This window comes from Tripterygium wilfordii, chromosome 4 (genome assembly GCF_013401445.1).
Source record: "Tripterygium wilfordii isolate XIE 37 chromosome 4, ASM1340144v1, whole genome shotgun sequence".
Taxonomy (NCBI): domain Eukaryota; kingdom Viridiplantae; phylum Streptophyta; class Magnoliopsida; order Celastrales; family Celastraceae; genus Tripterygium; species Tripterygium wilfordii.
In genome coordinates, this window is record NC_052235.1 from 4,562,331 (window position 1) to 4,700,549 (window position 138,219).

The following is a 138,219-nucleotide window of genomic DNA, read 5'->3' on the forward strand; positions in this document are numbered from 1 at the left end:
CATGACTTGGAACCTCTTGGCTTGTAACTAGCAAGAGATTTTTGAGTTGTCAATTGAAATGAAAGGCTTCAATACCTTTAACACTCGTTTTTTATTGATCATCATTGCAATTTATGGGAAATGAAAACACCTTCATAACAAGTCATATGGGAAAGAAGAGATCTCATCAAGAGTATCATGGGGTTAAAGGTGTCTAGTCCTATCTTCCCTTCAAATAGAAAAAATGGGTAATTTTGATTGGATTTGTCAAAGGTGAATTACATATTTGAGAGCAATGGGAGAGGGGGAGATAAAGAGACCTACGCTTAAAGCAAAAGAGAAGGGGGAAAAAAAGTATTTCATCAACTAAAGGAGAAAACACAGGATGACCATATTTTTCTTTCAAAAGCTTTATTGGGAAGTGAAACACCACCACCACAGACTGATTGAATTGTACACCCACAAAATTTTCTTTTCAAAAGAAAGAAAAACACTTCAACTACTTACATTTCTCACAACAACCTATAAAATAAAATCTTAATTAAATAAATATTTTTTTCTGTAATTTTTTAAAAAATTACTTGGGTTCTATATATATATATATATATATATATTTCTAAAAGGAGACCCATGTTAAGTTTGGCAATTTGAAGAATATATGTCCACAAGAATCCAAAGAAACACAACTTCATGATCAAGTAGATAAAGGCAATGCCATATGGGCAGGTATAATATGAGAAAGGCAGTTTATCTATCTAGTAAGTCTCCCTTGTGAAGGAATTTGTGTGTTGTTTATTCATAGGTACTTTATCAAAATCCTAATGACTTTCTTGTTAATTTTTGAAAAGGTGATCATTGGTGGTGTCAAATTTAGATTTTTGCCTTTCTTTTTTGGCTCTTTTCCTTTACTCATGGGGTTCTCTTAAAAGTTAATTTTCAAAAGCTAATCACTAGATCCACTACCAAAGTCCCTGAATCGTAGGTAATTAATGTAGTACATTTGTTTGTCTTTCTTTCCTAGATTCATTGGATTTCAACTGACATTATATATACCCAAAATGAGACATAACATATGTTAGCATATAAAATAAGAATTTGAATTTTTTTAGGGAGACAAAATTGTCTCCTTAAATAATTTTATTCTAGTATATATTGGAATGTGAATATATATAAACCAGGGAATATTGAATTTATGCTATATGTAATGAGGATTCTCGTGGTCTTAGAACTGCAACTCTAGGCAATTTTGAGGCTTCACAAAATCCTATTATTGAGACAAATATTCACCTAATATTTTTCACTCCTTTTTGTGTTTTATTTTTATATATAAGCAGTCAGTCCTTTTTGTTGTGGTGGGTTTTGTCTCATCTTATTCAACTTAGCAATATGTTTACTTGCAAATCAAGATTTAGTTTGATGACTTACAATTACTTGGTTGATAGTCTAATGGTAAATTTTTGCGAGGCCAAACCGTATGAAATCGGAAGGTTTTGAGTTCGATTCTCACTAGAAGTAATACCCTCATGGCCACTCATTGGGCTTTGGCCCAACTTACCATTTTGTCAGGTGATAACTTTCTACACGGGAGTTTAGGCTCATATCGGATGTTCAAAAGACAAATTTGTATGTTGTAATTCCCCATTTAAAAAAAGGTTTGATCACATACACAATGAATATACTTTTTTTCAATATAAATTAAGTGTTTATTTCTTTCCTATATTGAAGAAAAAAAAAGTAATTTATTTTTATAGATGAGTTTTCTCTATGATCTATCATGTTCACCTCATGAAAATGGTATCTAAATGACGAGATGGTTGTGACATATCACTGTAAAAACAAAGAAGACAAGCAAGGAATCACAACATGGTTAAATATATATGGTATTCACAAACACTTTTTTATTGCTGTGTTACGTTAAATCTGTAAGTAATTCCAGGGAAAACACTAATAAGATACTAACTGTATACATCAAAATCAAACTGACAGCCACATACAAACCTTTGTATAAAGTGAATCTGAGAAAGAAAGGTATGAAGTGAAGCTGTCTATCTATACATTAATACATACACAGTTATACACACATATAGGAATATGTATATCAAAAGGCCAAAGAATATGTATATGTGTATGACAGTGTGGAGCCCACAATGGGTGTGTAGGGAGACAGATATTGAGGAGATCGAACAGTACAGACTCTGACTGCATTTGTAGCTTTGAAAAGACATTTCAAGAGGCACCCTTTGACTGCTCTCTCTTTCTTTCTCAAGTTATGAGTCATGACAACAAATATAGTATAAGGTTAAAGCTGCCAACCAGATCCATTCCCTTCTATCCTCTCTGCCTAATATTACAAATTCAGTACTGTTATTATTATTATTATTGTCACTCTTCAGCATCATTATTATTGTGAATCTAATCATATAAGTACATATATGTTGTGTCTATCAGTGAAAAAACTGAAGAAAAAAAAAGGTGATATGATGCTTTATCAACTATAAGGTAAAAAGTTCAACAACAAAAAAAAATTATAAGGTGAAAAGGGATCTCTCACTCTCACTGAACGAAAAATATACTTTAAATCTCTTATATATATATATATATATATATATATATCCAGGACAGGGGATCCTATCTAGAAAGACCATTCGCTGCCCATTTGTTTCAAATACATACATACACATGAGTCTAACAAAAGGAATTATTTGGGGACAAAAGGGTTTGACAACTCTCACACATGGATCATAAATGGCTATGCATTAACTATCCTACCATAAAGTTGCAAACTTTCTTTCTTCTTTAATTCTTCTTCCTCCTCATTGTATATATTTATATGTAACAAAAACAGTGCCGCTATATATGAACCAATCTGCATATATATCAAGATCATTCATTTCCTTCTTTTACAATCAAATTGTTTTGATCATCTCAGGTACATGAAAATGTGAATGCATGTGTATATATATATATATGTATGTATGTATGCAGAACATCAATGAGAGAGAGAGAGAGAAATTCATCTTACATTGATTTATAATGAGTCTCCAAGTGATAAGAAACTTCTAAAAGATGAAAAGTAAAAGAAGACACAAAAGAGTAGTAAATAAAACAATTAATCAGTAGCTAGAGGAAGAAGAAAATTAACTAGGCATGACCATTCTCTCTTAGCTAGTAGTGTCTTAACTTAACTACTCTTGAAAGAGAGAGAGTCATGCATCTTTTTTTGTTTTTTGAGAGAGAGTCATGCATGATTAATATTCATGAATTAATTACTGAGACTGAGAGCAGTCATTATCCTGTTCAATATCTGAAGCAGGTTCATCTTCCTCTTCAAAGGAGTCAATCCCATATGCAGCATGGCCTTGTCCAAAAGCCTTAATGTGATCCTTGAGAGACCTCTTGTGCTTGAAATCAGAACCACAAGTGCAATACCAAAGCTTCCCACAATTCTTCTCATGGGTTCTCCAATCACCTCTCACAGCAAATGCCTTGCCACATTTTCTACACATGAATGGCTTTATCCCATGCTTTCTCTTGTAGTGGGTCTGCAGAGTTCTGAAGTCCTTGAGTGGCTTTGACCTTGGATGGTCTATGTTGTTTCTGCAACCTGCTGCACAGCAGTAGCATGGAAGCTTAAGCATTGCTGTTGGTTGTGTTCCTCTCAATGACTCTGGTCCTTTTCTGTATTGAGATCCATGCCCCCACATATGCATCTGCATAGATAATTTAAATAAGCTGCAGTTAATGCAAACAAACATTAAGCAAATCTACATAATTAATGGTTTTCCTTAGTTTCTTTGAACTTCAGTTTTTCATCTTCTAAGCTAAACTAGTATATGTTTATAATAAATATAGAACTTCACATGAATTTATGGCTTGAAAAGGGAAGAGTTTGCCTATGTGAGCAGATAAGAAACTTGGGTTTTAGTCCAGCTTTTCAATTGAGTTGCTCTTTCTCTGCTCATAGTCTACAATGAAAGCAAAGCAGGCATATGGGTGTGTTTGAGAAAAAAAAAAAGAGTTCAAAATTGGCTAAATTTGAGGTTCATGAGACCATGAAACGGTCACATTCATGTATTGCACAACAATTTACAGATGAATAAGAGTTATAATCCTCTGAGATTTAGTGTTCAGATCAGAATGTGTAATGGGTTTGGTGATGAAGATCATCAAAGTAGTACTCCTTGCACATGAAGATATATGTATGTTTGTGTTGTGCAAATGAGTAGAACACAAACTCCAAGGTAGAGAAAAGCATAATGTTACTCTCAGTTGGACCAGGAAAGACGTATTAATTCTTTCTTTTCAAATCCCTAAAACCTTGTGTAAATTGATAGATGATACATAAATTAAGGCATACACAAATCAAAAGCTTTTCAAAAAACATAAAAATAAAGCTAAAATTAAAAGGGAAAAAAAACCCTACACTACAATTCTCTCCTCAAATCTCAACACAAACAAGCATAAATTTGAAAATTAGAAAATCAAGCTGGAAAGTAAGTATGCATAGGGAAATGTTTTTTTCTTCTCACAAAAAATCAAAAGAAACAAACAGAGAGTGATTGGAGAGTGAACAAAAGGGAAGCTTTTTTTTTTTTTTTTTTTGTGGGGGTGGATTATAATTACCTGCATGTTATTGTATCTATTGAAGGTCTTGAAGCAAAGTGGACATGAGAACTGTGTTGGACCAATCAGAATCTGAGCAGGAGTTGGGATCCAATACTGGCCTTTGTTCAGACAGTTTGGATTATAAGGAAGAGTAGTAGTACACCCACCAGAAGCAACTGTTACTAGTTCTTCTTTATCATCAGAGATCTCTTGATGATGATGGTCAGATGAGATTTTTGAGATTAATTCTGCTGAAGCAGTAGAATAACTAGGAAGCCCTAAATGTAGAGCTACAGTAACACTATCATCATCATCGCCATCGCCATCACCATCACCACATGTAGTAGATGAGAAGAGAGTAATTCCTTGTCTGCTGTTCTTGTCCACTTCCATGGCACTAGTGGATGAGGAGTCTTGTACCTGATCTTCAACATGCCTGGTTGGGCTTAAACTGAGGAGTGGAAGAGCTTCTTTGAGAGGTGGAGAAGGAGGTGATGTTGATGAGGATGAGGATAATTGATAGTGGTGGTGATGATGATGATGAACATAAGAAGAGACGTTATTGATGTTGTTATAATTTGATGAGTAGAAATTGTACCCAACAAAAGACGGATTATTGGAGGAAGAAGATGAGGCTGTGGAGAAATGTCGGTACCATCCATAAGGATCAGCCATGATTGAAGGAGAGGAGGGGGGGGGGGAGAGAGAGAGAGAGAGACTAGTAAGTAAGATTGTAAGAGAGAGAGATAAAGGTGACCAAAAGGTTATAAGGTGGAGGGTACTGAACAAAATCACCAAATATTGAAAAGAAGTGTAATGGTGAAGGGGGTTAAAAAGAAAATAATATAAGATAAAATGAATAAATGAATACAATCAAGAATGATAAAGTAAACCCAATTGAATAAAAAAGGAGGGACAAGATATCACTTGTGAAGTGTGACTAAACATTAGAGAAAATATGCTAAAGAAGAGAGAGAGATAAAGAGAGAAGATAATCTTGGGACTTGAGAGTGGAGAGAGAGAGAGAGAGCTATATACTTACTGAACAATGTATGAAAAGGTTACACCCAAGAAATACATACCCAAAGACACAAGTACAATACATGTAATTATAATATTTAAATCAAAAAATAATAAAATAAGGCTATGAGATAAATTTTACATGGAAGCATTGGAAGGAGATCTAGGGACAAAAGACCAAAGACAAAATCAGTAATTTTGGGGATGAAGGCTTGTCTCCCTTAATCCCAAACCTCAAAACACACAAAGGAGAGAGAGAGTGTGTGTGTGTGTTTGTGTAGAGAAGCTAGCATAGATGATAGAATACATAGAGAGAGAGGGCTGTTTTGTTTTTATCTTGAAATTTCTCTCTACCTTGGGAAACAAATAGATCCAACCATGAACCAACCCAGCACTTGCTTTGGTGGGCGCGCCCTGGTCGGCTTCCCTGGGCACCTGCTCATCACACTGTGCTCCCAACAACCTTCACTGTTTAACTTTAACATACATATTTTTATTGCTGTAATTTTGCTAATTATACAACCCCACTGAGGATTAATTAGTTTGGGTTGTAGTTATATGTCTTAATAACATACTATTACATATGGGTTTATGATATTCTTCCAGGTAGAGTCCCACATGGCTAGATTTCAGGTGTTCCTTCAAAATTAGAAACCTATTACCACCCTAAGATCATCTTGTTCATACAAAATACCTTTTATAAAAGGACATTGAAAATGTGTAAACACAGATACAAACACAATCAATAATATTTTTTAAAATGAATTTCAGTTTTGGCTGCATGAATCTGGTTTAGGGTTTTTTTCTCAATCGGTATTGTTATGGTAATATGCAATCAAATTCCCGCAAAGTTTGGTCTCGTTGCATAAACATACCAACATGTGTTAAAATTATATTTTGAAAGGAATATTTAAATACGATTACATATGTAAAAAATCAAGTTCAAACACATCAACGTGATATTGTTCGCTATTGGTCAAAGACTCATAGTTCGGGTTTGTTGTTGTATAGGCCGTCTCCTAAGTACTAACTGGCCCAGAAAACATATCAGTTGTGTGAGAAAAACTAAACATTTACTTATATATCACTAGCTATAAAGCAAAAACTAAATCATTTTCATCGCCACTATATATGAATGTGATGACTCTATCTATCTTGTTATGGGGTATTCATTACAGAAACTGTGGCAATATTATTATTTGTGTGAAGTGAAGATGAGTATGCAAAGGAAATACATGGTGGGAGTGAAACTTGAAAAATTAGTCAAAAAGTACATACATGCATAGGAACATCAATCAGTATATAAATTATCATGTATGTATGTATGTATGGCTATCATCACTCTCTTTTGGTGCCTAATCCATGCTCTACACAGTTGACCCACTACCAACATTCCTCTTGTCCCAATCCTCTCTCTTTCTCTCAAGTATAGTAGATCAAAGATTAATGTCACCATGGCCCCACTCAATTCATCATACGTCAATGAATGGTTGTGATTTCATCATCACAACATGGGCCACGTACGGGAAACTTGATTGGAATAAATTTAAAAGAACAACATTAACGAGAGCTTCACTTGAAATATTGTGGAGTCGGTCACATTCAACATTAATTAACGAAGCTTCATAATGTTAATCTGTACTAACATACAATGTATTACAAATTGAAAGAAAACTACATATATCTTCCTAATATATAATAATATTATATATAACAAGTTATACTTTGCATTGCCAGTTCATTAAAACCTCAAACCAGGTTTAGTGTATAAGTCTCTACGTGTGTTCTGAAAACATAATATAATATATCACTAAATAGTTTCAGATAATTCCTAAGTAAAATGAATCAACTTTTTAACATTTTCAATGAAGGACCAGATCTACAGATGGGAATTAGGAAAAAGAAAACTCTTTGTCTGAGCATGGATTGTCCTATCGTGGACATAGAGTATCTATAATGTCAAAGTTTTGAGTATAAAAGTAGCCTGACTTTGGGACATAACAATACAAACATGTATTATTTTGGCTCCATTTGTTGCCGAAAGCTATGAATATATACGACACTAAATGAATGTTCCTTTTCCTTTTTGCCTCCCCTGCGTTTGGAGCAGTATATACACACCCACACCCACACCCACACCCACACCCCTATATATATATATATATATGGGGCTTAGAAGTCACTGAAATACCGTAAACTTGTGGCAAGTACTAGTAGTGAATATATGTACGTGTACATATGATATGGGATGGGTTAAAGTAAACCCATCCCTATAGCCCTGTCGGCTACATATCTTTCTTGTCATCTGTTACTGTCGGCATTCACACATTAACGTAAATCTCGCCAATTACATATATATATACACAACGTAATAATATTGCTTTCATGAATAATGCTCAATCAGATTAACTTATTAGAGAAAACTTACCATTAACAAGTTTAAATTTCAACACTTCGAAAACTTTGACGTGTATTTCTATAATCACTTCTTGAGGGTTGATATATATATATATATATATATGCATGGATGGCGCAAGGCATTCATTTGGAAATTCTCATATCTCGCACATTTTCAATGCATGCGTGGAGAGAACAAATGAAATAAGGGAGGAGGGAGACATCAAATGCACAAACTTCTGTAGGTACGTTGCTTTATCTCACTTTATAATACTGTAGGTACCCTAGCAGACAGCAAATTGATTAAATAGCTCTTAATCACAAGTCATTCACACTTCACACCATACCATGCTTGCATGGGAATGCTATTTAGTGTCCTCACGACATTTGATAAATGACATAAACATATTTTGGAGTCTGAAAAAACTCTATTGAAATTTATATTTTAAATTTAAAAAATTAGGTGAGAGAGTATTTATTGCACATGACATGTTATGGTGATCAATCCTTAACCATTGTCCTTATGTCGCTTGTTAGCAAGACCCTACTTAAAAAAATAAATGAATGAAATAATGTTTATGGAGTAATTCAAGAGAGAATTTGCTGCTACTTTTTTTTGTATATAAGAAAAACGTATATGATAGTCAAAAAATTATACGAGCATTTTCCATGTGGGATTTTAAAACTTAAAATATTTACAAGACTAAAATTAGCTAGTACATGTATTAATTGCATTATTGTCAACTATTACTGCCCTGAGGCTGACCCGAGTGTTACTATAATGTTGCCAACAAGTCCAATTGTCCTTGGAATACATATATATAGCACACAGTTGAAACTGTAGTTTCCAATGTTGTTGGGCTTCCCTCTTGCTTTGTGTTGACCACTTGATTCAGTCTCTTGTGACCTTTGTAGGAGACACTAACCTTAACATGGCTGTATTCTTTTGACTGAGCAAAATATATAAATTCAGTCCATATTAGAGATAAAAATGCAATATCAATAACTCGATCTTAGTTAATTCGGAACTTCTTTTCTCCAATTAGATATTATTACTATCTTATCTTGGATACTCGAATGCAATCCTTCAATATAATATATTTAATAAAGAATACACAATCATTTGATCACTTAATCTGGTTGGTGAATCTGGTTGGTGAATCTCTATAAGGTCAAACTGTATGAACTTGAGAGGTTCTGAGTTCAATCCCAATTAGAAACAATATTATTTTGACCTTACATTGGGTTTTGACCCCACTTACTCTGTCATCGATCAAATGCGAACGAGCCATCATACCTGAATTTAGTCCATATTTGGTCTAGCTTTTCAGAATTATTTTATCATAAAACATTCTCCGAAAGTATGTTTCACCAATATTATTCTGAGAAAATCATAACCTTTTTCAGTATCAAACACACAGCAAATAAAATATAAATAACAGGGCGAACATTAGGGGGATAATTGAGTTAGTGTCTCAAAAAACACAAAATCTGACTATTTATTATTATACAACTCGAAAACATAAATGGACATGAAGCAACCTTGTATTTATCTAGTTATTTAACGTTGTTTTCAAGAGAGCACGAGTGTGTAGTAGTAGTAGTAGTGTACTCCACTCATCGAAGTATGAATCTTCCTGTCCGTCCATGTCATGTTATGAGAAATCAAAACATCTGCCTTTATCCTCACAAACTTTATTTTATATTAGTATTATTTAGTTTATTAATTATATTTTGTTCCAGGATTTATGCGTATTATGTCATCTAATCTCATGTGAGTTTTGAAGAGTAACTATTCAATAATCCTGAAACATGCGTTGATGTGATACACCAAGACGTGATGTCAATTAACATACGTTTATATATTATCACCAATTACTTGTGAATTGACATAATTTTATTGGTTTTGATACACCACATCAATGTATGATACATGTGCCAAGAGCATTCAATAATTTCTCTGAGATTTGAGAGGCAATGACTGGGCTGGGGCGCTGGAATCATTTTAGCTAGAATTATTTGAAATTTTGTAATGTTAACCATTCATTTCATCCAACAGTCATATCAATTGCGACATCATCCCAGCCCCCATCAACTTTTTTGATTTCTCTCTTTCCACAGCACTACAGAAAGCACAAACAGCATCACAGAACTTTGAAAAAAAAATCCATTTACCATTGTTTCTGATACTTTACCTCAACAAATCCCACACCAATCTCCATCAAAGAAGAAGACCCGCCGAACCCATCTCCACCAAAAACACTCAATAACACATTTTGATTCATGATTTTTTAACATACATATATACATTTGGGGAGAATTGTAACTACAGGAGCAAAGATTGGTTACAAAATTCGCTGACCAACTAGTCAAATTTGACTCTCAAATGCTGACATGGCATGATACAGACAGGGTGGCATGCTTACATTAGATGCAAATGCAATCCTGATGCCATGTGCGGCGCACGTGCTAGCATGACTAATTACTATTGTGGACTATTACCACCAGTCTTGCATGAATTACTACACAAGTCAAAACCTGTTTACTCTGTCGGTCCGTCCAAAGACTCATCCAAACCCTAATACTCTGACTCCCTCTGTGTACTTGCACTGCGAAGTGTAGTTTGGAACCATTGATCAGACCAAGGTAAGAACTATTAAAGAAGAAGCGGCCAACAAAGAAGAGGCCTGCAGTGCATAGAATACGTGTGGTTTGCACATGCAAATATGCAATGCAGTGTAGAGTGAAATACATAGAGTAGACACGTGGGTGCATTTGTCAGACAGAACCAGGACAGTACAATGATTGAGTTGTGTGAGCATACATTACATACATGTATTATTGAACTTGCACTGTACCAATGTACCATTACCCCCACCAATTGAGTCAGAAAGTACTTCCAATTTCAACAAACTACATTTATTTCTCATTCAAGTAAATGGTCGTATAGTGTAGGGAGGGTCTCACCTATTAATCTGCATTGGCTTGTGATCATCCAGTGGACAAATACATAGGACATGTACTAAGAGGATTATAATAAATGCGATGGTGAGATGCAAGAGTTGTGAAAGCTCCCAATGACTATCTGGGTTAGGCCAATTCCCCTACAGACAAAAAAGGCAACCTCATTTTCCCACGTTGAGTTGATTTCTTAGGACAGTGAGAGGAGCCCAACTTCACACAGGTTGTCCAATTGGTCTAAGCCCAGTAAACTGTTCTTAAAATTTAATTACTAGGTTAAGTCTGCAAGGAATGGAGCAAAGGACAGGCCAAGAACAAAAAACATGCAACTGATTCTTAAAGTTAAAAGCCATTGGAAATACAACTAATGATTAAAAGAAAATTGTTGAACAACCATACCAGAAGTAGGCCTTCTACAAAATTAAGAATTGGTTACCTACAGGAAGAATAACAGGGAGCATCCCACAAAGAGTAATAGGACGGGAAAGTGGTGTCAATTCCGGTGGCCAACCCCAAAATGAAATCTCCTTGCCTGCCTGTCATTAAATGCGTATTCGAGTCGCAAAGGACCCAAAGGTGAATCAACTCGCACACCAAACCCATATCCATATCCACTTCCAGGTTTGTATCTTGCACCAGCAGGATCACCTATGAGGGATAATTACAAGGGAAATGTTAAGTAACCAATCTGCCAGACCAATTGAGTGATGCAAATTGTTCGAAGTTTGATGATTTTAACGACCGCACTAATGCAGCTAGTTGATAGACTTCTGCTCATCCACCAGGATATGAGTTCATCTAGATGGATCATTTAATATCTAAAAGTCCATGATAATTGAGACTGTTAAAGGTTTAAACTTCATCAATCAATGAAACTGGTTTGCATGCTTAAGCGTAGCTTCAGAGTGAGCTATTAAGCTCTAAAGGCCAAGACATCATAGGGTAGGATTGCTAAGTGCCACAGAAGGATGAGGTATCACATGAGACACAGCTTTCAGAAAGATGAATTTTTTCACAACTTAAACATCGTTGCCTTCAAAACACAACTAAATAAGGGAAGCATCAAAAAGGTGGGGCAAAGATATACATACCACGCACGGTAGGACCTGATCCAAGATCAGTTCCATAGTCAGCAAATACAACTCCTCCCACAGACCCAAACTGCAGAAACAAAAGCTTTTGTTAAGAAAATCTAGGGGTGTCGCCCAGTCTTATAATATAATACTAGATACTTCATACTTGTAAATAAAATTTATCTTTTTGCCACCTACCATGGGAAATGAAATTTCACTGGAGCCAACAGCATAAGATCGACCAGAAGCGACAGCACCTTCTTCATAACCTCTTATGCTGTTTATTCCGCCAATGGCAAATGCTTCATGAGGAGAGAAATTACCTACCACATGACCACCAGACAAACTACAACCAAAACCAACATAAATTAGTATATTAAAACAAAAGATCACTTGTATCATTTTAACACAAACGTCAATCTTTCGTTCAAGGAAACAGTACAAATAGCAACCTAAGCCGAATAATCAAAGCAAACTGGTCACCCTGCAAAATGCAATTGCAGTTAAGAGTACCAAAAGTACCAACTAGACCCGTACCTTAAAACAAAGAGAGCAGGACCAATTTCAACACCCTTTCTGGCTCGAGCATTCACTCTGTTGAAAGCCAGCCACTCAGACCAAACAGGAAGTCCTTGCTCCAAATTTACAAACTGCAAAGAGAAAAGAAATGAGGATCCATAGATATATGACATAACACAAACTTCATTAGATAAGACGACTGACCATTGAAGTCCCATGATCACCAGAACCAGTATAGACGCACTCAAACTTAGCGAGCAACATGTCATCATGAGTCCTGCCACTGCGAAACAAATAAGGAAAACCAAAAACAAAACGTCAGAGCCACACACATAAATCATCACATGGCATCAACCTTTTAGAATCTACAAGTATCTGCTTTCAAAAGAGCATACCTAGCAGTAAGGGGACTGCCATAGGACTCCTTAATAATAGGATTTCCTTTTTCGTCATGCACACCAGAATGCTAGCATTTGTAATCAATACCAATATATAAGTATTTATATATAAGAATGATATAAGGACACACAGTAGAATAGAATATACATATCGAAATTGTTTACAGCAAGCTCAAAAGAGACGTGAACACTTGATCTACAAGTTTAAACATTGACCAAAGCATTTACTGAAATTGTCTCCAATAAAACATCATTACAGAGCAAAGAAAAGATAAGAACAGGAATAGGAATCAAACTTTAGTCTATCAGATATCAGTTGACAGCATCTCACTTTAACAGGAAAACCGGTATAAAAATGAAAGCACCTTATAAGCATTACAATATTTCAAAATTTATCATACTAATGCAATAATATATTACTAGAAAAGAAAATTTTGTATAAGTACCTGAAATATTAGCCCTGCAGTTCCACTCCACTTTGGCCTGATTGGTCGACTAAATTCTATACCAGCAGTTACACGGCCAATAGTCAGAGTACTATTGTCACGTTGGTTACCATGAACAAGTGTTCCAGGCGTTCTTGAATTCTAACACAGACACATGCCGTTTACACTGTATTGATCTTCCCATCACCAAGTAAACCTATTTTAAAGTAATGAACTAATAATTCTTTGTTACCTGAACCATAATTGTTCTAGATGTCCTTTTGTCATCACCTTCAATCCATGGGTCTGTGTAATTTACGCAGAATATTGAATCAATTTGGCCCCTTTCCAAGGAAATATTCAGTTTCTGGTTTCTTCCAAAAACATTCCTATGAGAATATGCAAAACTGCAACAGAAATATTAGTGAATATGGGTAAAAGGGAATATTCAGAAATGAGCCATTGCAAGTTTGCAACAATAGTAAATGATCAGAAGGCGAAACAAAACTGCGTCTGTATTGACACATAACGCAAACTTTGCCAACCAGCCAAGGTGGTCTCAAAATTTACCTTCCAATTAGTCCTGTTAGAGGCCCACTCGTAATCCTGCAGACCAAACAACACCAGGTGCACTTTTTCAATCATACCACAACATAGAAATATAGATCATTATCACATAAAAAATTAGGGATGAAGATACAAATCTGAGAAGCAACATCACTTACCCACTCGATATTCCACCACCAGCAGAAAAGCCTCCGCTTGGGCGTTCAACAACATTCATTATCAAATCCACCTTATCTGTATCTATAATGAGTCCAAGAAGAAAGTATCAGAAAGTGACAACTTTAGAAAAGAGAAACAAAAGAATATCCATATTCATGAAGGCAAATCCATTCACTAATGCACACATAGAAGAGCCTAATCATGAAAAAATAAATAAGAAAGATAAAATATTCAATTACTATCAAAATGTACAGTTCGACGCAACCAAGCTCTGTGTATATAGTATGTCACAGAAGCTGACAAACAATATCAACAATTCTCATCAAGATTTTGATAATGAATGTAGGGATGGTTTACATTGGCTGGCCAAGAGATAAGGGTAGGGAGAGAAGAATATGGTCAAGAGTTCATGATAATTATGTGAATGTATGCCAAAAATAATAAGGGTAATCAGACTAAAGATCATGAGATGACTAAGTTATTCATCTTAAAATATGCATGTCTATCCACAAGATTACTCAAACAAATAACATATCTTATTACCTCCTGCAGGTTGAGGAATAATGCTAACGTCTTCCATAATTCCCATGGTTAATATAGTATCTACATCTCTTTTCCCTTGAAGCATGCTGTAGACCTGCTTAACAATTATTTCACATCCAAAGCAAATGTTAGTCAGAATGCTTATAAAAAATGCACCAACCTTGTGACTCATTAGCATTCAAGTACGTAAGGCTTGACCAAGAAAATACCTGTCCTTTTCTTTCCCTTTAATTTTATTGAACGGCCACCATTGAAGGTGCATAGAAAATTACAAAGAGGTCAAACAAATGGCCTCAAGGAGATTGTTAGAATACCTGTCCCTTCTTAGTTGTTAGTTGCCTCAGTATTGTTTCAGGTCTTGTCTTCCCTCTAGTTGGTTCACCACTGGAGACAGCATCAAATCATGCATTAAGTATAAACCAATAACTATTCTCAAAAAAAGAGAGGAAGAAATATGTAACATGAAGTTATATGAATCAAGTGTACATGCATATTAGGAAAATTGGGAAAAGGTCTTACGTTTTGCGGTCAAGGAATCGAATGACAATATTATTAACCTCAGCTTCTGCAACTTGTAACCTTATGATACCCCCAGAAAGGATCTCAATACCCGAAACCTAATAGAATGATCATGACAAAATTGTCTATTAAAAAGAATCACTACAATTACAAACAATGATGGCAAAACTAAAAGTCTACAACAGATTCTACATTCCATAGAAAGTAACCGAACAACAGTAAAATATTACAAAAGATGAATAACCAACACACTAACCAAACCAAAAAGACTACGCTCCATGTACCAGCCATTGATCGAAGTTATTACTTCATCCAAATGCCTGATGTTAACTGTTTTTCCTGCACAGCTTGACACCAAAATTAAAAAGGAGCGCTCCTATGAGTGCATTTCGAATTTAGAATATAAAAGAAAAACTAAAAGTCCTTGTAAGTTGGAATTGTGTGAACACAAATAGACAGTCATACAACAAATAGCTATAAGTTACCATAACCATCACGGAAAGCATCCTCTAGGACTTTTGATGGAAGAACATTAGCTCCTTCACATACCAGTCCATGAAACTCTTGGTTTGGTTCTACCTTACACCATAAGAACCAATATCAAGCATTGCTCTGTAGCAAACCATATACGAATGCTTTTCTTTCAATGCATAAAAATTAGCTGAAATGGCGGTAAAAGAATTCCACGAAATCTCAGGAATTTTCTTCATTTGTTAGCAGTTCGATGCACATGATTTTGGAATAATTTCACAATCAATCTTTAAAACAAAGACTTAGCATAAGTAGGACAATTACTCGGCAATCACTTTGACAAGATAGTCCGATAATACTGCAGACAAACATTTCCCTTGGCAGAGTTGATAGTCCCATCAGTTATCAATGACCAATTCTAATACTCTAAATATTTTCTTTCATGAATTTCAAGCAAGACATACATATGGCATATAGCACTATAAATTCAATCTCCAGCCTCGCATAGTCGCATTAGCATTGAAAACCACAACTGCAAGATGATTTCCAGTGAATAGTTCCCAAAAAGAAATTTCCTTTATGACCATATCAAGCTTCCCTATCTTTTAAACGCACTCAAATGTAATTATGTAAATACCATTATTAATAGTAATAATGCACACAAGTTATTTCAAAAGGAGACTGATTCTACTACCTGAAAGACCAATCTGATACCATCTCGCGTGTCAACCGCAACAGGCATGCAGGAGCAGAAGTAACCACTGTCGATGATTCTTTGGACGTCCTCCTGCACCTCGCGAACTGTAAGGGCCGAATAGGGGCGGCAGGCCTTGAGTGTTGCCATAGCCTCCACCTCAAGGTCCTTCCTTTCCAATTCTTCCCCATCCTTGTTCCTCACCAGCACCTCGCTTATCAGCACCCTCTCCTCTTCATGTCGGCTCGCAGAGTGTGCCCCGCCACGCTTGAGCTGCAGCTGCTGAGCCGCCTCCTTCCCATCCGACCCTAACTGAGTTGCCTCATTGGGCTGATTAAGAGACAACGACGCCGAACAAAGAATAGAATGTGAGCGAGGGCTCTGGGCTAGTAACTCCGAAAGAGTTGAACCTGTTGAGTTGGAGCGCGTTTTGAGTGAGTCAATAAAATTGCAAAGCGAGAGCCTGTATTTGCCAAACTGCGAGGCTAGAGTTTGAGAACAGAATGTGAGACTGAAGGACAGAGATTGCAAAGTAGGCGGAGAAAAAAGTGGAACTTTGACGGAAGAAGACACAAAGCGAACGTCGTCGTTTCTCGGCATGGTGTAAGGAACCTGTAACGAATTGAAAGAATCAAATTCAGTGATTGTGTGTCACTGCAAAACCCTAATTGGAGATCATTGCAGTCGGTACCGTTCCTTCCTAGCAGAGGATTTACTGTTCCTTTTTAATTTTTTTTTTTTAAGAGTAAAAATTTGTTGTTTCCATAGATAGATTCAGAAATATAAGAAGCCTTCCGAGAAGAGACTAGAGAGGACCGATATACGGATCCCGACCATGGAGTACTTCCCAATTTGGATTCAATTTAATAATCCCAATCCATTCAAGATCCGACTCAATATCAATAATGCCCATTTGCAGCCCTAAGCCCCCTAACTCCACTCCCAAATCTAGGCCCAAAGCTCAACTTGGCTCGTCGAAAACATGAAATGGCAGGCTCCAATATAGGCCCAAAGTTTTACTTGGCTAAAAATACATGAAGTTGAAGGCCCAAAGCGCAACTTCTGGAGCTCTTGTTTAATGAATTGGTTCCAGGCCCAAGACTCAGCTCCGTTAGGCGCTAGCTCCACTCGTGATCGGCGTTATCTGTTTATACTTCCAACTGCAGACACTTCAACATTAAAACCTTAATTAGTAATTACCAATCAAAGGAATATATCTATTTCAATTCTCTCGTAGATGTAATCATAATAATGATTGCTTATAATGAATACAAATTGAGTACCCTTTCTGGAAAAAATGTCAGTCATTACCTAAAATATGTAACATTTTATTGCAACAGTATCGTCTGACATGCTTGACACCAAACAATTAATATCATTTAAATACAGTATTTTGCAAGTGATCCTTCCGCAACCTTGACTTGTTACATTAACTGAGCTTGAATTTCGTATTTCCGTATGTGAAAGGTCTTCAAATCGTTCATTTGAAAAATCGAATTTTCAAAAATGGAAATTCTTGACGAAAGTAATGCCTTGATGGTCCAAAGAATCTTATCTTTAAGGGAGGTATTGTTTCTTTATCTTTTTCTCCTCCTTTGCTTTATTATTAGATATGACAGTGCCAAATTAAATATAAGTGCTACATTATTGTTCAATGAATTGGTACCAGACCCAAAGGCGAAAGCTCAGCATCGCTACCCTTTTTAGCAAACGATACCCTTTTTAGCAAAGAGGATTGAATTATTTGATTTATAAGAGACCTAGATGATAGTCTCATAGTCGGGCTTGGGGCAGCTGCCATTGGCCTTGCAGAACACAAGAATCCACGACTGTACTGTACTCTGTTCTGTATATATGCTTTTGCCTTTGCAGTCTTGCAGATGTGAGCTATCCTAACTTTTTTGAGTGCTCATTCTTCTTTTGTTCCTCATGCTAATTAAATTCCATTAGTACACCAAGTTAGGAAAAAAATTAATTTCTCTTGGCATTTTCTTTCTAGGTATCAGGTTTTCCTTATGGGAATTATTAGTACCTTTTTTTTGGAGGGAATTATTAGATTTAGTATCTGGTTCTGAATCAACAGGTGAAAGTAATCCGATTTAAGTTTCAGACTCTTTTATGGTCGTTTGAGCGACTTATTTTTCCAATCACAAAAAAAAAGAGTACGATAATGCGAATATGGGACCCATGATCCATTAATGCATCATGCATGACTCTAGGACCTTCCCGAAATACGTGCACATAACGCGGCAATTTAGGGGTGGTTAAGCGAAGTGGAAGACGTTAAAGGATTCAAAAATTTAAAACACTTGGATATATAAACGACAATACCCAACTTCCCACCCAAAGTCGTCTCTGCCGCCGCGTGCCGTCCATCTCGTCCTCTTTTCCAATCCCTGAAAAATTCGCTCCACTCAGAAACCCTAACACGTATCCCACAACTTCTTTGTTTTTTTGAAATTTTTTCCCCTGGCCGAAATCTCTTTCGTCTTGTTTCACTACCTCACGTGAATCTTCATCATCGGTTGTTGATTTATCTGCGATCGAATCACTACAAGGTCTATTTTGCTACTCTCGATTGTGTGTTTGATTTTGAGCTTTCTACAGCTTGTTTGTAGTTGTTCGTTCAGAAGTTTACATATGCGTTTGTTATGTTTGGTCTGCAGTGGGAAATTTGGTGTAGGTTCTGATGTTGTTCCGAATTATAGGTCGAAGTTTAGTCTAGGGTTAGTATTGACTCCACTAATTCTTAATTCTTTGTTTGAAAGGTTAAATTGATTATATTGATTTTTTTTTTGGGTTGTCTTTGATTTGTTTTGTTTAGTTGTTTTTATGTTACAAGACTTGTGACTTTGATCAGTTTAAAGATCAGATGGAATTAGATGCTTTACCTTATCATATTTGTCTTGATATGGGGGGTTCAACGACGTGGTTTGATCAAGTTTTTGACATTGAAGTCGTGCTATATGTGCTAGATAATGACTATCACTTATTCACTTCATGTTTTCTTTTACCGAATACTTCACTCTGGTTTTCTTTTGTGCTCCTTCATTTTAATGTATGTTTAAGAGCTTAAGACGACAGCTGCAGTTAGTCAATTTTTAACTTTGCTTTGATTTTCATTAAAATACATGAAGGATGAATACTGGTAGTTCCTGATACAATGAGCAGGGTATTTGACTCTATGTTTTCCTCTTGTTTAGGATTAATGGCTCCAAACGACGAAATTGAGGTTAATGGGAGGAATGATCTTCTAGTGCCTCTATTGCAGCCTCCAGAAAATGTTGCTATTGATATCCCTGAACCAGTTAAGAACATGGATAAGAAAACAAGGATAGTCAAGTTCAAAGTTGGCAATATCAACTGTGCAGCTTGTGCAACTTCCATAGAATCTGCAGTCGGAAAGCTTAATGGGGTTGAAAGCATTGCAGTGTTGGTTCTTCAAGGCCAGGCTGTTATAAAGTATATACCAGAGCTTATTGGTGTAGGTGCAATTGCAAACTAACTTCTATAAATCTCTTGCACGTGCATTTTGGAGAGAACATGTATCATCTTCAAATTTTTTAGATTACATTGTTCATCGGCACTCTTTTCCAATCTTCCTTCACTCATATTCTTTACTGTTAAGTATGTTGGAAGATAACTGAAATTGATTTTGTTTCTCACTACACTATTCTAACCGAGAGAACTCTTAATCTATCATTTTTTGATAGTGGAGTGTTAAAGTTTCCAAATTGAACAAGGGTTTTAGATAAAAGGGATGCTAATTTTCTCCCCCTTATTTTACCCCAAAAACTAAAACAATTTTGGTTTGTCTTTATTCAAGCAAATGAAAGAAATTTGTATTTGGAAACTTTGAGTTTGGAATTCATGACAGAAAGCAGGAGTAGTCTTTTCTAGTGACTGTGTCTGTGTGCATCCATGCGTCTATCTATTATGTTGCAATTCCAGGAGTAGTCTTTTCTCATATGTTGTGACTTGCGACTATTTTCTCTGTAATTTTTACTAATCATTCTGTGTTTGGAGACCAGGAACATTTACAGTCTAATTCCATTGCAGGCAGAAAAAATAAAGCAGACTATGGAGGATGCTGGTTTTCCAGTTGATGGGCTTCCAGAGCCAGATATTGCGGTATGCTGGCTTAGGATTAAAGGAATGGCTTGCACCAGCTGCTCCGAGTCTGTTGAACATGCCCTTCAAATGGCTGATGGAGTTAAAAAAGCAGTGGTTGGCCTAGCTCTTGAAGAAGCTAAGGTCCACTTTGATCCAAACCTCACTGATGTTAATCGCATAATTGAAGCTGTGGAAGACGCTGGATTTGGAACTGAACTGATCGGCTCCGGAAATGAAGTCAACAAAGCGCATCTGAAAGTTGAAGGAATTGAAGATATGACCATCATTCAGCGCTCCCTTGAGTCAGCTATAGGTGTGGATCATGTTGAAATCGACTTGGCTAATCATAAGGTAACTGTCACCTATGACCCAGACCTCACTGGTCCTAGATCTCTCATACAACGCATCCAAGAAGCCGGTAGCGGCTCTAATTCTTTCCATGCAAGCTTATACATACCTCTTGGACGAAGAGAAACTGAGAGGCATCATGAAATTGATATGTATAGAAACCAGTTCTACTTGAGCTGCCTATTCACCGTACCGGTTTTTATGTTCTCCATGGTGCTTCCAATGCTTCCTCCTTTTGGAAAGTGGTTAGAGCACAAGATTTACAAAATGTTTACGGTTGGCCTGTTACTAAGATGGATCTTTTGTACACCGGTGCAGTTCATTATTGGCCGAAGGTAACTTTTTTTTTTCCTTCAAATTTTTCTTAGGTTTATGATTAGTTTCTAAAACTTGCAAAAAGACAATGTTCTCAAAGAGAAAAAATTATACGCGGACATCTATTCTCATTAATTATTTTGATGTGGATATCATTGTTAGGTTTTATTTGGGATCGTACCAAGCATTGAGAAGAAAATCTGCCAATATGGATGTACTTGTGGCTCTGGGGACCAATGCTGCTTATTTTTACTCTGTGTTTATAGCAATTAAGGCAATGACTTCTGATGCATTTGAAGGGCAAGATTTTTTTGAGACCAGTGCAATGCTGATATCTTTTATTCTTTTGGGGAAATATTTGGAGATTGTGGCCAGAGGGAAGACATCAGATGCATTGACGAAGTTGACAAAACTTGCCCCTGATACAGCTTACTTATTAACTTTAGATGGTGATGGAAATGTCATCTCAGAGACAGAAATCAGCACTCAATTGATACAAAGGAAAGATATAATTAAGATCGTTCCCGGGGCAATAATTCCTGTTGATGGTATCGTTACAAGTGGTCAAAGCTATGTGAACGAGAGTATGATTACAGGAGAATCAAGTCCCATTGAGAAAAAGTCTGGTGACAAGGTACTACTTGCATAATATTATTTCTGATGTATGTAGTGGCGGCCCAATGGTAAGAGGATTCATTGGTTCCTCCGGTTTAGTTTGCTGTACATTGATTGTCCCTTCCTCTCCCTTTTCATTTGACTCCCTACAAAAAGAAAGATGAAAAGAAAGACTTAGTCAAGTAGATGAATGCTACTGATTTTAATTATTTGTTCCAATCTCATGTCAGGCTGCTATTTTTGACAGGTTATTGGTGGGACTGTTAATGAAAATGGATGTATACTGGTTAAGGCCACCCATGTTGGGTCTGAGACTGCACTTTCCCAAATTGTTCAACTTGTGGAAGCTGCTCAGCTTGCCAAAGCACCTGTTCAGAAGCTGGCTGACCAAATTTCAAAGTTTTTTGTTCCCATTGTGAGTTCATTTGTTTCCGCTCAAACATTATGACTCTACTTGTTTGTCATATTCTCAATTTGATTCTCTGTTTGGAGAGCATAAAATATTTTCTAGGATTTAGTTCTTTCAAGTATTTGAAATTCTTATGTTGGATTTGAAACAGGAACTAGATTATGTGGCTTTAAGCGTGTGGCCAGATTTTTTATGCTAGTTTCAGGGTTTGGGATGTTTCTCTTCCATTGTGACTGTTTCTTTACATTTTTGTATCCTGTAATGGAGTTACTCATTTTATTTGGACCTAATCTAATTAAAATACTCATTTGAGCTGAAATACTAATAAATGCACTTTGAAGCAAATAAGAAGGTATAAAGGGCTTGGAACTTAATGGTTTATGCATGCTTCAATGATCCATGGATGAAGCTACTCAAGCTTTCTTCTTGAGAGCATTCCAGTTTTTTGAGTTCGAATTGCCTGATGATTTTTGACTTCCTCACAAGCTACAGATGCCAAGGGGCAAAATCCAGAAAAAATTTATGAGCATCTGATGTTTTATTATTTTTTTTAAGAAATGAATTTGTTGAATAAAAATAAAAGCAAAATTCAGATTTAAGGAATATGCCTTTTTCCAAGAAGGAGCTTCTGCAATGCTGTAGAATGGGAAGTTCTTGCTATCTGACGGGAAAATCATACATAATTTAGCCAAAAAAATGAATTTTAAAATTGCTTTGCAATGCATTTCTTATTATTTGGTGGTTGTACAATTTAATTATTTTTGATAAAATTATGTGTTAACTGACTGATCCAACATCAGGTTGTTTTTGCTGCATTTATGACATGGTTGGGTTGGTTTATTACTGGAGTTGTCGGTATTTACCCCAAACACTTGATACCAAAAGACATGGATGAATTTGAACTTGCGCTGCAGTTTGGTATTTCGGTTCTTGTGGTTGCTTGCCCCTGTGCTCTGGGACTAGCAACCCCAACTGCAGTCATGGTTGGCACCGGGAAAGGTGCTTCTGAGGGGGTGCTTATCAAAGGAGGGAATGCACTTGAAAAGGCTCACAAGGTAAGGCTACTGTCATCTGTAGAAGGCTACAATTTTCAATTTAGTACTTACATTGCCTCAATATATTGAACATTTCTGGTCGAGTACAAAATTACTTTCTGAAGGCTCTTCCTGTCTTTGGTTCTCAACAAAGTGGCAAATGGGCAACATTAAATAGTCAATACTTCATTACTTCCTTTACATTTTTCATCATCAGAAAGATTTGTTGTTGAATGAATTTTTCAATTTTCAATGGTAGGAAGTTACATCCTTGTCATATTTCCATGTGAGATTTTTTTTTTGGAATTGATCTGGCTCTCTACATTTATTGTTCCATAGTATAACCTTATACACTGTTTACATGAAAAATTGCCATGCTTAATGATAACTGAATGTCAACTGTTGTCGTAGTCTCATAGACAATATTCCCTCTGTATTTTTAGTCGAATTTATATATGAAATTCTCTAGAACTCTTACCAGATTTTACTATTGGAGCTTCGCAATCAGATACAATTCTTGTTTTATAATTTTTTTTTAAATATGAAGTTGTTTTAGAGTAATTGTTGTTATAAGAAGTGGTTTCCCAATAAGTTTTCTAGTTCTTCATTTTTTTACTGCATCCCCCTCTGCAACTACACAAATGACATCACAGCCATAGATTGAAAGCATGTTTTGTCTCGATTTTCCGTGCTCTGTAATTTAATCAGAATTCATTTCTTTTTCTGAACCTGCAGGTGAAAACAGTGGTCTTTGATAAGACAGGGACACTGACAGTTGGAAAACCAGTGGTGGTTAGTGTCATGCTATTTTCGACTGTTTCAATGGAACAATTTTGCGAAATGGCTTCTGCTGTAGAGGTAGGTTAATATTTTAGATGAAGTTAATCTTCATTCTTCAGAAGGATTCAGAAACCTTTTAGTGAAGTATGTTTTGGATGGCAGTTCAAGAAACTTTGCGAGAAATTGGCAGGACTTTCATGTGACTTAAGTTCCTTTTTGCATAAGCGCTTTGTATGTTTAATGTATGCGTGTTCACTTTTGTGTGTGTGTGCACTGTCTAGACAGGTACACACATATGCATTTGTGAAAAGACAGATGTGATACAAGATTATTCATGACAAAAAGTTCTGAAATTTCACGTATAGACAGAAATTTAGCAAAATAATTCACTATTTCACTGAACAAAATAGTGAAAGCTTATTATAGAGTCTTATACTTCTTAATGATCAGGTGAACAGTGAACACCCAATAGCTAGAGCTGTGGTGGATTATGCTAAGGGACTGTGCCAGAAGCTTGAATCTCTAAATGAGTATGTCAAAGAAGCTAAGGACTTTGAGGTGCATCCTGGAGCGGGAGTGTCTGGAAAAGTTGGTGACATAATTGTTTCCGTTGGGAACAAGAGATTCATGCAAGCTTGTAATGTCTCTATAGGTCCTGAGGTGGAGGATTATATTTCAGAGCACGAGCAATTGGCTCAAACCTGTGTGTTAGTTGGTGTTGACGGAGATGTTGCTGGAGCTTTTGCTGTAACTGATCCAGTGAAGCCTGAGGCTGGACGTGTCATATCTTTCCTTCGCTCAATGGGCATCTCAAGCATTATGGTGACTGGGGATAACTGGGCTACTGCATCCGCCATAGCAAAAGAGGTTGGAATTGAGAATGTGATTGCCGAGACAGATCCACTGGGAAAAGCTGACAAGATCAGATCTCTACAGGTATGCTCAATCTGAACCTTTATTGTACTTATCCAACATGAATATGAAACTCCAAAACGCCAGTCACAGAGAACTGAGTTGGTGGTGACATGGAAACCACCAAGTACGAAGGCTTTCATTCTTTTTGATAGTTAACATAGAGAAAGAACTTTTGGAGACAAGATGGAATAATTGAAGAAAATGAAGACTTACCATGTAATGCAGTCGTGGAACATTTGAAAATTTTCAATTGACCATAATATGAATGAATTATTACACCATAACATAATCTCTTCTAAACTTCATCTTCTAGTTGGGAAAGCTTGGGATTAGGATGCCTTGATGAGTATGACGAAATTTTCAGGATATCACTATCGGGCTCCAAACTTGTTACTGTGCTTTCTTGCCTGTTTTTGCTTTGAATTGGTTAAATGATAGCTCTTTGGGCATGAGCTGATTTCTACTGTTTGAATTGTGAATGCATTATTTGAATTTATTCACATTACAGTGTTGAAATAACCGAGTAAGATGAGCTTGCTTGATTAATTTTATTGAAATTGGATGGTAGATGAAAGGTATGATCGTTGCTATGGTGGGAGATGGAATAAATGACTCACCAGCCTTAGCTGCAGCAGACGTTGGCATGGCAATTGGTGCTGGCACTGATATCGCTATTGAATCAGCTGATATAGTTCTTATTAAAAGCAACTTGGAAGATGTAGTTACAGCCATAGATCTGTCTCGAAAGATCAGTTTTCGAATTCGGCTAAACTACATCTGGGCTCTTGGCTATAACATACTTGGTGTGCCAATTGCCGCTGGAATATTATACCCTTTCACTGGAATTCGGCTTCCTCCTTGGCTTGCCGGTGCTTGCATGGCTGCTTCTTCCCTTAGTGTTGTCTGTTCTTCTCTTCTATTGCAGTCTTACAAGAAGCCTTTGCATGTTCAAGATTCCAAAACTGTATGACTCCTCGGATCTCAGTTTTGTTCACAGCGGAACTCATTGCTTGGCCAGTCCATTTACTTGTTTCAGCATCTTTTCATTTACAGGGATAGGTTAAAACTCTCCACCTAATTGCTTATTGGACCTTATCATAAGCCGCGAGGGCCAGTATGTGCAGCAACTATAACTTCTTCAGAGAGAGCAAGTATACTCCAGTTTCAACTTTTACTATCGTCGTTGTTGTTCTTAGTTTGGAACATGATGTTCCAGCACAAAGCATATCAACCCTTGTACATGAACCTGTTAGGTGTCTCAAGAATTATATATAGTTACAAGTTACAACGGCAGTAATAAGCTGGTGCTTCCTTTATGCCCAACTGGTTAATATTTATGTAATATTGCTAGGAGAGCTTTGGATTCCTGAAGGTTTATGAAAATTGACTGATATTAACTTGTGAGGCAGGGAAGAAGAAAGTTGACTCAAGTAGAGAAGGGCAATTTTATGAAATAACTGTTGTATCGGACAAATTGGCAATTAAAAAAAGCTTAGACAAGAATTGTTTATTGTTTATATTGGGATTCTTAATAAGTATATAAATATAATTGTAAATCTATTGGCATGTATTTTATAGTAAAAAAGAAAATCCAACAAATGAAATCAACAAGCAGCAAATCCAATAACAAATCCGACTAGTTCAGTTGATGAGTTAGGTCGTATGGAATCTCGAACCCCGAGCTCGAATCTCATTTTCTTCCTTTGATAAAAAAAAAAACAGCAAATCCAATAATATATAATTTTTCACACAGTGCCAGCTATGCCTACAGTGCTTACCAAAAATACAAATTGATAAATAATAAAATGTCAACAAAAATCCTTCCGTGTTCTTCCAAGTGATTATCTTTTTATTTGATCTTTGAGTACGCAACGCAAAATTCCAAAACTCTCATCTTCCAGCATTTCTCTGTCAAGATTCATTACGCACTCCTTTCATTCCTCGCTTTCCGGTATCTCTAGGGTGGATCCTAAAAGGTACTCTTGAATTCAAACACTTTCAGCTTTCGCTTTCTAATATTTTTATGTATTTTGAACTTTTTCTCTGGAATTTCATTTCTTAGGCCTCCGTTTGCTTGTATTAAGTCTCAGATACCCAAAGAAGGCTGTCGATCTTGTTCGCGATTTAGGTTTGGTTTCAAGGCTGTTTATGTATTAAAACATTTTTCCAGCTAGTATTAGGCTTATCGGTGAAGTAGAGATTTCCAGGACTTCTTATAAAAATTTCAGTTCAAATAATCGTTACTGGGTTTTGTGATTTTGTAAATTTGATGGTTACCCTTTGTCTGGCTGTTGAGGAAATGAAGGTAAATGAAGAATTCGGCTTTATGGTTTAGGGTTTAAGATTTTATTCGACTCTTTCAGTGTTATAATGATCTCAAAGCTGAAAACTTCAGTTTACTTTTTCTTCCTGTTTTTCTTTCAGCAACTAGAAGAATACTGGTGATTTTGGAATTCATAGTTCAGTGTGTTAAAAGATGGATAGTTTGGGTTTAGGAGGTGAGTTTTTGTCAGGTGCAGGTGCTGGGATGTTGAACCTCCAAGCATCAATTGATAGACGCCGACAGACCCAGATGAGCCGTCCTTCATTAGGACAGCAACAGCACATGCATGTGATGGGTGGCTACGAGAATGATCATCACCCGATTGAGCTAATGGAGTTGAAAGGTTCGGACTCGAAGGGCCTTTCTGCACCTTTCACAAAAGGGAAATCAGTTATCCCTTTTAATGCCATTAATACTGGTAATGAGAGTGAAGATGATGAGCCGAGTTTTACTGAAGACGATGGTAACGGTGAGGAGATCAATGGAGCCAAGAGTAAAAAGGGGTCTCCATGGCAGCGGATGAAATGGACAGACAACATTGTTAGGCTTCTAATAGCAATCGTTGCATGTGTGGGTGATGACGGTATTCTCGATGGTGTCAAAGGTCTCAAGAGGAAATCGGGCATTCTACAGAAGAAAGGCAAGTGGAAAACGGTATCCAAGATAATGATGAGTAAGGGATGCCATGTTTCACCACAGCAGTGTGAGGATAAATTTAATGATTTGAACAAGAGGTACAAGAGGCTAAATGATATTCTTGGGAGGGGCACTAGTTGCAGAGTGGTAGAGAATCCTAATCTCATGGACTCGATGCCCCATCTTTCAGCCAAGGCCAAGGAAGATGTGAGAAAAATTTTGAGCTCCAAACACTTATTTTACAGGGAAATGTGTGCTTTCCATAACGGGCAAAAGATTCCTAATTGCCAGGATCTTGATCTGCCAAGTGCTTTTCTACATGCTGGAAGAAGCGCAGTGGAGAAAAATGGGTCGCAGGAGGAAGAACACGGTAATGATGACAGTAATGATGATGAATCAGAAAATGATGATGATAATAATGCTGAGGGATACAGAGAAATGAGGGGAGAGTATAATGACAGGACGAGAGACAGTGAGGAGGATGGCCATTTTTGGCCACAATCTAATGGACATGACAGTTTTGAGACTGACATGTCAGTGATTTTTCAAGACCCTTCAAAATCATTACAGGAGCGGAAGGAGTGGATTAAGAAGCAGATGTTGCACCTCCAGGAGCAAAGAGTCAACTTCCAAGCTCAAGCATTCGAGCTTGAGAAACAGCGTCTCAAGTGGTTGAGATATTGCAGCAAAAAAGACAGAGAGCTAGAGAGATTGAGGCTGGAAAATGAGAGAATGAAACTAGAGAATGAACATAGGGTATTGCAACTGAGGCAGAAAGAATTGGAGATGAAATCCAGGAGGTCAGAAGCTTTTATGGGCCATACTTCTTCTGGCAGTGACAGATTGCAAGGAAGAGATCAGATTGATCTCGGCAGGTATCAATAATTCCTGTAGATAAGGAATGACAGTTGGAATTGCATTGGTGCAAAAGTTGCTGAATCGCACAGCAAACAAGTCCCCTCTTTGATATTTGGAAGAGAAAAAGGAAGCAAACAAAAAGGAAGCAAACACTCTAGCTTCTCAATTAAGGAATGACAATAGATCTTTTAGGTCAAACAAACTGCCGAGTTTCCATTTAGAATAAAATGAACCTTAGTAAATTCCGTTACTTTACCTGAAATGCCGCTTCTTCCTTCTACATTGCATGACATTCTGCTAATTATTGTGCAATAAAATCTTTATGGATCTTCCATGTAAGAAGTACGCTATCCCCTTGACACTTATATTGCTGAGGGCTAGCATAACGGATCTCTGATATTTTCTCGTCATTGAGCTTGTTTGTTGTACATTTAGAAAGTTGGTGGGTTTGCTTTAGAGCTTTGGTGGTTGCCCAAATCATGTAATAGTGAGTCATGTTACAGAATCTTTGAATTTTTCCTGCATTCTCCCATGGGCCATTAGCTATGCTTTCTCCAATTCATAGGTTAATTTTGCAAAGGGCATCAATAGAACCTTTTAATCCGTGGATTTTGTGTCGATGGGTTCTTATTTACTGGATCCATCTAATTAGGAAGATATTTATTTTTTATTGTTAGAGTATGAGCTTTTTCCTTACTAAATAATTGTGACTGTGATATGAGTTATTAGTCCATAAAAGTTTGGAGCTTCTGTTATATCTCATCAACACCATTTCTGCTTCTTGCTATATTTGGATAGTGCGTTCTTGTCTATTTTTGGATAAAATTTTATTTTTCGTGTTCTGCTACGCGACATGCTTCAAGGCGATATAGTGTTATGATTTGATTACTAATTCATTTGCATTCTTCTTGTAATCAGCTGATGCTACTGGCTGCTGGTGACTCTGGGTTTTTTGTTTAAATTACAAGGTGACTGATTTTGTGGTTGCGCCTGTGTATTGCATTTATTTTGTCATTCGATGAAGTGATAATTTCTGTTTGCCTGCGTTAAGAAAGGGCTGGTGCTCTCTGTGCTTCATTCTTTCAGAGGGAATCTGGTCGTTGAACGGCCCTATTCTAAGCCTTACCAGAAGAGATGTCTGTAATCAAGTGTTAAGCTTACTCCCTAGCATGAGTCAATAAGGACACATTTTTGTTTGCTTCAATTCCGTTCTTAAGTTCTTTTGTCACATTTCTCATCATCTTCTTCCCTTCCTAGCATGTATTTGTTGAACAAGCATGAGAAGTTCTGCGATGCATCTCCCCTTGAAAGAAAAATCCAGGAAGTGATTTCTTTTTGCCCTGACAGGGTCAGTTTTCTTTCAGAATAGGGTCCTAATCGGTGAATTGATTCTTCCTTGAGCTTTGAAAATTCACCAATGAAAAATTTTGGGTTTATTTTTAATGACTTATTCATTCAGGGTAATTCTTTGAGCAGTTTTAAGTTTGGAACGTCTATCGTCTTGGAGAAAAAGCTTTTTGTAAGACTGATACTTTGAAGCTGAAATCTTTTACACCGTAGGAATAAATATTTGAACATAGTAAGTTGAACCGATCGGTTATATCTCATCTAGCCATGCTGGGCCCCGGTGGCGCCTGCCTGTTATCCTTCCACTACTAGGAGCGGGGAGGTTTCGTTGCACTCAGTGAAGGAAGCCAGCCTCACGCGGTCCCTCCCACTGTAGGGCCCAAGACACACGAGTCTGCACCTCTTGTCCCATGAGCCAACTCTCAACTTGGGCTCGGCTATTTGGGCCATTTTGTAAGCCCGGCTATTTGGGCCATGTTGTCTGTAACAATGTCCGAACACCTTGATATCCCCACTTGGGTTACAAGCTCGACGTTCAGGATTAAATTCAAATATAATATAAACTGCAAACTATGGCTATTAAGCGATGTGGGATGTTTCTCGGTGCTCTCACTGGATAATGACTGTCTAAATTTTGTAGGAGGTCTGAAAATCTGTATTTATATGTTCCTAATGCTTTTTTATGAAATCCGTGTAGAATCATTTTGATCACACTCGTTCCGCCTAGTCTCCCTCACACACATTCACAGGGGACGGATGAACCTTCTCTATGCAATCGACCTCAAATCTTTGCATTGGATCCATGGAGGTTGTCGTTTAATTCCTCTTCTCTCTTCATCTTCTCTTCACACTCGCTCTCTTTCTCCCCACAAAGAGAAACCCATCAGTTGGAATACAACCCACACCTTTGTACTCTCAAATCCACTTCTGTCTCTTCTTGAGAAATGCAATTCCACTACCCATTTGAAGCAAATCCAAGCTCAGATGATCTTGACAGGCTTAATCTCAGATGGGCTTGCTTCAAGTCGCCTAATTGCATTCTGTGCGATCTCAGAATGGCGAAATTTTGATTACTGCGCTAAGATTCTGTTTAATACTCGCAACACGAATGTGTTTTCTTGGAATACAGCTATTAGAGGCTTATCAGAGAGCGAGAATGGTAATGGATCTATTTTGTTGTATAAAAGAATGTTGGGAAGTGGTGGTTTAAGACCAGATAATTATACTTACCCTCTGTTGTTCAGAGTTTGTGCTAGATTGATGCTAAAGTTCATGGGGCATGAGATTCTAGGGCATGTATTGCAGTTGGGTTTTGATTCGGATATTTTTGTGCACAACGCGGTTATACATATGCTGGTTTCGTGCAATGAGTTAGTGGCAGCACGAAAGGTGTTCGATGAGAGTTGTGTGAGAGACCTGGTTTCTTGGAATTCTTTGATTAATGGGAATGTAAGGAATGGGTGGGCAGAGGAGGCAATAAGGCTTTACCGAGAAATGGAGAAGGAAAAAGTCATGCCGGATGAGGTGACAATGATTGGTGTTGTTTCCTCATGCGCTCAATTGGAGGATTTGAGTCTTGGGAGGAAGTTTCATCGGCTTATTGAAGAAAGGAAACTGATTGTTACAATTCCACTAGCCAATGCTCTCATGGATATGTACGCAAAGTGTGGGAATCTGGAGGCAGCGAAAGAAATATTTGATGGCATGAAGAAGAGAACAATTGTCTCATGGACAACAATGGTTGTTGGCTATGCAAAATTTGGGCTTCTAGATGTTGCTGCAAAGCTTTTCGATGAGATGCCAGAAAAGGATGTTGTGCCATGGAATGCCTTAATTGGAGGATATATTCACGCTATACAGAGTAAAGAAGCTTTGGCTTTGTTTCATAAAATGCAAGCAAGTAATATAAAGCCCGATGAGGTTACCATGGTCTATTGCTTATCTGCATGCTCACAACTTGGAGCGCTCGATACTGGAATTTGGATTCACCATTACATTGAAAAACACGATTTATCTTTAAATGTTGCCTTAGGCACCGCTCTAGTTGACATGTATGCCAAGTGTGGGAACATCACAAAGGCTGTCCAGGTTTTTCATGAGCTGCCAAGAAGAAACTCTTTAACGTGGACAGCCATTATTGGAGGATTAGCCCTTCATGGAAATGCCAGAGCTGCTGTGTCTTATTTCTCAAAGATGATTGATGTTGGGTTGGAGCCAGATGAGATTACCTTTCTTGGGTTGTTATCAGCTTGTTGTCATGGGGGCTTAGTTGACGAAGGTCGCAAATATTTTGCTGAAATGAGATCCAAATTTAATCTGTGTCCACAGCTTAAACACTATTCTTGCATGGTGGACCTTCTAGGTAGATCTGGTCTTTTGGAAGAGGCAGAAGAGCTTATCAGAGCCATGCCTATTGAGGCAGATGCTGTGGTCTGGGGTGCATTGTTTTTCGCCTGTCGGGTTCACGGAAATGTTATTGTGGGAGAAAGAGCAGCTTCAAAGCTACTTGAGTTGGATCCTGATGATAGTGGAATATATGTATTACTTGCAAATATGTATGGGGAAGCAAATATGTGGGAAGAGTCTCGGAAGGTGAGAAAGATGATGGTGGAAAGAGGAGTAGAGAAGACTCCTGGTTGTAGTTCAATCGAGGTGAATGGTGTTGTTTCTGAGTTTATTGTAAGAGATAAATCACACCCTCAATCTGACCAGATTTACAATTGCTTAATTCAGTTAACAAGACAAATGGGTTTAGCGGGATGAATTTTGGCTATCGCTTGCTTCAGATATGACTTCTTCTGGGCTTTGAAGTTCAAACCGAAGCTCTTACCTCTGAATGTTCTACATGTTCTACGCACAGAACTTGTACAATACCGTGACTGCGGTTCCAACAATAATGACATATTGCCAACTTGTTGGGCCTATGAATAAGCTGTAAATTGTCGTTTCACTTTGGGCTTCTTGAGGAGATGATATGCCGGTTGATTTGTTCTAATGCACTTATTTATGCTGCTGTGTCGACGATGCCTTTTATTTTGAGGTTTTAATCTCAAAACAAAATAAAGCCGTACAGAGAAGCAAAGAAACTCTCAGACAAAGCGGCGTCATTCATTCTTTGATGATGAAGAATAACAGGTGCAGTAATATGTTCCATAAGTTCTTATAACCGGGTCTATGGGTTTATCAATCCTTCGAATAGACTTTTCTTGCCTTCTTCCATTTATTCTGAGCTCATTAGTACAAGAATGTTTTCCCAGGATATGACTGATGAAATATCAGTCTTGAAGTTTGTTTATATCATCAATGCCAAGAATCCAGAGGACCCTCTTTTGGAGTATGTGTACAGTGACTTCTGGGTTGAGGAACTTGAATTGCGATTTGGGAAAATATTTCTGGTCACATGGTGCTGGAACTTGCACATCTTCCCTGCTCTCAATATATATTTTGGACTGTGTTCAAGTTTATGTCGCAAGTGGGCTGAGAGGCTGCAAAGAGGGCAGGTAATCAGCAATTTTATACATCGCAGCATGCCACTGGAAAATTTTAAAGAGGTATTTTATTCTACTTTACTGTGGCCTTGGTGTTGTACTGTTTCAGATGGCAACAGAGTGTTATATCATCGGTTTGTTAATCAGATTGCAAATAGTCAGATTCGAAACTGAGAGGATAGCTTATATGATACACGATAAATATAACAAGATCACTTTCTCATGAGTTAAAGGAAAAGACACAGATTGTCATCAATAGTTAGTTAGACAGAATCTTTCTTTCCTGTGACAAATGCACTAACCTTACAGTAAAAGCATATACTTGAATGAAATTTGTCGCATATCAATGCTCATCTGCGGTACATGTTTTTGAATGAAGCGCATGGAGTGTTGAAATAATTAATGAAGGTTGTGGAAACTCTCCTCTTCCGGAGTGAAGACACTGAATCCACCTATTTTCTTAAGGATAAAATAGAGAGGCTGGTTCTAATGGAGCATACTTTATGGATTTTGTTAAATGGTAATCCACAGAGTCATTTACATATGAAGAATAATGAAACTGTCGCATTGTTTATACTCAACTTCAGCTAGTTTTATTGTTTATATTTTACATGCTTTTAATAAAGTTGTGGCATTGTTGAAGCTTAGCTATGTTGTTAATGCACTGATATAACATGCTCTACCAGCAAAGCAGATGGTAAAAATGGCATGAAGTACCCCCCCCCCTCTCTCTCTCTCTCTCGGTAAGAGATGAGTTTGGCCATGTTTAACTAGGAAAAGTTATTCAATAGGAATATTGATGCCAAAGAATTTGAAACAATTAGTGCTTAGTTTCATTTACTTTGTGGTCTAGGTTGACATTATTTATGTGGCATCTCCTACTTGTGATACAACTTGAATAAAAGTATTTGTATTTCCTGCAAGTGAGTAGGAAAACTTGTCCTCCTTGAGTGAGTATGGTTACAAATCCAAGCATTGAGCAAGGACAGGTTATGAGCATGCTTTTACCATGAATGTGATTAGATGAGCAGCTGATATTATTGTTGTTATGTTTAGTGAGTCAATAATTGGGTATCCTGCATTGTTTTTGACACATTCTGCTTTTTTTCTTTGATACTGATGGAACACAAACATTGAACCCTAAATCCAATCTAGCTAGAATCCTTTGGTTACTTTGATATCTTTTGTCTATCAAGTAATGTTTGCTCTTGCTGCTATTTGCAAAGATGTTTGGATTAATCAACAAGAATCATAATGTTGTGTACTTTTTGACAAAAGGAATGAAGGGAATATTATGATGCGTCCTTGCTTGCACGCCAGGTTTTGTTCTCATTCATTCTCAATTATTCATGCGTCCCTCACTCTCTCCCCCACATGCCTGATAGCCTTTGCACTTTTGGCGTCAGTGCAGTCCGCAGAAGTGATTGCATCGCCACTGGGCCATCTCACTCGACAACAACAAAATATCATGGATATTCATGACCCATCTTTCTTCATGTATTGTACTTTGGCTGTTTACAGCTTACATTTCCATCGATGATAATTAAAAGGTTAAAAACAACTAGAGATTGTGAGAAATTCTTGTGGCCTTGTGGGCATTTGTGCACTTCTGTGTAGGTGCTCCAACTATAATCAAATAAAAGTCAAAGTGGGCCACCAACTACCTGCAAGGCATGTAAGCAATGATAACTGGAAAACTCTTGATGCCAAGGGTGTCGTTCAAAGAGGTTCCAACGATCAAGTCTGTAAGGCATAAAGTCAAAAGATGCGATGAAAATGCAAGCGTGAAGGCTTTGATAATGGTGGAAGGCGTGAAGGCTTTGATAATGGTGGAAGGCATGGTGGATGGTGTTTAGGGTTGAATGTCCTATAGTGGACTGTGAGGAAGAAGGTTGTTTCGGTGTGGATTTTGGTAGAGAGTGATTCAAGTTTTTGCTAGAGTATTGGACTTACCTTCGTTGCGAAGAAAGTAGGCTATTCAGAGTAACCTTGAGGCATCAATGGAGGACGTGAGCCATGTGAAAACGAGTTACGAGGTTGACTTGGAGAAGGCCGATTGTAGGAAAAAAAGTATGATGGGATTGGTTGGCAAAGAGATTGTATGAAATTGCGGCTCATCGTCAAGGACAATATGCGGTGCAGGTTCCGAGGTGCATGATGTTAAAGAGAGTATATTACAATATGAAGAGCAGCCCAATAAGAATTAAGACTCAAATCACAACAAGCCCAAATGCTAAGCCCATGTATTGTGTATCTTGTTTTTAAATAATAAATATTATTTGTCTCACAACGGATAGTTGTGTACAACTGTTAGTCCTGTCACCGTTCACTGTCATGTCTCCATTTATGACCGTTGAACATATCTTCTATACGGCTAAAAGCCGGTTTGTGATTGGTTAGACATGAGGTCGAGATGAAAGTGACTGTCAAGTCGAGGCGAAGAGGCGAGATGATAGAAGTGGGTCATCTTGAGAGTTGGCCTACGCATAGCATAGCATGTGTTATTATTGATATTCAAATTGACGAGAATTGAGCTGTCATACCTGAAACAAATTTTGATCATGGATAATGATCGCATCCATCCCTGCATGCAAACATCAAGGACGTGGGGCCTGTCAGTCAAAATAACTTGCTTGGCTTTGGTCATAGTAGATGGAATTTTGTTCGTACATTCTGCAAAATATGTTTCTGGAAAGTCTCAATGATATGATTATTCAAGTAAGCAACTACATATTATCCTAATAAACTTAGAAATCAAGTTGAAATACTAGATTATTATTTGTAAGCAAATGAATGAATCTTTATAAGAAAGCATATTCTTGTTAGGCAAACCATTACAGAAGCATGAGATTTCCTTTATGGGACACTAATCAAAAAATTAATCCATCGAGGGAAATTCCAAAAACTCCTATTTTTCATAATAGAAACAAATCCGTCCAACACTTTATTTGTTCTCTCCCTATGCACATGCATATGTTATTTTTTAAGTATGTATATATGATTGTATTTTTTTCTTAACTGACACCAACTTCCCCTTGTGGGTAAGACAAGACGGTTTTGGTGATCTCCTTCAAAGTTCCAACCCATGAAACCACATCGTCCATTTTTCTGAAAACAACCCAACTAATCTAGGATTTATTCTTCAACATGGCCAGCCCAATTTTTTATTTTTTTAAACAGGTGTGTAAAAGGTCAATTTTTCTTTTTTACATTTGGTTTTTGATGGATATTTCAGTTATCAGTTAATTCCATCAAATAAATATGTATTTTTTTTTCAAAATAATGGACCAATTCAATTATTGATCCGTTTGATTATATTAACAATTTTGTGCAGCCCTATTATTAGGTTACTAACTAATGGCTCTCTCCCTCTCTCTTCGTTCTACGAAGAATCTATCTTTTCCTTTTGTTTTTCGAGCTTTTTTAATTTTTTATTATACTACTGCATGAGGGATTCTCAGGTGAGGGATCCCGCACTTTATTTAAAGTGCGAGATCCATCTAACACCATTCACTCGCGGATCCCATCACATGTGAGGGCCACACTTTGTGTTAGATGGATCCCTCACTTGATAATTTTCAGCTACTGCATTATATATTTACCTGCGATTTTCTTTTCTCTCTCCTGAACCTGATCCCCTGATCCATTCACTTCTCTTCTCTCCCCCTGTCTCTCGGATTCTTTCGCTCTCGCACAACACACGTACATACATACGCATAAACGCGCACATTTTCCCGATAAATTCTCGAGTCGCGGACAGTTTATTGTTTCTTAGAATTCGTTCATTGTAGATCAAAATCGCATAATGAGGTACTCCCATTGTATGTGTCTGTCTTTGGCGGTCGACGATATGAGTTTGTGGGGCCTTTTCTGTGATTTTGTTTGTAACGAATGGAATTGTTGATGTGCAATTCGGTACCTTTTTGAGAGATCAGTCCTTTAGTTGTACGGGGAATGAAGATGTTATATATGTGGTCTGAAACCATAATTCTTGTTGCGAGGCATTGAGGATTTGATTCTCTGTTTGAGATTAAAGAAAAGCATACGAGATTACTTGAATTTTCGTTTTCTTCAATCTTTTGTTTGTTTGTTCGTTCTATATGGAAGAGGTGAAACTTTAGTTTTATTTTTATTTTTCGCAGATTTAGTTTTATTTAGAATGTCAATTAGTGAGCTTTTTCTTGTTTTGATTTTGGCCCTGGGAATTGAAAACTTCTCCATCAATTGCAAATGTTTCTGCAGGTGAAGTGATTGTGGAGTATTGGGGCGTTGCTTCATTGGGAATTGTTTCTATCAACTTTGCAATCAATGTTTTATCAATTGAGCAACTTATTATATATATCCTAGAGTATGATTACATGTATCTTAGTTTTTGTATTCTTTGAAAGATCTGAGATACTGTTTGTTGATCTTATTTAAAGAATTTTCAAAAAATTTATGGGGTCATCAGTGCATTTTAACTTTACGCTTCTGCATCTTGATTTTGATATATTCAGATACCATTTAAGGATTTTCAATGCTATCTGAGGTATTTCAAATTAACCAATTTGTATATATAATGGAATCACTATCCAATATTTGACTGACCATTTTTTACTTTTCATTAGAACTTCCGCTCTTACCTTGTTGGTATTATTAATTCTTTTTGCTTATGGGGATAATTTTAAATAATTGGTGAATGGTAAAGAGTTTTTATTCTGTAGTTACCTGAATTCGTCGAATGATTAGGTTTACTCGATTCTTCGCACAGGAATACTATATATAAGCATGCTTTTGATAGTCTAAGTCTAATTTTCTCAATTGTCTAACAGCAGTACATAATGAGTTGGAATCAACATATGGATGTCCCTTACTTCAACACCGGCTACCCTTATAATACAGCTGGGAGCCTTATTGAATATTTTGAAGGCCTTACATATCAACATGTAAATTTCATCTTTGATGGTGCTTCACAAGTTCAGGTAAAAGTAATTGTTTCTTTCTTTTTGATGTGCTGACTCGAAGTTTTGTCTGTCTTTTCGTCTTTCAATTGTCATTGGATTTGTGATGAGAGATTGTTCCATGGGATCATTCTTCCTTAATTTCCTTAATATGTTAGTGTGTAATGTGGAGTTTTTACAAATAAGATATGGAGATTGCTCAGAGTCTCCATATACACTTTGCACATTCTCTAGTTCTGATAATGCGACCTATTAAAGTGCTTTCCTGCATAATAATAATGAATCAGCATTTAATAGTTTGGTACTTCGTTTTATATATGAATGTGAGATTTTCCGTGAGTTTAGATTGCTTTCCTAGGAAAAGTAATATTTCCAACTTATATGTGCAGGACACTGTGTACCCATCGACCAATACAAATTTCTATAAGTTTGGGGCATCGGAATCTGGAACCATCTCATATTATGATCATTGTGATCCTTATGAGGTCAATGATCATGAACTACAAATCAATGAAAATAGAAGGCCTATGCAGGACCCGATAGTAACTAATGAATCAACTACTGCAATAAATACAGAATGGGAAGGGAATGTGACTGCTAATTCACATGACCACCCAATAGAGTGTAAGTACAGAGTTGATGGAATTCTCATATATTGTATGGATTCTTTAGCTTTTACTTGTCATTGCTTATAGATGATGATAGATTGGTATGTTACACTCAGTTACGGGAGTGATGATTTCTAGGTTCTTATGCCAAATAGATAATTAAAATTATTGTGAGGTAGTTATTCACTTCTTTTGGCATATGACATTAGATATGTTGAATGTGTTCAGATCTTATAATTTCTAATTATTAGGCTTTTAAATATGTTCAAATCTTCTAATTTCTATTTATTAGGCTTGGATTTTATGATTTATGATCCATATTCGTTGTAATTTGAGAATAATGCAGAGTATCAGATCTCAATATAGTTTTTTTACCTGCTTCAAACAGTTTTCTGATAATTTCAATGTGAGAGATGGAAAACATGAGCAAATCTTCTAAAAATTTTAATTATAGGACATGGATTTGGCTGCTTCGAGCGAAGATCTCCTTAAAATTAATGCACTTGATTCTGACACACATTATAATTATCTGGCACCACTTTTCCCCCTATAAAATAGCAACCAGTTTGATAGGATCCTATTACTAATATAGACTAGTTGAACATAGGAAAAAACTTAAAGACTTCAATAACCTTTAATGTTCCCGTTTTAACTTCTGACTTTTTTCTTATTTTTTTCACATTACCCCAACCGTTTTAATGATGGTAAAGAGGGTTTTTTTTTATAAAGTTAGTTGGAGTGAAGTTTTCCCACTCAAGTTGTTCTTTTAACCCTATTGTATTCACTGATACCCTGTTCTAGTATTTACAATATATTTCAACAAAGAATCTTCTCACTTACGCCATATTATTTGCACTTCAGGTACGCGAAGACACCATAGGTCTCGTGGTTATCAGGTGAGTAATTGTTTAACCATCCTCCAAGCTATGATTTTATTTTCAGCTTCTAATCCTTGCTGCCTATATAGATGCAAACAAAATGTCACGGAATTTCCTTTTGTTTTACTTTCCTTTCAGTTGGGAGAGCATGTAAAAAGAAACCATATATGTTTTACTTTTCATATTTTTATTATATTTCTTCATGTTGACGAATGATGCTTTGATCAAGTGCACAGCTAACAAAGGAAGGTCCTCTCGTTTTGTATGTGATACGTGCAGGTCGTTTGGCAAGATAATGTTGATCCTGACAACATGACTTACGAGGTTGGACTCCTTTCTTTCATTGTTTAGTGCATGTCTACTTCCAAATGTGTCCATTCAAAAAAAGTCTTCCTTATCTGCACATTCTGCATATTATTATTGTTTTAAACTTTAGGACTTTTAACCTCTTCTTAGAAGCTGGACGTGGAATGATCTTGAAACTGAATGTGTGGATATAGATTTTTGCAATTCATATTAGCATACAATTGGCAATATTTACTTGTTGTTTGACGCAAGTATGGGGAATAGCTAGCAGCACTCGTTTTCTTTTGGTTTTCCTTAAATCTGATGACTTCTGCTTACTTTATCCCACCATCTTGTTGTCCTTCCTTTCTTCACTTGTTCTGAGCATATCTTTACTGTTAAGATTTTCCTGCTGTGTTATATTTATCGTGTGGTACTGAAAGGTTGCATAACTTTTCTAGTTAGTGACTTGACCTTAATTAACAGGTCATGCCATAGAAGTAAGTTGGCGCTGTGTGATTGTTAACATTGTTGCTTAAATCTGTGTTTCGGGTGACCATAACTAAATAGGATGCTATGGCCCAGGTTAGTAAAGTGGTTGTTATGATGGTCTTCTCATGATTATTGTATCCATTATGAAGGAGAGTGTAACTAATAGGATGGTGATTGCATTCCTTGGACCCCAGCAATAGTAATGGCACAGCTACCATAAGATTTTGATGTCTTTTTCTCTTCAATTTGTGTGCATGCAACTGCTTGTCTGAAGCCTTTTGTATCACATTTGGACTGTGAAATGAGTATTTCCTGTTGGCCTATGCAGTGGAAAACTGGATATCAAATGAAGTTGTCTTCTTTTTTCGTTAACAAGTGTGTTTCATATTTTTTGGGTCTGGTGAGTTGGGCAATAACAATGTCCAATCCTTGTAATGGCAAGGTTAGATTTTGGTGGTTGAAGTTGTTCTTTATCCATTTGCCACATGTAAATTTCCCTTTGCAAAAATTGACTTTGGAACTCTTTGTTCTTCAGTTTAGTTTATGTGATGATTTGTCAGTACTGTGGATAAATTATTTCTGACCAATTTATCATGATCAGGAATTACTCGATTTAGGTGAAGCAGTAGGAACTCAAAGTCGAGGACTTTCCCAAGAACTTATCTCTTTGCTTCCAGCCTCCAAGTACAAGTGGCAATTCTTCTTCAGAAAGAAATCAAGAAGTGAGAGGTACAAGTTGTGACGACTTACTCTACTTTTCTGACCACCTCTTTCAATAAGCAATGCTGCCATATGTTGTTCAATACGGGAAGCTCATGACACTATTTCTCATTGAAAATAGATGTGTAATTTGCCAAATGGAATATAAACGAGGTGACTGGCGAATCACTCTCCCGTGCAAACACATATACCATGCTAGGTGTGGGTCCAGATGGCTCAGCATCAACAAGGTAAGGCTCTGGAGTTTAAGATGAATTTAAAGAGTTACTTCTTGCTTTGTCTTCCTCTCACCACTCCTCCCTTCCAACTTCAATACAAAAAGCTTATGAAACTATTTTTGTTTCATCAGGCTTGCCCAATCTGCTACACTGAGGTGTTTGGTGATGCATCTAAACAGTAAGAACATTCATTCATGAACATAAAAAAGAAGATAGCCTTCATATGCTTACTTTCTTTGTTGGGTTTCTGTGTCCCTTCTCCATACAAAAGTGTGCCTTAATTTTTCCACTTTCTGTGTAGAAGCGCCATTGATTGGCATTTGTAATAATTCAGCATCGTGAATGTTAATCAGGATGGATGTTTTAGTGGCTGGACCATTTCCTTTTGGAAGTTATCTTCATTCTTTCTGTTTTCTGTGTACTCATCTTTTACCTTCGTTGTCAAAACTTTTTTTCCTCTCAAAATTGTGCGACTAAGCCTTATCCACCACCTCATCCTCATGGATTTGCTTGCTCAAGTGCAATATGCAACAGAAGCTTGTAGGACTCAAGTGGGCATTTGAGAGTCAGGCTATAAATACGAAAGAGATGACTTCTAATACACTTGTAAACGATTTATTGTGATCTTTTGCAGTTGATCACTTTTGAAAATGCTCACGTACTTTGACATTTGTGGTTATCTAGTGATTGCTAAAAATTGCTAACGCTAATGGACTTGAAATGGGGAAACATAGCTTTTGGCTTGTACCTTCATGTCCGTGTAGTGAAGCCTTATGCATTTGATTGAATTCATAATGAGTTTATCAGTATAAATTAGAGTTATTTGCTTTCAAGTGGGCATTGTAAGGTAGATACGACTGTCTTGTAATCCAGTCTTTAGTTTGTTTCTACCTCATCTTAGGTTTCCATTGAATGTATATACTTCCATGTTCCAGTTGCCTAGTCCTATGTGATTTATAAAGGTGTAATGCTATGTAGTTATCATAAACATGAGGGATAGCATATAGCAGTCTGTGTGGATGTCCTATACATGTGGTAGATGGACTCCATGTAGAAATAGTTGGGCTCTTCCTCTGTCGTATTTTCGTAGTCTTGAATACATATTATAACCTGTTTCCTTCCCAATTATTGATACCCTTTTGCTCTGCTCGTGTTCATGCCAATTGGGTGAAAACTATTAGCTGGTTTTTGCACGTCTAAAGGAATAACGTCTGAATTCTGTGTTTTCTCTCATCTATGCCAGCTACTTGCTCTGTTATAGCTAGATTACCTTGAAGAAATGCTTCTCTAGATATTGCTTGTGTAAGTTTTCTGATATTTTACTGGTGCCTACATTATGCTGGCAGTCATTGGAATGCTGATTGATGATTTTATGTTCTAGATTTTCCTAAAGCTATGAACGATAGTAGAAACAAGTTAGAAAAAGTTAAAGAAAACTAAGATACTTGATCACAACGTTCTAACTTTGTTAGCAGAGCAACAAAGAAGGGCATCTCAGGAGATGGCCTAAGAGAACTAGGTAGAATATTTCAAGCCAAAACAAAACAGTAAGCCAAGAAAACATAAGACTAGTTAACGAAGTTAGAACTAAGATATGATTTGGATATACTTAATTCAACCACGGTGGCCTCGTTAGCATATTTGTTTATTTAACCGACAACGTATTAGTCCATAAAAGACAAGACTTTAGAGTCATTTGAAGCTTCATTGAATTTGTTAACAGAGATTTGCCACCTAACAGAACCTTTAAACTCTCTAAACTTCAGACCTTTTCGAAAGGGCAACAAGGCACCAACTGGCATGAAAAACCCTACCTAACAAAATACAGTTGACTATCTCTTTGTTTTCTTCCCCTTGCCTGTACCATCTGGATGGTAGAGAAAACAATTGAGACCCATTTGCGATATACGCGCTTTAGAAAGTATAAAATACCCCAACGAATAGAGCATCCTACCTGCTGCCCTATTCAGTCTTGGACTTTGATGGCCAATCGCCAACGAAATCTGAAATGCGTAGTGGCTTCCCACTACCAATAACTAGTTTAAGAAACTGGGAGTCAAATGTGAGATATTGGGTTATATTAATCTTAATCCAGGCTGTTATGTTCAATTTAATAAACCACATCTTGGTCACCAATGATTGTAGAGTTCACTATATAAAGAGATCCCATTCAAGCTTTTCAAAACAAGACACAAAGACACTAATCACAAATGGGAACCCGGACACACCCGGGGCATTGGCCTCTATTGCTATGTGCAGTGGCATTTTGCCTCTCGGCCACTGCTGTTGTTGCTGATGAATATAAGCCTTACATTTATGCTTCTCCACCACCACCTTATGTCTATAAGTCACCACCTCCACCATCTCCATCCCCACCACCTCCTTACCATTACACCTCTCCTCCTCCACCAGTAAAGTCACCACCACCTCCTTATTACTACAAGTCCCCACCTCCACCCTCTCATTCGCCACCACCTCCGTACCACTATACATCCCCTCCTCCTCCAAAGAAGTCACCACCTCCTCCATATTACTATAAGTCACCACCACCTCCATCTCCCTCACCACCCCCTCCATACCATTACTCATCCCCTCCTCCTCCAAAGAAGTCACCACCACCTCCTTACTACTACAAGTCTCCACCACCACCTTCTCCTTCACCACCTCCTCCATACCACTACACATCTCCTCCGCCTCCAAAGAAGTCACCTCCTCCTCCATATTACTATAAGTCACCACCACCACCACCACCGTCACCATCACCACCTCCTCCATACCACTACACATCCCCTCCTCCTCCAAAGAAGTCACAGCCTCCTCCGTATTACTACAAGTCCCCACCACCTCCAAAGAAGTCACCACCTCCTCCATATCACTACACATCCCCTCCTCCTCCAAAGAAGTCACCTCCTCCTCCATATTACTATACGTCCCCACCACCACCACCACCATCACCACCTCCTCCATACCACTACACATCTCCTCCTCCTCCAAAGAAGTCACCACCTCCTCCATATTACTATAAGTCCCCACCACCACCGTCTCCTTCACCACCTCCTCCATATCACTACACATCCCCTCCTCCTCCAAAGAAGTCACCACCTCCTCCATATCACTACACATCTCCTCCACCTCCAAAGAAGTCACCTCCTCCTCCATATTATTATAAGTCCCCACCACCACCGTCACCATCACCACCTCCTCCATACCACTACACATCCCCTCCTCCTCCAAAGAAGTCACCACCTCCTCCGTATCACTACACATCCCCTCCTCCTCCAAAGAAGTCACCTCCTCCTCCATATTACTATAAGTCACCACCACCACCGTCTCCTTCACCACCTCCTCCATATCACTACACATCCCCTCCTCCACCAAAAAAATCACCACCTCCTCCATATTACTACAAGTCACCACCACCACCACCACCATCTCCTTCACCTCCTCCTCCATACCACTACACATCCCCTCCTCCTCCAAAAAAATCACCACCTCCTCCATACTATTATAAGTCACCACCACCACCATCTCCTTCACCACCCCCACCTTACTATTACAAATCTCCACCTCCTCCAGTGAAGTCTCCACCTCCTCCATATTACTATAAATCTCCACCCCCTCCAGTGAAGTCCCCTCCTCCTTCATATTACTACAAATCTCCACCTCCTCCAGTGAAATCACCACCTCCTCCATATTACTACAAATCACCACCACCTCCAGTGAAATCTCCTCCTCCTCCGTACTACTATAAATCTCCACCTCCACCATCTCCATCACCACCACCTCCGTACTACTACAAGTCACCACCACCTCCTTCACCATCCCCTCCCCCTCCCTACTACTACAAGTCTCCACCACCCCCTTCTAAGTCGCCTCCTCCTCCATATTATTACTCATCACCCCCACCTCCTAGCCATTACTAAGCTCAAGATCACATAATGTCTTCATTTGAACTGCTACAAGAATAAGAGAAACTCATTTCCGTTGTAATTTAATTTGTTTCAGCATTTTTTTTCTTCATTAATAAACAGTTGTGTTTCGTGATTAATCAAGAGTTGGGTCCATAGAGATCCTTGGTGAATAATTTGTACCCTCGTCTTTCATTCAATGTAAACTAAAACTTTCAATAATATTAGCAAGTATTCCTTCCAATGTGTATTATGTACTGCTTTATTTTTTTTCCCGTATTAATTACTTCTTTGGAAATATAATCTCTAATCATTAAGGTTTCCCGCATATGTATATTATTATGTATATCTTTCTAATCATGTATTTTCTTTAAGCAAGTGGAGCAAATACACGATTATGTTAATGACGTGGTCTACACTGTCTTGTTTCTCTCTCATTCTAATTAACCAAGGCAAAACGCAACATTAAATTATTATTTTTGGTAGCATTACAATATAATACATATGTAATATTAGGCATGAATAGATGATTTTAATTTTAAACGTTTTTAATATGATATTATTTGTCAAAGATGGATTTATTGCGAGTTAAAATAACAAGTAAGAAGACAGTAGTTTTCGAACAGCGCTAATCAGTAGCAAGACCCTGTTTCTGACGTTCCAACAAAGGAGTCATTCATCTCGAAATGGCAAAAGCGTTATTAGAAGCCCCATTGAAGGACTATTACGAGAAACTAAAAGTGACACGCAACGCACGTCGCGCCTTAAATCAGTTATCTTTCGACTTAGTGTGTGTTTGGGAGTGGGAGAAAATCAGAAAAATCTTTCCCGATCGGCTTCTCTCTCCTCGGAGATCTGGTTAGGATTTTGATTCTCCTTGAAATTCTTGAATCTTATTCTTTTTTCGCAAATGATGCCTGATTTTTTTGAATTTGATTTTAGGCGCGCCGGCGCGAAGGGAAGATCTCTTTCTCTGGATCTGCTTCTTTGTACTCCGTGATCTGGTAGGGTTCTTCTCCTTAAAATTCTCCTATCTTTTCTCGTTTTAATTTTTTTTGGTCGAATTGATTCTCGGTTGGATGAATTATATATTAGGCAAACAAACGAGGAGAAAACTCGATTTCTCTCTCGATTTGATTCTCTCTGCTCTGTGATTTCATTAGGGTTTTTGATTTCCTTATATTTCTTAATATCCTTACCTCTTTTTTCCTTCTAGTTTTTTTTTTTTTTGGCTGCTTAATCGGTTGAAATTAATGTTAGGCGCTCAAAAGAAGATTTAGATATATGGTTAATACATATCGGACCTATATATGTATAACAGACTGTTTCGAGGAAGTAAACTCTGAGCTCCTCTCAACTGTGGACTCATGGCGGTTGCGCGTCTTGGCCTTGTAAAGTGTAACATGCAGGTTTTTTGTAGTGTTTTTTGTCTATCGTTATTGTTTTTCTGAGATGGACTCGTAATTAGGTTAGATCTATTTTTAGTTTTTCTTCGCATTCTGTTAATACTTCATATCTGTTTCTTGTATGCGTGTATGTTATGCAATATACATCTGTTTCTAGTTCTATCGGTGCAAATGTTTATGATCTTGTGTTGTTCAGGGAATGTTGTTGTATTACTTGGTTTACAAGTTCTTTTATAGATTTAATGCATAGACACTTTCGTTTTTGATGCAAACTAGATCAAGAATCACACTTGAAACTAGAACACAAGACAAGCACGGTGAGAATCACTCTCGTTTTCTTTCTATTATGGAATCACTCCAGAATATTGGTTTTTTCTTCTCTCATACAAAACAAAATGAGCTCCTATTCAAAGGAAATAGAATACTTAAATAACAAAATATCACATGTGAACACATGATGTGAACACTTTTATTCATTGACTCAGTTGCCCTTATCAATGCTAGATTTCAGCCATTATCTGCTCCGTGTCTCCTGCCTTTAATTCTTCAAGGCTGTGTTGAATGTCTAGTTGCACGGGCATGGGCCCCTTAGTTGGCTCCATGTCTTCTGCCTTTTCTTCAAGGATATGTTGAGTGTCTAGTTGCACGGGCATGGGCCCCTTAGTTGGTCCATTGAAACTAAAGCCATCTTTTGCACCAATTCCCTCCTTCACTAAGAAATTCGACTCCGTCGAATGATGCTGGCAGTAGTTTTCAAGCAGACTGGGATTCAATTGGGCTAATTCTTCCGCATTTATCCATGAATTGTCAGATTCTGGCTTGCCCACCCAATGGACAAGAAATTTGTGATACCCTCCCCGCCTCGTAGAGACAAATTGATGGTCTATAATGTGATCCACTTTCTCATTCGTTGCAGGTATGGGAGGCACGTTGGGAGTTGATATTTCAGTTCTTTCACTACTTGGGGCAGGGTCTTCATTGTACTTGATTAAATCAGCTACATTGAATACGGGATGCAGTCTAATGTTTGGTGGCAACAATACTCGATAAGCGTTGGAGCCAATACGCTGTACCACCTGGAATGGACCGATTCTTCTATCATGTAGTTTATGATAAGCACCAGGTGGGAATCTCTCAGGCCTAAGCCGAACCAAAACCATGTCACCTACATCAAAAGTTTCATCACGACGATGCTTGTTTGCTGCGTGGCGGTAGAGGTCATTTTGTACGGCAATCCGTTTGCGAACCTCTTGGTGAAGTCGTTGCAGCTGCTCCACGGTGTCCACAGCTTCGGCACTACTATGGGGTGGTAATGGGAGTGAAATCAGGTCGATTGGTGCTTTAGGTTGCTTGCCCAACACTATTTCAAAAGGGCTTCGTCCTGTGGTCCGATTAACCGAGGAATTGAATGCAAATTCGGCCTGTGGTAACAACTGATCCCATGTCGTTGCATGGTCTTTCACCAAACATCGTAGAAGGTTTCCAAGACTCCGATTTGTCACTTCTGTCAGGCCATCCGTTTGGGGATGGAATGCGGTCGAATATTGGAGTTTAGCGCCTAATTTGGCCCATAAAGATCGCCAAAAATGGCTGATGAATCGTGAGTCTCGGTCAGATGTAAGGGATCGTGGAACTCCATGTAATCGCACAACTTCACGAAGAAAAATAGTTGCCACATGTGAGGCATCATTTGTCTTGTGACATGGAATGAAATGGGCCATTCTCGAGAATCTATCAACCACCACCAATACAGCATCATGCTTCCTTACTGTCTTTGGTAAACCCAGTACAAAGTCAAGGGTGATTTCTTCCCATGGGCTCTGCGGGATCGGCAGGGGTGTATAAAGACCGGTATTCCGTCGAGAACCTTTGCTGAATTGGCAGATTTGGCAATGATCTACAATTCGGTGAACATCACGTCGCAACTTGGACCAATAGAACCTTTCACTCACCATTTGTAAAGTCTTCTCCCTTCCAAAGTGGCCACCTAATCCACCAGAATGAATCTCAATAATAACTAAGTCCCGTAGGGATCCTTGAGGCAGACAAAGTTGCACTCCTTTGAACAAATAACCATCAAAGAGATTGTAAGGGTTGTCCTGATTTGTTCCACCAATAGTCAACCTTTGCCAAACATTTGCGAACTCTTCATCCCCTACATATTGTTCACGCACACACTCAAACCCGACCACACTTACCTCTAGATTGGTAAGAAGATGTGCTCGTCGGCTGAGCGCATCCGCCACTTTGTTCTCCGTTCCCTTGCGATGCCGAATGGTGAAAGTAAATTGCTGCAGTACTGCAACCCATCTTGCATGGCGAAAGTTAAGCTTTTGCTGTGAATTCAAATGCCGCAAAGAATCATGGTCCGTTACGAGGATAAACTCATTATGCAATAAATATGGCCTCCAATGCTTCACCATTTGGACCACCGCATATAGCTCTAAATCATAGGCAGAATATCGCCGTCGTGCTTCATTGAGCTTCTCGCTGTGATACGCCACGGGTTTTCCTTCTTGACTTAGGACTCCTCCTATTCCCACCTGCGAAGCATCACAAGATAACTCAAAGATTTTGTTAAAATCCGGTAAACGTAATATCGGTGCTGTGGTAAGAGTTTTCTTCAACAATTGGAATGCTTCATTTGCCTCGGTTGTCCATAAGAAAGCAGTGGCTTTTAAACAGTCTGTTATTGGTGCCATGATGGTGCTGAACCCCCGGATAAATCGGCGGTAGAAGGATGCAAGTCCATGAAATCCGCGTACCTCAAATATATTGCAAGGAGTTGGCCAATCAGAGATGGCTTGCACTTTGTTAGGATCCATGCTTAATCCCCTGTCAGATATAATATAGCCCAAAAATTGAACTTGTGATTGTAAAAAGGCACATTTGGCTTTATTCGCGTACAACTGTGCATCCTTCAACACTTGAAAGACTTCACGCAAGTGGTAAAGATGGTCTTCGGTCCTCTGGCTGAATACTAGGATATCATCGAAATAAACCACTACAAATTTGCCAACTAGTTTCCGAAGTACATGGTTCATCAACCTCATGAACGTACTTGGGGCATTTGAAAGACCGAATGGCATAACACACCACTCATACAACCCTTCTCGAGTCTTAAATGTTGTTTTCCATTCATCCCCATCACGAATCCGAACTTGATGGTAGCCGCTACGCAAATCAATTTTAGAAAATAATACAGCACTTTTTAACTGATCTAATAAATCATCAAGACGCGGTATTGGAAATCGATACTTCACCGTTATTTTATTGATGGCGCGGCTGTCCACGCACATGCGCCAGGTGCCGTCTTTTTTGGGTGTCAAAAGAGCCGGTACTGAGCATGGGCTCATACTTTCTCTTAGAAATCCTTTTTGTAAAAGATCATGAACTTGCCTCTGTAGTTCGTCATGCTCCCTGGGGCTCATTCGGTAATGAGGGAGGTTGGGCAGAGTTGCACCCGGTATGAGATCAATGGCATGTTCAATCCCACGTATTGGAGGTAATGTGGAAGGTAGTTCATTAGGAAAAATAGCATGAAACTCTTGTAGTAGAGATGTTACCTCGGGTGCCTCCATTTTGTTAGAGTCCATATTGGTCTCATGAGCCACAAGTAGGAAGATAATTTGGGACTCCTTGCTGGACAATTGAAATTGCCGAAGAGATAGTGTTGTGGCTAGTGTGGAATTTTTAAAAAACTCTCCCCCACTTGGCTTCATTGGACGCAAAATGATATTGTGCCCTCCATACTTGAAAGAATAGGTATTTGCTCGTGCGTGATGGACCACATCTCTGTCAAATAGCCAAGGACGACCCAGTAGTAAATGACATGCTTTCATTGGTATAACATCGCACCACACCGAATCTTTGTAGTTGGTTCCCAACGAAAAAGATAACAGACATCTCTGTTTCACGGGAATGGTGGTGTCGTCAATCCACCCCACGCGATATGGTTTTGGATGCTTCTCTGTCGTCAACCCATTGCGCTCCACCATGTCTTTAGAGATAACATTCATACTACTCCCCCCGTCAATGATGACTTCCAAAGCTTTGCCATCCTTCTCGAACCGGGTACGAAAAATGCTAGTCCGCAGCCATTCGTCTGCTGATGGTTCTACCATTTGTCCTGTGAGAATTTGTCGTATCACACACATAGGCAATTCTGAAGGTTCCAGTACTTCATCAATGACCTCCGTGTTTACTGTCGCGTGTGCTTCCTCACTTGCAATCTCCAGTTCATCTCCTTCACACATTAAGGCAATTTTTCTTCCTTTTCCAGGACACACATACGCATAATGACCCAAAGTGCCACATTTATAACACTTGGGACCTCCAGGTTCCTTTCCTCGTTGAAGAGTAGGTGTAGTTGTGTTGGTGCCAGCTTCCGTCCGTGCCGCCATATTGCCTTGAGTGGGTGAGGAATTTGTAACTGCTCGAGAACTCTTGTAATCCAGACTACTGGGTTGGTAACGCTTGTTATACTGGCTCTTCAGACGACTTTCTATCTTGAGGGCTAATTGAAAGGCCTCTCTGACATTCTCCAACTTAGCAGTCTCTAACTCCCTACTGATCTCCTCTCGTAGTCCTCTCTTGTACCTGGCCAAGGATTGTTGCGGATCTTCTATCACCCGAGATCGGACAATCAATTCATGAAATTTGTTGTTAAATTCCCGGACTGATTTGCTTCCCTGCTCCAAAGATAGTAATTCTCGAAACACTATCTCTTTGTAATTGTGTGGGAGGTACTCTTCCATGATGTATCCCTTCATTTCTCTCCAGTCCACAATTGATGGTAATCGCGAATGGTATCTCTGTTCTTCCAAACTTTGCCACCACACGCATGCTTGACCTTTGAATTTCATACGAATAAAGCGGACCTTCTGCTCTTGATTCATGCCTACCCAGTCAAAGAAATTCTCCACCTTAGCCAACCAATCCATCACCTCATGGAGTTCTTGGTTGCCATCAAACTCCGGAACATCAGCTTTGATTTGTCTCATTACTTGATCTGTTTGATCAAAATGGCCATATTGCCTATAATTGTGGCGAAAGTATTCAGGTTCGGGCTCATGTTGAAAAGCTCGACTTCGTTCACCAGTACGCTGAGTATAGGAATTACGTGGTTTAGAGTGTTGACCATGAACACCCTCAGTATATTCATCACCAGCCTCCTCTTCACTCTCTTGGACCACCTTCTTACCACTCCTCTGAGTTGGGGAACTCGTTGCTCCAGCTAATTGATTCACTTGTTCGGTCAGCTTAGTTATTTGTTGAGCCATGTCCGGGATTTGCTGGAGAGCTTGCGTCATGGCTGGAAGCTGTTGAGCCAAGACAGTCATGAGTTCACTTTGTTGGATGGGATCCGTTGAATCAAAGTCCGTGGCAGCGTAGTCCTTGCCGTTACGTGTAGGCATGATGTTTCCTCTGATACCAAGTTGATGCAAACTAGATCAAGAATCACACTTGAAACTAGAACACAAGACAAGCACGGTGAGAATCACTCTCGTTTTCTTTCTATTATGGAATCACTCCAGAATATTGGTTTTTTCTTCTCTCATACAAAACAAAATGAGCTCCTATTCAAAGGAAATAGAATACTTAAATAACAAAATATCACATGTGAACACATGATGTGAACACTTTTATTCATTGACTCAGTTGCCCTTATCAATGCTAGATTTCAGCCATTATCTGCTCCGTGTCTCCTGCCTTTAATTCTTCAAGGCTGTGTTGAATGTCTAGTTGCACGGGCATGGGCCCCTTAGTTGGCTCCATGTCTTCTGCCTTTTCTTCAAGGATATGTTGAGTGTCTAGTTGCACGGGCATGGGCCCCTTAGTTGGTCCATTGAAACTAAAGCCATCTTTTGCACCAGTTTTTATATCAACGGTGCCTATCCTCTTGGTTGAAAAGACATAACCAAAATTCTCTTAGGTTATGAAATTTGGGTGAATTTCGCTGTTCAGAATTTTTTTTTTTGTACTTGAAAGATCTGGTGTGTGTGAGTCTGTGAGATATTCCATTAGTGATTGAACTTTGTTGCTGTGACTTTGTGATGTTAAGTGTTACTTATTCAAAATTTTAACTAGTCATTGCTATGATTTCATGGTTAAGGATGAGAATCTATTGCACGTTATCTTTCGCTAATTATGCTTTCTTACAATGAAGTTATATTTCTCTGCTTTTTGGGTATACTTGAACTTATTTGATTTCATGCACATAGTTTTAACTTAGTGAGTGTTTTGACTTTGCATCTGATCATCAATTGAATATACAAAAAAGTAGCTGTTCAAATGGTTTGAATTGTTGTGATGATTATGGGTAAAATGACTTGCACAATCCCAACTGTTCTTCAATTATCCTTTTTTTTTACGATCCATCCCTGAATTCTGTTGGATTTGTTATTGCATATTTGCTCTCGGAGATTTGTTTTCTAGAAATGTCCATAAACATTTTCAATAGGTTTTCTTTTCCAGATTGACCATGCAACAAATTACAAGAGGATCTCATCTGGTTTGGAGTATTACTCAGTGAGAAGGATCAGAGGTTTCTCCAGCTTGGGTGCCTAGCCTTCTTGGCTACAGTGCTCAAGGAGCCTGCAAGTTGGGATTCTATGAGTTTTTCACTGGACCTAAGTATGCCGCCAGGTACAAGACCTTGATTTGCTTTGCTGCTTCTGCTTCTGCTGAGATGATTACTAATGTTGCTCTCCGCCTATTTGAGGCAGTTAAGGTTTGAGTACAAATTCAGCTTGGTTTTGCTAGGAGTCTTGAACGGCTTCCCAACTTTGTCAAATCTGTGGGAGACTCTAGGGGTAAGCGTTGAAGTTGTTTCACTTTGACATTATAATAATAGATCATTTTTCTGTGAGATTACATTTATGTTACTTGTAAGTTTTTTCAGGTTTTACAAATGTCTTGTTCCTCTCTTGGTGCGTCAGATTCCATGTATGTTGGCTAATTTTCTATTATATTTTCATTTATTTTTGGATGTTGTTAATAAGCAATATCTCTGTCTCCTGATGTGTAATCCTATTAAGTGTTGCTTATGTTCTTTTTTTTCAAATGTGATTCCATCATCTACAATGTGCTTCTTCTTGTGTGTGTTAGTATTTTTGTTTAATTTATGTTTTTTAGAAGAATTAACTTTTGAACTTAGTGCTGCTTCATTGCATTAGATGAATGAATGTATTTTTTTTTATTTGTTTCGAATTAGTATAGTGCAAAATGGTGCACTCAATACCCTCTCCAAAGTGATTCGTTTACAAAGCTAGAACTAGCTAGTAGCTACAATTCAGTAACCTGTAGTTGCACTATGGCCCATAGTAACTACCAAAAAATACAAAAGCTGGTGAAATTTGTTGCTAGGTATAAATCTGTGTGTTTCTACTAGAAGCATATAATGGTTTTACCTTATTTTTTTTGTAAATATAATGGTTCAGCTTGAGTATTTCCTTATGCTCGAGTGCTTCTCGATGAATTGATTATTCATTTGTTGTTTTGAAATTTGCTTCTATATTTCGGAGCTGAGAAACAGAGCACAGGTGTTTACAATGTTCGTGATTCATCCTGGTTATTCATGTTTATCATAAAAGGATCCGGTTATGTTGTGATCCTCTCATTGTTGTGTCAAGTAATAACATGTTATTTCCTCCGTCCATACTGTGCCTCAATATGCATTGTAGTTTCTTTGACTTTACTGAGCCGGATACTGTTTGTTTTATGCATTGTATGTTATCTTTGTTTTAATAGGCATGGTTACTGCAACCTCTAGAATTGGATTATGCGATGTTGTGTGCCTTTTTTAAACTTAAAGCTGAATCTATTACATTAAACAAGTTCTGTAATCTTTATTACGTTCAGGAATTTGGCAATGGCATTGTAATCAGCAAAGAGGTATTAGAGTCCACATATAGCACTGGGATTCCTGCTCTTCTTGTTCCCCCTTCAAGCAATACATCCTCAGTCTCATCCTTTTGTAATCAATAAATGGGATTTGTTGGACATTTGTCATGATGGCCAAGATTTCAAATTCACCTACTCAGGGCCTACATCTTTTATGTCTGGATGTGGAATATGAATTTCTTAAGCTAGGTTTTGAGCGAGCTTTGAGTTCGGGCATATGTTTATTCTTAGGGCTATGCCAACTGTGAAGTGTCGCGTGGGCAGAAGTTTCACTTGGGTTTCTGTAGGTCTTGTATTCCCCATGAACCGTGTTTGAATTAGTAACTTACTCTTCATGGCCTCCGCTGCTAGAATACTAGATTACAGAGATGGGGGAAAAAGGCCTTGTTTTCGAGCAATACTGATTCTTGCTACATGCAAGTGTGAGATGCCGTGACTTAATAGTAGTATTTATTTGGTTGAAATATAATGGATAAACATAATTGGTAATGCGCTTACTCTTTCTGTTTGGCCTTATCTTCTGGTCTAAGCTAACTTTGTTGTCTCTCCATCATATGCTAGTTTTAGTTGCTGCTTGTGATTTTATGATATACATACTCTCCGACAGCATATAAGTTCATATAGTTTTGAGACAATTTAGGGCTGATCTGCATGCATGCTTTAGGACCCTTTTGTATTTTGAACTTTCTGAAAATTTACAATTCCCTTTGTTTTCTTATTCTCTTACAGGTGCTCAGTGGAGGTATCCATGATGCATTCAAGTTTTTGTGGGACTGTAAGTTTTTTTTCCTTGCATTTACATTTATTTAGTCTTTTATGGTTTATTTTGAACCCTAATTATAATCCACGAGTTTCCAAGTTAACCACCGTTGGTCTCAAAATCTGCTGCTGCCCTTGCTGCGGGTGACTAATTAATTTTGAAAAGGACGAATTTTTTTTACAGCAGACCCGCCTTAATAAATAGAAGGACCGTAAAATTTTTCTAAAAATAAAATAAAATTATGAATGTGTTTTGATCGTACTTATGAATCAAACATTCAAACAAAAATCAAATTCATTACATATGGTCTATCATTTTCTTTTCTTTTTAATGTTCAATTTGATTTTTATTTGGGTTAAAAAAATATCATTGCACTCGTAACCCCTATCAATACACATACATAATGTCTAAAAAATAAAATAAATTTTTTTAATGGCTTTAGTTACGGCAGGTGCCAGCCACGCCTTGTTTAATTTCACAAGCAGTGGTCCGGCCGGCCTTCCTCAAATGGAACCAACATTAAGGTAGGTATACGGTCTCATTATGCGTTTTGCTTCGGAAAAAAATGTAGGCAATTACGAAAAGCTAACCTACCAAAAATGCTTTATCAATTGTTGATTGGTAATTGTGATTTGTGTAAACAAGAATGTATCATAAATCATAATGGCATTTAGTATTCACTTTCATCAAGTAATTTTAAAAACTGAACTTTTTATAATCATCAGGTTAGCATCACTGCTGAATCAGATTTGTTGTGTTAATTGCTTTTCTACAGAGTAACATTAATAAAATTGAAATAAATCAAAATTTTATTTTTGTTATACTCAATTTTAAAGACATAAATGTTATAGTATTATGTAAATATTGAAAATCTAAGATATGAAAGTTTAGTTATATTTTGGACGTTTTAGTTTACATGCTAATTAAGAAAAATAAATAGAGAATTATTATATGATATAAAATTCTGAAGTCAACCGAGTGCTGGAGGAAGATGGACGACAAACATACAAGTGATTTTTACAAAAAGGAATTATCTTAGAATTCATCCAAGTAGAGGTTTAGGGTATGTGTTAATAAATCATCGTGCTCGTGATGTTTTGAATTACGACTTTCTGTGATGAAACCTTTTTGCAAAGATCTTTGATTGAAAGTCCAATGAAAAGATGCGGGCTTATCGAGCCAAGTACTTACGAAACTGGCCCAGAGAACAGATATGGGCTTTAACCCCAATTTCTTTGGCCAACAGACGGCCTTAATGGGCAACATAAGTACGAAATTGAGCATCATGTAAAGCCCATAGAACAGATATGGGCTTCGATACATCCGAAATTGCGTATCATGTAAAAGCCCAAGGAACAGATGTAAGCTTTTGCCCCCACTTACTTGGCCAACTTACAGTATTGGGCATCAATCAGAGCCCAAAGGAAGGATATTAGCTGTTGGCCCAACCTATTGGGCCAAACATTTGCAAAATTGGGCCTAAGATAAAGTTCAACCAAAAGACATGTAAAACTGGGAGGGCCTTAAGAAAAGCCCAGAAAATGTATATGGGCTCTCGCAATAAAGTAAGCCCGCTATCGAATAAAGTTCAACGGCAATATGCCTGCGGCCGAGCTTATTTACTTAACTTCGACTAGAACCAGTTTGTTCAAACATTTCTCGACCTCAATAAATGCACTTTGCATAAAATAGGAGATAAATTTATTAAGCCTCACAAACGAGCTTGTCAAAAGCCATTTTTGTATTCATCACGAAAGAGGCCTAGCCCAACACCAAAAATAAAGACGACGTATTTCAAATTGTTATTGACACCTTACACAGACAAAGTCCGGGAAAACTCCTTTAAAAAGACATTACATAATGCGACGTGCTACCCTTTTTTAACGTACACTAATTATTCAACGAAGCGAGGAGTCTTATTAGTTATTCCTTTTACGACAATAATTATAAAATTACTGTATGCAGCATGATTTAGCAAAATTAAGGAAAGTTTTTTTAAAAAAAGGTACTACATAACGCAACGTGTTACCCTTTTTAACGTACACTAATTATTCAACAAAGCGAGAAGTCTTATTAGTTATTCCCCCTTGGAACTTAACCACAAAACATCAATTGCAGTGAGTTATTCGCATAGTCCGCGATCACACAGGGATATTATTGAACAATTACTGTGCTTGCACGAAGATTTATCAGTTGGTAAAATGAAAGGTCTTTGAAGCGCATGAAACAATGTAATCAACAAGAAGCACATCAAAAGCCTTGCAACAACAAAAGAGATGGTCCCCCAAAAAAGCTGTGACTCCAAATAACCAACAAATGGTGCTACCCTTTCATTGCCATAAAATGGACCACGGAATTTGTTCAAACAAGATTAATCGACAGGGGAAGATGAGGATGAGTTAACAGCAAATAAAACTCTTACATTGATTAATTAACATATTTCAATAAGGATCAAGCAATTACTTGATTATGTCAAATTGTTAGTAATATTGGTCACGAACCAACCTCCAACCTCAAACCTAAACCCTAACAATGCAGAAGATGTTTGTGATGCCAAAGAACGTTCTTTAAACATAAAAGCAATGAGAACCCAGAAAAAAATTTAAAAGTTTTACAGGTATTGCAGAGGAATCACATCTCAATTTCTAGATGACAGTTAACTACAAAATAACCTTCCATAATACACCCAATGCAGGAAGCCTTCGAGTTTAAAATAATTTGCACCTCAAATGTTTTGGGAAAATTTGGTTCTTATGATACGTATCAAAAACTTTTTTTGCTAATTCTAACAATAAAGGGCGCCTGTCCATAGATTTATCAGCTGGTATTTGGTTGCGTAAGATGAAAGAATGACTATGAAGTATTTCTGTAGCGCTGTATGGGGTAAAGTAAGTGCTATAGCAATTGACTCTAGAGCAAAACTGGGAAGAAAGGAGCAACAAAGGAGAACACGACAGGAATTATTCCTATTGTTTCAAAATAAGTAAATCAGATTTCAGTTTATAAGAACATAAAAATGTGTATAACATAGATAAATCAGTGGTTCATGTTTTCATGAAAATTTTAGCTGATATTTTGAAAACTTTCATGTAGCATTATATGAACACTTGCAGAAAATTCTTTTGCATCTTCCTAGTCCTCAAATTATTCCAAAAAGTACACCATCATTATACATTGAAAGAACTCGACATGACTTTGCACAATAACTATCATAATTTACAAAAATGGCCTGGAGTATAAATGTATAATTAAAGGCAACAGCAACTACTGAGCCAGGATTCTGCTCAGAAAATACTCAATAGATCAAAATAACAAAACTCCCAGTCACTAATAGCTAATTTTTAAAGAAGGTCAAGGTAATACCATTACTTCAAACTTTGCTCCCACAGGAAAACTAAAAGTTTCAGTTTTAACTCAAAAATCAGTCATAGAATTATTTATACTCATACTTTTAAGTTAAAACTGAACATCATCCACTTGCAGAAGGCTTCCTCTTCTCAAACCAAAAAAAAAAAACATAAAGAGACTGTCCCAAAAGCAATGACAACATATAAACCAAATGTAAGCAAGAATCAAAACGTAACGGTTTCACCACATTGCTTGAAAAAAGAATTCGAATTACTTAAATATAAATCAAACCAACAAAAAAAAGAGCTAGAAAAAGGTAAAAATCTAAGTATAACCAATGGCAAACCACACTCCACGCATACACAAGAATCAAAGACCACTGAAATCAGAATTAAAATCACAGACAGACTGAGAATTCAAGATTATCATATCATACGCAGGATATGAAACCCAAAGACAAAAGAAAAAACTGTGATGCATTTCGCATTTCAGGGATACATGAAGAACAAGGAAAAATATATGAATTCCACAATACACGACCTGATCAGTGAAAGATAAGGCGCAAGAGATTCCAATACTGAAACCAAGAAAACATATCAATGGTCTGTTAAAATTTTGAGGCAATAAGTAACACATAACTTCACAAAAGTCACAGCAACAGATACCAACCGCTAATTGAACAACCAATAGGCGAGATCTTTCAACTACATTCAGATTCTGAACTTCTTCCAAATTTCATAACTGAAGAGAATTAAGGCTGTGTTTATAAGGAGGAAAACTGGAAATAAAAAAAGAGGTAACGAAGACACACGAAATTGGCAGAAAACCAAGAGATTTGTATGTATGTATTTTTCAAAAAAAAATAACAAATGAATCCAGTGAGTAGTTCAACAGCATTCACAAAATGGCCAAGCTCATAACACTTTCACAGTTTCACGTGCAAAACCAAGAGGATAGCATACAGATTTAAATCGCATAACATACGCAAATACAAGAAACGTGTTGAAACAGAGGGAGGCAAAAAAAAACTAACAATAGGTCTTCTAATCTAATTACGAAGCCATATCAGGAACTACCGGCACCAAAAAAGGACAGGAAAAACACAATAAAATCAGAAACGTTACCAGATCTGCAGATACCGCAAGTGACATCTCGATTACGCCATGCTCGGCGCCGGCATTGTAGAGCGCCTCTTCTCCTCGTCACCGACTACAACGGTTTCCTCAATAAGAATTACTTCGCCGAGGAAGAAGGATAAAGAAAGGCAACAATCAGACATTCCCAAGAGAAATCGGAGAGCCAACTGTGTGAGAGGGAGAGGGAGAGGGGAGTTGAAGATCGCCAGAGAGAAGTGAGGCTTGAAATCAGAAAACGTTACCAGATCTGCAGATACCGCCAGCGACATCTCGATTACGCCATGCTCGGCGCCGGTATTGTAGAGCGCCTCTTCTCCTCGTCACCGACTACAACGGTTTCCTTGATAGAATTACTTCGTTGAGAAAGAAGAGTAGAGAAAGGCAACAATCAGACATTCCTGAGAGAAATCGGAGAGCCAATTGTGAGAGAGGGAGAGGGGAGTTGAAGATCGCCAGAGAGAAGTGAGGGTTAAAATTTTTGAACTCTTTATGGACAACCCTAGCGTACTTATCTAAACAGAAGCTATGTATGAAAGAAACAGATCGACAGTCAAAAACTCTCGAAAGCATTACGTAATAATATTTATTTCCTTCCAAGAACTGATAAATAAAATTTGAGTATCAATATCCAGAAAAAACTATCATTCTGATGATCGTGAACAAGTTATCAGAAAAGACCTTGACGAATTCGTGAGTCGATCTGCGAGACCGCTTCTTTCTGCATCTCTCCTCTCTGTGATTCGACGATCTGGAAATTGAGGCTTGAGGATGTTGGAGATTAAGGTTCAGCAGATAATGGAGGGGAGAGTAGGACGAGTTCGTGATTAGGGTTTCACGCTAGGGCAAGTCGAAGCGATACGAGGCCCTTTGGGGGGAGAGAAGACGAGACTATAGAGGCGGTTCGCGGTTGTCGGTTTTGAATCAAATGTTTTGATAAAATAATAATAATAATAATAATACATTTAAGGAGCTAATATTTTATATTTCATCTCATCTCAGCTCAGGATGGTAAAAGCGTTATTAGCAACACAATTGAAGGATTATATGGGAAACAAAAAAGTGACTCGGGCTACCAGGCTACCAATACGAAGACACGTCACGCGCTGATCAATCAATCGACGCCTTTTGAAATCGGACATAGATACATATACGCACAAAAGAGGAGAAAACCCTCTTTTTCTGGCTTTGCTGCTCTCTCCTTGCTGATCTGATTAGGTTTTCATTACCTAAAATTTCCTTTAAATCCTCACGTCTTTTTTAATTTGAATTTTTTATTGGATTTAGTGCTTAATCGGACGAATTTGATGAAAACAGGGCTCATCGGATGCTGTTTTGAGCTTCCAGATCGGAGGAAATCAACAGCAGACAGGTTAGGGGTTTATAGATATATTTAATACATAGGGTATATATACTTGTGTAGCATGTGGATGTGAGTTTAATATGTTTAATTATCTGCTGTTGGGGATGGATTATTTAGGGGTTTTATCCAATTTTTGGGATGATAGAGAAAATAACTAGGAAATCTGGGCATATAATAATTTGTGCAAAATTAAGAAAATTTATAAATGATTTTGGTAGCTGATAATATTTAGTATTTAGATTGGTGCTTATTTTTATTTTTATTTTTTTATAGGCATGCTTAAATTTCTGGTATTTGCTCAAACAACTGGGTTAGTTGGAAGCGTGCTGGAATTGTTATAAATTTTGTGGCTTTAAATGTCTTATGATGTATACCATGAATGTTCAATGTTCAGGTTGATTGGTGCTTTGATTTTGTAAGATTAAGCAATAAATTTACTGGATGCTGTGAACTTTGTTGTGAAAAGTAAGCGTGTAGTTGCAGATTTGTTGATGGCTTTTCGCAAAGTATAGCGCACTCGCTGCAATTTATGTATCCGCAATGAAATATGTCTATATAGATGTTGAGGTTACACATTTGCAGTTTTCTTACCCAATGCAGCTTTGTTCATGTTTGGATGAAGAGTTCTTTGTGACTGGAAGTCATTAGGTAACTGAATGCTGTTGGAATGGTGAAATCCACATAGGATATGGTGACTCTTACTTATTCAGGTTCTGCGCACAATATGGCCTGTGCTTGAACTTTGATGTTAGTGGCAACAGTTTAAAATACCATGCACCACAACTCTATAGGCATAGTGAATAGAAAAAGTGTGCAGTCTGTGTGTGAGGACTGAGGTGATTGAGGATAACAAACAAAATTGCCTTTGAATGTATTATAGGTGTGCTGCCATAACAGAATTAGGTGGAAGGACATAATATGTGGACGGGTATGTTTTTTTTACACACAAACATGTGGTCCAATTATAGAGTAGTGAGGGTGCAACTGTGCAACCTAGAGGTCACAGGTTCAATTCCTAGCTCATCCCGGGATTAAAAATTCAAAATTACAGAGTTACTTTCCTACTCCTTTAGTCATATTTATTTCAGGAGCAGCCTTCATAAATTGTAGAGCAACTCTTGATTTTGGCCCGCATAGCTTATCTGCACTAAATCTTCATTCAGAATTCTAAGTTATGCAAGTGACTTGAACTCTAGTTATAGCTATTGAACATGTATCCTAAACTTTATATGAATTTCAAAGTCATGCAAGGGCCTTAAGCACTAATTATTGCAATTGCAAATTAATGTGAATGCTAATAGCTTCATGAATGAATTGGGTTTTGGCTAGTTTCTCTGTTTAGTACCTAATAATTGAATGTCATGATAGTGCTTTGTTGACCCTGTGTTCATGTTCTTCTTGATTTTTTAGTACTGCTACAAATACTCGAGGGGTTCTTTTGGTATTATTGACTCAAATGAATGGGAAGGTTATTTTGGAAGCAATCTGTGGCTATATTATTGCCAATCCAGCTTGTCATATTTGTACCTTTACAATGACAATGGTGCAGGAAATATGGACCATGACAAGACTGGATGCCAAGCTCCTCCTGAACGCCCTATTTTGTGCGTTAACAACTGTGGCTTCTTTGGAAGTGCAGCTACTATGAATATGTGTTCCAAGTGCCACAAGGATATGTTGTTGAAAGAGGAGCCGGCAAAGCTTGCTGCTTCTTCTATTGGAAGTATTGTGAATGGTAAATTGGGCAGCAATGGAAATGAACCTGTTGTTGTTACTTCAAATGTGGATTTGCAACTGATGTCTGCGGAACCAAAGATCATTTCTGTGCAGCCATCCTGTGCTTCAGGATCAGGGGAGACTGTTGAGGCAAAGCCAAAGGAAGGTCCGAACAGGTGCAGCTCTTGCAAAAAGAGGGTTGGTTTAACAGGCTTCAAATGTCGCTGTGGTAACCTTTTCTGTGCAACTCATCGCTATTCAGACAAACATGACTGCCCCTTTGATTACCGTTCTGTTGCACGAGATACCATAGCTCAAGCAAACCCAGTTGTCAAGGCAGAGAAGCTTGATAAAATCTGAAATATTGAGGGCCAGAGTTTTACATGCTGAAATACGATGCTGCAAGACTTGCTCCAACTTGACCTCGTATCCTATATGTTGTGCTTTTCTATTGTTACACTGGGAAAAGCATGACGGTAGGATATGTGTACTATGAAGAACTCTATATCTTTTGGTTGGGGAGAATTTGTGTTGGCTCCCGTCTTTTTAAGTCTTGTTTCTGTGCTGGTTTGGAGTTTGTGATGTGTCATCTATATCAGGTCTCTCTTCTAGTACATGTCAAATGGTATGTGCGACTTTTTAGATTATATGGAAGATACCCATGTACGATCTTGTGCTTAGATTTGTAAATTATGATTGTGGCTTTTGTGGCATTCAAATTTGGATTCTGCATACCTCACATTGCAAGTTCATTGGTATTTTTTGTTTGAAATCAAATTGCTAGTTTATAATGGAGTATACCTACTACCTTGGATTTTCTTTTTACTTATCCAGAAGCAAAACTTACGGGACTTGGGTGCTACATAGAACATCAACCACAGAACAAATCACCGTTAGAAGTATAATAGAGTACTACTGTGCTACATAGAACATCAACCACGGTCCACGGAGTACTGTATAGAACATCGACAATGAAACCAGAGACTGAAGACTCGCGAAACTGACACTACAGAGAGAGAGCTCTGATTGAATTAGTTCGACATGTCAAGTACTTTCCTCATGTTTTGAGACAGGTAATGCTCGAGCTATGAATGCATTAATGGAGAGGGTCGAATCCAGCAAATCAATACTAGATGTTGATATATTAGGGGCATCTACAATAACCTTGGAGGTTTGCTTCTAGCAGATAACTGAAATATGAGAGGAAATAATCCACGATATGGTATGAGATTGAACCAAAATATAAAGATATTACGATAATAACCAACTTTGTTACAATATCTAAAACTGTAGAGTAAAATAAAATCAGCCGTAGATGTCAACATGACTAGTCAAAGCAAAACCGGCTGAAATGACGAGATATGCAGTGATTCTGTTTCTTGCACCCACAACTGCATGCCATTCAAGGCCAAAATTCCAAGCGACAGCAGCATTTTTTTTCTTTAATACCAATATCAAAGACACACGAATGGTTTTCAGTATCACCCTTAATATCACTCTATTCTCAAAACTGCATTGACAAAAAGGGTCCCAGAACATTAAGTCCTCACACTACAGCTTGGCTACATTAGAAATTCAAACAGGAATGTCTGGTTCGCCCCTCCATTGTTTTCTCTTTTTATTACCTACTCTTGCATGCATTACAAACCCAGCAAGCTAGTACCAAGATAAAAAATTAAAGTCTAGATATCAAAATTAGAGACCAATCCCACTAGAATCAGCTTCAAGATACTTACAGATCCTTTCCATTACTTCTCTGCCCTTGACACTATTTTGCATAAACTTCTCAGCACAACGTTGCTCCACCTTCTCTGCCATTGATGCCAGAGCTGATAATGGCTTAATCTTAATGCTGGTCTCCTGCCGACAAACTGTCCACGCACTTGGATTGTTCGGATGAGGGTTATAACTGATCTTCTCCTCGACTTCTATGAACTTCTGGAGACTAATATTGTGCGTGGCAAGTTGCATAGATCTTGATCGAGCATCAACAACTGTTGATTCGACACAGTGGCAAATATCCTGACCAACAATTTTGCGAATGAACCATGGTCCTGGGGTATGGATAGTAAGTGCACGAGTGGTGTAAAGCTTCCCAGCTTGTGGATCAAGCTTGTGGTTCAGTGTGTCAACCTCAAGGATATGGGATAGTGTACGCTTGTTCTCAGGGTCAGCAAACTTGCGCCAGGAAGCTGAAGTAACTCGCTCCCATGGGTGCTTGTAAACATGCTCTTGTGCATAAGCTTTCACCATTATGTTAATTTGGCTCTGCAATTTCAGATACTAAGACCGAGTTAATCATAAAATAAAGTTTAAGTTCACCTATTCAGGCCATTTGTACTGCATCTTCTCATTAAATAGAAATTAAACACTTAATAAAAACAATCCAGAAAGAATGGGACGATTACAAAAGCCAAAACTAGTATAATGCCTAGCTTTCTATCCAAGTTTAATATCATTTGGACCAAAACAATGAATGTTTTGTCCTATAAGCACATAATATGACAGATAGCTTGTCAAACAGGTACCAAGCTCATAATAAAAACCCCTGTTATAGACAACAATAATTTTTACTTTTAGTGAGAAATATTTCAACAAATAATATCTCTGGGTCACAAAAATTGCGCCTTTTACATAAGCACACAGCAGTTCCCTGTTTACAATTACATATGAAGCTGAAAACTTCAAGATTCAATAAGACCTGCCTAATCAGTAACCCAATCGAATTGCAAAGAAAAACAATACTAAGATTATTTACCACCAGTACAGACGGTATAATTGGAACATGCCTGTCTTTTCATGCAAACAAGGACATCTTGCTCAAACATACGAGACCGAGACCGAGACCGAGACCGAGACCGAGAAACAACCTGATAAAGCATTCTAAACCTTTTAATGGCTCTCAGACCAACCAGTATCCCATAAACTCGATCACAATCACCGGAAGGAGTTGAAGGATTGATAATCTTGATTGGTATTCAAGTTACCAAAAGCACACAACCTTTACCCATGACATGGGTAAAGGTAGGAGTAATGAACAAACACAACATGGGTCCTCGAGAAACTTCAAAACCTATCATTCAATTGAACCTAAAGGACCAATTGAGAAGAAATAGTCGAATCAATCACCGGCCTCTTCTGTCATTATCAATAATCATTCGTCCACACGAATTCTTGCGAAGAAAGAATCGCAGAAATGCATATGTACGTTCAGATTGATCGGCTCAATTCCAATGAAGAAGACCATAAATACGTGGTGGATTTACCAGGTCAACTGAATCTGATCGGAACAAATAAAACCAAAAAGAAAAAACAGGGAAGAAAATTACAACGAATTTAAGCTATTAAAACGCACCGTAAAGAGATGGATGAAGCAGAGAGAAGATCTCAAGGAAGAAGAAAGAACGCAGAAGCAAATGGAATCGTTGTTACTCAGGCGGCGACCTGTGGCTCTGTGGGGTGGAGTTCGTGCTCCTCAAGACAATTTACTAAATGACAATGTTAACCTCATACATTAATTGGACACGTAGTCTATAATCTCGTATAGCCAATTAGCCACTTGCCAAATTATTATTTTAATTTTTTTTCCCTGGCAAATTATTTTGCTTTCAAATTTCAATAAATGTATATATAATTATGTGTGCGTTTTCTTTTCCTCGCTCAAGTATGAATCCTTTTTTGCCTCCTCCAAATTCTTTGTTTTCCTTTTACTGATTTGGATTAAACATTGTAGCATAAAGCCCTAAACCTAATAGTAATACAAATCAAAATGGTTAATCAGTAGCATGAACCCAAGTTTAATGGAGGTTAATTACTCGTGATCTTTGTTACGAATTGAATCCCACAACAGAAGTATGCAATTATGATGTAGGCTTTATAGGAGTATTGGGCTCTCCAACTTCACAAACTAATTTTTAGGGTATGGTACTCCCAAAATTGATATCAATCTTTCTATGGATATTTTCTGATAAGTAGATCAATGGGAGGACCAAAGTTGTTGCTTGTTCCTCAAGTTTATTATTGCAAATGATTGCTCACACTTGTGGGTGGCATAAATAAAAAGCATTTCTTATATATGGAGTCCAAGATTCAAGATTTCAAGGGTTAGTGGTTAACATGTGAAACAACGGGGAACATCTTTCTTAATATCTTATAAGATCATTCAAGAAAGCAAAACAAACAAAAAGATCGAGTTCATATTGAATTAATCGATGAAGGAAGTCAAACAGATCACACATTAAGAATAGTTTCCACGAAAATATTCTTAATTCATATTAATAGGATTAGGATAATCAGATATTTAATTATCTGCATTAATTAATCAAGACAATGCCATGCACGTGCATCCCATTTAGACATCCCCCTAGTTCAATTAGATGTTAAACAATTAATGAAAATTGAGAAGTCCGCAACTACTTCCATGGAATTGTCGGAGTGTATGCAAGTTGCTGTTCATATATATGGATCGATCGACAGGCCACATGTGCGTCGACGTTTCGTTTTGGAAGATCGAGAGTAAGAATTCTGGGTCGACTATCAAGACTACCGTGAAACAGTCGATGATGATTGTTTGATTGAACTTGACGCACATGGCGATCAGTATGTGTGTAGATTCATACAGTGTCTTAAATCAGACACATATCCAACTACTTACCAGTTACCATCTTCTTCTTCTTTTTTGTTGGGTTATAAAACTCCATAACCGAAACCTTCAATAATTAATGTTCCCACATATGTACGTGTATCTCCGGCCCTTCAATTAATATAGACCGTCGCTTTTGTTCACAAAAATGATAAAACTAATACTTCCTTTAATTAAAGAAGATGTAATCCATAATTAACAAGATTCATGCTTATTGATAGACACTTGTTAATAATTCACTATAACATATGACATTATACCATGTGTGATGAAAAATTTTTCACCTAATTTTTTAAATTTAAAATACATATATTTTAAAAAAATTTCAATGCACATTTTTCATCTTTATCTAGTGCCTTACGAACATTCATCATGTTGTAGTCAATACTTAATAGATACCCTTAAAGCACATGTTATCAATACCCATATACAGTATATTTTGTTCCGAAACAAATTATTCATCAATTGTTTTTTTTTTTTCTTTTATAGAACAAACTCATTAATTGCTAATCAGAGAAAAACACACAAAGACTCGTTAACTTCAACTAACTTTTTTCTTGCCATTAATACCAGGAAACACTTTTCAAAAAATAATAATAATAATACATAGAGAGAGAGAGAGTAATGTTCCCTGGTTACACGTTTTACTAATAGGTTCTGAAATCTGTTTGTTCAACTTCTAAACCAGTTCAATCCTTCATCAAGTTTTATTTTAATTTTTTTTATTAGTTTTAGTTTCTAGGGTTTTGAAGGTGAAAAGAGGCTAGGGAAGAAAGCGAGAGACTTGGGTCCTTGCTTCCTTGTTGTGGTGAACTTTGGTCAACGTAGACTTACATATATGTTAAGGAATTTGTCAGAGACTTCTGTGAAATAATCAACAATGGCAGGTGATTCTGTTTTTTTCTTATATTTGTATTGTATATAAAAAAGGTGTTTTTTTTGTTTTATTCCGATAACTATGTAATATTTACTGGCACTGATCAGGTGTGCACAGAAAGTTCATCATACCAATTTTTATACAAATGAAACCGATCAGTACATATATCCTTTTCCCTTTTGGCTTGCATATATAGACATTCACATGCGATATATGGCTCGTGAAAAATAGTTTGGGTTTTGAATCAATTTTGGATTTGTGTATCCATTGAAGGATTAATAATTTAGCATACATGATGAACGTATCATGCATATGTGTGTATACATTTACATACATGCACCTGTTTGATGATGACTCAAACTTTCATGATGTTTTATGTCTCTAACATAGCAAGATTGATTTTTTTTTTTTCAATTTCAGTTAAACTTTCTAATATTATAAATTAATTGGGCTTAGTGGAGGACACAAGGCAAGAACATAAAGAAATACGAGGCTTCTAATTAAGTATGCATATCTAGGACATGAAATGAGAAATTTTTTAATTTTAATATAATCTGAATCTTCTTAACTTTTTGATGGGGTGCGAAAATCAATTAGGTGGTCAACAGATTTCTACTTGGGGGAAGCAAAGTAAAATCCTTCAAATCTTAATTATTTTAATTTTGAATCCCAATTTTATAATCGAAAACTGTGGTTCAATTTTGAACATGAAAGAACTCATTCTTATTTCTTAGCTCTTACTCCTACTCTAGAACTTTTAATAGTTAATATGTCGGATAAATACAGTATTATATTGCATGTACTACACATGCAATACATCTCTATTAATCAACACATGCAGAGACACTCGGGGATCTACAAATTTGGTTACTTATATAATTTGTGAGTGAGAGATCTTCCCTGGTTTATGGGTTTTGATCATCAGATATCTTCAGAGCTCGTGCGTATGGAAATCAGAGAGAGAGAGAGAGAGAGGATTTAAAGAGTGTGGGAATGCTGGGCTTTGGGGGGTCATATATTGCGTTATACGAGGAGGAGAGTTCCAATAAACCAAGTGGGGTTGAGAGAGAGAGAGAGAGAGAGAAAGCTAGCTAGGGTTGGATTTTTCCAGTTGGAATTGTGGGTTTGTCTTAATTCAAGACTGAAATGTGCACTCATCAAGTTAATTATGATTTATATATATATATATATATATTATAAAGTAATGCTCGTGTCCAATATTCTTATATTTATATAAAATATTAAGTATATATTATTAATTTCTGATGACTTAAAGTTTTTAAGTGTTGGAAAGTGTTGTTGAAGGGTCAGAGACCACTTTAAGATGACAATTGCAAAAGGGCTGAGAAAGGAACAAACTATTGATATCTCCGTGTGTATGAGTTTAAAACTTTAAATAGTGTGCATCTTTCTCTTAAATTTTCTCTTTTCAAACCCTCTCTCCTCCTCCTCCTCTCATGTTTCTTACATAAACTCTTCAGTAAGTAATTTGAACATTTTTTAGAGAGGGAGGGAGGTGATCACTACTGCAAACCCTAATCAGTTTTGGTAATCAAACAACAGCCGTCTTCGCTTATTACTCGTCCTCTCTTCTTTACTAACTAACTATTTTTTTTTTCTTTTCTCAGGGAGACTGTTCAAGTGTTTATAAGGAAAACAACTCAAAGAAGTATATATTCATTATGGGGTCCATGAATTCAAACAACTGGCTTTCATTTCCTCATTCTCCTACCAATTCTTCCATGCCATCACATATGCATACATCTCAAGCTCATCATCAATTCAATCTAGGGTTAGTCAATGACAACATTGACCACCCATTTCAACCCCATGGTACATAAATATCTTCTTCTCACTCTATATATCTTTCTTTCTCGCTCTATCCTTTTCTCCTTTTAACTCAAAATTTTGTTTTATTTTACAGAATGGAATCTAATGAACACACATGGAAGCAATGAAGTGCCAAAGGTTGCAGATTTTCTCGGGGTGAGCAAATCGGATACGCAGTCCGATCTTGTGGTCTACAATGAAATTCAAGCCAATGAATCCGATTATGGCCTGTTTCAAAACAATAGTACTCTTGTGCCTGTGCAAAATGCTGTTGTGGGAGCTTCCGCTAACAACAACTACGAGTTTCAAGAGAATGGTAGCAACTTGCAGTCATTGACACTGTCTATGGGTAGTAGTAAGGGTTCTACATGTGAAACTAGCGGAAAGAGTAATACTGTTCCTGTTGAAGCCGCTCCTAGGACATTAGATACATTCGGTCAAAGAACATCCATATATCGAGGAGTAACAAGGTACACAAATTAGAGGATTTATCACTATATAAAATATATATCTTCATCAATTACATAGGTAAAAACTTGACTAGTTTAATAGAGCTTGAGCATAAATGAATGGAGTTTACGTATGTTTGGCTACATATATAGGCATAGATGGACAGGAAGGTATGAAGCTCATCTATGGGATAATAGCTGTAGAAGGGAAGGACAATCAAGGAAGGGTCGACAAGGTACAGTTAATATATATACTTCTTCTACTTTTTGTTAACTTTACTTCATGAAAAGCTATTGATATTTGAAAATTGAAAGATTAATAACCGGCTTTTTTTATAAAAAAAAATTAGGTGTTTTACTTTGTTTACATTGTGACATTGCATGCAGTGTATCTGGGTGGGTATGACAAAGAAGAGAAAGCAGCAAGGGCATACGACATGGCTGCACTCAAGTACTGGGGAACATCCACCACAACAAATTTCCCGGTTTGTTTCTTGCTATGGAAACTAAACAATAACAAATGGGAGCAGAAATCATGTAGTTGTTTTCTTGTTTGGATTAACGCATGCAGATTGGCAATTATGAGAAGGAACTGGAGGAGATGAAGCACATGACCAGACAAGAACATGTAGCTGCCATAAGAAGGTAAGAATTAACGAAGAGGTTCCTCAAGCTGATCATGAGCATGTCTCACTAACCATAATTATGCTGTAGGAATTCATATTGAGGCATAGCTAACTATCTTTTCCTTGAATATATCAGGAAGAGTAGTGGCTTTTCTAGGGGTGCGTCAATGTATCGTGGAGTCACAAGGTACCACCTACATATATTGAATGGTTCCCTCTCCCATTCTCTCCCTCTCTTTCCTTTCTTTTTCTCTCATTGCACATTATCTTATGTATGTACGATATGAGCAGGCATCACCAACATGGACGCTGGCAAGCAAGAATTGGTAGAGTTGCTGGAAACAAAGATCTTTATCTCGGAACTTTTAGTAAGTTATTCCTCTCCCATCCATGATCCATGCCTGCAATCTATTACGTTAAGTTCCGCTCGTTCTTCATATTACTTGATTTACAGCGTACTAAACTCAATAATATATGTAGGCACTGAGGAGGAAGCCGCGGAAGCTTATGACATAGCTGCCATCAAATTCAGAGGTCTAAATGCAGTGACCAACTTCGACATGAACCGTTACGATGTAAAAGCTATAATGGAGAGCAACACTCTGCCTATTGGAGGAGGAGCCGCTAAGCGCCTCAAAGAGGCACAAGCACTTGAATCTTCACGTAAAAGAGAAGAAATGATTGCTCTTGGTCCTGGTTTTCAATATGGAGGAAGCCCAAGCAGCTCAATACAAACTGCATACCCACTTGCAATACAAACCCAATATGACCAAACCCCACAACCAGTTCTCACTCTACAAAACCAACACATCTCTCATTACCAGGACAGCTCAAGTTACCAAAACTACATTCAAACACAACTCCAATTGCACCAACAAAGTGGGTATTACCAACTCCAGCAAGCAACCCAGAACCCGGTGATCTACAATTCTTATATCCAAAATAATCCGGCATTACTTCATGGATTGATGGACATGGGTGGTTCTTCATCAACTATTGTAGACAATAATGGGAGTTCTAGTGGTGGATACAGTGGAGGAGAGTATGGGATTGGATTGGGATCGAATTCTACTGGGAGAAATATAGTTGGGTCTGCTCATGAGGATCTTGCACTTGTTAAGGTTGATTATGATATGCCTTCTGGTGCGTATGGCAGCTGGTCCGGTGACTCCGTTCAGGGTTCGAATAACCCAAGTTTCTTCACAATGTGGAATGACTGATTTATTGCTTCAAGAACAACACATCTTTGACTGGAGGGGACTTTAATTTGAATATTGGAACAATTTACCAGGCTTTCTTTCTTTGTTTTTTCTTTTATTGTTTTTTAATGCTTAATTTATTAAGTGAAGCATGGGATTGAGCATAGGTATTTCATTTTAGTTGCACTAAAATTCTAACTAAAAATTGCTTTTTTTTGGGCTCTTTACTTTGTTATTTGCTCTTGAGGATAAGTCAGTTGGATTAGGGTTTTTAAGTGGGGACTGGAGTGACTGACTGAAAAATTTGCTGATACATATATATGTTGAAATGTCGGTACTTTATGGGTTGTAACAAGCAACTATGACCCAAATTTTGGAATAATGAAATTTTCTTCTTTGTTCAAATCAGGTACTTTGTGCTAATTATTCTGCTATTCTTTCACCACCTTATTGCTTCAATTTGTCTAGCAGTGAAGAGTAATATTGTCACTTAACTTGTTAACCTTTAGAATAAGAAATTTGTTTGTTATATTGTTTTTATTGTTCTCTTGAATTTTAGAATCTGGAATTCTCATGTCAAGCCATCTGCTTTTCTTTTTAATAAAGTCAAAAGGCATAAGTGAGGTGAGAGATTGAGTGACATTGTTAGAATAAAAGTAATGAACATGTGATTTGGCATTTAGTTTAATTGTTAGATCAAAAATTTTAGACTCTAAAATGATTTGAGGAATTGTAAAGCACCGCATGCATTTAGCATACATATAGATAGTTGGGTTATAGGTATCTCAGTAAAAAAAAATGACAATCATCCCAATAGTGGATGTATCACTCTCTTGTTCAATCATCAGGTTTTATGGGTCCCTACACTTATATCAATCAATGGACAAATTCACTACTAGGATGACTGAGATTTTTTTATTGGGATCCCTAGCTTTTTTTAAAAAAAAAATAAACAAAAAATTTCGGTAAATTCGGTTCGCCCCTTGAGGCCTTCTCATATAGCCCATAGAAAACCCGTCCACAAGCAAAGCACCGAGATTGCAAAGGGCCAAGATAGTGAAGCCCACTGGACAATTAATTGTCAATACTTGAACTAAAAGGCCCAGCAGGGAGGTCCAATTGACGGATGCAGTTTCAAGTACTCCCCCGTTGCCGCCACGTTGCGCGACATATATAGCCTGTGCTGTGGTGGCGAGTAGAATGTTTTTTTCGTAGTCGCGAGTCTGGCTCTGGTTTTGTTGAGATTCCTGCATTGTCTGGTAGCGGAAAACGATGACGTTTTCTGCCTTGGTTGTGTTTCGATGGAGACGGCGTCATTTGTAGCTCATGCGGAGAGGGTTTTAGATGGTCTGATGATTCGAAACGGCATCGGTTTTTTGTTTTAGCTAGAGACTTCTATTTGTCGTCTTCTGGTCAAAAGCAAAACTCTGGGTTCATGAACTGCAGCAGATACTTGCTTGGTGCTTGAATCAACTCAGTTGTGTTGTGGGTATTCCTCCGGGCTTGTGATGCGGGTGTGAGGCGGAGTTCTGGCACTGTGTTCTATCGCCATTTGTTTTGTAGGTTCGTCAGCTGACTTTGTTGTTTTGTTTCTGTGATGGTCGTGATTGGTTGTTTGTGGGCTGCCATGAGTTATTGCCCTGGTTTCAAATATTGGGTGTGGTTTCGTTGTTTGTGTTTGTTTGTGGGTAGTGATTTTGAGTTGCGATTTGGGTTTCGTTCTTTCTCTAGAGTTGAAGGTATATGGTTTGTTGGTGTTTGTCTGTTTCTTTAAACACTAAAAATTATTTTGGATAGTATGCGTTGCTACTTCGACAACCAGGAGTCAGCTTAGTTGTGTTCTGGGCATTCTTGCGGGATTGTGCTATGGGTGTAAGGCGGATTTGTGAGACTGAGTTGGATCTCCTTTTGTTTTGTAGGTTCGTTGCCTTAATTTGTTAGTCTGCTAATTTTTTGTAGCTTCTGTGGGTGATTTGGTGTGTCGTGTTGGATTGTTCGACTTGCTCCGGCTCAGTTAGGTACGTAATTTCTGATCTTTTATGGTCTTTGGGTGTCTCAGGCACCTCCAATTAGGTAGGTAATTTGACGAATTTATGATATTTTCTCTTTTTCTTTTTCAGCTTGATTTGGAGAAGTACCCAGAACCCAATTATTAGTGTGTGTTCTCATTGTTAATTATCTTTGCGCTCAAGATTATGCATTTTCCATTGTACGGATTATCCACTTATTTGTGTGTAAAGAGAGGTGCTTGTAAGAACCTATATTTCTTTTAGAACTTCTAATTGTGTTTGATAACTCCTCTTTCAATCTCTCAAGTCTGATAATTGCATGTGGGATTTTTTTTATATGCATGAAAGGTGAGCTTAAATTTTCATCACACCACGGGGTGGGTATTCGTGCGGGATTGAGCTGCGGGTGTGAGGCGGAGTTCTGAGATTGTGTTGGCTTGCCTTTTGTATTCCAAGTTTGTTAGCTGAAATCCTTTTGAGTTTGTTAATTTTCCTTCTTAGCGTGTTGTCTTCCATACATGTTGCCATTTCGTCTGTCTGCTACAGCTTAAATTAAATGCCTTTTTTGTGCAGTGGCCATGGAAGACAATGGTAATGATCTTCTATTTCCTAGCAATTCTACTCACAGCTATACAAATGTTGAGTTATTAAATTTTTTTTTTAAGATCTAATTGGAGAAATTTTTGTATGTCTGAACTACATTTGTATTATACTCTGATGCCTTTTTGATGTCCACTAGCAGGGTTGTTCACTGTTATGGAGATGCACATCCATGGTTGCTTTTTTCTTGCTTATTCCTACAATGCGTTTGTATCTTGGGTTACTACTGATTGTTGTGTTCAGGTGTGTTATGCTTTCTCCTATAGATTTACCTCAGTGTCGTTAATTTGTTTATCAAATAATTTGTTTTCCTTTCAAGAAAATTTGTAATGTCCAATAGCTGGTTTTTGTTGCTTTATGTAGATAAAGAGGATGGACTTAAACTAAAATGTCGTCTTTGATGCTTTGTATTGTAGTTGAATGATACTGCTTTTCATCTTCCCAATGGAGCAATTGTTAATGAGGTAATTGCTATCACACTGTTCTTTTGCGCTTCTTTGTGCTCCATTGTGGTTGTTCAAACCAAGAATTGGTTTGTCATGTGTATAGTTGATATGCTTCCTTTTCTAATTTTGTCGTACTGTTGCATGCATAGTTTTGTTCTGGCATTATTTTTGGTTTTCTCAGCTGATAAACAATTTTTTGATGTCTTATTTTTATTATTATGCACCTGCCCCTACAATTTATGTTGGAGTCTGCTGGTATGCTGCTGTCTTGAATGGTTATTGGGAAGAGATGTTTAGTTGTGCGAAGAGCAGCCACGTTCCTGATTCTGCAGGTATGTCTCTTGATTTCACTTTGTCGGTTACTTCATTTTTGTCAGTGTCACCTTCAATACAATACAGGGGATTATTGTACTTATATTTCTTTTCTAATTATTGATGCATAGGCCTTGACAATCTCACATTTCTGCAAATAGTGTGCTTGCTATGAAGAAGTACCTGAACTCCAAGATACGAGAGGACAAGTGAAGGTCTGAATGTGTTGTGATTTGTTTCAGGATCTACAAGTAGAAACTAACAATTGATAGTGACGTTATGCTGATGAGATTATATAAAACTGAACAGGTGGGCGCGGTGTTATAAGTTGACTGGGTAACAGGAAGAGCTCAAATTGTTGCAGCAATGGGGAATACAGTCCTCGGCTTCGTATGTTCTTGCTCTTAAGGACGTCTTAGGTGCCCACAAATTCATCCTCCTCCATCGAGGTATATTGAGGAGAACAAAACCATATTTCGTGTTTAGTATCAGGCAAATACACTAAAGACCATCCTTTTTTCGAACTTACCCTATTTTCTATAGATTCAGTTCAAAAAATACTTCTTCTTTTCATAATCTCAACTGGAAGGACACTTGCCCTTCCAATCTGTCTAAAAAATTGTTATTGTGATGGCAAAATGTTCTCCCCAGGAAATCCCAAAGCCACCTTCGACAATCCTCACTATGGCGAGGTTTGAACTTTAGTGGATTTTTGTCTAATCTCTCGAACAAAGAAAATTGGCTTAATGGTAGCAGATGTTGATAAAACATCAATGAGATTCATTCCTAACTTCTTCTTCTTTTTGGCTTTGCAGGTATGTAACTATGTTTTAAGCTGTTGTTTGCAGGTATGTGATGTATACTGTAAAATCATAGACCAAAAACTAGGAGGTAAATGGAATGAATTCAGTATTAAGATTCCAAAATGACCAACCAGTTCTGTTTCTTTTTTTCATTGGTTATTTGGTCTATTTTGGCTCTAAATGTCATTCTTTTGCGTCGCCCATAAGAACAAATCAACACTTTATTGGTTACTTCTACATTTTTAAGTAACTTCTAACCGCTTGCTTGGTGCAGGTGAATGATGATGGCGAGCAAGGCAAAAATATACATGGCTCTGTTGAATGGATGGAGCTGGTGTTGTGTCTGGTTCTTAATTTAAGCCCAACATCATCAGTAATTCTTCTTTTGCACATATAATTAAGCTCTTCTTTCTTGCCTTTTTATTTTGTGTAATTTTTGGTAAATACCAATTAAAATGGATTTAAAGAGGAAGATGGCAAAGGGGTACTTGATCGTGGAAACATGGGAGAGAACATGAAGCGATCCGAGTGGGAATTGCTATATATAAATTGTTGTGCACGATCAGTTAATGGAACCATCCTTTGCTTGATTATTCCCATACCAGATTGGTACTCCATAAGGACTTCATGGTGTTACTCAACACCTGTAGTTTTCTTGATGATGATAAACAACAACTTGGTATTCTATTCACTGTGTGCTTCTTAAACACATATTCAGAAATTATTGATCTCCCGCCGCAACGCGCGGGGGAATACACTAGTGTGGGTGTTTGGCAGTACGTTTGCACTGCGTTCAGTTGCAACACACCTCACAGCACCACAGTTTTTTGTGACACGCCAAACAGCTTTTGCGTTCCAACTCACCTCACAGCACCACAGCTTTTTACCTCACAGCACCTCACCACACCTCACAGCACTCCCAAACGCTTACAATGTATGTTGAATTGTTCTACGTAATCAAATTAGGTCAATTATTTTATTTTAGATTAATGTACAATATAAACATTAAGTGATTTTATATTAATATTATTAGTTATCTAATATAACCGTAATTTAGATATGTCAAACGCACCACACCGCACCACACCACAGTTTTAAAAGTGATGCGCCAAACAGCTTTTTGCGTTCCAACTCACCTCACAGCACCACAGTTTTATAACTCACAGCACCACACCACACCTCACAGCACCTCACAGCATTCCCAAACAAGCCCAGTGTATATATATATGTTAAAGGCGTGTGTGTCCGTGTGCCATCATAACAGCTTAATACATATAAACTAAATCACTAGACTGAGCAATCTTTTGTACGTAGTGGTCTTGAAATGATTTTACACTTGAATTCGTTCATGACATCAATGTCCGTAATAATCACTATACATATAATTATTAAATACACCAGAAAGAAACGAAACCAAAAAATCAAAAGTAGACATTAATCCACCTTCTTTTCCCATCGTGGGAGTAGTGGCATGATCAGGAAGGTACAATGCCATCTACTGATCAATTATGAAAATATTTTGCAGAGGATAGTGAATGATGCACAATAGTTTGCTCCATCCATCAAACATGGACCCACATTATGATCAGAACACGATCCAACGACTGTAAAAGCTCATGATCATAAATAAATTAAAAAAAAAAAACCTTGGAAAAAAATAATTATTTTTCATTTTTTCTATGTGTCTTGGTGGGAGCTGTTGGAGTATATATGGTGCAATAGACCAGTTTTGAGCACCCATAAAACTAGTGTGTCAATGCTTGTTTCCCACTTCTAGCCATTATTGAAGGAGCTTCCACATAATCCAAACAAGTTATTGTTCAATCAAACATTCTTCCTTTTCCTCTCTTGTGATGAAAGATATGTTAGATTAATTCGTATATTGATCAAAAAAGCATGTATGGTTGTGCCTAGGCTTCTTTAGGACAACTCCACCATAGACACGCATACACACGGACACACACATATATTGCTAAACTTTCTATCTTTTTGTTCTCTTATTAATAGCTTGATATTGTTGAAACTTGTGGAAATTCCATCACACGCTTCTACAAAACAAAGTGAAATGGTTTCTTATTCAACTTTTCCTAGAAAAAAGTTTGTTTTCCCTTATTTTAGTACAAATCCAATGATTCTATCTTATATATGATTAAAGGAAACAATATAGATTATGAGTTGGACTTTGGAACCTGATTGGTTTGATTCCATGCTATGGTTACATTACGCATTAATTAGATAGTTAATCCGTACGTTTAATTACATTTCTTGTAAGTTTAATAGTGGCAGAATTGGGTAATAAACTTTAATATATATATATATGCATGATGTTTCCCTTTGAACTAAGTTTGAATGAAGTAATAGAATATTAAATTGAGAAAACAAAGGATTTCTTTTTGATGGTGAAATCATGGCCGACAAGGGCATCATAAAAGTATATATAGCTTTTTTTTCCCTTTAAAGTACAAAATGTTCCTAACTTTGACATGGGTGGAGGAATATATTTAGTATTTTCAGATTTGGTGGAAGCTTACATTTTCTCCCACCAAATGATGATAGACAGGAAAACAATTTGTGAAACTTCATACAAAGTAATTTTAACTTAATGGGGGTTTCTTCTGTTTAAATAAATAAATATATATGTTGGTGTGGTGTTATCATGTCTCCCTCAAAAGGTAAGCCAAAAAGATAATTGTGTGTACGAGATTTTGTGTAACCTAAAGTTGGAATGTATGGGGTTCTAGCTGGCTAGGGTGTGTGGATCCTTTTCCAAAGAATTTCCTCTCTAATTAGTTTTGCCTAACAACGTTAAGTTGCTTAACTTTATTTAGTTAGGTCCAAAAAAATATAACTGATTATTATTTGGGTACTCACATTCACACCTTCAAGACATCATGAGTTCAAATAAGAGAGACGTGATATTTTCTCTGAAATTAAATATGCACGGACCCATATACCAAAGTGTACAGCACCGTCAATCAAAAAATACTAGGGTAGAAAATCCAATATTACATTTTCATACCAACAACACCACATGTATAGTAATTTACATGTTCCACTTTAGTACACCAAGATAATTATTGAGAAAAATATAGGTATATCATTGTCAAATTGGCTAATATGATTGTTATTTTTTATTTAAATATTTGCTAACCAATTTTAGCCGCAACTCAGTTTCAGAGCTTGAGATTAATGGAAAAATCATCTTACAAGTTTCTTAATGACCTAATTGGTTGAACATTCGTTCATTCACATAATTGAGTCAATATATTGCTTTCACTCTAGAAATTTCAACATAACATATTGATTGAACTTCTTGAGATAATTAGGCACACACATCAATTTGTTTTGACTATATAAAAACAAAAATTGATTTACTGTTTTACCAATTAATTATTCAAACTATATTTAGTACACCATCCACCTACAATGATGGAGGCTTAATGAGCAATTATAATTGAATACTAGATGGCCTTTTAATCTAAGTGTAGATACATGAGGATTCCATCTTACTAGATAGGATAGATTAATTGATCAATATGTGTATTCAATTATATCAATTAATGATATGATTGATATATATATATATATAGTTCCTTATAAAAGAAAATAAGATATATATATATATATATATATATACACATAGCTAGATTACTTTGTAGGTATGGACTTTTTTGGAAACTACAAAGTGGTCACCATATTAAGCTACACATGTCCAAAACCTAGTTTATAAGTAGGAATGACAGAAATATATAATTTCCAAGGCAATGCATGCAATAAAATCCCTATTAATTTTCTTTAATTTTTTATTAATTTATATTTACATCAACATGATGTAAGAATGGACCCCACCGACCAATTAATTGTCTGCCGGTGATCATTTTAAGTTCACTAATAGACAGTGGTGAATGGTGATCCGACTAGGACCATTATATTTGATCCATATTACTGAGTTGTGACAATCAGCACTAAAAGCTATCACGTGAAGACAGTGCATTCTTAGTTTTCTTCATGTCCTTTTAATACAAACTTGAATATTTTCATTGTTGTCGGCTCATCTCTAGGAACCAACCTTCTTGTGATATTTTATTTATCACGTCCTTTGAAGGATTTTTCCAGAAAGGAAATAAGATTAGTGGTTAATCAAAACCAATAATTAAATCCACAATTAGGAACAGGAAGTGCTGAAGCAGTTAGTTAAATTAATTAAACTCATCAAAGGTTTCCTTTATAAGACTTTTGTTAGGTAATGTTATCAAGGGTTTGATCAACCAGCACTACCTAACATGTGCCTAAATCACTATTTACATTAATTAAATGTCTTTTATGAAACAAACTAATATACGATTTGAATCTAAACACCCACTTTAATTTCTAATTATGACTATGTTCATAGCTCATTAGCTCTCCTTTATTTTCCCCACTTTAAGATCATCATTTCACATTGTATATTTGGAAATCAAATTATCTTTTTTTTTCAACGTATAGTAAATATAAAAAGTTAGCATCATTATGTCTGGTTATATATCGACACTTGTCAAAAGATAATTACCTTCATCACCATATATATATATATATAATTTCAACATAACTTTGTCTGTTTAATCTTTCAAACTCCCCTTTAACTTATATTATTATTACAACACTACGAAGAGAAAACCAAGGCTTCATGTATAAATATTTCTATTAAGTAATTTTTATGTCTATTCATCCATATTAAAAGAAAAGAAAGTTAAATGGAAAACTTGTCATTCTTAATAATAATTCGTACAGCTTTCGACAGTGATGGTTTCTATTATATTTAAGCTATTAAAGGCCCCTTTCCCTAATTTATTGTATTCCTAATCTAATACACTACCCTATGACCATGCAAAAGTAAGAAGTGACATGTATACTTGGAAGATGCAAGGAACTTGCATCAAATTGAAATCAACACAGCCTACCATACTAGTATATTTACATGTAGGGTTTTAATTATTAATTATAATTATAGGAAACAACTTCCCTGAATTTCTGCTAATTATTTAAGCTAAAATCATTAGCGGGGTTATTAAAGTCAAATGTGCAGCCTCTGAGTTTGGGGTTTTGATGCTCGAATGTTGTCTTTTTCTCATTAGTTACTATTATTTTTTTTAAAATATTTCTTGAATTATTCTCACTGATTTTTTGTTGGTTTCAATTAAAGCGATCCTAATTTAAAATAGTTCTCGTCCCACAAATGTGATTAGCTTTAATTGAAACCAACAAAAAATCAGTGAGAATAATTCAAGAAATATTTTAAAAAAAATAATAGTAACTAATGAGAAAAAGACAACATTCGAGGATCCTAATTTAAAATAGTTCTCGTCCCACAAATGTGATTAGCTTTAATTGAAACCAATAAAAAATCAGTGAGAATAATTCAAGAAATATTTTTAAAAAAATAATAGTAACTAATGAGAAAAAGACAACATTCGAGCATCAAAACCCCAAATTCAGAGGCTGCACGTTCATACCCTTATCTTGGATTACGGAACCCCCCCCCCCCCCCCCCCAACACCCATGTGATAACCGTACAAGCTAATCCTTATTTGTCTTTTCTTCAATTCTCGTGCTGTTTGCCTCTTCATTCTTGATTACACGTGTGCTTTTGTTCTCTAAAGAGAAGAAAATTTTTTTAAAAAAATTTGAAACTCAAAACCAATTCGGACACTCAGAAGCATTTATGCTTAGCATTAGTGGGAGGTTTGTAATAAAAACCACTAATGTTTGAAAAAGAGATGACGACCTTATAACCCAAAACCGTTGGTTTGTTACTATCTGGTTGGCCAATTTGGTAGATTGGTGTGTTTGTGTGACATCGGACATCAGTCAATATATACTGTTGCCTCCATATTTTCTTACCAAGTTTGTAAGCAGAAAAAGAAGAAGAAGAAGAATAAAGGTGTGCAATATATAAAAGGAATTTAAACAGAGTGGAATAATTATAATCCTATCCTCAAAATTTACATGGACCGGAGGGCCCATGATAAAAATGGCAGTAACAATGTGAAATTTGAATTAATCATATAAAATTCAGAGCATCAATGGCTATCAACTTTTAAGCTAATTACTGTGACACAATAGTAAAATCACCACTAAAAACAACCCCGCCCACAAAAAGCTAAAGCCAAAGATAAAATACACAGAAACCAATCTATAAAACCAAAACAAGACATCACAAAACCATCTCTCTCTCCACCTTCTCTGTCTTTCTCCCCGAGACCTTCATTTTCTCTCTCTTGAAATGGAGGCTCCACCGGAACTACGACAACCGCCACCGCCAAGTCAACTCAATTTAGACAACCTTAAAAGCCTCAAAGTCCTAGGCAAAGGTGCCATGGGCACTGTCTTCCTCGTCCACGACCAGGTCTCCGACCCGACTGCCAGCAATCCATTCGCACTCAAAGTCGTTGAAAAATCCTCAATACACAACAAGCTAGACGCGGACCGCCGTGCCCGGTGGGAGATCGAGGTCCTGACCAGGTTATCCAACCCGAATACCCACCCGTTTCTTCCTTACCTCCTTGGGTCCCTCGAGACCTCCGACTTTCTGGCGTGGGCTGTTCCTTTCTGTTCCGGAGGCGACCTTAATGTTCTCCGCTATCGCCAAAACGACCGCGTTTTCTCCCCAGCGGTTATAAGGTTTTACGTAGCGGAGGTCGTGTGCGCTCTCGAGCATTTGCATAACATGGGCCTCGTTTATCGTGATTTGAAGCCCGAGAACATTCTCATTCAACAATCTGGTCACGTGACTCTCACGGACTTCGATCTTTCGCAGAGTTTGACTAGGCCGACAATTAAATCGTTGTTATTTTCCTGTGAGGACCCGCAAGGAGGACTCGATCATCTAAACAAGAAGAATAAGCATCGCCGGAATTTTACGCGGTGGATTCTGTTGTTGCCGGAGGATGGGAACAAGAAAAAAAGGGGACTGAGGAAGGCGAAATCGGCCCGAGTTAGCCCGGTGAATCGTAGGAAACTGAGTTTCTCAAATGGTGAACGATCCAACTCGTTCGTGGGTACTGAGGAGTATGTTTCGCCAGAAGTGGTACGTGGGGATGGGCACGAGTTCGCTGTGGATTGGTGGGCTCTAGGAATTCTGACGTACGAGATGCTGTATGGCACGACGCCGTTTAAGGGTAAGAACAGAAAAGAAACGTTTCGGAACGTCTTGATGAAACCGCCTGAATTCCTGGGGAAGCCCAACGCTTTAACGGACTTGATCGGACGGTTGTTAGAGAAGGATCCCACGAGGAGATTGGGGTATCAGAGAGGCGCGTGTGAGATCAAGGAGCACGAGTTTTTTAATGGGGTTAGGTGGGACCTTCTAACGGAAGTGTCACGTCCACCGTGTATTCCGTCAAGAGAGGAGGGAGAAATGACGGCAGCGGGGGGAGTGGATATACGAGATTACTTCGAGAAAATGAGGGCGCCACCGTCGATGCCGCCATCTCCGTTACCTTCACCATCCTCAGAGTGGCGGAGAAATGTCTCGTTAACGGAATTCTGACAATACTCTTGAGGATCTGACACATGTAAGAGATAATTATATTTTTAGAATTATTTCTAAAATATGTATCCGTGTACATAGAGTAATAATTGGTAGAACGTGAGGAACGGCCAATTAGTAGTTGTTAGTTGTTGCTCACTACATATCTTAAACTATAAATAGTTTAGATTTCGTATCATATTTTATACACACTTGTTTATACTATTATACATACATGTATGTGTATATACTCTTCTTATTCTGCTATGCCTACATCCTACTTTGGCGCGTGCGTGCACGCTGAACAAGTAAATTGCAAGAAATGGAGGGATTTGCTTTTGGACAAAATTATGCCACTCCTCTTTTCCTTTCTTTCGTTATTTCTCTTGCTTTATTCTTCTAAAAGAATACCAACTCCTTTGGTTCCTTGCCTTGTGTGCAAAGAGACATTATACGCATCTAGAGGTCGATAGCTACTTTGTTGGTTGGTTTATGTGACAAAGTATGATCGCTTGCCAAGTGAGTAATTGTCACAACAGCGTAGTAGGTTTATGTGAATATATTTCTCATCCAACTTATGCGTTGTAGTTATCAGATTCATAAATACGGATAAGTACCTCATCCAATAAGCTTTGTGTCACATTTGCATACGTCATCTTGATTGATAAATCTTGCGACACTCCATTAAAACCCCAACTATGGTGATTAGATTGGATATTTGGATAGGAAACATACTATCACAAGATTGTGATGCGACATACGGTTGGAGTCATAAATCTATATACAATGAAGTTCTTGAATTTATGTTACATGTATTTCTTGAATTTGTTCTCTTAATAGTTGAACACTCCTAATCATACATCATCGTAAATCATATAGTTGATCTATAGAATTTTCTCGTCAAATTTAAAGAATCATTTGGCATAAAACCTCGAATGTACTCTTCCACCTACTTTTAATCATATTATCTACATTTTCACTAATCCCTCCGTCGTTTTAAAAAAAGGGTTTGTTTGTTTCATTATCTACTATTATTAAACTTATCTTTTATATATTGTATTTTAGTTCTACTTAATATAAGGACTTTAAATTATAAGATTTGCCTCTCATCATTTTGAGTTAACTTTCAATATTTTTTTCGTTCGTTAGAATTATATCATCCGCACATAACATTCACCAAAACTTTCACTTCGGACTAATCCCTTAGGCATGTGTAACTCCGAGGCACACATATTTTGGGTAGTCACAGCATCACTCCAAACTCTGGTAACTAGAGGGGTTGAGTTAACTAATTAATTAGAATTTCTGTGGTCTTCCTTGGTAAAGGTCTGGTTAATTAGAACAGTGAACACGTCTTCATTATTTGATGGTGGGGACATTTGAGTTTAATTTGACATCATTTCACTGACTTACCGAAAGCAAAGCATAATGACTGCACTGCTTATAATGTGATTAGTTTTTTTTTTTTTTTAAAAAGGAATTAATTGAGTCATTATCGAAATAATTAGGAGCTAGGAAAAGTTAGATTCCCCCATCACACGTGACAAAGCATACATGACAAGTGGACAAATTGATCTGAAATTATGGGATTGGCTTCATTTTTTTATTATGTATAATCATGTATACATAAGCTTTCTCTTCTTCAAAATTTATTTCCAAATGAACCAATTAACATCATTCGATGGTAGAGTTGTAGAAGAATCAGATGGACAAGCTAGGGAGCAAACCCGTGGTTACGATGATCTTCAGCGCCGCAAATCATGAACTTCTTCAGACAACAACCGTGCTGATAGTGCACGTGATATTGTCACATAGTGATAGTAATGTGACGTGATCGGTGATGTGTTCATTTTCTGTAGCAAAGGGTGCAAGTGAATAGAATTCGATATATTCGGATGGATAGTTAAAAGTTGCAAGGAAAAACATGAACGGTCGGACAATTTTCTTATTTTCTAGTAAAGTAGGGGGCCACCTAAGCAAAATATAAAAAGCTTGCCAACTGTGGGGCCGGGGGCATAGACTGCTTTACTTTTTACGGTAAAGTTAGGATACTAAAATCCTATTGACAATATAACCTGAAAAACTGAATTCCCTTGCAATGTTTGGATTTACTCCATCTAAGTTATGACTTTGTAACTTATGAATGGGGCTATAAATCTCATGTAAAATATAACAAAAAAAGTGTTTGAGAAAACTTGGGAGATTCAAATACCGAAAATTTATACAGAATTAAAGACACTTGATTACTGACTTATGTGAAAAAATAAATATTTTTGTGATCAAACAAAAGAATTACTCTAGTACTTTTAATTCTCCAGCAAGATGTTCTTATTGGTCATATCCTAAATCAACTTTAATATAAGACATTTGGTCATATTCAACGACTTAAGAGCAGATGTTTTTATTTTAACTAAAATAAGGGGGTGCTTTTGGATTTATACTACTCTAAATTCACAAGTATGTGTTTTCACATGTAGATAAAAAAATTTACAATAGAGAAGAAGGGTGGCAATTAATCGAGATTAATTAGCAATATCATGTGTGACAGATTTTTTGCTCACACGGGGAGTTGACGAGATTACGTAAAGAACTGAATTGGTTCCCTAATAGGCAATAAAACGTACCAAAATTATTGTACTTTGTCGGCAAATCAAAGGCTAAAATGTTAGGGAAAAAAATAATCTAGATGACTTTACGTGACTCCATAGGCCCACGTTTTCTAGAAAACAAAATAAACCAATTTGTCTTTTACTTATAAGACATTGGCATTTTACAATTCAATCAGCATTGATCCTTCTCATCAACAATTTGGTCTGCCTTTAGATGGGCCAAAGAGTGACTCAAACTCAATATTGGTTCCCCTACGTTCCTTTCTTAAAACAACAAGCCCCCCTCATGCATTGGCTCTAAAACTATATCTATAGTACGTGAATGCCATATGTATATGAATCAAAGCAACATGTGATAGTTACAAATTTTGACATGTAATTAAAATTTTCTCGAGAAAGTGACAAAAAAAAAAGGTGTTTGCGCCATAGACCATTGGAGGCAGTGGGGCTAATGATAGGGCATCCAGGACATGAAATGCTTTTGAGTTGCATATATGGCATTATATGTAGTAAGTATAATTGCCCGGGGGAGGGGGGGAGTTGTCCTGTTGGGGAATTGTTCGATGAATACAAATTAAGGTCTTTGAATTTTGATTGAATGTGGTGCATGGATGTCATGATCATCTCAAAGAGTGATAAAGAAGTGCATATATGGAGCATTCCAACTCTAGTTTCGTTGTTTTCAAACAAGGCATCTTTATCTTTTCCCATATGAAGGCTAGCTAGGACTAGGAGAATTCAATGGACTTTGTTTTTGGCTTTGTCCTTCTATTTGTAGTCAACTGAGATGATTTCTTAAGTCGCATTTTGCCTTTAGAGTTTTGTTAATGAATCTCTTTTTTACATTTTCATGATAATTATGATGGTTGAAGACCAACCACTTTGACAAAATTGATGACTTCAAATGGGGCACGTTGCCGATTATAATACATATTTAGCAATGTAAAAAAGCTTTCTTTTTCAAAGGTTAAATAAAGCTTCTTTTTTTTTATTGGTCGGTTACGAAAAGAAAAACTTTATAAGTTTATAGGTTTTTTTTTATTTTATAAATGTTGGAGTATTAACTTCAGCAATAGAGAAGTTTCCTCATGAGTCCTCAAGCTTCTTCTTTTTTCCCCTTATTAAATCTTATTAGTTATTTCAGGAACCTAACAGAAATTTAGGCTTTCATTTTTTTTTTTGTATATTTTAGAGAATCCAGTTCAAACACATCAAAAGTAATATTATTCATTATGTGCCAAAGATCCAAGTGGATTTTGTTCTCATGAATCGTCTCGAAGTACTTATATCCAGAAAACGAGTCACTCGCGAAATCAGAGTAGCACAACGGTATTATTAGATCCACACAAGTGATACTATCCTTTTTGGTCACTTGGATAATTTTGACTTTTGAACCTCAAAGCTTTATTTATACTCGTTCACTTGTGTAAAAGTAGTTGGACCTTTGTTTACATGTTACTCACCTATCTATGTAATGTGAATCCCCACACTACAAGTCTTTATAGTATGCTATATATTATTTAATGAATTCAGAGGGATGAAAAAGATCTCATTTACGAGTTTATGAAGACTACCCCTCTTTTTTTCCCTTCCATTCATCTCCTTTTTTGGCTCAAAGATGAAGATTGTCAGTTGTGGGCCGGTTCGTGGGTGTAAAAGGCCCAATATTTTGGCCTATTAAAATAGCTCGCGCCCACAACTTTATTGATCAATCCATCCGGTGAGCGTTCTTTACCAACTAGAATACTACAGTCTACTTAGCTCTTCACTGGATCGGGCCCAAATTTTTGCAATAATGGGCCTCTCACATTTTGATAAAGCCCAACTCTCCAGTTGATTATAAATCATCTTAAATCATGTACAATAGTTGGTCTTCACAACTCGTAAAAGTCTCCTACATCTGTCTCTAGTTTTTGAGAGGAATCGGGTGCAGGGCCTCGTTTTGGATCTTTATTGGGCCTTGGTAACAGTAGGGGCAATCAATTGTTTGGGCTTGTGAGTTGATCCGAGCAGCTAATCATAAGCCCAAATAGTTGTCCGAGTGGGCCTGCGGCTAGTTCAAACAAGTTCGTCCTTGGGCCTCAAGAATTGGGCTCGCAAGTTGAAACTTTGAAGTGCCTCATAGAATAGAAGGGCTTTTTTCGTCTTTCAAATTAACAAATTAAAGGAGATACTGAAAAAAAGAAAAATAAAAAGAGATATATCTAGTATTTTCTTAATTCGATCAATCAAAGAAGTTAATATTTTAACCGTTACGTTCTAGTAACTTCTTTTAATGCAGAGGTACCGAAGGAGTCATTTATCTCTTCACCGAATCCTTCACGTGCACTGCCACCGCATATTCAAGTCTAGCATTCAAATCAAAATCTACCAAAATATGTGAGTATTAATGTTCAAGTCTTCCACTCTAATACCAACAAAAGTAACTCGGTTGGTAATGTTCAAGTTGCGAGGTATGTGTGATCAAAATTTGATTTCAATAAAAAACAAATTTTTTAATGATTTTCAAGGAAATAAAATCTTCAACTTCAATGTGTGTATATATATATTTTTATTAAACTCCAATATACTAGTAATGGCGCAAATATCAACTTAATAATAAAAACGGGGTATCAATGCCCACAAGGGCTAAGCGGCTTCCCACACAGACAATCATTGAAAGCAAACGACGACGCTTCAAGGTGATCAAACGGCGACCCGACCGGAATCGGTCCACAGAAATGGTTGTGACTCAAATCTAAGTGCCCGATGAACGACGCCTTCGAGAACGATTCGGGGATCTGACCCTTCAAATTGTTATGCGATAAATCCAGAACCGTAAAATACGATCTCGGACCGAAAACGTCCGGTAAAACTCCCTCCAGTGAATTTGAGCTTAAATTCAAGTTACTAATACTCGAATTTAATAGTGTCGGCGGGATTGGACCGTTTAGTTTGTTAAAATCGATATTCAAAGTCGCCAGAACCGCCATTTTACCTAGAGGAGCAGGTATGGGGCCCGATATTTGGTTCATTGAGAGATCTAAATCGGCGAGACGGTAAATAGTTGTTACGGAAGCCGGGATCGTTCCACTGATTTGATTCTGGCTCAACAAAGCCCGGCTTAACATCCTGAGCCGCCCGAAATTCTGGGGCAGCGTTCCGGAAAGCCGGTTGTTACGCAAATCGAGATGCATCAAGCTTGATAAGTTCGTCAACGACGAAGGGATACTGCCGGAGATGAGGTTATCGGCGAGGTTGATAACAGTGAGCCGGTGGAGGCGGCCAATGTCGGTTGGGATGTCGCCGGAGAGGCGGTTCCCGATAAGGTCGAGGACACGGAGGAACCGCAATGACGAAACGCATCTCGGGATCTCGCCGGAGACTCCCTTCCAGTCCGCGATGATGAGGCTGGAGAGACGAGTGAGCTTGCAAATGGAGGGGGAGATGTATCCGGTCATGTAACCGGTGCGTTTAGCACGTTCAAATATCGGGTCCTCGGACTCTCCCCGGAGAGTAATATCCGCTACCCGGTGGGACTTCGGGTCGCAACTGACGCCGTACCAGTTGTGGCAACAGTCGAGTCCGTTCCATGTATTGAAGATGCCCAAGTAGGGCTCGTGTAGGGCGTTCTTGAAGGCCAAAAGAGCTGCCCTGTCTGACGGCGGGCAGGAGTTAACGGCGGCAGTAACGGATAGTAGTATAAGAGTAATGTAGAAGAGAGAAGTCATGTTTGTTGATTGGTGTGGTCTGTGTGTTTGTTGAGGATTTGTTCTATTCTCCTCTCCTCTTCTGTTCACCTTGGGGAGTGAAGCATGTGCATGGTTATGGGGATAAGATAATAGACTACGTTATTTATAGATGGTGTCCGGATTTTGATTTTTTTTTTTTGACGATTTTGCCTCCGATATCATATCAGTTTCTATGAATTTCATTTGGATTCTTGCCTCGTCACGGGGTGTCAACTGTGAAATCATAGACCCATGTTCACCATCTTATCCCATTCAGGTGAGATGTCTTAACATGTGTTTTAAAGATTTTGAGGGAAATATAAAACTTTAACAAATCCTTTTTTTTAAAAAAATACACTGAGAAATATGATTTTCATTTGAATTGAATTTTAAGCACATATGTTTAATCCAGTCGATTGTCAATCAAACCACCTCTCATCGGTAATTTTAACAAATCTTGAAACCTCAAATCACAGATAAATTTGCAGTCGATGATTTTATTTTATTTTATTTTTGTTGAATTCTTCTATATAATTGTACCTTTTATATTTGTAGGTTTAACATTATAAAGATATGGCCAATATTGGAGGATAGAAAGGAGGGGATGGAGATGCAGCATAGACAATAATTGAGGTTAAAAGAGAGCAACATGCAGGGGTGATTGAGCAAGCCCATGTGTTGATGACCACGTGTCATGTCCACTCCATGAGTACTGGATTGGATCCACGCAAACCAGATCTGCTCCAACAAACATACCAATCAATGACGAACCACCACAGCCTGTGTTCGTGAAGAGTTTGATACCCGAAAAACATCTAGTTTTGAAGACTGGAAGCGAAGATGCATCTTCGTAGAGATCGTGTACTAAACCTGCAAAAGGCCTCACTCACAGCAGCAGATCCAACAGGAAGGAATCCTCAGAAAATGGGTTGGGTCAAGCTCATTAATCCCTGTAATGAAAACAACAAAGAATTGAACTTACTTTTTTGTGCAGCTAGTAAAACCCTTGGAAGATGTCTTTTGTTCAATATGGGGCCATTAGAAGTCGGTGTACTTTGGGATTGTACAGTAGGACCTAAATCTTTGTCTCCCCAATTGGAGTCAATGATTTGGTCCTTTTTAGGAACTGGTCCATTTATACTTAAATGCAATTAAAGTGACATATGACTCAACAACTGTAGATATTGGGCATCATGAGGAAAATAATCAACGTGGTCCCTTCACTATTATGTCCACATTATCAGGATATCAAACAAATTAAAGTAAAAGGTGCATATGCTCTGCATTTGGTTTATAATTTGAGAATTTTAGCATTCATAGGATAGCCGAGATAAGATAGCATTTCAATCTATACGAAAATGTTAAAGGAAATATTAAGATGATGCACATGAATCATGTGACACCAGATCACACACATTTCACATGATTCATATGAAATCATACTTGTTCATCTTAACATCTGGGATATCTAAGACAAAAGGGAAAAAAAAAACATATGAATCCGTAAAATTATTGTTACCACCTTTATAATTCTTCAAATGCTATTCAAACAACCGTTTGGTTACTGAAATAGCATATAGTAGCATATACTTCTTCCCAAAAGGAGCGAGCCACAATTGGTTGCTTAACTGACAATAAGATTCTGATTAATAACATTAGGGGCAAATTAATTAAGTGGAAGTTTCGGACAACCCGGACAAAGCCAGTGGTTACAACTTATACAACCTCATCCAATCAACTAGATTTCATCTCTGGACTTCTTGGGACCAGAGAAATCATTTGATTTTGTATGAAATCTGACAGCTGTCTAGTGTATATATCTTCATGTAGCCGACCTCGAATACCATTATTGTTGCGATTGTGTAGCACTGTAGTGGCAATTATGAAACCACCTTTAGAGCCCACCACACCAACCACTACCGTCTCCATGACCCTCCACCGCTCCACGGTCCATTCATATGATTCTGCCCAAATGTCCTGAACACATTAATGGTCACTAGCTCCTTTGTACTATTGATATCTAAACATGATAATGAACGAATGGTGATCTTTATACTCCAAAGTTTAAAGGATCACATTTTTTGTATTATGAGTTGTCCAAAATTTCAGATTTCTAGAACGAAACTAATTACTATGTGTGCAGCTATTTGTAAATGATACAAACATGTGAATTAAGTATATTGAAAGCATGGGTTCTATCTTGCGGACTCAATATATAACAGGAGTGCCAGAGTTTACCATGGACTATATATGTTCCATGTTGTGCCAGAATCCAGATACTGGGGAACGGATCACGTGCAATGCGCAAGACATGGAGCATAACAAGGAGAATCGTTACTCTCTCCTAAAAGAGAATTGTAACTCAAGTCAATATCAGATTTGAGAGGCTAAAACAAGATTTGCAACCCAATATGAGAAAACAGAACAAACGATCATAGCTATAGACTTCTACAAGGTAAAATACATGTAAAATTATGATAGGGGGTTTACCTGTTGATTCTTTGGGTGCAGGGGGGCGAAAGAATCCCAAATTCTGAGAACTGCGCAATGGACATTCATGTACCTAACATGGTAGAACCTGCAACTATGCAACTAGTTAGGTACTTCTCTTATGGTCCTGTAACAGTTCAGGTCTACAAAATTTTTACAAACGAAGCTGAAAGTCAATCTAAAGAGGCGGTCGATTCCCATGCAAATTTGTTGGAGGCACATTATGAAACTGAGCTGAAGTGACATTATGAAACATCATCAACATCATATTGTGAAATTGGGCCGGCATCACATTAGGCAACAATATAGGCTTCATGTCAGAGGTTTCCTGCCAAAAGAATTAAGAATGTTAAGATTATAAAATATACATGTCAATTTTCACTAGATTAAAAACACAAGTAGAAGTCAGTACATTTAAACATTCTACATTATGGATTGAAGAGGGGATAAAAATACAGGTGCAAGTGAAGCAGTTGTTATGAGTGAGCTTCATTCACAAAGATACGTTTATCAATTTACGTTTACATCAAACCAGGATAAAAGAAGATACAAGAAAGAGAAGTGGTAGGTGAAAAAAAAAAGGATTTGTAAGAAAGACATGGAAACAAAATATTAGGGGACAGCGGAGTTTTAGATTGTAACAAATGGCGAAGAATAATCTACACAACAGAGTCAAACTGATTTATATTCATAGATTCAGGTAGCTTTGAATGATGACGACAAAACTAGGATAAAAGAAAAGTTGCTCCAACTAAAACGGTATTAAGATGAGAGTATCACAAACCATTTGGTGAAAGCCATCTTTAGCCACAGTACTCACAGTTCCTAGCAGAGATACCTGTAGTACATGAGGCAAACAGCATCAAATGAAAACAACACCACCACCTGATAAATGAAGATTGTAGCCAAACCCGTTCCACAAAGAAGAGGTGAGGCAGAGAGAGAAAGAGAGAGAACCAACATGTTTGACCTGTTCTCTTCTAGCCTAATCATTTTCATTGCCTTCCTTCTGCTGACCCTAAGGTCGCTTTGGAGCTTTATTTGTATCAGACAGGATCCGGTATTGATATGTTGCTAAATTGATTCTCTTCATCAACACCAGAAAAGGCATGAAGCTCTGATGTGGTAGGTTGACAGAGAATCCTCTTCATCCAATATCATGGCTCTTAGACATAAATCATTATAAGTCGGACCTTAGATTGCACCTCATCCAATTTTTCACCAATGGCATCTCTGCTCATAGCACAATTAGCCCATCGATACAAAACATGTTTAGATGGGATGCTTAATATTCCAAACATTTGGAGAACAACAATAGCATGTCTGCAAAGATAACCTCTACATTCAAATAAACGGCAAGAACAATAAATGTCAGACTTCGATTCATTCCATTCCACCATATAATCCTGATTGTTTTCAAAGTCCTTCACACTATAAGTTGTGGATATCTCGTCCTCATTTTCTTTCTTAAGATGACAAGCAGGTACTCCCAAAACTTCAACTTGAAATTTCCTGAATATTTCATGTGTGACATTTCTTTCTCAAAAGGTGATGGGGACTTGAGCTCAGGCGTTTCATGCCAAGCATCAAAATCTGCTTTGGCTTCCTCTTCATACCTATCTTTGAGAATTACCTGGTTTTGTTCTATGAACTCTCTCAATGATGTTTCCCCATGCACATATTTGTCAAAGTCCTTCACACTATACGTTGTGGATATCTCGTCCTCATTTTCTTTCTTAAGATGACAAGCAGGTACTCCCAAAACTTCAACTTGAAATTTCCTGAATATTTCATGTGTGACATTTCTTTCTCAAAAGGTGATGGGGACTTGAGCTCAGGCGTTTCATGCCAAGCATCAAAATCTGCTTTGGCTTCCTCTTCATACCTATCTTTGAGAATTACCTGGTTTTGTTCTATGAACTCTCTCGATGATGTTTCCCCATGCACATATTTGTCAAACCAGGAGGTCAAACTTTCAGCACATGATGTTGTAGACAATCCAGCAAAAGATACATCTCTCATGAAAATACGAACCCAACATCTGCGGTCTTCGTACACTGAGTGAATCCATTCTACTCTCTAAGATGAAATTTGTCAAGCAATTTTCATCACCTCTTTTCAATAGTTCCTCTGTCCATGAATTAAATATACATTTGTTAAATTTTAACATGAAGCTATCATGCCAGACTCAAGTACTCGATTTGCCTAGGGATCATTTCCAATATGTGCCACGAGCAGATACAATATCGTTTTTATGGCATTGTTTTTATCAGTCAGTATAACCCGTGGAGCTCATTATCCCATTGCCATAAACCATGTTTGCATCAACCAAACGTAAATATAAAAAGTTTCATCGGCAATTAAAGCACAACCAAGCAACATAGGTTGAATATGCTGATTGGTTATTACCACCGGTCTTTTATTTTCCACTACATGAAGACAATTCAGGTTCTATTCAAGCTAGTCCAAGAAATGTTCAATTCTACAATCTATAACAATCTAACTTTCCCACTCAAAACTAATTTGAGTTGCATTTAAACTAATCCCACACTTGTCATTCTTGATTGATCTAATTTGACACAAACCATCTAACATAAGATTTTTCAAGCTACCTTCATATGCAACACTACATGCAAATATAGGCTCAAATTCAAACTGAAAACAAAAATTATTCATAAAGGTTGCGTAATCATGCTAAGACAGTGGAACTGAGAAACCTAACAACTCATAACACTATCAAAAGAACAGCTCATGACCATACTGGCCTGAAAAATTCTTCAGTAATCAATACAGCAACCCAAATTCCCCAAAACACACAACAATCAGTGCAATGCAATCGAAATAATTAAACCTAACGAGTTAAACCAAAATGGGAAGCCTTACGATGCGTACGATGTTATATTGACTGCTCCTGACTTAGGGCAAATGAGGGGGAAAAAAAGGACAACGGTTACCGAAGATTGAGATCGGGAGAGATTGAAAACGAGGGGCAAAAGATCTGAACGCAACGGAAACGTCGTCGGATAAAGGAGGTCGAGGTTCGAGGAGATGGGGTCCTACTGTTCTAGAGTCTCACGTCTCACGGGCCACGGCACGGGCTTTTCACACAATCACCATTTAGTCCGCAGGCCCATCAGGCTCTTTTATTGCGTTCACTTCCCCTCTCGAGGTCTTTTAGATTTTTTTTAATTTTTTTTTTAGATTTTAGAGCTAGTTGAATGCATAGGCAGATAGGCTTTGATTGAAAACTGGGCCGGACTTTTTTTTTTCTTTTCCCTTTTGCTAGTAAGCCGGGAAGGGAACTCGAAATTGGGGTACCATTAAGTCTCGAATATACATTAGTCACCTCGATTGAGCAGTTGTTGGTCTCACCCAGGCTTTCTTAGTATTCTTTTTTGGGTTTCTTGATTGTCTTAGTCATTACACTGATCCTAGTAGAATCATTAATATCCTCAAAACGATGCATCAAATCAAAATAATCATGATTTTACAAATCTATGATGAAATCCCAATCAATGGCATCCCCGTAAAAGGCAGAAAAGTGAAGGGAAAAATCATTATTATTCAGTCGTCATAAGAGCAAAAGTTGTCGTAGAAAAAGCAATCTCCTTTTTTTCCCTCACAATGGAAGTTAAAAAAATTGGTTACTCAAAGAGGACATTATTCGAACAGTTGGAGTCCACATTTTGAGAGAGAATATATATATATATATTCTACATGGGGCTCATCCAAATTTGTCTACGCATCTATATATGAATGATTTGACACAATATGTGAGGCTATTGGCAAAGATTGAATTAGGCTACGTTTGGTATTGTCAATGAAAAATGTCAAATATCATGAAAATAAGCCGAATCAAAATTAATTAGTGTGAAATGTAAGGATACCTAACGTGCTCAGGTAGTCGAGCTTCCTCTTTTCGTTTTTCTTTTTTTTCCATGTTTTGTGTTGTATTCTTTGAAGTTGAAGATCTGAAGCAATGAAGTTATCATATACGATAACTACATTTTCTTTAAAATTTTATTATAAAAGTCAATATTAATAGTGGATTTCATTAAGTTTCTTATAAATTTGTGTAATAGATCTCGAAATTTTGAGATAAAAACTTAAATGATGATAAAAATAAATATGATTATCTATGCACGTGATCCAATAAAAATTTGACAAAGTGTTTTAAGCTTAAATTTTTAAATTTGATTTAAAAATAAAATATCAAAAGAGAGACGAAGACATGGAAAAGGGGGAAGAAAAAAACAGAAACAACATATCTAAAAATCAATATGGGTGGTCATTATCATGCAATAGTGGGCCTCTCCACATATAAAAAAGATGGGGATGAGGATTGTATATTAATGAATGTATAAATATACATACATACATACATGTATGTATATATAAAGGCTTGTATATTAATGAAAATGAGACAAATTTGATCTCATTTTTATTATACAAAGTTATCTACTAAAATCCTTACACTCCACTCAATCGCATTTGTCGTGTTGTGATTTGATTGCTTTAAGCAAAACTAATTAATAAAATATGCAAAAGTTGAACACATTTCAAGGTGCTATTAGGTGCCCAACTAAACTTGAATCTAAAACAATCGGCCGTGATTTTAAAATATCTGTAAAGTATAAAAGAATAAAAAAAAAAAAACAATTCGTAATGTGAATATTAATTATAGAAAACCCATTAATTATTTACGAATAATTTAATTATTCATTTAAAATTGCCCCGGACAGTTTGTTAGCACGTCCGGGCCACTTCCTTTCATGAGTCACGAGGGATGATTAATTTTAATCAATATTATTTTATGACAAAGTACCGCTTAGTGGTTACATTATCCACTATATTATATATATATAGCTTGGTAAATGTTAGAAAGTTGTGTGATTCTATTTATCTTTGCACCGCAAACTATGGACAGTATAATCTACTAAAACAAATGGTCCACAGAAAGAGATATATTAGTTAACTATGAACTGAAATCTGTAAAAATTTTAATGTGCAACTCCATGCATGGTCCCCCACTAAACTTGATTTAAAATAAGTAATCTTTCTTGGATTTCCACTACTTTTCTTAACCAACAATTGATGTCATAAAAGCTTTTTTAAATGTATGTGAGTTATCATGGAGTAATAAGAAATGTTGCCTGCTACTTGAAATTCAAGACAAGGTTTGTTCTTTCAACAAATTATTCGCAGTTGAAAGTTGAAACAATTTAATTTAAATTAGGAGTAATAATTGAGCATAACTTAAAATGTCAAACATAACATAAAATCAATTACCATTTTTCTTCAACATTTTTTTTTGTTTTAAAAAAATACGTGTTCTAAGCATAAATAAATAAAAATAATCTAATGTCAAAATTAAAATTAGTTCCATGTTTAAACGTTAAAACTTAACGATGTATTTTTATTTTTATTAAATTGTAATTGAATACTTCCATTCAAGTTAAAAGTATTTGGCTTACATGTTAAAAAATTATACTCAAACACATCAAAGTAATATTGTTTGCTCCATATTAAAGATAGCACGGATTTCGTCTTCTAGGACGTCTATGAAGTATTTAGACCCATAAAACACATCATTTCTCATTTTCTCATTTGTTTGAGAGGAGTTGCACCATTGCTTACATATCATTTAATGTGATTACGTCAATATGATGTGAGACTATAAGTATTGACATTATAATTAATTTAAACCAAAATATACCTACTATTAAGTTAACTATATATATAAATTTCATTAAATGTAAACTTCGTTTTACGTGAAACGACATCGTTCTGAAAAATATAAAAACGTAAACGTCATCGTTTTGCTATCTCAGGTGCTGACAAGAAACGAAAGGTATAAGACGACATCGTTTTCCTTACCAAGCCAATAGGACCCACAAAAAAAGTCGCGCGAGTATCAATGAGATAACAACTCGCCACAGGAGCACCCCAATACTCTCTACTTTAGATATTAGTTATATATTTCATTAAGAGGTGAATACCTCTCATATAGCATATAGGTTACAACATCAGCAGTTTTATGTTTGAATATTTAAAGAAACAAAAAGTCTAACTTGAGATCATATATCATTAACTAGTTACAGTGCCCGCGCGTTGCAGCGGGACTTATATTGTTATGGTTGGATAATAATTCATGTAAACTTCATATCTTTATTTTATTCCACTCTGTTTATAACATATCATTATCTTTGTACTTGTACAATAATCGTAGTGAAAAATCTTTTAGAGTTTGTAAAGGATAACAATAATAAAAATGGAGGACTTAAACAATACCACAAAATACGCTTTGAAATAGAGAACAAATAGAGAGGGAACTTATATTGAAGTTTATCCTAGCCCCTTGTCAATTGGAAAATTGGTCAAAGCACTCGGTTGTGTCCTGTAGTGGCCACTGAAAAGTTAACCTAGTCCTCCACGCAAGCCCCCTGTCAATTGAAGAACAACATCGTCAAAGTAAGAGCTTAAATATAAAACACAAACTGAGACATTGAACAGGGCAAACCTAAAATGTCAAAGGAAATGATAATTCAATTAGGTGAGAGAAACCGATACGCCGCACTTGGTTGAATGAGAAGCTGCTGAGTTTCCTGTTGCAGCACAAAAGAAACAGAGAACAGAAAATCAAATCAAGGGTTCATGAGCATCAATATAGACCAATTGCTGCGTAATTTTATTTGTTGGCTTCCTGCCATAACTGGGCAACATGTCCTGACCTATAACTGCTACAATCCATCACCAGCATCAAGTGGCAGAAAATAAGCAGGAAAAAATCACCCAGTTTAGTATTTTTAAAATTTTTTACTTCTATTTTCATCAATGACAGTTGCAAAGGAAAATAAAAGCACATCAACAATAAAGAACAAAGATGGAACCCAACGACAAACATATGAGAGAAAAGAAAGTGTGATTCATAACCACAAAAAAGAGTGTTTATTGGTAAGGTAATCACAGACCTTCACACAAACCAAAAAGGAGAACAAAAAGAACACCATATGAATCTATACATCTCAAATAGCATCCTAATTACTGGCTTACAACTAAATTCAAGAAATGAGATCTAAATAAAATTAAGTTTCAACAGCATTACCACCACCAACATCAAAGCATAATGATCTTTGGAGATATTAGTTAGAGCTCTACTCCTTACCTGCGAAGAGTTTGAGAACCATAAGCCTGAACTCAAATGACCAAATATGCATGCCTTGAAACATCGCATTGACCAAACCATCAAAAAAGTGTAGAAAAAAAGTTCTTCCAAAGTCTTAGGACTCTTTGATCAGAGGCCATTAAAACCAATACTTGAAACAAAGAATTATCACATAATGATTTAAAGCTAACTGATGATTTAACACAGCTAAGACAAACCAAGTTAAAGAACTCACAGTTGCAACCACATGATATTGAATTTTTGAACTGTTAGGCTAACCTTCCTTTTCCCGACTGTATTCTGCTTCACAAATAGAAAGAGCATGATTGATAGTACTATATTATAACTCTCTTCAGATAATAATCCTTCTTCACTCAGTTGAATAGATTTTTTTACATAAATCAGTGTAGCGTTGCACCCTTCCTCACTCCTCTTATTCACTTCTAACCAATCCAAGTATACAAACTATTAAATGTTTACTGGTAGATTTAAAAATTGTTGAAAAATTACTGAAATTAGGAAGACAAAGTTGCAATACTAACCGACTGAGAAAGGTCTGTCTGCAGTCATATGAATTGAGAATAATAAGAAATGACCACTTCAATTGACCCAACTCAATGAACAGACAAAAATGGAAAAGCAAAAGAATCAAACCTTAGAACCAATTAGATCCAGAGATTTCGGTAAGCTTTACATGAAATCTAATTCCCAAAAATTTAAAAATCAGGAAATTAAAGAGTGAGAAGAAACCTTGACAACGGACGAAATCGAAGGTGCAATTCCATGGAACGCGGGAGAATCGACGGAGATCCGAGATACGCCTAGTCAAATCAGGCTCGCATGTGCCCATGTAATCGATGACCTGGGAAAAAACCACAGAAACGCACCAGATGAGTGGATCTAATCACCCAACATGAAAAGAGCAAAGAATTGCAAAGATGAACGATGAACCCAAGAAGATCAACGATGGGTCGCTGAGTTGTATTGGGAGGGGAGAAGAAAGCAAGACTCCAATCCCCGTGCATGAACCCAAGAAAAGCAAGGCCTCAGGCGAAGTAAAAAGCAGGTGCATGCACCAGATTTTAGATGTTTACTACCCTTGCATTGACACGTGCACAAACTGGGACCAAAGAAGACAAAACTATATAAACAAACAAATGAAAAGCAACTGCCCATCATAGCCATCTATTAGAAGAAAGACAGCAATCCAACGGTACATTTGAAGATATATACATCCACACGCGAGAGTACAAAGTGAGGAGGGAACTCGCCGCCAAATCACGCCTACACTTACAATTTTATAGATAGTAATAGATAGATAGATAGATAGATAGATAGATAGATAGATAGATAGATGGGCTACCTTCAATTTCAATATTAAATAGTGTATATTGTCATTTAGGTTGCAACCACTTTAATCTTGAACTAACCTTTTTGTTTACACTTTTTAAGAAACATAAAAGTCTAATTACATGTCAACCACAAAGTTGTGAACACGTTTAGTTACTTAATTGGGTTGCAGTATTTCTCATGGTAATCAATATCTCATTGGTCGGCCACACGATCTGTGTACTTTGTACACTAATCCTATGAATTGAACATAAATCTTTGTAATTTCTAGTAAAAAATTAACACAAAATTTAATACCTTGTAATGCCCTGGAAGGCCATAATAATAATTATACATGCATATTAGTCACTACAATAGACAATAGTATAATATATTAATTTTAATACAAGAGTGAGTAGTGTCAGGTAACCTATATAGTGATAGCCCGTGGAAGCTCAAGTATTTTAAATGAAATTTTAAAAAGTTTTAACTCTCAAAATACATGTTAGATTTTAAAAAAAATTTGCATATTCAGAATTAACGCATGAAGCTCTTTCTAAAAAGTCAATTGTCGATGAGTTTTATAGGGTAAATCTTAATTAGATTGTTTTTTAAATGAAATTTCTTAATTTCATTATGTTTTTTCAAAATATAATTTTCAAAAACAATGAATTCTTTTATATGGTAAATCTTAATTAGATTGTTTTTTAAATGAAATTTCTTAATTTCATTATGTTTTTTCAAAATAGAATTTTCAAAAACAATGAATTCAGAACTAAAACAATGAATTATAGACTGTACTTTAAAAAACAATAGAATCTATATTAAAACAATAAATTTTGAATAATGAATTATGGGATAAAAGAGTGCAAATAAAACTATTCCATTAATTAAATCAACGGAATAAACCTGATGGGCTTCCATGGACTACCAAATTTATGTGTAACATGTCATTTTTATTAATACAATTGAATAATTTATTGCTATTTTTAATTTTTTATATGCTACTTATCTAATCATTCATAATGGTCCACAAAAAAAAACTGCAAGGAACAGCATGCACATTTTATATACGTTCACTGATATCATCCATCTGTTCCAAAATAGGATTCGCTCATGTTCACGGTCTAAAATTTGTCATGTCTTTCTATGGACAAATTTAATTTGTTAAGCTAAATAATTTGTCTTTATTTTGTCTCTTTTTAACTCCTGTCTTCACTCACTGGCATCAATACAAGACCACCATTTCCACTACGGCACCACCTTCCCCAACTGCATCATATTAGATAGAGAAACAAAGCCTAGAGAGAGAAGAAAGTTGAAAATTGATTGGGTTATCGTTGTATTCTTCGTCTGTTTCTCCTCCTCTGTGCGCAAATCTGATATATTATTTCTTTGAGCTATTTGCTTTTGTTGTTATTGTTATCGTCTTGAATTGATTGGTGTCAGATTCAAGAATCAAAAAGTGGGCTTTTATTAGATTTGATATTGAATCTAATCGACAAGAGACTTGGCCCCCATCAGTCTCTGTCTTGCTCGGCTTCCTCTGTCTCTAAAGACGCTTTGCGGACATGGTACTTTTCTGTTACGAGCTCCGAGTGGGTTTTTGTTGTTCTTCTGTTTGATTTTTTGATTCTCTGGCCGAGCAATTAGTTTCTCAGTAAAAAAAATTGGGGTACTTTCTCTGGAACCAAACAGGGATTAGCTTTTGGGTTTCTCGAGGTTGAAGCAACGGAGTCAGATCTTCGGTGGTGCCAACTACGCGATTATCAGCCCCAAATCCATCAGAAACAGATGAATTCAGGCTTGGCGCGTTACCAGTCTGCTCCAAGCACATATTTTTCTGGTTTCATAGACGAGATTCTCAATAGACCTTCGAGTCCTGAAACAGAGCGACTCTTCGAAAGGTTGTTGTCCAGCACCGACAATAACACAGACAACGACACATCAGATCAAAGTCAAAATCAAATTATTCCTTCAATCAAGCGAGAATCCTCCAATGAAGCTGCGAAGGAATTGGAGCAGCAAACACAGTTTATGGAGTCTATGAGTAACAAAGCTGCAGCGATGATTGAACCACAACAGAGCAATTATTCCCCTACCCCACAGGGTTTCTATCAGAGTCAATCAAGACCACCCTTGCCGGATCAGAATCCGGGTTATCAGGGCATGGATCCGATGGGAATAGATCGGTTTCCGCCGATGAAGGTGGCCGGAGGTGGTAATTCGAACCTTATTCGACACAGCAGCTCTCCTGCAGGACTATTCGCCGACATAAACATCGAAAATGGTAAGTTAAGTAAGCACTTTTTTAAGTTTTATGTTCTGAGATTTTAAGGCAAAAATAGTACTTCTTTCATACCAACATGAGTACATATAGAATTGACACTTCACTTCTATTTGTTCCATTGAACAACTTGGACATAAAAAATTGAAGAAACTAGGGATTTATTATATGTTATTTAAGCACTCTTGGTACGATACTATGATTCTAGGCTTCACTGAATGATTGAGGTTTTCAGTTTTGGCTGGATAGTACAACTTGGCATAAACAATTGAAGAACGTATGGTTGTTCTGGTGGTTGTTTGTGTTAGGGTACAATTTTACAGAAAGTAGTCATTTTTTAGTATTGTGTTCTAAAGAAGTACTGGCTAAATGTCAGGCTATGCTGTAATGAGAGGCATGGGAGATTATGGAGGAGGTAATAACACTAATAGAGAAGCATCTTTTTCTTCTGCAAGCAGGCCACCCACTTCTTCTGGGCTTATGAGTGAATTGAGGAACAAAAACATGAGACCAAATAGCCCTGACAGTACTGGTGGTTTTGCTGAAGGTCATAATAGTACCAATTATGTCACTGGTTACCCGATTGGTTCTTGGGATGACTCTGCCATTAGATCTGAAAATATTGGCGGCGTGAAAGGTCTTAGAGACGAAGATCGAACACTTTCCGGACCAAGTGCATCCGAGACTCAGGTGTGTGTTCCTGGATTCATTATGGTTGTGCAATGTTCATAGAGTCTGATATTATCTATTGTGGTTGATCAGAATGCTGAGAATCGGGCTCTTCCTCTGTTGTCACATCACTTGAGTTTGCCGAAATCTTCGATCGGAAAGTTGTTGCAGCTCCAAGATTCTGTCCCTTGTAAGATTCGAGCCAAGCGTGGTTTTGCTACTCACCCAAGAAGCATTGCTGAGAGGGTAAAGTTTATCATGTTCCCTTTGAGTAAGACAACTCTTGTAATGAAATATATGTTCTAATGCAAAATTTCACGACTTTTATTCAGGTAAGAAGAACAAAAATCAGCGAGCGAATGAGGAAACTACAGGACCTTGTGCCTAACATGGATAAGGTATGCAATCCATTGAATGTTCTCCCATAAGTATCAATCAATGTATGATTTCTCAAATACTTTCTTCCTTTTTTCCTAATTTGCAGCAAACAAACACGGCAGACATGCTGGATTTGGCTGTTGACTACATTAAAGACCTTCAAAAGCAGGTCAATGTATGTGAAGAGAATCACGAACCAAAACCCATTTAAACTTCCTCCAAATTTCACCATAAAATATTTCCTTTTCATCAATTCCTTAATGTTTCAGGTGCTTACGGACAATCGTGCAAAGTGTACTTGTTCGCGCAAGCTGCAGCAATGACTCAAGATCCATGGGTTGTGCTTAATTAGCAGCTTAGGTTATGTATAGAGTCATCAAATAAGGAGTTGCAAGGGAAGATATATGGCAAAGCTAAAAGTTTCTCACTTTTGCATTGATTGTGTGAGTGGGAAAAAAGGGGAATTGTTGGTAGAGCTAGCTAATATTGATGCCATAATTACTAGGAAGCTAGCTGTCTAATAGTGACCGAATTCAGTAGCTGTACATATGTTTCCATTGAAGACCTTGTGTTGAGACTTGAGAGAGAGGGACCGGATGGTGCAGCTCTGCCTTACAAATTTTCTCATCTCTGCTGTCCCATTAGATGGGTACTAATGGGGCCTCTATTTATGGTCATATAATTGATGGGTTTGTAATAGATAAGCAGCATAAAAGACATCCATGTGATAATAAGGTCCAAATTTGACTAATTATGAGAAGGGTTTCTCTCTATTTTTTAATTTTGTTGTTGTTTTCTTGTGCTTTAGGCTAAGGCGAGTGCAGACTGTGCAGTCACATTCGAAATAATGCATGTGTTATTTCCCTATTTGAACCTGGTTTTGTGGTGCTTTATTTTCCATTTCTATTTATCTTCCTTCATGTAAAAGCTATCATCTCGTACATGTCTTGCTTCTCCCTTTTTAAATCTTTTGGGTGATGGACCTACTCCACTTATGTCCACCACTTCTTCTGCCAAGACCTAACAGCATTTATTTTCCCAACTTTCTGATTTGCAGAGTTCTCTAACATTATGATTCTCTTGGTTTTTGATTAACTTGTTATCATTATTAAAGTTTGGTGAAATATTCACAGTTAACAAGTTATGAAAAATCGTGTTCTTTGTTTTTTTTTTCCATTAGACAAGTTATGTGGGCACAGGGTTTAGTGGGGTGGTCCTGTAATCGGGTCATGAATGATGCTTTGTATCTTTTGCCATGGGATTCAATCAAAATATAAAAGGGGCATAAGAAACCTTTGGGTTGGATTTGGTACATTGTTTTAGCCCTTTAGACTCACAATTCATTTAGGCTGAAACTCAATTTTTTTAAAAAATATTTTTACATGTCAAATGCTTTAAACAACCACTATGACTCGAAGAAGTTGCTTATTTTTTTTCCAATTATACACGTTGGAATTATTACATGATTCTAATTAGTTGATTTGAGTTTTTTTTTTTTTTTTTTTTGGTGCTATTATCGGTTACTAAAACAAAGAAAAATGACGAGAATTTTGCGTTTCATTCAATCTCATTAGTATTCATATTTGATCAAATGTGGTTCGATAGATTGCATGATAAACCATTGTGAAAGATAAAGAGTCTTTGGTTCAAATCTTATGTCAAACATTGTAAGCGTCAAAATAGTGTGCATCATTTTCTCTAATGTTGTCAAGAGACTCAAGATTCGGCCAATATACCCCTATCCTGTCTACTATCTACTAATTTGTATATAATCCTTGAACCTTTTTGCACCAATATCTACACAAATAAGAATATACAGCAATGATAGGATCCAAAAATTAGTATCCCAAATGTCCTAATATGATGTGTAACACAATGAATGATTTACTTTATTTTCAATTTAAATGCAAGGGTCCATATAAATTCATTCATTGCTCGGCACTATATTTGTGACACTAAAAATTTAAATGCAATATAACATGTTGTTTGTGTAAATTTATGGCTTGCATTTCTCTGATATATCTAAGATAATTTGATTTCCAATATATATGTATTCCAGGATCATGTCTGTCGAATTGGTTGAATATTTATTCCTGTATTCAAGGTCGTCTGAAGATCTCTCCCGACGCAATTGTGGTTCCCCCTTCTCTCAGAAGCCGTTCTGATCTCTAGAAGCTTCGTGTTCGTGCCCTTGTCAAGAGTTGGACTTAGGCCTTAGTTCATATGCCATTACTGGGCCTATTTATACTAGTTTCTGTTCCATGTAACTGGGCTGCTTACTTAAGCCCATCAGGCTTAGTATGAAACGCTGCGTATCTTACTTTCAAATTCAAGTGTCACATCCTTGTGACCGTTTCACCCACTTTAATATATACAACCTGTTTTGTACTCTATTTTTAATTAATGAATTACAGATTCATCTTCTTTCCTCTCTCGCTCTCAACGGCCAATTCTTCTTCCTGTCTCTGTTCTCTTCTTCTTCTCATCTTGTTCTACATGTTTTAACCTGCTAACAAAACCCAAGTTTACATTATTACAGGTTTCTCCTCATAGCAGGATTTAGGGTTCGTTTAATGGAACGCTTATAAACTACACCATTATTATTGTAGTTCATATAAACTAGCGTTTCATTTGTTCGAATTAATATAGTAGTTTTAAAATTGTTCTATTATCAAACACTTGTCAGATTATTTTACATTTTATAAATTAGTTTATTTTATATCTTATACGTTACCGTGCCATTCATATTCATAAAGGTCGGCCTAATAATTCGATAGGCCTTCCTCAATGTTTAAACGTCACCAGCTTGTCATTATAACGCCGCCGATTGCACAGGTCACACACAGATGTTCCAACACCTTTATATGCTCGCGCGTTAGTTCACTCGCATTGATGTTTTTGTTGGATCGTGTTTCTACTTTCCTTCAATGGCACGTGGCATATTTAGTCAACGATTCATTTTGGAACCTTCTACAATTTGTCCTAGGCAAGCCTTATTTTTCCAAGCACTTTCTTCGAAGTCAACAAATAGTTTTCAAAGTAATGACATTGTTTTTAAAATTTAATTTAGGATTACTGTGTCTGGTTTGATTTGTCAAAGCATCGAGGAATCATTTCTAGTAATTATACGAGCATTTTTAACACAATTATTTTTGTTTTATTGTTTCTTTTATTTTAAAACTTTAAAGGGCTAATTAATAGTATAAATGGTTTGTTTTAGTATTCTCTATATTCACTTTGCTATTTTGATTAAAACCCTATTCCAAATAAAAAAGTTAGCATCGAGAGAATCAATTGAAACTATCATAGTTTGTCTCAAGTTTAATAATATCAATCACCAAGATAGAAAAGTTGTCCTAAAATCATCCGAAAAATGAGTCTTTCTATCTAGGTTTTTACTTATTACATTAAATTATAAGAATAGGTTCCATGTCATTATTAAATAATTATGTACGAAGTATATTGGTCTTACTATATCTTGTCGGTAATGCTACGATATAATGTCATTGGTATGATTATTTATATAAAAAAAAAGCACTTGCCTTTTAAAAAAGAGATACTGCTAGATAGAAATGTAATGATCTACACCTTCTATTGGATTCTATCCAAGATAAAGAAAAAGAAAAAGAAAAACCCCTTCTAGTGGAGGAAATCCTAATCACAGAAAAACCTATAAAGTAGGACAATAAACGATATCTTCATTAAATATATCTAGTATATTTAATCAAAGTTCCAATCATGGCAATCTGAAAATTCCAAGAAATTATTAGTGTCTATTCATACATTAATGAATAGTTGAATACCGCCATCTTTGACTTCGCCTAGAGTCCGATTTATAGTCTCAAACGCAGCCAGAACCAAGCAAATTAAGTCATCTAAAGCCCACCTCATCTCTTCATCTCTTGCAAAACCCCTCAATCTGAGCCCCAGAAAATGTCATTGAAATCCATATAGTCTTATCGGAATCTGAAACCCAACCTAAAATGACCATGGATCGGATCCAATCCGTTACAGTATTATCCATCGAGTGCCTAAAAGGCAGCTCCAAAGCCGACGAGTGGACCGGAGACATGCTTCAGACTGGAGACATAGTTGAGCAGATTAAGATCGGGTCTGGCTCCGGATCTGGATACGCCGTGTCCTACACGTCGCCGTTTAAGAACGGGAAGAGCGGCGTCCAGAAGATTTTACACAACGCATCCAAAGAGAGGCTGACGTCAATTCTGGTCCGAGTCAGGCGTGGCATCGACGAGTTCGTGGAATTGCAGGCGTGTATTGTGCCGGAGCCCGGTTCGAAGAAGCAGTACGCTTTAAGGTCGATTGGCGATCCGAATTACGCCGTCGGGTTCTCCGACCGGACCGAAGCCGAATGCTTGCAGATGCAGGGTGAGAATGTTGAATTTTCGTTCGTTTCTGGTTTACGTTAACTTTTGGTATGCAACACGTGTGAGGTAGAATTGATTTATTTATTTTCAAAATTAAATGTCATGTGAAAGCTACTGCCACTCATGAGGGTCCCACTAAGAATTTCTTAAAGATTACCCACCCACAAGTATTATTATACATGTAAAAAGCCCTATTATACATTGGTTTCCCACGACGAATCTACTAGCTAGCCTTTGGGAATTGTATTTTCCAGTTTTAATTAGTTTAGGATTTTTTAGATGAAATGTCCAAGTTCTAGCAGCCCGCTCCGTATATGACACTTATTAGATTAGGCATGAGCATGTCTTGCAGTTGGTAGACAATGGAAAACATGTTTAGAAACATAACGCCTACTAATTTTGTATGCCTTGGAGATGTTTCATGATTGGTTGTATTAATTTTAGCTTTTGGGGGAAATAATATATCAAATCTTTTGCAGTAAAGCTACCTGGATGAGATTTTTCATCTCTATTGCATTCTTCTTTTGGTTGTAATGTGAATTCATGGAATGTAAATTGCAGCTTCTAGGAGCTCCAGGATGGTCAATGCGTTGTCCAGGGCTAAGCTTCAAGATGGATATGTCTCGTACCCATGGGGGAGAAGGATGCATGAGGTTCTATCAGTACCGAATTCAAGCTGCTTTCTTTCTGTACTTCTCCTTCCAAAGGCTTCAGACCAAGTTGCTTCTCGGTACAATGACTTGGAGGACACACTTGCAAGGGCAAATGTTTGGCTAAATGCATCTCAAGCCTCTGGGGTTCCCATCGTCTTCATGAATATTCAGACTGAGTCCCTGCTTACCAAGGTATACTATTTTACTTCAAGAAAGAACTAGATAGAAATTGCAAGATGGATCGAGTCCTTAATTTAATGAAGTCACATATCTCTCTCTCGGCATGAGTACTAGAAATTAGGCCATGGTAAAATCATATTATTTTGGAACCACTGCTGTGCTTTTTCTGTTGGAACTTGGAAGGATAAACAAGCTTGAGCACCAAATCTATTCTCATTGTAAATTACTAACTTCTCACACATATTTTTTCAAAGTCACAAATGCTAGTTCTCTTCGATTCTTGAACAGATATCTGGAGAAACAGCCTCCTCTACTGTGAATGCTGGATCATTATCTGACCTGTCCAATCTTGCAAATGCAAGCTTGTACGGTTTCGAGGATTATCATGGGGTTGATATTGGTGTTGTCAGAGCAGTGCGTCTCTGGTATGCTCCTCTTGTTGGGGAGTTTGCAATTGAGATCAAAATAAAAGAAGGCGACTTGAAGCTTGGGTTTGCCATTAGTCGCACAGACGAGGTTAATTCACTATATAATTCTCTTAGAAACTTACTTGCTTTTAAAAATTACATTTCTCATTTCTGTTTATGAGCTTCTGAGGCATTTGCTTAAAATTCCTTCTATTTACAGGGATTTATCTACATTTCATCAGTTATGGATGGTAGCGAAAATGTAGCGTCTTCAAGGTCGGGACTCAACGTTTTGTACAAAGAGGCAGAGCGTGCGTCTAGGCTTCTGGTGCTCTCTAGAATATCAAATGAGAAGGTCCTTCCATGGATGGTTTCTTCAACTGGAGCCATTCGATGTTATGACACTGTTTCTCTGAGCCAGAAGCTCTCACTGCACCGGCATGCCAAGGTCCCTATACTTCTTCATGTGTTCTTGTGGGACCAAACATTGGCTTCTATGAGCGGAGGCAGCGCTAGATCCAGTGTCGCATCACCTTCTGTGCAGCCATTTCCTCCTGAAGTTCAATTAACACGCCCTCCTAATGATAATCAGATACTGCCGTTATCATCTGAAGTTCCAGATGACAGAGAAGGCATCAGCGACGGATCAGAGCTCAGATTAGAGCGGGACACGGCTGGAGAGGCCTCCTTCAGATTTCATGATTTTTCCGTTACAAACAATTGGGTATGAGCTAGTTTTGTTTTTGCTTTCCATTTTGTACATATATATATATATATAATATAGTGAAAAGCAGTGGTTTTGATGAAGATTGGTCTTCTTTGCTCTAGTCAGGAGTTTCAGGAATAAGAAAAAAAAACTACAGAACACTCGGTGTCACACAATGGATGCCAAAATCAGTAAATAATTGTCGGTCATTTCCACATATGTTGTTTCATATATGTAACAGTAACTTTGTGACATTCATTTTTTCTTTATCCCAAGTTCTTCCTCCTTTTATAAGTTTTTCACCTTCTCTATTGTTATAACCTTATTGTGAGCTACGCATAATATGGCCTACTTGTCCATTGCAATAAATATTTAGCATGTAAGTTCAGCTTTTACAAGGTGTGCAATGACATGGTTTAATCAGATGATATACAAAACTGCAAGATTTGTGAAAATCAGACTATAATTATAATGCCATTGTCGAGCACTGTAATTCCAACTAATTTCTTTATCCCGAAGGATGAAGAGTGTGAATGTATGATATCAACATGACCATTAAATTAAAATATGATGCCAACTAATTATAATTATATTTCGTTTTTCAATATATATATATCAACATGCCCATTTGTCATCAATTTTATTAGGAAACACGGGTTTTTCTGCTTGGATCTCGTAATAAACTCTCATTATTTATTTATTTATTTCATGTAGAGAATATAGATATCATATTTGAATCTAAAAATTAAGAATATCCTCCTTTCAAAAAAAAATTAAGAATATTCTTTGGGCATGTTTGACATTATTATTCACATTGTATTAAAATTTAAAAATTATCCTTAAAACCTTAAAATAATTTGCATCGCAGTCCTAGAATTTTAACATGTGTTCTTGGGGGGACAATTATACAATTGATACTCCTCTAAGCCCTAAAATTAATTAACCAAGAAGAAGGAATGCATGGGCCGAGAGGCTTTCCAAATGGGCCACTTCCAAGTCAGTCTATTCCCATTAATAGTGGGCACGGCCCAAATGATCACTGTTTCACGCCCAGCCCATCATTGTGGGCTTTTTTTCTCTTTGAGAAAAAGAAGAGGGGAGGAGGAAAAAGAAGAACAAAAGGAAGGGCGCGCTTTCGAGTTGAACAAAAAGGAGCGCGGGCTTCGGACTTCCGAGTTGAAGAAAACTCGACTGGAATTTTCATTTCGTAACTTTTGGTTTCTGATGGACAAGTATGTTGTCACTCTCAAACCCGCTACGAAAGACCCTAAATCAATTCGAAGGTACATCTCTCTTCTCCTATCCCATGTGTTGCCTTTAACTACTTCATCTGGGAAGCATAATTTAATCACTCTCCCTTTTATTTATATTGAATCTGCTACTTTTTATCTAAAGGTGTCGATGGAAGCGGAGTGTCCTCGAATTGAATGGAAGGTTTGAGCCCAATTATCGTCACGACCTATCTACCTTACTTATGCAATCCTACTATGAAGTGGGTATCTTGATTTATGATTTTGTGAGTCATGTATGGTTGGGATTTGTTGAAATAAACGAATGTGGACTTTGGTTGTTTGTTTGATTGGAATAGGTTGGGAATTTTTCACATCTTTATAGTTTCAATGGACTTCCGTGCCAAACCCATGTACGCTATTTACCAACTTAATCTATCTTGATTAATTTCTTTATTATTTCTATTGCTGTTATTATTGTTTGTGTTGGCTTTGGGCGACTTGCTTGATTATACTACCGTCATTTTCTACAGATTAATCGGATTGCGGAGACTGTATCTCGTACAGATGACCGAATACCAGTTAAAAAGTACGTAGTTCCTCTTTACTGCAGGCCTTTGCATCTTTCTTAGTTCTTTAGTTGGATTGTTTTGTGATCATAAACACTTTACTCAAGAAATGTAAGTTGAATGTTGGAATTATGTAATGTAAATATATTTTCGTTGCGTGGTCATCTCTTAAGATGCAAGTGCATGGAATGGGACGTGAGAAACACAAATGAAAAGGGATGGCCTGCTGCAAAGATTTGGAAAAACTAGCGAAGGAAAATGTTGATAGTACAATAATAGATAAGTATGTGATAAAAATGGTTCTTTATCAAAAAAAAAAGTGATAAAAATGGTTGGTTGAAATTCTTAAAACATGAAAGAAGAATGGCACTTTTTTCCAAACAATCTAAATATTTTTTCAGGCAGTATTTAGGAATGCTCAACTAAGTCCAAAAATGTTCTTGAATGTGAAGTTTAATAATTTTAAACACGTTTATGTAATTGAGTAAGGCATGTGCTCAATACATTTAGTCATGTTTCCCTGTAGTTATATACTTATATGTACTTGTTTTCCTTTTTTAATTTTGGAATCCTCATATTTTTCAGGCAAGGCTTATCTGCACTGGAATTTGACTCCAAGGTGATCTTTTACTATGATTTACTTAAGATAGCTTTTGAATATGGTTTGCTTTTGTTTCATATTTGTTGCAACGTCTGCTTGAATGGCTACTGGTTCTTCTGATGTCATTTTTTATTTGTGATTCTTAAATTGTTATGAAGATTGGTTGCATGCGCAAACCATTTGTTTTTGGGTGAATTTGCTACATGTGTATGTTTATATGGGGTTCTATCTTATACATATATACTCTCTCTTTTCCCTTTTCGGTTTAAATATTTTATTCAGGGAATTTACTTGGCATCAGTTACAAAATCGGGATGTTTAACAGTGCACGATTTTGAGGTTCTTTATTGTCAGAGTCAGACTAAGGACTCATCGCCATGTGAGTTTTCATCCACTGAGCATGCCATATGCCTTTTTTCTTCAACATATAATTTAGAATTTACAGTAAATCATATAACACGGTTGTTATGTGTAAGCATCTCAAATTGAATTGTCTGAATTCTCTAGCAATGTAATAAAATTTGTGCTATGTGTCTGAAGAAACATTTGTCTTTATCTTGTGCATTTGACTTGAAGGACAATTTGCATCTTTGAAGCCATGGACATGCACATACATACATATAACTACATGCATGTAGGGGCGTCACTTGTATTCATTCTGCCTTTTGATATGTACAATATGCCTACAGAAAGCATAAATACAATGATAGAGTGAAGATGTATTATTAAAGAGGAATGATGGAGCATGGAAGTATAGATGAGATAGTTGCGTGTAAATGAGTTGAGGGATGATAATTTTTTTTCCCAATAAGACAATTAATTGGTTTTTTAGACTTTGACGTTTGTAAGTTTGGATTCTGTATTTCACCCAAAAAAAGAGAACATATGCTGTAGTGAACAAACAAATGCATAACAGAAACATCCTCTAGATGTATCCTTGCGTTTAGATTAATCTGACTGGCGCCTTCATGTATACAATTTCTGTTGAAGACAAAGCACATATCACATGTCTTTGCTAAATGATAGCTTGATGTCCATTTAAATTGAACCAGTTTCAATTCCCACTCCGATTGATGTTCTTAACTGACTAAACACATTTCTTTCTTTCTATTGTATTTCCATGAATTATTGTAAGTAACTTTGCTAGCTACTTGGTGTGTCACTTTTTTTCCCTTCATTTTGAAGCAGGCTCGCAAGAAGATGAAAGTAAAATTTTAGTGCACCTTTCTGTGCCTCTAGAACTTGATTCGGTTCGATGGAATCCTTCTAACCAAGATGAGGTTTGGAGTATGCTATATCTGACTCGTTTATCTGAACAAGCTTATATACTTTATTTATATTTTTTCTTGTATGTAGTCCCTGGCTTGTAGTTGACACCAATAATTTGAGATCGAGTTCCTCATGTCTAATTTCAGAAAATTTATAGTCCCATTCTTAATCTAATGAAAGTGTGAATCTGCACCTGATTTGGCAGGTCGAAATTGTCTGAAGAAATTTCACAGTACATGATTTTTAGCTTAGGTTTGGCCTATTGTTGGCCAGTTGGATCAGAACTGCGTAAATAATCTGAAACTGCTCTTGTTAAAGTATTTAGATAGTGTCTCAAAGAAAATATTAAAAAGTAAAAACACTTATTTGTTGCTTGCTGACTTCAACCATCTCTATATTTCTGACTTTTTCTCAGGCGTCCTCTTTTTGACGTGTTAAGTTGGAATCATAAGTTTGATCATCCACAGGATTATATTTCCAGTCTCCAAAGGTTTTATTAATCTCAAAATTTCAACGAGTTTTGGGAGAATTTGCGAAAAAGGGAACCAGAGTCTCATTGATGCTAACTGACAAAAAATTTAGAAGTGCTATTCATGAGTCGAATTGCTTTCACCAGTGTAGATTTAACTGATGTTACTGGCCTTTATCTTCCAGTTATTACTTCTTTATTCTTCCACTTTGGAAATCAATGGTTATATTTAGTGGAGTCATCTACTCATTTAGTCGTTTTTTGTATTGTGGGGCTTAACAAATATATTTTTTTCTTCTTTCTTAAACATGTTTTTTTAGCTGTTCACTGTGCTTGTATTGAACCTGTTTATTTCTCTAGGTGGTATGCACATCTATGAAAAGTGATGAAGTACTTCTCTTTGATATCAGTTACGTATCCTCTGAACCAGCTGAAGTGAGTTTCTCTTCATTTTTAAGTTGTATGTATTCTTATGCTTTTATCTTGTGGATCATCGTGGAAGCCTCTGGGAAATCCATTTTCTTAATTGTTTAAGACTACCATCAAGAAATTCTTCATTTGCTTTAAACTATTGTAGGTGACTATGCCTCCTTTAGAAAGTAAGATCTTCTTCACATGTAGATGAAAATAAAGGCCTCAATCTTTTTTGTACATTGGAGGGTTGGAAGTGGGGGTATGGTCATCTTGCTTATGATGACTATCTTGCTTGTTACTGGTGCAGGTCTTAAAAACCAGGCGAGCTGCCACTGCTTATGGATCTTACATATGTAAGGGTTTATCAGATATAGCTTTCACCAAAACTGATGATTCGAGGTCGGTAAAGAGCATCTCTTCTCATTTGTGTGAGAAAAGTGATTGCTATGCACACCACTAGCTTTATGGATGGATGTATTAGTCATTGGTTTTACATAACTACCTCAATTTTTATGTGACTTCTGGTCTCAAGGTTCAAATCTATGATAATGCATAATTAAACATGCATTACAGAGCTGTTTCTCTTCCTTTTCTGCAGCTTCGTTAACTTTCCTTCCTGTATAGCATACTAAAGTTTCCAGATCCTATCCTTTGACAAATCCTGCATTTTACCTCCTCCCTCAACCAGATTATATGCATTATTTGTAGCAAACTTTATCGTGCTTTATTGTGATGAATGGGAGCTTTCAAAACCCTGTATTATATTGAGATTCTAAAGACTTGTGTACCGCCTAGAGAACTAAGAATACGAACCCAAACCCCATTCTTTCTTTCTGAATAATATGTATTCATGCTGTTTTACTTCAAAGTGTTTTTCTGATACACATGTTGATAAATCATTATTTTTTTCACTGTTATCATCAATGAAATTTGGCTTTTTTGAATTACTCAAATGACAATATAATGAATTTTCACTTTTGATATTAGGTTAATTGCCTCTGATACAAATGGTGTGCTCCATGTGTGGGATAAAAGAACGAGTTCTCTTCCATGTCTTGAGCTCACTACCAATTCTTACGGCATCGTTAACAGTATCCAACTAAATGTTGACAGTCAGGTAGCATCCATACACTTTTTAATGCCTTTTCGTGTGTCTCACTGATGTGCATTTATCGAAACAGCCTTTCTGTGTATTTTTTTCTTATGACATATCTTTTGACTTGGTCGATAAATATTATCTTCTTAGATTTTATTGATTTGTGAGTTCTTCTAAGGAGCCTTAATGATAAAGTTCATCTACTATTAGGTTATTTTTGGTGCTGGCAAGCAAGGGATCATTTATTCATGGGACCTTCGCGGAGGGAAAACATCTGCCATGTTTCAAACTCATAATGTTGTAAGGATATAGTTCCTCTGTTATCTAATATTTGGTATGCATCCTTACCTAAACCTGCAAGCAGTATTGTAACAACCATTGAGTGAAGTAGCTCATGATTCATGGCATGGCCACATCAGGAATATCCTTACTCATTTCTCGCATCGGCACCTTTATATTATTAGACCTTGTTTCAAATTAGCCTGTTGACATCAAACTTTATAAGGAATATTTATATGCATACAAGAAATACCTTTTTACAGTAAGGCTGAACATTTCTGTTTTTCCGAGCCCACGCTAACAGCTGTAAGATCGTATTTGTGACTTATAAATCTGTTTTTAGGGGTTCATAGTACCATTTTGTATATATTATACCCTTGGAGAAATATTATGTTATTTTCCTGTTTATTTTGTTTAATAAGGCACGCTATCCACCCCTAACAAGTCTGAAGTTGTCATCGATGCTGGAGAGGATTGGGCCACTAAAGGTGCATATTACTGCTCACATGCCATCAATTTACATTCATTTAGTTCAGTTATGAAATATTATGATATGTTCCATGTTTTGTTCTTATATTGGAAGTCCTGAAGGATTTCATCGGTGAATTTGAGAAATTGTTAAATATTACCCACGAAGCCAAATTATCTTCATAAATAGTGTTGAGTTTTGAATATTAGCATTATCAAGTCTTACTATTCCCGATACAATTTGTAAAGATCATTATTTGCTTGTTTTGATTTTGCTCTACCTTTCACCACTTCTCCTATTCATGCAGGCACAGTCAAATATAGTTTCAAAGGAAATACACTCCATTAATCTTGATCCTTCTTGCCCACATCAGTTGGCATTCCATCTTGATGATGGTTGGTAGGTTGAGAAATGAAAGAGTCTTTTCTTTTCTTTGTTTCGCCCTTTAAGCATCTGTTATTTTCAAGTATTGATTGAATTCTCAAGGTGAAAGTTTAGGCTATTTATGATATTCACAAGATATAAGGCATATCATAAGGTTCATGCAGTTGATTTAGTTACTTTTGAATTTGTTTCGCAATTCAGGTCAGGAGTGTTGGATCTACATAATCTTGAAGTTACGCACATTCATTGCCCTCCCCCGGCTTGGTTGTAAGTCTACCACATTCAAAATAGAACTACGAATGTCATATCATGAACTTGTGTTTGATAATTATAGACTTGTTTACTGCTGATCTGCATGGTTAGGAATGGTTCCTCAATTTCGGATGATCAATTACACTTGAGAAAACCAACATGGCTACCAACATATTCGGTACTATGTCTTAGCAGTTGACTTTCTTTCTATTGGTTCATTTTTTGAATTGTGAAAAAGACACTAGTTTGGTTGTGTGCAAGGGCATCATAATGGCATTGTTAAACTATAGAGATCACGATGTGATCTCTATAGTTAAATTATAATTTGTTTGAAGATATGCAAGTAATGATTCATTCCCTCAGATTCAATGTGTGACAAACAGTTAAATCTTTTGTGTTAAGTTTGCAACTTACACCCACAACCACTTTATATCCAGCAGTACTAGTTATGTAGTGGCCCTTTAATTATGAAAATGACATTTAACATGCATCATGCATTGCCAATAACATAAATTTTTACTGAAGATTAGCTTCATTTTCGCAATGTCTGTGCAGATATATGTTGTTGGATCATCATCAGAAAACGGTATTCATCTCTTAGATTTCTACCCACACGCAAGCTCTCCAAGCCATGTGTACAAGTAAGAAATATTTCTAAATAGCAAATATCTGCTTATGGTTATTAAATTCTTGTAAGGCTATATTTTGATTGAACACAGTTAACCTATTGTACTTGGTAGATAGCTCGGTTTACTATAAATAGGCAAGTAGTATTACAGTGTAAAGACGTAACACTTGAGGCAAAAGGCACAATACTGGGCACTCACCAGACTGAAGGTGCTGCAAAAAGCAAGTACAAAATAAACACAGAAATGTGTAACATCATAACTTAAACATGCCAATTGTAGCATGATTCTTAAAAAATCTAAAATGCTCTAGTCTTCATTAATATGGTGGATATTGCTGTTGGATCCTTAAGTTTTTAATTGTCCAAAACTTTCTATTTTTCTTTGAGTTATTTGTTTAACCCAAAATGTTATCTGACATTCTCCATAGTTGATAGCCCCTTGGCACCTAAGTGAGATTACCTCGCCGGGTTGCCTAGGCAAGCACCTGGAGTCTTTGACAAAATTGGCTTTGCTCAGCTGTAAACACGTTAATTTTAAAAAAATTTCCCAATAGTGGGATTTGAGGACTAAGGACTTCAGTACTCTTGTTCCATACTTCCATTGATATCCCGAAGGTTCAATCATCTCCTGTCTGTATTTGCCTCATTAGTCATTTTAGAACTGTTTTGATGTTAACAGTAGAGAGCTCTGTACGCTTCATAAATTTAAAATCTAATTTTTTTACCCTTTAATTCCTTGGAACACTGATAGAAAATTTCTTGCTACTATATGCTATGGGAAATTTCATCAAATATTTTCGTGAAAGTCACTCTCTAGAGTTTGTTTGATATAGGCATATAGCATAATTGGTATCTTTTGATCTATTCCTTGACCATATGTTTTGATCTTTCTTTGGTTCAGTGAGGACATAGAGAGCCTTTCCAGGGACAATCGAAGAAAGCAACATAATTTCATTCCAATGTCTGAAGCTATAATTGCATGCGCTGCTCATCCTCTTAATGGTACAATTGTAGCTGGAACCAAGGTTTGTGATGTTGGAGATGTATTTTGGTTTTCTTTCAGTGCCAGAGCTCTTCTATGTATATCCATATGTACATACAGTTTTCTTTCTGGGACACCCTGCATTCTGCAATTGCTAATATTGGTTATTTTGACTGCTAAATTTCAGACTTTTTAATTTAGTTTGAGTTTAGCAATTCAAGATGCATAAAAGTGAAATGGTCATGATGATTGAATATGTACGAGTGTAATCATTTTTTTTTATATCATTTGAAGATAAAATAGGTGAAATTAACATGCTCTGTATAGAAATTTAAAGTTGGTGGCGTTTTACTGGCGAGTTGGTGAAGAAAGAGCTACTTTTCCCTTGGGGTGCAATATATAGGATAATTACCTGAGAAGACAAAATAGATAGTCTCTAGCCATATGTCTATTAGGTGATGCATCGATTCAGCTGTGTTATTAGAATTTATACATCGGTAACCAAGTGTATATATCTAATTTTTCTACTATATTTTCTTCATTATATCTAACTGATTTTGGACGATTTATTGTCTTTAGCAATCATCTCTGCTGATGGTTTCACAAAGGAGGGGGTCCTTTGAATGCTGATATTATTGTCCAACAGACAAGGAAGACCATCTGAATACTGAGTTTAGTGACATGCAGTTGAATCAGTGCGTGCCGTGAAAGCCTAGGATTCTTCTGATATAGTTCTTTTGCTTCTGCTGTTCGAAAATGGTATTGGAGCCGTCATTTTTGGTTTTGGGTTGAAGGTACGGGGGATCGCAGCAAAGGCTATGAACCAAAAAAAAGAAAAACAGAAAGAAGCAAAATGTGACAATGGCCTACACCCCTGTTGGCCTGCTCAGCCGTTCGTCCACCACTGCCTTGCCGTTGACATAAAGCAACAATCACTTTATCCAGTTAACAAACTGGGTTCCTGTACCTCTTATGTTACTAAATGAAACCTTGATATAAGATTGCTGATGGTGATTTGATATCATCGCCTTGAAGTATTCGTGAGTTGTTTTTTTTTTCCCCCCTTCAGTGCTGCTGTGGAGTATTTCTAGGTTAACTTCAGTGATGGACAACTCAAACGAAAAGTTCGTGTTACATTGGGGAATAAGAAGCTTGGCAATGCTCGTTGTCTCTAAACAATTTTTATGCAAGAATCCACAATAAGCGGATTCGGACTTCAATTCCGCATGTGGACTATGACCTCTAGATTTATCCCGGCAACTCTACAACTTGGTGACATGTTGCGACTTTAAAACATGAAACTATTGCGCTGGCACCAACCCCAATATCGGTGGATCAAGCACGATCTTCATAACACTTATCCATCATCTCAAACTGGCTTGTGAAAACGGTAGTATTGCTTGTGAATACGAGTAACGAGAGTTGATGAAACCAAAATGACCTCTTCTCAAAATTCGCCATGTATCTTAACATCTGATACAAAAGGGGAACATCAAAGGGCGAGGATGACTGAAGTACCACCCCCTTCGTGTGTCATCCGAGCATGTGTGCTCTCATTATCCCGAAGAGCTATTCGTGTTGTGCCATCCGGGCACACATGCTCATTATTTCAAAGATCTAGAGTCTAATAGAGGAGGAGAACTCTTCAGCATGACAGAAGAGTCACCCTCAGTACCTCGCCGAGCACACATGCTCGGTTTAATGAAGATGTTATGCCTTGGTGTAAAAGGGTCCACAAGAAGATCAGTTGCAAAGGAAGCAATAAATTGTGGATTCACTCATCCACGATAATAGAATTAATGAGGAGAGACCCATGATTTTCCGTAACTACACTCTTCTAATCACTATAAGAGGGGACCCCCGCCTAGGGTAAACATGATATACTTAAGCACTAAGATCAAGCTGAAACACATTTTAAGCTTTAACACATTTGATAACAAATTGAGAGGAGAGCTCCAAGCACCGATAACACTATTCTTTTTCTATTGTTTACTGATTTGAGCGTCTGAGAGGCTTCCGAACACACCCTCGGGGCCCTCTTTAGCTTACGTGTTTCTTTGTGCAGATTAGCATTTGAAGCGACCGAGACGATATTTACTTTGGCCCTACGATGATGTCCTCGAAATCGGATACAATTTTGAACGTCATCAATAGCAAGTAACGACAGGTGTACTGTCAGAAATTAAAATGAAAAGACCACCGGTGTCTCCATAAAATCATAATTTTAATGCATATCAGAATATCTATCCTTTTTTTTTATATATAAATGCATGAATTTCTGGTACCTGGCGTGAGCAAATTATTAACATTTTTAGCTTAATTATCAAACGAATAACTAACTTTTAGTATTTACTTAGTATTCCTGCTCGTAACTTCAAAACCGCGCCATGTGGCTTGCCCTTTCATTTCCTATCTTATGCCCTAAGAAATCCCATAGAGCGAGAAATGAAAGAGGATGCTCTCGCAGATCGACCCTGTTGAATCCTTGAATGTGAAATCGCCATTGAAAGTATGAAAAAGAACTCTCTGGAGAATATGTGAAACTTCTTCTTATTCAACTTAACTTACAAGATAAGAGATACATTTATATATATATAGCAACTGTAATGACTAACACAGGTAAACTATCCCTATGTAGACACGCGACTCACGCGTTATTTCATCATGTAACAAAATTCTTGTTAGTATGCTGAGCCGGCTGCTGAGCCCATGTGATGATAACCCGTAATAGACCCTGCCGATGGCGTCTCCTGTCTCTCCGAAGGAGTCTCCGACGTCGGTCTTGCTTGACAACGTTCTAATTCTTTAAAAACGACAGCAGCAGCAGCAACGAGAAAGATTCCTATCTCCATCTCGCAAAACCCTGACCCCTGTCTTTGATGCATGGACCTGTCTGTTATCTTCGTGCCTCAGAGAGAAACCTCATAGATCGGTCTCGCGTCTCCGATTCTCGCCTCGACACGATCTCAAGGACCTGCGGTCTTCTCGCCTCAAACGATCGCGATAAATCTCATAGATCGGTCACACGTCTCCCACTCCCGCTTCCACAAACGCTTGAAGGTAGTTTTCTGTCTATGGTTCATTTGCGACTGAGTGGATTCTACCGAGCTATTGTGTGTCTTTGCACAATGTGTTTTATTACAGAACGATGTCTCTCTGTATGGTTGCTCTCAAAACAGAGGAAATGACCGAGAAAAATGACGTTTGCCTTTAACGTTTGAGAATTCGAAGCCTAGTTGTATTCCAAACATTTGAACCCTGCGCCATATGCCTCCGTTACTTTCCTCAGGTTCTCGGCAGCCAAACAGATTATTCCAAGAGTAATTAGTGTGTCAGCCTTTTTATATTATGAGGCCTTCATTTTTTATTCAGCGTATTATATTTCATACATTATCACTTTTCTTAGTGGATAGTTCGCTTCAGTAATGTGAAGTGTCAAGGATTACCTTCTCAATCGCTAGGAACGGCCTTTTCTTTCTATTATTTCCTATTAAATGAAAGCGAAAACATTGGTGGATTTGAATCTTTTGCAATGATACTTGAGACAGATCTCTAGTTTACGTTTCTAATTTCGTGTTCTCCAATTCAATCTTTAGGTTACATTCTCAAGAGTTCTTTATTTGCTAATTTCCTAGTCAAATCCACCACGCTAATTGGTCAACCATGCATGCAGTTTCTATTTCTATATTAAGACTTTCCAAGCATTATGCTTACCTTGTTGACATCTCTGATTCTTCATAAATGGTACATATGCAAACAAGATTTTTAATCAGGATACTTATTTTATATGGATCTACAAATTAATGGCTATTAGTTAATTGTTTTAAGAGCTTCAGGTACTCAATGTGTTTTGTTGGTTTCATCATGTTTTTATCCATTTTTTCAATGATATAATTCTTGTTATTAAAGCTTAATTGAATAAAAATCATATTTCTAAGGGTTAAATTATAATTGATTAATTGATAGTTTTAAAGTTTCATCAATCTGCTGACTAATATGACAGGATTATCATTGGAATTTTGTTGGATGTTCTAAATTACATATGACTGCCTTGCATTGTATTGATTATTGAAGTTTCAATTTCTATTAAAGGGAGAGTGAATTAAAAATTGTATGCCTTGTCAAATTTTTACAGCTAAAATTTTTATTCAGGATTCTTAACTTCTTGAACTTAGTCTTGATGTATATTTTGTGCCAAGTTTAGGTTTTAAATTGATCAAGAGAACCTATGGTATACTCTGAAGAGTCAAGTTTTATTTGGTCTGCCTAGTTTTACTCTGTACCACCATAATGAAGAGTTCTTTAATCTTTTTCATCCTAATATGCTTCTTTTAGTTACCTCATGCAACTTAGTTTCACTAGCACAAGATTTTTGGTGTCTTGAAAAACTAATAGTGATGGCCACGTCAAGCAAAGATGCTGGCGTGATCTCTGCTAGAACTTGATAATTTGTCCAAGTGTTGGAAAGACGAGAGTGAATCCCGTCAAGCTTAGTGTCCTAGACTGCTACGTTTTGTATTGAGTTTACTTCTTTGCTTAACCTTTTGGTATGTTGAGTTCTGCATCCAGTTGAAAAAACTTTTACTCTTGGACTTGGCTATTGCTAAGATAGCTGAAACTTTATGCATTCAATTGTTTGTTTGGGCTATGTTTGACATCAAAACTTTCTTAGCATGATATCCCCTGCCACCTTTGGGCAGCAGTTCCCGAAATGCCTATATATGTAAAAGATCTAGTAGAATGATGCTTTTACTTATGTTATGTTTATGAATTATGCATCAGGCAAGATTGGAAACTTTCTTCCATCAGGTGCATCAATGGGCATCATGCGTCCTGTGATTCCAACTTTGTGCATGTGTTGGGTTGATGCGTTGAGCATAGGGTGAACTTTGGAGAATGCAACATACATTCTTCATGTTGATTTCTCATGTAATTAGTTGCAATAGAATTAAGAATTATACCTTAGTCATATGTACTTTTGTAGATGAGAATTCACGATGGGGAAGTATATGTCGTTTTCAAATTAATAATGCTAAAAGGTTGCTTTGTGTAGTTTTTTAGTCTCTTTCACCAATGTGCATCATGCGTCTTTGTGAAGACTGGAGATGTATATCAGAATAATAATGATAAGTGGTGAAGGAGTGATTTTGGATCAAAGCTAATTAATCGACTTATTACATATGAGAATAGTTGTGCTTTATCTAACACAATGCGTTGTCTTACTTCCTCTGTCCTTTACAAGCTCATGCTTTGTCAAATACTACAGATACAGTTAGAAGCATCCCAGCAAGTAATGGATGAGCGGAGAAAGAACATAAGAAGATATTTCGGCAGTTCAGTGAAATTCAAGAAGCAATGATGGTATATCTGACACCATACAAATACAATATCTATCTAAATGCTTCTACTGATATATTTTATGTTCTTTGTTCGAGGTTTCATTTGCAGAGCTCATGTCAGTGGCATAGACCAGCGCATCTCGTGGAACACTTGTGTTATTTTTTTTCCCTTTTCCTCGACCTTTTGATATTATAATGACTCGAATGAATTCAAGGACATCCACTTTAAAATGTGTCTTCCTTGATTCGTTGAACTTTGTTCAGCATATTTTGCAGTCCTATGTCAAAAGTTGGCTTTACTAGAAAGACAAGAAAATCTAAAATGCTGCATTTGAAGGGGTTGTCCCTGACATCTTTTGTTGATAGGTTCTTGGAGTAATCTCAAACCTACACAGAATTAAAACCCCTTCCTATGTGCATGTGTATTATTGTCCATGGCTTCCTGTGCACAGATTGGCCGCACATTGTCCCATTCTTTCTGTTCTTTTAGTCATGCACCTAGTTGAGTATCATGCGGATATAAGCTTCAATCCTTTTGTTTGTAAATTGTAATATTGTTTATTCTGCATTCAATTTTTAGTGCGAAAAATATCCGTCACTGGACTTTCGAAGGTTTTTGTGAGTGAAATTGATGGTCTCAGGCAGCGTTTGGAACTTCATCAACTTAGGTTCATCTTGATGAAGCTATGCCAGCAAAGAGAAATTTCTTAGTAAGTTCTTTCTCTTCTTGATGCTCTCTTCTGGAACTTCCAAATTATACTTAGTATGTGATATCCCATGATGTTAAAGTTTATGTTATCACCTCTCATGTTCCTTAGGACTTCTAGACAGAAACTATTTAGACGCATCTAGATTGGGAAAACTAGCAATATGGCATCATTGTTGAGAAGTGGAAGTGGAAAATTGCTAGCATTATGGCTCTCAGTAAGTTGAGAAGTAAATTGTAGTGCTAGGGACATACTGTACCTCAACTTCTATTCTCACTCCCTCCGAAACCAACCCTTTTGTCAGAAGCCAACCACTGGTGTTGGATCAACTACTCACGACGCATGTATACTGTATAGGTTTTGTCCACAATAAAGTGTCTGCTTTAAGATTGTTCATCTCTAAATGTTTATATAGGGACTTAAAGTTTACATAGTTGAGCAATTAAATGCATTATGCACGTCATTTTTTCTGCTTTTTAAATGTTTATGTAAGTTTACTTATGTTTGTTCATTTACTTTTCTTTGGTACGATGCTGTGGATATTATGCTCACGTTTCATATTTTCTTGCAGGATTAAATTGTAGAATCCACTCTTCTATAGGATGTTCCACACAGAGCTGCTCGCTTGCTATGATTGCATTTATTCCAGCAAGCCAGTTTGTTCTACCGAGCGAATGCGCTTTTTAGTAAAATAATCACAGGAAAATCAGTGGGCAAAGTAAATGTGAGTACAATGGGCTCAGGGCCGACAATATACGTCTCTAAATCATTATGGGCTTCTGACGCATATTGGTGGAAGCGAATTCAGTGGGCAACATAAATGAGCCTTGGCCCAACTTTAATGGACTTTGAGACCATCCATGTTGGAACTAGAAACATGAATACAGTTTGCCTATTTAAATGGGTCGCAAATTAGACTGAAAGAGGCCGAGGGCCCAGCTCTTGTGGGCCTGAACTCAATAAAATGGGGCTTTAGATTTAAAGTTATTCGGCCGGAACCCAAATTAAATGGACCCCTGTTATGGTATAGTGGGTCTGGAAGTTTATTGGGCTTCTAGAAAATTTTACTGGGCCTTAGTTCCAGGTAATCAGGTATAGTAGGCCTTAACTTCAAGTAGACCCCGTTGGGCCACCAAAAGCCCAATTTAATGGGCCTCTTCTATTTTATACTGGGTGAGAGGCTCAAGTTTAATGGACCTCAGCCCAACTTAATGGGCCAAAGATAGATGGGCTTCTTCTACTTGTACTGGGCCCGAGGCCCAACTTAAATTGGCTCAACGAGTTCAATGGAAGTCAGGACCGACTTAAGGGGCCCAGATGGGCCGCTGGAAGCCCATTGTAGTGGGCTGCTACAAAATCTTACTGGGCCCAAGTGCCAGATATACTAGGCCTTAAGTTCAATTAGACCCTGGGCCCCAGGATAGTTGGAACAAGACGAGTTAACAAAGTCCACTTTAATGGGCCTCATCTATCTTATACCGGGCCAAAGGCCCAAGTTTAATGGACCTCAGGCCCATTAAGTTCCAAGTTTAATGGACCCACGCAAAACGCTTTTGCACCAGGCAGGATCAGTTAGGGACAACAATATTATACAGACCTCAATCACAAATAATACGTGGAAATAATATTTTCAAGAATTGAAACTATAACCTCTAGATTTGCAATTCTACCACTAGGCTACATGTTTGTTTATCCAAAAGATAAACAAAACTCAAGGCTCTCATAGTGGGGTAGGGGGCGGGCTTGATGACAAATAATATGTACACAAAATTTATCCTCACATAATATTTGGACATGTGACGTCTAGATTGAACCCCTAAAACTCTATCACTATGCCACAAGTTTATATGCAAAAGGTATCTGGAAAAAAAGGATCCAAAGGGCTTCTGTAGCTAAGGGCTTCTTGTGAGGTATAAAGAACAAAGCAAATAAATGCTTCCCAAAAGTTGAGAGGAGAACACACAGGTACAACTATATCGTTTACAGCGTTAATACTTACACTAATAAGGTTAATTACATCCTCACTTGCTGACGGTATCCAAACAAACAGATGGACACCAATGCATCAGGAAAACAGATTCACTTGTCTAAAGCGATCATACAAAGACAAAAGACACGGGTGGAGGAACAGACCTGTGGAAATTGTTAGTTAGTAGCCCTCGAAATTAGTATATCAGACCATGTCACTGCCAGTTACATCATAAGCTGAAGATTTAATATGCGTCAATGCATTCATATTAATGAAAAGGCAAGATCCAACAACAATAAGAAATGCTGAACAACATTTCCATAACTAGCCATAGTTGAGATCTCGAAAGAAATAAAAGATCCGGAATAAGCTAAAAATAAAATTCTCGCCAATGCGAGAGAGCGCCTTGAAATCTCAACATGACCGGTAGATGAAGCTTGACAGCAAGATGTTGAGATCAGAGGAGCAAAGTATCATGGTTAAGATTTTGATAAAAGAATTTACAGTCCAAATATATAATGCTATTTCCTTTATTTTGATCTATGCGTGAATTTACTGAATTGCAAATTATATAGGATTTGGTAACTGCAATGACCGAATGAAAAGCGACAATACAAAAGAAAAGCACGCCAGAGTCAATCAAGCGATTAAATAGCCCATTTTACCTAGCGATGTCCGACGACGATGTTATTGACCGGAATGAAGATCAGCTTCATGATGAAACCGACAAATACCGTACCACGAACCCTATCTCATCTCTGTACGGAACGTCCCATTCATGAGATCCACAACATCGCAATACAAAATCGCTCAATCCACAACCTATCGGAACATTAGAAGCAACTACTAACCGTTCGATTCAAAGAAATCAAAATCGAAAAGTTCCTATTATACCTTTGCGATCGAACTTATGGCACTTCTTCTCGAGAAGAAGGCTGTCCTTAGCGAACTCTCTGAACGGAATGAGCACTGAATTTATGGCGTCTCACTTCTCTTTCTTTTCTGAAATTCCAAACGTGGCGGACCTTGTCAACGTATATTGACGCTTTCGAGCAGAAGAAGCTCAGTCAACTGTGAAGTCGAAAAATCGGACCTAGATCGCCAGATCGGTACAGTTTTGCTCCGATGCGATGGTAATTCTCATGTCTCAGCTGTTAGGGTTGCTGAGAAAGCCCTTCAAAAAAAGAGGGAAAAAAAAGTTGCTCAGAAAGTGCTGGAAGGTGGAGAGAGAAAATCGCATTGCATATCGAATGGAAAAAAAAATTAATGAAAAGTCGTTCGTGAAAGGCTGCAAGCTAGACGCTAATTCACAAGGGACTTCACGTGACGGACAGACGCAGACGCAAGGAAGACATCGCCTTCAAGTGCTCAGGTATTGGACTAAACCTTGTAATATTGTAATCCATCTACTTAAGTAATATTGTATTAAATCCAAACAACACCAGTTGAACATGTAAGAACCATGGGACTATAGTATAAAAACAAACAAAGGAGAATGGAATGTCAAACCATATAAAAACAGCAATTCATCATTCAACAATCTAAAAAAGATTTACATCATCAATCATCACTACTTTGGCCAAAACTAACTTTAAAATAACAGAGATGGACATAAAAACCATAAGAGGCTTAAAGAAAAAGACATCCAGTGAACAGATTCAGAACATATTAGTGTCACTTTCAGAACTAACAGAGCAACTAACCCTAAGCCCTCTCTCCCCTGATTCTACGAGCAAGCTGGATATCCTTAGGCATGATTGTGACCCTTTTCGCGTGGATCGCGCAGAGGTTAGTGTCTTCAAACAATCCAACCAGATAAGCCTCCGCAGCCTCCTGCAGGGCTGCAACGGCACTGCTCTGGAATCGAAGATCGGTCTTGAAGTCCTGAGCGATTTCTCGTACCAGCCTCTGGAAGGGCAACTTCCTAATCAGCAACTCGGTACTCTTCTGATACTTCCTGATTTCCCTAAGAGCCACCGTTCCAGGCCTGAACCTGTGTGGCTTCTTCACTCCTCCGGTGGCCGGAGCCGACTTCCTTGCAGCCTTTGTGGCCAACTGCTTCCTTGGAGCCTTCCCTCCGGTGGACTTCCTTGCGGTTTGCTTGGTCCGAGCCATTTGGAAAGTGATTGATGAAAAGTATCGAATACAAGAATTGTTTGTCTTGCGGGAAAGTGATAGAGATTAGGGTTTGATTTTTGAGCGATGAAGATTTGGGGCCAAGCGCGATTCAATTTATAGAGAAATAGAACAAAATTCTCGAGGAGCGGGAAGTTCTGAAATTTTCACCACCTTTGAAAGTTTTTCCATGGGGAGAGTATGAACCGTAGATCTGACAATTATCGACGGTGTGGAATATCTGAAATCGTTTCGCTGTGGCGATCCGCGTGAACGTAGAATGCGCTAATATGATTGGTTCTTATAGGCGGACTGTGCTTTTTCAACTCGATAATCTTTATGAGTTCAAGTAAGTGTGGACCGTCGATCTGTTACCACTCGACGGCTAGATTTTTAAGCGGATTGCCATCCGTGTCTGGGAAGCCCACTTTTTATTGGGAAAAATTGTCGTTCAGTGCAAATGATCCGAGCCTTGCGAGCTGATTAGGCTGGACATGGGCCAATATAATAGAATGAATGAATTGGTGGGCCATAAAATAGAGCAACCAGCCCATCAACATTTCTAAATAGATGGATCCTTTTGTAGTTGATGCAATCAGTAACTTAAATTACTCCACTATTTTGCAAAATTGATCTCAATCAATGTAATTTCATAAGAATAATGTTTCATCAACCCAAAATGTGACCTCCATTTAACCCCTAATTAATAATGTGGAGTGTCTCATGTTAAGTGGATCTTTCATGTGTGTTTATAACCAAATAACTATTTCACATGCCATATAGATTTAGGATGGTTGGGACCTGTTGTAAATTTTTTACAACAAGTCCCATTGTAATGGCTCTAAGGCCATTATAAAAAAGTTATGGATATGCTTTGATCGGGATTACGAGTCCAACGATATTTTTTTGTTCAAAAAAAAAATAAATTGAACATGAAAAAGACATGCAAATTGTGAACCGTTGAATATAGACCCGAAACATTCTATGTCTATTTTGTGATGAATTTGATTTTTATTTGGAACAAAAAAATACCGTTAGACTCGTAAATACGATCAAAAACTCATTTGTAATTTTATTTTATTTTTAAAAAATTTGTAAGTGGTTTATATTTATTAAAGTGGGGTCTGCTGTAAAACAAATTACAACATACCTCCGGCACCCATAGATTTACGGGTAAAATGAGACTCTTACTTTGGATGGATGTAGTATTACTCCATTCCATAAACAAGTTCAAAAAATATTGCATCAACAAGTTCATGTATCCTCATCTTTAGTTAAGGAAAGACAGCAAGGTGGCCTTTTGTCATTATCAAAAACTTGTGTTTAAGTTAAGACGCACAGAACCTACTGTTGCAGGCTCTATGGTACCACCATATGTGGCTCATACCAAAGAATCACGGGTTCTTGGAAGTAGTGGTATATCTTGTTCACTGCACTGCCGGCAATAGCACTTGACAGATTGAAAAATAAGACAGTTTTGACTGTGCTTTGTATTAAAAACAATGTAGAATCAGTACCTAGCTATTATTTTGTCATTATAGACGAAGTGGTCATGAATCGTCTCAATAACAAAGAGGCAATGATAATCAAACAAATAAATCACTTGTTTTTACAATAAAATTGAACTATCTGTATTCTTGACAAGAAAACCCAAATGTATCTTAAAATATGGATGGTATTTTATTGCAAGAACAACTTGTTGGAATCCTCTTTTACTAGGATGAAACAACCGAAACAGGACAAAACTTCGGACATGATAAGGGGAGACCAGCAAGAATTCCCTCTCTTTAATTTCCTGATCTTACTTACTTTGTGAAGAATACTTTAAACGGCAGTATATTGTACCAGAAAAAAGTAATAGTTTAGAAGTAGTTTGTGTTTATTTCCACCCAGAAAAAAAAAAAAAAACAGAGAGCCACGCTTGCTGTCCTACTTGCTTTGCTTGCGTGGACTCAGTGGGAATCATTCACTAGCTACAAAGAAAGAGACACCGAACCCATCCCTCTCTTTAATCAGGTTTCTTTTTTCCAGCTAGTGATGTAAGCTAGCACCAGTGAAAGAGACTAAACATCTTTAAAATCATAAAACTATATAATATTATTGTTAGCGATCGATATGGGAGATGCATTACTAATTAAAAGAAAAATAATTGGAGATTAATTATATTAATATATGTTGGCTATTAATATTGGAGAAGCAAACGATAGAGGATAATTAGCAATTGTGTTTCCATGACCAAAACTAATATACGCAACAACCCATGCATCTCAGTTCCAATAAAATGTGAACTTCTCTTTGATATCGGGTGTTTTCAGATCCTGGCATTCCATCAACAAGACGACAACCCATTCTTGTATATTCTCACTAACCTTTTTGGCTAAGAAAACTTTTAAGTTATAATAAAATAATGATTTTTCTAAGCAAAGTAGTTATGGGAAAGAACAAAGCCCCATCTTGAACACTTCCGGAGTCCTACATGGAATTCCATATCCAACTAAACAAAGAATTTTCCTTCATAGTAAAAAATGCCCTTGTTTTTATTGAAATACTACTTTTGGCCCCCCAATTATTCATTTCTTGTGATTTTCATGTGATGTATGGAGGGCAATTTTATATTTTCAACGATGCAGATTGGAACTCCAGTTGGGTCCCCACTTGTGCACCAAAGAGAGAGAGAATGCATAGGTTTTAGAATGCTATTGGATATCTCTGTCACCCCACCTTGGATCCCTTTCGGCAAAACTCGCCTGTGGGCAAGGTTACCCTCAATACCTTTTTTTTTTCTTTTTCTTTTTTTAAAAATGATCATCAGTGTAACAAAAATTATATGCATATAACAAGGAGATATGGTAGCTTTAAAGAAAACTTGCAATGTATTAGGTCTTTGGATTGGATATGATTTTAATCCAACCCTTACAAGCAAGGGAGGAGACAGTAATAATCAATATGGTCATCTCCATTATATTAGAGAGAATGTAAATAAATTATTACTTCTCAATACAGCATCTGTTGTGCACCAAAATGGGTCTAAGCATTTCTCCTAGAGAAGCAAACACTTTTTTAAATAAAAAATGACATTATATAAATCTGTCTTTTCAACATCTTATATAAGTCTAAACTCAAGTCGTCAAGTCCACATAACAAAAGTTTCACACGTGACAATAAGGTAAGTTAGGTCAAAATCCAATGTATTGCCACAAATGTATTACTCCCATTGTAAATCAAACTCATGACCTTCCGAGATCATATAATTTGAACCTATAAATTTTACCACTAAGATATCACACAAGTGATTAACTCAATAAGCAACAAATTTTTATGATTTATTATTTTGATTAACGATAATGATAAAGATTCTAACCGTTGTTATCTCATCTCAGTTGTTGAGTTGGACGTATATGATATAATTAAATTTGTGGGTTTCGCATGTCCCAAATGATACACATGAAATCTTGTACGTACAACTTAATTGGAATAATAACGAAGATAGCAATTGCGAAGATACTATCATAACTGTTTGATTAAATTACCAATACAAAATTGAAGCAACAAAGTGGAGAATCCCACTAGTTTTGTGAAAGTAGTGGATCCATATTATGGAGGAGTAGACTTCACGACTCACAGTCGGTCATACTGTCATAGTGGTGCGAAAATGGTTGTTCAAGGAAAGTAAAGGGCTTTTTAGTAAACAAAAAAAATTATCTTGGTCATGCTATGTGGAGCAAAAACTACTCTCTACTTCACATGTTCTCATGCTATCATTTCTCCGAGGGAACCAAGACAAATTCCCACTGCTCTCTCTCTCTCTCTCTCTCTTAATATCTGGTTCTCCAAGATTCAAAACTGGATATCATCATCTTCATATCTTCAAATCAAATCCAACCACTAGATTCCATCTCCTCATCTGCTCTGTTTTAATTTTGTGGGTGCACATGTTTGACTCTGTTATATCCTCTGTTCATGGACGCTGATACGAGTTCAATTCAAGCCTTTGAAAACCAAAACAACAATTACAGCAACAATAACCATGAAGTTAGCAGACATGATATACGATCTTCCATTGCAAAATCTGTGGAATTGAGAGCTCTTCATGCTGCGCTGGTCCAAAACAGTCCTGCCAGTCTCAAATTCGCATCTTCCACCCCTGCTTCACGACCTCTCTCGCAGTTCTCTGCTCACGATTACCCTATTTTCACCCCTGTAAGTTTATCAGAAAACCTCTGTCAGTTCTTCAATTAATTCTTTTGAATATTTAATTCGTGGTTTGTGAATCTTATTTTATTATTCACTTGTTGTTCTATTGATTGTATATTTGTATTTCTTTTCAATTTTGGTAAAAATAATTGTTTTCTTTTACTTTTGCTCCATTCAATTTTTGCTGTGCTTGCTAGATTCTGATTTAAGTTGGAGATTGTAACTATGTTCACTAAACCCTCAAATTGTTTTAAGATACATGTGTTTTTATGCTGCTTCTGCATTAACAAGATTGGTTTTCAATGACTCTCATAGTTTCAATGCTTCAAACTGAACAAGTGAACATGCTCTATCTTCGTTTTCGATGTCTAATGAAGTTCCTGTTTATGGGTCAATTGGTGTTTTTTTTTTCCTTTCAAACTTGAATACCTCATTTTTGCTACTTTTGGACTCGTTGAAGAATCTGTTGTCTCTGTAGCTAGTAAACAACCATTTGATTCATCTCCTTCATTGGTGAAAAAATAATTAGCTATATACTCACAACCATAAACTATGGTTCAATCAACCGAGCCTAAATTTACTAAATTTTGAATCCTTGACAGACTTATGATGATGAAACAGTACAAGTGTATCCACGCATTCCGATGAAAAGCTTGACAATATCGGAGAGTTGGGACGAGCATGGATGTTTAGGAGGAAATGACAATGAAACAGTTGTGCAAAAGTACATGAAGGATATATCAGCTTCACGAAAAGGATTGACTACTAGCTTATCCACCTCAGAATCCCATATTTGTCCATTGGAGGATCACAAATCGGTCACTGCTTTGTCTATAAACAATGTTAATGTGCTCCACACATCTCCTGGAACAGAATTCTACAACTCAAGTAGGAGAAATAGCTTGGGGGACTTCAAATCCGTGTCGTCTTGTAATAGGTGTAAGCCTACACTTATAGCTACCGAATCCGAGTTTGTCCGCAGGAACAGCAAGAATTCTAACGTTGTTGTACCATTGACAGATTCTCACTCGTCTGTTCTATCACAAACGAAAAATCGTGGGGTGATTTCGTGGTTATTCCCTAAGTTAAGGAAGAAGTACAAGAGCGAGAGTTCCCCTAACCGAACAGAATCCGAGGAAGTTTCACAAGTACTTTCTAAGGACTTGGGGATATTGTCAATTGAAGCACTGAAAAGAGAACTAATCAAAGCAAATGAGTGTAAAGAAACAGCCTTATTCGAGGTATCCGAGATGAAATCTTCATTGAGTGAGCTGAAACAGAAGCTGGAGTACCTGGAAAATTACTGTGAAGAGCTGAAGAAAGCACTAAAACAAGCATCGCAGGCAAGGGAGTCTCAAAAGCTCACGAATGTTCCGAGAAGAGGTAAATCCATTGATGGAAACGGAGAGAATTCGATGCCGGTGAGTGAGGAAGTAATGGGGGAGGGTTTCTTGCAGATAGTATCAGAAGCAAGATTATCAGTGAAACAGTTCTGCAAAATCCTTCTAAGCCAAATCGACGAAACAGATGGTACTCTAATCGACAATTTGAATTCATTTCTCCAACCATATAAACTGTCATTGAACTCAAACTACTCGAAAAAGGCAGTACTATACCATTTTGAAGCTGTGATAAACCAAGAACTCTACCAAGATTTCGAGAATTGTGTATTTCAAAAGAAGGGCTCGCCAAAGCACTTAGATCCCCAACAGGATCGCCAAGCGCAATTTTCATCATTTGTTGCATTGAGAGACTTAAGCTGGAATGAAGTGTTGAGGAAGGGAACCAAGTATTACAGTGAAGAGTTTAGTAAGTTTTGCGATCAAAGAATGAATTTCATCATTACGACTATGAATTGGACTAGACCTTGGCCTGAACAGCTCCTTCAAGCTTTCTTTGTTTCTGCAAAATGTATTTGGTTGCTTCATTTACTTGCATTTTCGTTCAATCCCCCGCTGGGAATATTGAGAGTCGAGGAGAACAGAAGCTTTGATCCAGATTTCATGGAAGATATGTTCATGGATAAGCAGAGATCTTATGGTCCGAGCCGGGTTAAGATTATGGTTATGCCAGGGTTCTATGTTCACGATAGGGTTTTAAGGTGTAAGGTTCTTTGCAGGTACAAGTCAGAAGCATAAATTATCTAGTCTTTTTTTTTTTTTTTTTTTTTTCAGTATTTTAGTGATTAACTGATAGTCATTTACTCATTTATGCCACAAATGTTTGTCACTCCAATTTATGTTCAGCGTTTCTCTCCTGCGGACAGACACTTGTATAAACCGTCCGATCTTTTCAATGGTTGAGATTAGATTCAAAAAAAAAATCTCTCTCCACCCCACTTCACACGCGTGAAGCCACTCGCTCAGTCTCCTCTATCGAACTTCACCTTCACCTCTGGCTTGCTTCACTCAATCAAGCCGCCAAAGCTTGCACTTCATCTCCCCAAAAACCCATTCACCCACTCGATTTGTTGTTGTGATAATGTCATGCAACTACACCCACCGACTATGAGACCGTATTTTAGAAAACCCCATTTATGTTAATCACCGATATATGAATCTACCTGTACGTTGATGAATCTTGCTGTGAACTAGTTCTCCCTCATACATCCTCGCTTCCTCACATCTCCTTCCATTTTTCTCCTCACTGAAAAACCCAGACCCCCAAAAAGTTCGTTTGTATTACTCATTAAGATTCATCAACATACATATACAAGTAGTTTCTTTGGAATATTCTTATATCTGACTTTAATCTTCTAATGGAATATCCAATCGAAGATTCCTCAATCCAATCGAAGTTAATATTCATACATCTTGTGCAGTATTAATTACCAAGTACGGTTTTTGATCTCCAAGAGAAGACCTAGATTGTAGTTCACCATCAAGGAAACAAATTGACTACTTGTGCCACTGACAAATAATGAATTCATAGAATCACAGTCCATAAGAACCCTGCAGTAAATATTAATATGGAGCGAAGATTAGTTTCGCTAAACACAGCAGCTTGAGAGAGTTTTTGTGAGAAAATGAATAATCACACACCAATGAAATTTTTTACTGAAGAAGTCTAAAAACAAATAAGGGACTATGTAAGTCGATGAACTTGTTTTGCACTCCAAGCGACTGTATGTAGACGTCTTCCCTTGGTTCTTCAGTTACTCCACTCTGGGTAGCATATTCCAATGCCATCTCGTAGTCCACCTGCAAATATTGCATAAAAATGTCTGAATATACACACTTGAAACAGAAAAGTATATGGATTATTGTAAGAAGAAGCATATGAATGAACTCTAGAGAACTAATAGGAAGGACCACTACAGAAGGAGAAAGAGAATCCACAAAATGGACTCTCAATAACTTCTTATTGGAGATTCATGAAGCCACCCTCAAAATATTTGGTTTAAGGCTTTGATAATGATAGATACCATCTCCGACGGCATTTAAGCTAATGATACTTTGAACGAAAAGCATCAAACACAACTATCATTACCATTACTTGTATAAGACCTGTAGGCAAAATTTCTAGGGTTGCAAAGATTCCAATCATCAATATGCTCACACGCAACAATAGCCCATCTAGTGTGGATGAGTAAGCAACATGTCAAGACAAAATTTGCTAGAAGTATCAACAGCTGCAATTTGCCATATGCAATCTTAGCAACCCACGCATATACCAACCCAACCACCTTCCCCCCATCTGGGTGGTTCAAGATCCCAAAACTAGTAGCTCAATATTTAAGTTATAGTGCTTATCAAAAAAAAAAATTAAGATATAATGTCTCTCTGTGGAACTTCA

At 37.1% G+C, this 138,219-nt stretch overlaps 18 protein-coding genes and 3 long non-coding RNA genes across 71 annotated transcripts in view; 12 read left to right on the plus strand and 9 right to left on the minus strand.

Moving 5' to 3' along the window:
* Positions 1-2,983: 2,983 nt before the first annotated feature.
* On the minus strand, positions 2,984-5,330 carry LOC119997658 (zinc finger protein WIP2-like). The gene is made up of 2 exons (XM_038844813.1): positions 4,603-5,330; positions 2,984-3,689 (listed from the first exon to the last, which is right to left on the minus strand). Exons 1-2 carry the CDS (start codon positions 5,257-5,259, stop codon positions 3,246-3,248), a joined length of 1,101 nt encoding a protein of 366 aa, XP_038700741.1. The 5' UTR covers positions 5,260-5,330; the 3' UTR covers positions 2,984-3,245.
* A 4,920-nt stretch (positions 5,331-10,250) lies between these two features.
* Positions 10,251-17,131, minus strand: LOC119995996 (outer envelope protein 80, chloroplastic-like). Of its 2 annotated transcripts, XR_005467777.1 has the most exons (17): positions 16,331-17,131; positions 15,651-15,744; positions 15,422-15,504; positions 15,166-15,263; positions 14,961-15,030; positions 14,647-14,740; positions 14,103-14,184; positions 13,948-13,983; positions 13,631-13,784; positions 13,399-13,539; positions 12,950-13,020; positions 12,759-12,837; positions 12,573-12,685; positions 12,234-12,381; positions 12,054-12,123; positions 11,399-11,610; positions 10,251-10,610 (listed from the first exon to the last, which is right to left on the minus strand). XR_005467777.1 is itself a non-coding variant. In XM_038842486.1 (16 exons), the coding sequence occupies exons 1-16, from the start codon at positions 16,928-16,930 to the stop codon at positions 11,456-11,458; spliced, it is 2,088 nt and encodes a 695-aa protein (XP_038698414.1). In that variant the 5' UTR covers positions 16,931-17,131; the 3' UTR covers positions 11,262-11,455. The 2 variants fall into 2 exon arrangements, 1 of the variants encoding a protein (XP_038698414.1); XM_038842486.1 differs by lacking the exon at positions 10,251-10,610 and having other exon boundaries at positions 11,262-11,610.
* A 1,521-nt stretch (positions 17,132-18,652) lies between these two features.
* LOC119997537 (copper-transporting ATPase HMA4-like) lies at positions 18,653-26,316 on the plus strand. 2 transcript variants are annotated; one of them, XM_038844635.1, is made up of 9 exons: positions 18,653-18,888; positions 19,534-19,814; positions 20,390-21,126; positions 21,269-21,740; positions 21,969-22,136; positions 22,931-23,185; positions 23,900-24,022; positions 24,395-24,880; positions 25,428-26,316. In XM_038844635.1, exons 2-9 carry the CDS (start codon positions 19,539-19,541, stop codon positions 25,827-25,829), a joined length of 2,919 nt encoding a protein of 972 aa, XP_038700563.1. In that variant the 5' UTR covers positions 18,653-18,888; positions 19,534-19,538; the 3' UTR covers positions 25,830-26,316. The 2 variants fall into 2 exon arrangements, with proteins under 2 accessions (XP_038700563.1, XP_038700564.1); XM_038844636.1 differs by lacking the exon at positions 18,653-18,888 and having other exon boundaries at positions 19,643-19,818.
* A 217-nt stretch (positions 26,317-26,533) lies between these two features.
* On the plus strand, positions 26,534-33,685 carry LOC119995998 (pentatricopeptide repeat-containing protein At2g22410, mitochondrial). Of its 4 annotated transcripts, XR_005467778.1 has the most exons (4): positions 26,534-26,835; positions 29,595-29,644; positions 29,763-33,158; positions 33,281-33,685. XR_005467778.1 is itself a non-coding variant. In XM_038842488.1 (3 exons), exon 3 carries the CDS (start codon positions 27,336-27,338, stop codon positions 28,701-28,703), a length of 1,368 nt encoding a protein of 455 aa, XP_038698416.1. In that variant the 5' UTR covers positions 26,647-26,835; positions 26,922-26,987; positions 27,284-27,335; the 3' UTR covers positions 28,704-29,310. The 4 variants fall into 4 exon arrangements, 3 of the variants coding, with proteins under 3 accessions (XP_038698415.1, XP_038698416.1, XP_038698417.1); XM_038842488.1 differs by lacking the exons at positions 29,595-29,644; positions 29,763-33,158; positions 33,281-33,685 and adding exons at positions 26,922-26,987; positions 27,284-29,310 and having other exon boundaries at positions 26,647-26,835; XM_038842487.1 differs by having other exon boundaries at positions 29,595-33,685.
* A 3,414-nt stretch (positions 33,686-37,099) lies between these two features.
* On the plus strand, positions 37,100-42,060 carry LOC119995999 (E3 ubiquitin-protein ligase BIG BROTHER-like). 4 transcript variants are annotated; one of them, XM_038842493.1, is made up of 9 exons: positions 37,100-37,321; positions 37,754-37,859; positions 38,323-38,472; positions 38,841-39,075; positions 39,921-39,955; positions 40,217-40,261; positions 41,316-41,443; positions 41,556-41,664; positions 41,784-42,060. In XM_038842493.1, the coding sequence occupies exons 3-9, from the start codon at positions 38,332-38,334 to the stop codon at positions 41,832-41,834; spliced, it is 744 nt and encodes a 247-aa protein (XP_038698421.1). In that variant the 5' UTR covers positions 37,100-37,321; positions 37,754-37,859; positions 38,323-38,331; the 3' UTR covers positions 41,835-42,060. The 4 variants fall into 4 exon arrangements, with proteins under 4 accessions (XP_038698421.1, XP_038698422.1, XP_038698418.1 ...); XM_038842494.1 differs by having other exon boundaries at positions 38,326-38,472; XM_038842490.1 differs by lacking the exon at positions 37,754-37,859 and having other exon boundaries at positions 37,101-37,321.
* A 1,802-nt stretch (positions 42,061-43,862) lies between these two features.
* Positions 43,863-45,575, plus strand: LOC119996825 (extensin-2-like). Its single transcript, XM_038843618.1, has one exon. The coding sequence runs from the start codon at positions 43,863-43,865 to the stop codon at positions 45,573-45,575; it is 1,713 nt and encodes a 570-aa protein (XP_038699546.1).
* A 12,455-nt stretch (positions 45,576-58,030) lies between these two features.
* LOC119997530 lies at positions 58,031-61,054 on the minus strand. 3 transcript variants are annotated; one of them, XR_005468009.1, is made up of 3 exons: positions 60,794-61,054; positions 59,649-60,513; positions 58,031-59,556 (listed from the first exon to the last, which is right to left on the minus strand). It is a non-coding gene; the product is annotated as an uncharacterized LOC119997530 (long non-coding RNA). The 3 variants fall into 3 exon arrangements; XR_005468008.1 differs by having other exon boundaries at positions 58,031-60,215; positions 60,358-60,513; positions 60,794-61,053; XR_005468007.1 differs by having other exon boundaries at positions 58,031-60,513; positions 60,794-61,053.
* A 175-nt stretch (positions 61,055-61,229) lies between these two features.
* On the plus strand, positions 61,230-63,923 carry LOC119997529 (zinc finger A20 and AN1 domain-containing stress-associated protein 8-like). Its single transcript, XM_038844621.1, has 3 exons — positions 61,230-61,330; positions 61,430-61,484; positions 63,025-63,923. The coding sequence occupies exon 3, from the start codon at positions 63,030-63,032 to the stop codon at positions 63,549-63,551; it is 522 nt and encodes a 173-aa protein (XP_038700549.1). The 5' UTR covers positions 61,230-61,330; positions 61,430-61,484; positions 63,025-63,029; the 3' UTR covers positions 63,552-63,923.
* A 128-nt stretch (positions 63,924-64,051) lies between these two features.
* Positions 64,052-66,693, minus strand: LOC119997528 (protein slowmo homolog). Of its 4 annotated transcripts, XM_038844620.1 has the most exons (3): positions 66,547-66,693; positions 64,928-65,459; positions 64,052-64,381 (listed from the first exon to the last, which is right to left on the minus strand). In XM_038844620.1, exons 2-3 carry the CDS (start codon positions 65,442-65,444, stop codon positions 64,371-64,373), a joined length of 528 nt encoding a protein of 175 aa, XP_038700548.1. In that variant the 5' UTR covers positions 65,445-65,459; positions 66,547-66,693; the 3' UTR covers positions 64,052-64,370. The 4 variants fall into 4 exon arrangements, with proteins under 4 accessions (XP_038700548.1, XP_038700546.1, XP_038700545.1 ...); XM_038844618.1 differs by lacking the exon at positions 64,052-64,381 and having other exon boundaries at positions 64,417-65,461; positions 66,561-66,693; XM_038844617.1 differs by lacking the exon at positions 64,052-64,381 and having other exon boundaries at positions 64,417-65,459.
* A 3,699-nt stretch (positions 66,694-70,392) lies between these two features.
* Positions 70,393-72,835, plus strand: LOC119997527 (AP2-like ethylene-responsive transcription factor PLT2). Its single transcript, XM_038844615.1, has 8 exons — positions 70,393-70,543; positions 70,635-71,010; positions 71,143-71,225; positions 71,377-71,474; positions 71,561-71,634; positions 71,752-71,802; positions 71,907-71,983; positions 72,096-72,835. The coding sequence occupies exons 1-8, from the start codon at positions 70,393-70,395 to the stop codon at positions 72,833-72,835; spliced, it is 1,650 nt and encodes a 549-aa protein (XP_038700543.1).
* A 1,308-nt stretch (positions 72,836-74,143) lies between these two features.
* On the plus strand, positions 74,144-77,675 carry LOC119997975. 24 transcript variants are annotated; one of them, XR_005468113.1, is made up of 11 exons: positions 74,144-74,377; positions 74,734-74,832; positions 74,935-75,058; positions 75,172-75,278; positions 75,397-75,414; positions 75,566-75,666; positions 75,840-76,201; positions 76,313-76,396; positions 76,491-76,630; positions 76,997-77,072; positions 77,259-77,675. It is a non-coding gene; the product is annotated as an uncharacterized LOC119997975 (long non-coding RNA). The 24 variants fall into 24 exon arrangements; XR_005468106.1 differs by having other exon boundaries at positions 74,146-74,377; positions 75,787-76,201; positions 77,030-77,072; XR_005468108.1 differs by having other exon boundaries at positions 74,147-74,377; positions 74,935-75,064; positions 77,030-77,072.
* A 5,418-nt stretch (positions 77,676-83,093) lies between these two features.
* LOC119997765 (serine/threonine-protein kinase UCNL-like) lies at positions 83,094-84,797 on the plus strand. Its single transcript, XM_038844952.1, has one exon. It carries the CDS (start codon positions 83,247-83,249, stop codon positions 84,510-84,512), a length of 1,266 nt encoding a protein of 421 aa, XP_038700880.1. The 5' UTR covers positions 83,094-83,246; the 3' UTR covers positions 84,513-84,797.
* Positions 84,798-89,666: 4,869 nt separating this feature from the next.
* LOC119996508 (DNA damage-repair/toleration protein DRT100-like) lies at positions 89,667-90,939 on the minus strand. The gene has a single exon (XM_038843168.1). The coding sequence runs from the start codon at positions 90,808-90,810 to the stop codon at positions 89,713-89,715; it is 1,098 nt and encodes a 365-aa protein (XP_038699096.1). The 5' UTR covers positions 90,811-90,939; the 3' UTR covers positions 89,667-89,712.
* Positions 90,940-92,306: 1,367 nt separating this feature from the next.
* LOC119997861 lies at positions 92,307-96,401 on the minus strand. 7 transcript variants are annotated; one of them, XM_038845074.1, is made up of 5 exons: positions 96,193-96,401; positions 94,085-95,430; positions 93,301-93,628; positions 93,049-93,154; positions 92,307-92,774 (listed from the first exon to the last, which is right to left on the minus strand). In XM_038845074.1, exons 3-5 carry the CDS (start codon positions 93,367-93,369, stop codon positions 92,545-92,547), a joined length of 405 nt encoding a protein of 134 aa, XP_038701002.1. In that variant the 5' UTR covers positions 93,370-93,628; positions 94,085-95,430; positions 96,193-96,401; the 3' UTR covers positions 92,307-92,544. The 7 variants fall into 7 exon arrangements, 5 of the variants coding, with proteins under 5 accessions (XP_038701002.1, XP_038701006.1, XP_038701001.1 ...); XM_038845078.1 differs by having other exon boundaries at positions 94,085-94,138; positions 96,184-96,401; XM_038845073.1 differs by having other exon boundaries at positions 96,184-96,401.
* A 3,047-nt stretch (positions 96,402-99,448) lies between these two features.
* LOC119995984 lies at positions 99,449-101,776 on the minus strand. 6 transcript variants are annotated; one of them, XR_005467770.1, is made up of 5 exons: positions 101,216-101,776; positions 100,701-100,765; positions 100,406-100,465; positions 99,821-99,905; positions 99,449-99,743 (listed from the first exon to the last, which is right to left on the minus strand). It is a non-coding gene; the product is annotated as an uncharacterized LOC119995984 (long non-coding RNA). The 6 variants fall into 6 exon arrangements; XR_005467769.1 differs by having other exon boundaries at positions 100,745-100,765; positions 101,008-101,776; XR_005467767.1 differs by having other exon boundaries at positions 101,008-101,776.
* Positions 101,777-102,907: 1,131 nt separating this feature from the next.
* On the plus strand, positions 102,908-105,995 carry LOC119997533 (transcription factor bHLH122-like). Its single transcript, XM_038844630.1, has 7 exons — positions 102,908-103,368; positions 103,493-104,084; positions 104,458-104,771; positions 104,844-104,996; positions 105,083-105,148; positions 105,235-105,303; positions 105,398-105,995. Exons 1-7 carry the CDS (start codon positions 103,366-103,368, stop codon positions 105,449-105,451), a joined length of 1,251 nt encoding a protein of 416 aa, XP_038700558.1. The 5' UTR covers positions 102,908-103,365; the 3' UTR covers positions 105,452-105,995.
* A 2,942-nt stretch (positions 105,996-108,937) lies between these two features.
* On the plus strand, positions 108,938-111,753 carry LOC119997476. Its single transcript, XM_038844523.1, has 4 exons — positions 108,938-109,514; positions 110,075-110,358; positions 110,635-110,862; positions 110,974-111,753. The coding sequence occupies exons 1-4, from the start codon at positions 109,112-109,114 to the stop codon at positions 111,481-111,483; spliced, it is 1,425 nt and encodes a 474-aa protein (XP_038700451.1). The 5' UTR covers positions 108,938-109,111; the 3' UTR covers positions 111,484-111,753.
* Positions 111,754-112,371: 618 nt separating this feature from the next.
* Positions 112,372-121,162, plus strand: LOC119996217. Of its 2 annotated transcripts, XM_038842773.1 has the most exons (18): positions 112,382-112,742; positions 112,855-112,951; positions 113,048-113,101; positions 113,222-113,277; positions 113,843-113,876; positions 114,141-114,237; positions 115,047-115,138; positions 115,957-116,031; positions 116,318-116,409; positions 116,998-117,127; positions 117,317-117,406; positions 117,808-117,873; positions 118,162-118,253; positions 118,440-118,505; positions 118,602-118,668; positions 119,046-119,131; positions 120,020-120,143; positions 120,680-121,162. In XM_038842773.1, exons 1-18 carry the CDS (start codon positions 112,420-112,422, stop codon positions 120,728-120,730), a joined length of 1,692 nt encoding a protein of 563 aa, XP_038698701.1. In that variant the 5' UTR covers positions 112,382-112,419; the 3' UTR covers positions 120,731-121,162. The 2 variants fall into 2 exon arrangements, with proteins under 2 accessions (XP_038698702.1, XP_038698701.1); XM_038842774.1 differs by lacking the exons at positions 118,602-118,668; positions 120,680-121,162 and having other exon boundaries at positions 112,372-112,742.
* An 8,456-nt stretch (positions 121,163-129,618) lies between these two features.
* On the minus strand, positions 129,619-130,328 carry LOC119996188 (histone H3.2). Its single transcript, XM_038842731.1, has one exon. It carries the CDS (start codon positions 130,228-130,230, stop codon positions 129,820-129,822), a length of 411 nt encoding a protein of 136 aa, XP_038698659.1. The 5' UTR covers positions 130,231-130,328; the 3' UTR covers positions 129,619-129,819.
* A 3,643-nt stretch (positions 130,329-133,971) lies between these two features.
* Positions 133,972-136,739, plus strand: LOC119996317 (IRK-interacting protein). Its single transcript, XM_038842905.1, has 2 exons — positions 133,972-134,430; positions 135,027-136,739. Exons 1-2 carry the CDS (start codon positions 134,191-134,193, stop codon positions 136,560-136,562), a joined length of 1,776 nt encoding a protein of 591 aa, XP_038698833.1. The 5' UTR covers positions 133,972-134,190; the 3' UTR covers positions 136,563-136,739.
* A 365-nt stretch (positions 136,740-137,104) lies between these two features.
* The window catches only part of LOC119997358 (DNA topoisomerase 6 subunit B-like), a 7,567-nt gene continuing 6,452 nt past the window's right edge, over positions 137,105-138,219 (minus strand). For 2 of the 3 annotated variants that reach the window (XM_038844305.1, XM_038844307.1), the window contains one exon: positions 137,298-137,624. In XM_038844305.1, coding sequence (XP_038700233.1) covers positions 137,478-137,624 — 147 coding nt within the window. In that variant the 3' untranslated portion in view covers positions 137,298-137,477. Of the gene's footprint in view, positions 137,625-138,219 lie in introns of all 3 variants that reach the window. The other variant, XM_038844306.1, reaches the window with a different exon arrangement.

What these genes read in the sequence shown, in the direction of transcription:
- LOC119996508 (XM_038843168.1), bottom strand. Translation starts at nt 90,810, where the DNA reads ATGACTTCTCTCTTCTACATTACTCTTATACTACTATCCGTTACTGCC.
- LOC119997861 (XM_038845074.1), bottom strand. Translation starts at nt 93,369, where the DNA reads ATGAATGTCCATTGCGCAGTTCTCAGAATTTGGGATTCTTTCGCCCCC. An exon ending in TGCACCCAAAGAATCAACAG is followed by an intron (nt 93,155 to 93,300) that starts GTAAACCCCCTA and finishes ATTCTCTTTTAG; the next exon opens with GAGAGAGTAACGATTCTCCT. An exon ending in TGGAACATATATAGTCCATG is followed by an intron (nt 92,775 to 93,048) that starts GTAAACTCTGGC and finishes ACATTTGGGCAG; the next exon opens with AATCATATGAATGGACCGTG.
- LOC119996825 (XM_038843618.1), top strand. Translation starts at nt 43,863, where the DNA reads ATGGGAACCCGGACACACCCGGGGCATTGGCCTCTATTGCTATGTGCA.
- LOC119997528 (XM_038844618.1), bottom strand. Translation starts at nt 65,444, where the DNA reads ATGGTGAAAGCTTATGCACAAGAGCATGTTTACAAGCACCCATGGGAG.
- LOC119997527 (XM_038844615.1), top strand. Translation starts at nt 70,393, where the DNA reads ATGGGGTCCATGAATTCAAACAACTGGCTTTCATTTCCTCATTCTCCT. An exon ending in ATCAAGGAAGGGTCGACAAG is followed by an intron (nt 71,226 to 71,376) that starts GTACAGTTAATA and finishes CATTGCATGCAG; the next exon opens with TGTATCTGGGTGGGTATGAC. An exon ending in CATGTAGCTGCCATAAGAAG is followed by an intron (nt 71,635 to 71,751) that starts GTAAGAATTAAC and finishes TGAATATATCAG; the next exon opens with GAAGAGTAGTGGCTTTTCTA.
- LOC119995996 (XM_038842486.1), bottom strand. Translation starts at nt 16,930, where the DNA reads ATGCCGAGAAACGACGACGTTCGCTTTGTGTCTTCTTCCGTCAAAGTT. An exon ending in TATTCCTCAACCTGCAGGAG is followed by an intron (nt 14,185 to 14,646) that starts GTAATAAGATAT and finishes GACTCATTATAG; the next exon opens with ATACAGATAAGGTGGATTTG. An exon ending in CTAACAGGACTAATTGGAAG is followed by an intron (nt 13,785 to 13,947) that starts GTAAATTTTGAG and finishes TTTCTGTTGCAG; the next exon opens with TTTTGCATATTCTCATAGGA.
- LOC119997765 (XM_038844952.1), top strand. Translation starts at nt 83,247, where the DNA reads ATGGAGGCTCCACCGGAACTACGACAACCGCCACCGCCAAGTCAACTC.
- LOC119997537 (XM_038844635.1), top strand. Translation starts at nt 19,539, where the DNA reads ATGGCTCCAAACGACGAAATTGAGGTTAATGGGAGGAATGATCTTCTA. An exon ending in CAGTTCATTATTGGCCGAAG is followed by an intron (nt 21,127 to 21,268) that starts GTAACTTTTTTT and finishes TATCATTGTTAG; the next exon opens with GTTTTATTTGGGATCGTACC. An exon ending in CACTTGAAAAGGCTCACAAG is followed by an intron (nt 23,186 to 23,899) that starts GTAAGGCTACTG and finishes CTGAACCTGCAG; the next exon opens with GTGAAAACAGTGGTCTTTGA.
- LOC119996188 (XM_038842731.1), bottom strand. Translation starts at nt 130,230, where the DNA reads ATGGCTCGGACCAAGCAAACCGCAAGGAAGTCCACCGGAGGGAAGGCT.
- LOC119997533 (XM_038844630.1), top strand. An exon ending in CAAGAAGCATTGCTGAGAGG is followed by an intron (nt 104,997 to 105,082) that starts GTAAAGTTTATC and finishes ACTTTTATTCAG; the next exon opens with GTAAGAAGAACAAAAATCAG. An exon ending in TTGTGCCTAACATGGATAAG is followed by an intron (nt 105,149 to 105,234) that starts GTATGCAATCCA and finishes CCTAATTTGCAG; the next exon opens with CAAACAAACACGGCAGACAT.
- LOC119995998 (XM_038842487.1), top strand. Translation starts at nt 30,780, where the DNA reads ATGAACCTTCTCTATGCAATCGACCTCAAATCTTTGCATTGGATCCAT.
- LOC119997658 (XM_038844813.1), bottom strand. Translation starts at nt 5,259, where the DNA reads ATGGCTGATCCTTATGGATGGTACCGACATTTCTCCACAGCCTCATCT. An exon ending in ATAGATACAATAACATGCAG is followed by an intron (nt 3,690 to 4,602) that starts GTAATTATAATC and finishes TTATCTATGCAG; the next exon opens with ATGCATATGTGGGGGCATGG.
- LOC119996317 (XM_038842905.1), top strand. Translation starts at nt 134,191, where the DNA reads ATGGACGCTGATACGAGTTCAATTCAAGCCTTTGAAAACCAAAACAAC. An exon ending in ATTACCCTATTTTCACCCCT is followed by an intron (nt 134,431 to 135,026) that starts GTAAGTTTATCA and finishes AATCCTTGACAG; the next exon opens with ACTTATGATGATGAAACAGT.
- LOC119996217 (XM_038842773.1), top strand. Translation starts at nt 112,420, where the DNA reads ATGGGCCGAGAGGCTTTCCAAATGGGCCACTTCCAAGTCAGTCTATTC. An exon ending in CACTGGAATTTGACTCCAAG is followed by an intron (nt 113,877 to 114,140) that starts GTGATCTTTTAC and finishes TATTTTATTCAG; the next exon opens with GGAATTTACTTGGCATCAGT. An exon ending in TTCCATCTTGATGATGGTTG is followed by an intron (nt 118,254 to 118,439) that starts GTAGGTTGAGAA and finishes TTCGCAATTCAG; the next exon opens with GTCAGGAGTGTTGGATCTAC.
- LOC119995999 (XM_038842493.1), top strand. Translation starts at nt 38,332, where the DNA reads ATGAGTTGGAATCAACATATGGATGTCCCTTACTTCAACACCGGCTAC. An exon ending in ACATGACCACCCAATAGAGT is followed by an intron (nt 39,076 to 39,920) that starts GTAAGTACAGAG and finishes TTTGCACTTCAG; the next exon opens with GTACGCGAAGACACCATAGG. An exon ending in GATGGCTCAGCATCAACAAG is followed by an intron (nt 41,665 to 41,783) that starts GTAAGGCTCTGG and finishes TTGTTTCATCAG; the next exon opens with GCTTGCCCAATCTGCTACAC.
- LOC119997476 (XM_038844523.1), top strand. Translation starts at nt 109,112, where the DNA reads ATGACCATGGATCGGATCCAATCCGTTACAGTATTATCCATCGAGTGC. An exon ending in CGAATGCTTGCAGATGCAGG is followed by an intron (nt 109,515 to 110,074) that starts GTGAGAATGTTG and finishes TGTAAATTGCAG; the next exon opens with CTTCTAGGAGCTCCAGGATG. An exon ending in CCATTAGTCGCACAGACGAG is followed by an intron (nt 110,863 to 110,973) that starts GTTAATTCACTA and finishes TTCTATTTACAG; the next exon opens with GGATTTATCTACATTTCATC.
- LOC119997529 (XM_038844621.1), top strand. Translation starts at nt 63,030, where the DNA reads ATGGACCATGACAAGACTGGATGCCAAGCTCCTCCTGAACGCCCTATT.